This window comes from Octopus sinensis, linkage group LG1, assembly GCF_006345805.1.
Source record: "Octopus sinensis linkage group LG1, ASM634580v1, whole genome shotgun sequence".
NCBI classification, from domain to species: domain Eukaryota; kingdom Metazoa; phylum Mollusca; class Cephalopoda; order Octopoda; family Octopodidae; genus Octopus; species Octopus sinensis.
Window position 1 is genome coordinate 49,868,079 of NC_042997.1, and position 104,798 is coordinate 49,972,876.

The 104,798-nt window shown below is 37.9% G+C and overlaps 2 protein-coding genes, 2 long non-coding RNA genes and 1 pseudogene across 4 annotated transcripts in view; 2 read left to right on the top strand and 3 right to left on the bottom strand.

Moving 5' to 3' along the window:
• Window positions 1-14,208: 14,208 nt before the first annotated feature.
• LOC118762201 lies at window positions 14,209-41,713 on the bottom strand. The gene is made up of 2 exons (XR_004997975.1): window positions 41,671-41,713; window positions 14,209-14,341 (listed from the first exon to the last, which is right to left on the bottom strand). It is a non-coding gene; the product is annotated as an uncharacterized LOC118762201 (long non-coding RNA).
• LOC115217974 (WD repeat domain phosphoinositide-interacting protein 3) lies at window positions 18,327-96,871 on the top strand. The gene is made up of 10 exons (XM_029787709.2): window positions 18,327-18,589; window positions 62,497-62,571; window positions 65,396-65,497; window positions 77,717-77,804; window positions 84,758-84,852; window positions 85,819-86,009; window positions 90,490-90,575; window positions 91,637-91,738; window positions 94,087-94,211; window positions 96,405-96,871. Exons 1-10 carry the CDS (start codon window positions 18,523-18,525, stop codon window positions 96,509-96,511), a joined length of 1,038 nt encoding a protein of 345 aa, XP_029643569.1. The 5' UTR covers window positions 18,327-18,522; the 3' UTR covers window positions 96,512-96,871.
• On the bottom strand, window positions 62,464-78,214 carry LOC118762206. The gene is made up of 3 exons (XR_004997976.1): window positions 78,129-78,214; window positions 75,039-75,042; window positions 62,464-62,475 (listed from the first exon to the last, which is right to left on the bottom strand). It is a non-coding gene; the product is annotated as an uncharacterized LOC118762206 (long non-coding RNA).
• Window positions 67,812-67,973, top strand: LOC115219852 (annotated as a pseudogene).
• Window positions 96,872-103,120: 6,249 nt separating the features above from the next.
• Window positions 103,121-104,798, bottom strand: part of LOC115209873 (WD repeat-containing protein 38-like) — an 81,944-nt gene continuing 80,266 nt past the window's right edge. Inside the window, exon 9 of the mRNA XM_036508556.1 lies at window positions 103,121-103,196. Coding sequence (XP_036364449.1) covers window positions 103,121-103,196 — 76 coding nt within the window. The remainder of the gene's footprint in view (window positions 103,197-104,798) is intronic.

Here is a 104,798-nt window from a genome sequence, read left to right on the forward strand (position 1 = left end):
AAGTCAATATTATTATTATTATTATTATTATTATAATTATTATATTATTATTATCATTGTTGTTGTTATTGTTGTTGCTATTGCTGTTGTTGTTATTATCATTATTAAGAGGGCGAGCTGGCAGAATCGTTAACACGCTGGGCAAAATGCTTAGCGGCATTTCGTCCGTCTGTACGTTCTGAGTTCAAATGCCGCCGATGTCGACTTTGCCTTTCATCAATCAGGGTCGCTAAAATAAGTACCAGTTGAGTAGTGGGTTCGATATAATCGACTTACTCCCTACCCCGAACTTGCTGGCATCGTGCCAAAATTTGAAACCATCATTTTTTTTTTTTTACGATGAAACCTCTCAGCTTATTTTGCTGGGTTTGATGGAAAGTGTCAGCTGTCAACCTGAAGGTCAAATTGAATCATTGCATCTCAGGATTTTGCAATCTTCTTTCTCAATAAATCCCTCTGGTCATACCACGTCTTTGATCTTTCTAGATCATAATTTCCACAAATCTCCAATGGATCGTTCTTGCCACATTGTAATGTTGTCTTTTGTATTCGTATTGTGCCAATTTCGGGCATTGGGCATTTCGTCTGTCGCTAAGTTTTGAGTTCAAATTCCGCTGAGATTGACTTTGCCTTTCATCCTTTCGGGGTCGATAAATTAAGTACCAGTGAAACAATGGGGGTTCGATGTTATCGACTAGTCCCCTACCCCCAAATTTCAGGCATTGTGCCTACAGTAGACAGGATTGTTGTTGTTGTTGTTGTTGTTGTTGTTAAGCAACAAGACGGGTAAGGGTGATTAGGTGATGGTCTAGGGCTTAGGGGCGGGAGACCCCAGACCTTGGGGAAAAAAAACTTTGGTCATCTTGCTGTAGTCGAGGGCTCTTCGTTGACGCCCGACACCACTGGGAGGTGGCCCTCGAAGTCGTTGGAAATGGAGATCTCCATCTCCGAATTCTTGAATGGCTGTTGTTGCTGCTGCCGCTGCTGCTACTGTTATTGTTGTTGTCGTTTCTCTGAATAGACAAAGGTAGCGATTATAACAGTTCTTAAATAAGCAGTAGCCAGTCTCATCAGGATTTAAGCCAGTAAGACATAAATTAAATTGTTCAATGTTCATTGATCAACTTCTTGTTTATCATAAAGCTCTGCAGCATTCACTCACAAATGCTAGTTGTATTATCAAACCAAAATAGAAAAGCAAAATAATAACATTCCATTTCTGGTCTAGACACATCGCTTCAATTGCACAAGCCAGAATCAGGTTGGATGTCCCTCGCGGTGCTGACATATCTTCGAGGCTTCTACATTCATTAAAAACAACATTTTTGGAGATACTCCAACAATCAATTGTCTTTCTAATTTTGAAGGTGGTTAGTCAGATACAACGACCCCAGTACTAGACTGATATTTTATCTTATCGATCCCAGAGAGAGAGAGAGAGAGATAAGGTCATGCTGGCCTCAGCCGGCTTTGAACTCAGAACGTAAAGATCGTTTAGTGTTTTTCCAGACGCCTTGAGATTCTACCAATCCATAGATTTCATCTAACTGTCTATTAACTACAAAATGTTTGCTTCTCAACTGACGGGATTCAAGTTCGACCCCACAGCGAAGTACTCTTAAGCAAGTATTTTCTACCTTAATCTAAGATCGATCAATTCTGAAGGCGGAAACTAAGAGGAAGATTGTCGAATGTGAATATGTTCTTCTATTCTGTTGTCTATTTTATCCATCAGAACCATGGCCATTCTGGAGCACTACATTTAGAACTGTTTATTCTGACTTCTATCTACCTTCATTTGTGTCTAGGTTTCCATCTCTTTCATTACCTTTTTGTCTTTTTTTAAAATACATGGCACCATCATTTACATTTTGTAAACATACTGGGAGGCACTTGTATAATTGTAGACCTTTAAATAACCCGACACACACACGCACGCGTGTATATGCGTGTGTATATAAATATAAGAGTGGGCTGATACGTTCCTCACGTTAAGGATGTCGCGAAAGGCCTGGTTGGAGGCCCAACCTTCTGAGTTCCTTCAAATGGCTTAGAAAACCTAAAGGACCGCTGCAATAAGTGTGTGAATCTGAGACCAGGTGATGCGTCGGGTCCTTCAGCAGGACACTTCATCTCACGTTGATCTGCGGCCACTTCGACACCTGACACGTGGCACACCTTACAGCTGTTCAAGCAATATTGATTTGATGGAGGGAGTGAGATAGATACTTTACAGCACAAACATTTGGTCATTATAAACCAGTCAGTTGTCAGGTCGTTTTGAAAACGATGAACGCTTAGAAGTCGTCTTCGACGGGAAGTCCATCGCAATATTATTATATACAAATAACATATATTCATATATACATATATATATATATATATTATATATATATATATATATATATATATATATATAATATATATATATATATATATATATATATACATATACATATATACATATATACATATATATATATATATAATATATATATATATATATATATATAAATATACATATATCATATATACATATATACATTATATATATATATTATATATATATATATTATATATATATATATATATATATATATATATATATATATATATATATATATATATATACTTTATTTTTAAAAGCAGCAGAAATATAACAAAAGCTGTTGCTCGGAGTTTTGCGTTCCCGTTCGTCGGACAGTTTTGTTAAAAAAAAACTGTCCGACGAACGGGAACGTGAAACTCCGAGCAACAGCTTTTGTTATATTTCTGCTGCTTTTAAAATAAAGTATATCTATATATATTATATATATATCTATAATAATATATATATATATATAATTTATACTATTAAATAATATATATACTAGTAACAATATATATATATATATACATAATATATATTATAATATATATATCTATCAAGCTATTATATAATCTATATATATATATATATATACGACAGGCTTCTTTCAGTTTCCATCGGCCAAATCTACTCACTAGGCTTTGGTCGGCTCGAGGCCATAGTAGAAGACTCTTGCCCAATGTGCCACGCAGTAGCGTTTGTAATTATTTTGATTCGGTGTTATAACGAATTTGAAGAGTCATGCGAATTTAAGAAAAACAGTTTCAATAATAATTGTCTTGAATTTTCAACTCTTAAGAGACTTTTCAAAAATTATCGTAAAACATAAGAAAGAAAGCAAAATGCAAATGTAAGTGGCGTGAGAAAATTAGCGGTTTCCTGTCGTAGTAGGTGACCAAATATAAATGTTTGTACAGGGGTTGGACAAAATAATGGAAACATCTAGCATCATAGTATCATAATTTCGAAATATCTATAAAACTGTCAAAAGTTTGTTTATTTTTATGTTTTTGATTTACTATTAGTGTTGCTTAATATGTTTTGCTAAAATTGATGTTTCTTTTCAGATATCATCAGAAAAAGGTAATTAAAATTCATTAAAATGACAGATCTATCAGACTTTCAAAGAGGTCAAACAAATTGTTGGTGCTCGTATGGCAGGCGCTAGCGTAACGAAACAGCTGAAATGTTTCGTGTATCAAGAAGTACTGTCTCGAAAGTAATGATAGCTCTGAGAAAGAGGGTAAAAGCTCCTCTTCGAAACAAAACTCCAGAAGAAAACCAAAACTTTCAGATGGGGCTGTCGGACACTTATACGAATTGTTAGAAAGGATCACATAAGTACAGCTTCCAAAATTGCTGCAGAGCTTAATGATCACCTCGAGAACCCAGTTTCCACAAAAACTGTTTCGCCGGGAGCTGCACGAAGCCGAATTTCACGGGGGGGGGCTGCAATCAGAAAACCACTACTTTCAAAAACAAACGTTGCAAAGCGTTTAAAGTAAAACCTACAGAATTGGTCCCTAGAGCAGTGGAAGAATGTTATATTCTCGAACGAGTCATCCTTTACCTTGTTTCCGACCACCGTGGAGACAGCCAAAAGAAGCATTTGACCAAGACTGCCTTCTTCCAACTGTGAAACAAGGAGGAGAATATGTAATGATCGGGGTTGGGCTATATTTTGGAAATCCGCCGGCCCAGTGGCTTCCCTTCATGGCAGAATTAACAGTCAAGACTATTTAAGCATTTTATCTTATCAAATTCATCCTACGATTGCGGATCTGTTTCCGGTGGGGAACGCAATCTTTCAGGATGATAATGCACCAATTCACTCAGCTAAAGTTGTTACTGATTGGCACGAAGAACATTCTAGTGAAGTTGAAAATCTTATCTGGCCACCACAATCCCCAGTTCTCAATATTATTTAACATTTATGGTGCATTTTAGAAAGAACTGGAGACAGTTTTAGCTGAAGAATGGGACAAAAATTCCTATGGAAACAATTCAAACTTTGTACGAGTCCATACCGCGTAGGATTCAAGCTGTAATTACTGCCAAAGGTGGTCCTACCCAACATTAAAATAAATTTGTTTGAAATTTTAAGATGTTTCCATTATTTTGTCCAACCCCTGTATGTAGACATTTGCCCACCCATTCAGGTTTGCGGCGTTCATTGCCTATACCTATATTGTTTTGTTATTTCTTTTGGCGGAGGTCTCGGCAACAAAAGCGTTCGTGACAGATTATTGACAACTTGGCGTTGAATGCCGTGAGTCAACTGACTATATGTGATGTGAGTCAGTTGAATAACAACACATATATGCGCAAATTTTGTCATGGTCATCTGACTAGTTGTAAATTTGTATTTGAAGTATCAATGAAATTCAACACTCACGATATTTCCTTTTTTTTTTTTTTGGAGGAGGAGAGAAAGAAAAATGAAAAAAAAAATAACAAAGCACTGCAATGTTTGGAAAGAATCCTTTGATGTCGAAAATTTATCAAAAAAATCTGTTTCGTTAAAAGCACATTGTTATGGCTTGGGGTGCGACGTGGCCTACAAGTTGAAGCGCACCAAAAACGAAAATCTTCTGAAGGATTGCAGGGGGAAGGAATGCTAGTCATGGTTTTTCTCAGTCGAGGTTGGCTGCAGGGGGTTCCCTACCCATTGGAATGAGAGGAAAAGAAGGAAGGGTGGCTGTGCGCAGAATGGGAGAAGCAGCAGAAAAGAGCCTCTCGCTGGTTATGGAGCAAGAGAGAGGAGTTCAACTGGAAGCGAGGAGAGGATGCTGACCAGTGACTTGGTCACCTCTGCTGATCCACCAATGTGAGGGTGTTACAGTTCAGTGTCGAAATATTCGATGGTTGTCGGGTACAATCTGGTGACATAAGTTCTTCCTGGTCAAAGCTGCGTTCACTTTGGTGAGTGGAAGAGAAGCACCTTCTTCTGTGTAATATCAATAACATTAATAAAAGAAATCATGTTTATCAATTATATTTTCCTCTGTTTACGTTAATAAAAATTTCGTTATTTTTGTCGTCTAAATCAAAAACACAAGAGCCAACGACTAAGAAACAACCTTACACAAGAACGTTCCAACTATATCTAATTGTTTTATACTGTTAATGTATTGCATCAAAGATTTTCGTAATTCATCCCATATATAAATATGATATTGTTCTGTTTCCCATTTATCCCATATATAAATATAATATTGATTGCTTCAACATCACTTAAACATTAATTTAATGGTCGCAATCTTTGTAATTCTAGCTTATATTATAATATATAGCCTAATCTACAACATTTTGTTGAATGCTTTTCCCCGCTTGATTATTTACCCTGTTGTGCATCTATTTTTCTTTTGTGTGTGTGTGTGTGTGTGTGTGTGTGTGGCATGGATGCATCTATATACTCACGTTTATGTGTGCTTTATGTGTCATTTCATCTGTGACTTATGAATGGGTAAATATGTGTGTCTGAATGTGTAGACAAATCAAAGCGTGCAGCTACAGAGATGACATAACATGCAAGTAGACATACCTACGTGAGCAGATTGATGCACGCATACATACAACCATACATACATACACACATCCATTCATACATACATACATACATACATACGTACATACATACATACATACATACGTACATACATACATACATACATAAGACAGACAGACAGATTGATAGACAGACAGCTAGACAAATAGACAGATAAATAACTAAATAGATTCACGTGCATACACACACACATATGCATATATATATATTTATAATGTATTTCTCTTTGTTTAGCAATCCATCGGTCTACACATGCTCTCTCTTTCTCTCTCTCTCTCTCTCTCTCTCTCTCTCACACACACACACACACATAGTGTGTGGTATTGTTAAATTTATTTTAAGAACTAATTGAATGCTAGCTGGAGATAAAGGAGAGTAAACAAAAGTAAAGAAAACAAAGCAACATCGGTATTAAAATCCCTACATCAAGAAAAAATGGATGATTATGATGAATTGATATCTTTTACTCGGATAAATGTTTCAGGGACAACATGCACAAATTGATATTGTTTTAATAGCAATTCTGCTTTCCTGCAGTTCACATCCTTTGTTAATAGATGGATTCTGTTTGTTAATGAGGAAAGCGTCCTTAATTCTCAAATTACCGATGTTCCGTTCTGTTGCCTTGATGGCAATCGTGTTGTTTTCAATGCAGCATTCCTTTAACTGTTTCTTAACTGATGTGTTTGGGATGGCGAGTTCATTACAGTAGACACACTGTTTTCGAATAAAGCGAAGAACACCGACGCACGAAAGGAAATTTGACGAAGTTTTCGGACATGTAGCTGTTTCTATGTAGGTAAGGCTATATTTATCGCAGACTATTTAATACGCTACATTAGCTTTTGAGTACATATCCACATAATTGCTAAAGCTGCATCTAACGTGCACATATCTTAACTGGCATTTAAACGATTTCCAGAGAGGAATTTCAAGGAAGGACCAGAGTGCTAATCTATATACCTAAAGAGTCTCTCTGCATCGTCGAACGATCCATGGCAGCGGTTCTATCGTCAAAATATGGCGCTAACGGGAAGCACTGGTCATCCGTGAAAGTCTGACTTTCTTTTAGTGGAGTATATTGGTATATTGGCGTTCTTTGAAAGATGGCAGATGGTTTAGTCCAAAAGAACCTTTCAGAATCCCTTGATGTCGGTAGTTTTATCTACTACCTTGCTGCATTTATTATTTTGTGCGTAGATAGCCTTGGCTCTACTGAGTAGGGCTGATTTGTAATTGATATTTTGAAGCTTATATAACGTAAGTTCCTTTCCGCAAGCCAGGAGACAGTCTTCCTCGGTATTATGGCAAAAGATACAATATGATGTTTGTTGCACGACCTTACTTACACCAGCCATGATTATTATGGGTAAGCAAGGTTGTATACCAGAGTGGGGGATGATAGAAGGTGAGATTGTGAGATGATGTGTAGAAAAGGCAAAGAGAGAGGAAAGGGGGAGGAGGTCAGTGATAGATGTACACACGCGCACATACATTTCGGCATCCTGACACGCACTTATACACACGCGCACACACATATATTTATATAGTGCAGAAAAGTGGAGAAAGCGAGATAAAAGAGCCTTGGGTCATAGGAGTAGTAAACACTGAGACTGACACCTGTCAAGATAAAAGAGTAAAGTCGTAGACAAGAGTGTCTTAACGTTTTTATAGTATTTGGGTCCAATGAGTTCCGATTTATCAGTCATGGCATTCAACTATTGCCTTTGTAAACACTTTCATAAATCAAAGTCTTTCCTAGGGTGTCTGGCCACGAATTTACATACACATCCGCTGACATGGACAGAGACAGATAGACTCGCACATCTATATACACTGATTCACGCGCACTCACACACCGGTATACATTTATAAAAATATATATCTCTGTACACATACATTCCCACGTATACGTGCCAACACATTCACATACGCACAAGCAAAGTGCTTGCTTACTGACTTCGCTCCGTCCCATATGCTACTTACGCATACGCATAAACATCTGTCTCTACAAGCCTTTAGCGCACGTGTGTGCGCGTGTTAACTTCTGCAAGTGTGAATAAAATATCCAATGGTGTTGCGTAAGTATGCCTCGTACATTGCAGATATTTTGTACTCTATCATACATCACCTAATAACAACTTAACCACGACTTGTTTTACGGGTAAATTTATAAAGGCATTAGCTGAATAGCACGTCTGGCAAACCAGAACTAGCTGATCCCAAATACCCTGAGAAAATCAAAACAGATTGTTTTCACCCAACGGGTTATATAGGAATGGATTGTGTCACCGATTACCGCACCCAAATTGTTAGTGTGTGCGTGTGTGCGTGTGCACAAGTGTTAGACTTCTATATTTTGATTAGCTTATTTTTTTGCAGCCATGAAACAAATAAGCTAAATAAAATATGGGAGTCTAACATTGACAGAAAACTGAAACTTAGATTGTTCCGGGCATGTTCACGAAATTACTCTGCTATAGAACTCAGAAACTTGGACCATAACACGAAACCTAGAAATTAGATTATACTCTTTTACTCTTTTACTTTTTTCAGTCATTTGACTGCGGCCATGCTGTGGCACCGCCTTTAGTCGAGCAAATCGACCCAGGACTTATTCTTTGTAAGCCTAGTACTTATTCTATCGGTCTCTTTTGCCGAACCGCTAAGTTACGGGGACGTAAACACGCCAGCATCGGTTTTCAAGCGATGTTGGGGGGACAAACACAGACACACAAACACACACACACACACACAACACACACACACACACACACACACACACACACATATATATATATATATATATAATATATATATATATATAATATATATACATATATACGACAGGCTTCCTTCGGTTTCCGCCTACCAAATCCACTCACAAGGCTTTGGTCGGCCCGAGGCTATAGTAGGAGACATTTACCCAAGGTGCCACGCAGTGGGACTGAACCTGGAACTATGTGGTTGGTTAGCATGCTACTTACCACACAGCCAGTCCTAAACTATTGAGAAGAATTTTAAACACCAGTTGGAGAGATCTGTAGCGTAGACTCGGGTGAAAGTCCTCTCTTCCATTCATCATATATACGTGCATTCGAACGTAGCAAGGAACAGCTAGTCTTTGACCGCTATTTGTATCCCGTTGTGTCCATTACTCTGATTGGTTGGTATTGGCGCAATGTGTCTCCTACTCGGTGTTGTGCCAGCTTGTCACATATAACCAGTCAGAGGCTCTGAATAGGATCACGTGGAACAGCCTGTTCACAACCCCGTTTTTAGCCTACAGCTCCTTATAAAAACAGCTTTTCCTCGTTCCGGGGTCTTTGACTCTAGACCTGTCAATATCTGCCACTGACCACGAAGATACAGCCAGTTCCAGCGACAACACCAGACAACACACCACCACAGCGGCTACATTGAGTCTTACCAACTTCATCCAACAGCATTGCGGCAACCTCCTTCTTCATCGCCACCATCTCTCCTTCTTCATCGCCACCATCTCTCCTTCTTCATCGCCACCATCTCTCCTTCTTCATCGCCACCATCTCTCCTTCTTAACATCGTCAACATCATTTCTCTACGTACACAGCTCTGCAAGCGATGCACCCAGGTTCCAACAGTTCACTGTTCGCGAATTATTTCACTACAGATCAACTGCGAATACACAACCTGCATGAACTCCTGTGCAAGTCACCCAGGCAGCAGCATCACAGCCACGACTTCACGTACGACTGTGCCTGTAACCGGCTCAGCATCATGGCCGCGAATTCTTGATACAGTATTTCATCTACCGTGTACGATTGACTACAAACTGGTATTATCTTTCTTGTGTCTATGAACTTACTTCTCACTTCGTTGGTTTGTTGACGCTTTCACTGCCCTCTTCTTCATTGCCATCCTTAAATGTACTCAATACACGTGCATACATCTTTGCCTACACACACACATACATTTTGTTCTCATGACGACCTGTCCATTATTCTGTATTCATGATGCACACACAGACACACATGTTAACATATCAATATTCTCTTAATCATTCTCATGCAGTTGTGTCTCTTTTCTTCTGGCATTTATTTGTTCCATTCAATTTATCTGTCGGGACTGTATGATTCCTTTATTCTCTTTATTGTAGGGGCTGTATCATTCCTATATATTCCTATACGGTACAAAAGGGCTATTCTCGTCACCTCACGTCACACGGCCTTTACAGATCATATAACCAACAGAGAATTATCCCAAGGCTTGTCACTGTTGTTAGACATCATTCGGCAGCGAAGATTATGCTTTGAGGTCATTGCCAAAGAGGTGGGGACCAACCGGTTTCTAAGCTTTTATTTTGGTTACCAGCAGGAGGTAAGCGGTGCAGAGGAGCAGGAATGATGATCTTTCCAAAAACGCTCAGAGAGGGGATACTGGTGTGAATTCTGATTTTGAAATCAAGGTGGGAGACAAAGATGATGATGATGATGATGATGATGATGATATGTGTGTATGGTGTAATGAGATCCGTCCTTCAACGAGGATTCTGTTCCATGAATTAAATTATCTCCTCCTGGGTTAATGTGTAAGCGGCTGAACATTCCACAGACACGTGTAACATAATATTCTCGTTGTTTCTGTCAATTTTGTCTTCGTCTTACGCTTATGCCAAGGGAGATAATAACTCGAGTTGAGATATATAGACGGTGTAGGGAAAAAAGGGGAGACTAAGAAAAGAGAGAGAGAGAGAGAGAGAGAGAGAGAGAGAGAGAGAGAGAGAGAGAGAGCAGGATCTATACGTTAACAACAGAAGTTTTAATACAGAAATTACAAAAATTCTAGTTTAAAAAGTAGCTCTAAAATAATATGCACAGAAAGTCCAAATACTTTTTGTTAATAAACGATTTCAAAAATCCACATTTAAGAGACGTTGAAAACTCGTTCAGATAAGACAGATTTTTTGCCATATTTTCAGAGAGTTGCTAGGTAACTGAAAAAGTTTCATTATATATCTAGCTGACCCCAGATTTTTATATATGAATCGAACAATGATTGAAACTAAAACGCAAAACAGTGTCGAAAGAGATTAAAGCAATTTGAGTGGCTGTATGGTTAAAAGGATTACTTTGCAATCACGTGGTTTCGGGTTCAGACCCACTGCGCAAAATATAGCCCCGGGCTTCTACTACAGCCCTGGGCTGACCACTGTTTTATAAGTGAAATTGGTTGACAGAAACTGCATGGAAGCGACGATGTAATCGACTTACTCTATGTTTAGCCCCTTGTGGGCAATAAAGAAATAAGACACTGCATGGAAGCCCGTCGAATATGTGTGTGTGTGTCTATGTGTGAATGTGTATAAGGAATTTCATTAGGACGACACGGGTGAAAGATCCTCAAAGAGCATCAGAATCGTGCTAAGAAAAATCTTTATGCACCAAATGGAAAAACAATAACTTAGTTTATCGATCCATTACAAATTGCCGCAAATGATAGAGAGATCAATCCCGATCAAGAGGTCGACTTGTCGGAGAAGATAAGGTCCGACATGGAACAAAAAATGAAAGTGAAATCACAGGATATTCAGCTTTGCGACGTGTTCCCACACAGTTACCGCCTATTTCCCCCCCACAAGACAGTAATCGGTCCCCATAGTAGAAGACATTAGCTCAATAATAATAGCACCTAAGGCGGCGAGCTGGCAGAATTGTTAGTACGCCGGGCAGAATGCTCAACGGTATTTCACCCGTCTTTACGTTCTGAGTTCAAATTCCGCCGGGGTCGACTTTTCCTTTCATCTTTTCGGGGTCGATAAATTAAGTACCAGTGTAATCGATGTAATCGACTAGTCCCCTCCCCCCAAATTTCAAGGCCTTGTGTCTTCAGTAGAAAAGAATATTAACAGCATCTGTTCATCAAATTTACTGGCGGGAAGCACTAGAGCTCAAAATCATACTGGAGATCTAGCTTCTTCTTCTTCTTCTTCTTCTTGGGATCGGATCCATAATGCATTTCGCCCCCATCACGTGAGTGCTTTCTGCCCCCACCATTAGCTCAATTTCACGTTGTGTGCCTCTACCAATGTAGTGGAGCAGTTTTCATTCTCTGTTGTCAAAGTCTTCAAATTACAACTTTCGCTATGCCTGTTGATCATCATCACAGCAGTGGCCAGCAAAGCCTGCCCTGCACCGAGCATTGATAGAAGAGAAGAGCGAAATGCGCCCTTCAATGAACTCTTTGTTCTTATACTCTCGCCATAAAACATTTTGAACCCTTATGAGAAACCTAGTATATGTCCCATACCAGTATATAGATGCACTATTTTACACTTGAAATTATCTGAAAAATTAAAAAATTAAAAAAATTAAAAACTGGGATGCTACTGTAACGAGCTTAATGAGATGCGAATATCTTCGTGCACTTTCGGGGTGCACAAAGCAATCACTCACTAGCCGTTACTTTAATAATCCAGAATCTCTACTAGTCAGAAACAAACAGGACGCAGACGTAAAATATACATATAACTACTTTATTCTCTTTCTTGGTAAACAATAACAATAAGTGTGTTATCTGATGTCCTAGGTTCGGGCGCGCACCGCTATAAGTTAATAGATTGTAATATTTACAATGTCCAGCCCAAAAACAGAAAGGGGTCAAAATGGCGTCGAACAGGGAAGTTGAAATGTGGTCGGCAACAATTTGGTTAAAGGTATTTCGGCCGACTGCTGCTAGAATCAAGCCCTGACGGAGAGAGAATATACGCGTGACCGTCGCCTTCAATCGCTGGTTCCCAAGTCATTGGCTGCTGCTGCTAGCGGTCAAACGTTCTACGACCCCCTTGCCTCGCTAACTGCTACGTAGGCAATAGGGTCGTGCGACCGGTGGTTCGCGCATGCGCGAGAGGGGCCTTCCTTTCTGTGCCTTGGTAAAGGCACCAACACGCGCGAAATACAAATGGGCGGTGCGCGAGCGCGCGCCGTTGTCGGATCACTACACTACTTTATACTAGTGGCAAAGCCAAAACTATGAAGAAAAAAATTTGGTATCAATACGTAACACTAAATTAGGGTTGTGATATATACATGAATATGTCTGATACACGAGTAAATTACAGTAATTGCCAAATATTTTGATACTAGTTACAGTCAGTCAAGATTTGTTCTTTGTGTATCAGGGAGTCTCCTATTATCAGCAACACAGGGCTGAAGATAGCCGAAGTAATTTATTTTAATCAACTGTAGCTAAATTATGTATTAGCACTATACCAATATAATGGAAGGAGCGAAACTGCGTGGCTTAATGGTTAGGCTCTTCGGCTCACAACTGTATGGCCGTGAGTTCGATTCCTGGCGGCGCGTAGTGTTGTTAAATAAGACGCTTTATTTCACATTGCTCCAATTCACTCAGCTGGCAAAAAATGAGTTGTTCCTGTATTTTAAAAGGCTAGCCTTGTCAAATTCTGCGCCACGCTGAATCTCTCCGACAACCACGTTAAGGGTACGTGTGTCTGTGGAGAGCTCAACCCTTGCACGTTAATATTACGAGCAGGCTGTTCCACTGATCGGATCAATTGGAACACTCATTGCCGCAAACGACGGAGGTCCAGTTTTTATTTATTATTTTTTTTTAATAACGAAACTACCACGAAAGATATATGTCTGAAGGGATTTTATACTGTACTAGCACTATGACCCAAAAGACATAACACGTCTTCGCAAAACACAAAAATGCGCTGAGCCATACAGACTGTCTGCAAATGCGCATGCGCATTCAACTATTGGGCATAAGGGGTCGGTTTATCGATTTTTTAAATGGCTTTCTGGGGTGACTGTGGAAATGAAAAGATCTTCACGACCAGCTTCAGACAGTTTTGAAAGCCCATAGAAAATGCGAGCCTTTTACGTGAAAAACTGTGGATTTGTATAAAGGACACATAGACACACAGATACACAGGCATTTTGCCGTTTATAGATATAGAGATTTACAAGGTTTTCGTCCCTTTAGCTTTATATGAATAACAGCGAATTTGCAGAGTCGTTAGAATAGCATCGGATAGAATGCTTTGCGGTATTCGTTCCAACATTTGCATCTTTTCTGTTTGGCTGTCACTTTACGATTTCTTCAATTGCACTGAGGTCGATATAATCGACTTAATCCCTTTGTCTATCCTTGTTTGTCCCTTCTATGTTTAGCCCCCGTGTGGACAATAAAGAAATAAATATTTTATTTGTTTACACGTGACAATACGTGCTGTCACGCATAAAATGACAACTTCCAAATCCCGATATCTGACTGGGTAAAAATGATCAAACTTTAAACCTCTGTAACTTTTTTTAAAACTGTTTTTCTGGAAAAGATTAATTATCTCCTGAGATTCACCATGGAAAATTACATCAATACACCAAATTGTAAAATTTTCACTAAACTTTAAAATTTCCACAAGTAGAAGAGACCCCAATACTTTGCGATCGAAGTACAAATTCCACTGAGATCGGCTTTGATCTTTCATCCTTCTGAGGTCAATGAAATGAAATCCAATCAAGTACTTATATCGAATTAAACGTTCTTCAACGAGGCTCCCAAGACAATCCGAAATGACACACCAACTAGAGTACATTGCCATTGCATCAATATTATTTATCAATCACGTCGAGCAAAATGCTAAGGGGAATTTCGTCCGTCTTTATGCTCTGAGTTTAAATTCCGTTGAAGTCGATTTTGACTTTTATTCTTTCGGGATAGAAAAAATAAATACCAGTTGAGCACTGGGATCGATGTAATCGACTTATACCCACCCCCCGAAATTGCTGGCCTCGTGTCAATATTTGAAACATCAATGGTTTCTAACCATGGTATTGCGATAACCTATCGCTGTCGTAGGCGATATTTAAAATACTTTAGCCTCTTCCTTGCTTGTCCTAAACGTCCATCCTTGTTTTCAGACTTCTAGTTGTTAGCCTCATTTCATACGTTCTGTAATATAAAACTTCCTTTTCATAAATCTCAAGAATTTACTTCGGTGGCTGAAAAAGATTAGGAGTGTGTATTATACATGAAAGATGGATGCCAGGCAATTATGATCCTGTTTACGATATATGATACGCAGGACAGGCGGAGTTAAAAGGGCGTCACTCTCATTCGAAGCAAGTCCTCAATAAAAAGGACAAGTAGCACAAAGAACGACCCTTCATCAGTTGTCGGTTGTCTATCTGCCCCTCATTTCGAGCATTCAACGACAATATGAGTCTTCGAAAACATTTGCCTCCATAAGTACCAAAACAAAATTTGGGATTTATGGAGGGTCAAGTTGGGAACAAAAGAAAGATTGGACGATGGTCACGTCTCTCTCTTCCCGTCTCTCTCTCTCTCGTTGCTCACACGTGACCATCGTCTGTCTTTCTTTTCATCACTTGATCATCTATCTCTTCTCTTGTCAAAGAAAAAATTTCTCCAGCGTTCGCTATTTTACTCCCGTTCTGGTCTAATGACCCTCCATATTTGTTTTCATTGGGTTCCTTTATATGTCTCCACTTTCCTGTTTTTGTTCCCAACTTTCACCTTCCATAAATCCCAAATTTTATATTGGTACTTATAGGAGCAACTGTTTTCGGAGACTCATATTGTCATTCAATGCTCGAAATGAGGAGTAGACATAAGGCTGACAACTGATGAAGGGTCGTTCTTTGTGTTACTTGTCGTTTTCCATTTGTTTCTTTCCTTGTTTGCGTATTGAATCTATTTATTTTCGTATTTCATGTTGTTTACTGCTAGTGACGTCCTGCACCTATATATGCATGTGTGTGTGTGTGTGTGTGTGCGTGTGTGTGTGTACATATATACATAAATATATTATTTATATCATTATTTGTTTGAACGCCATGCATCCATTTCCAAGTAAGTTATATATATATAAGTTATATATATATATAAGTTATATATATATATATATATATATATATTATATATATATATATATATATATATATATATATATATATATATATATATATATACACTTTATTAAAAAGCAGCAAAAATATAAAGCATATTACTCTACCTCTGGTATTCGAGTACTAACTTTTTCACCTTGTTTTGCATTTATGTGCTTACTCTGGTGTATATATATATATATATATATATATATATATATATATATATATATATATATATATATATATTATATATATGTACATGTGTGTGTGTGTGTCTCTCTCACTGTGTATGTACATGTGTATATATATATATTTGTGTCTTTGTCACCCCCATCATCACTTGACAACCGATGTTGGTGTGTTTACGTCCCTATAACTTAGCGGTTCGGCAAAAGAGACTTACAAAGAATAAGTCCTAGGGTCAAATTCTTCGACTAAAAAACCGTTAAGGCGGTGCCCCAGCATGGTCGCAGTTAAATGACTGAAACAAGTAAAAGAATAAAAAAATACACACACACACACACACATATATATATACATATATGTATGTGTGTCTGTTTTCCCCATTACCGCTTGACAACCGGTGTTGGTGTGTTTACGTTTCCATAAGATAGCGGTTCAGCAAAAGAAACTGATGGAAAAAATGTATTAGGGTCGATTCCTTCGACTTCAGCAAAAGAAACTGGTGGAAAAAAATGTACTAGGGTCGATTCCTTTCGACTTAAATTCTTCAAGGCGATGCTCCAGCATGACCGCAATCTGTTGACTGATACAAGTAACAAGTAAAAATGTAAGCTCCATCGTTCCTAAGAATTTCTGGTCTCGTGTGAATGTTAAATTGAATCAATATTACTGATTAGCCTGGCAACAAGCTGGCAGAGTTGTTAGCATGCCAGGGGCAAAATGTTTAGCAGCATTTCGTCCGTCTGTGTGTTCTGAGTTCATATTCCGTCAAGGTTGACTTTGCCTTTCATCCTACCGGGGTTCGATGAAAAAAGTACTAGTTGAGTACTGGGGGTCATCGGCTTACCCACTTCCTCGGAATTACTGTTCTTGTGTCAAAAATTGAAACCAACTGCAGGAAAAGAAAGAAAATAAATAAAGATTTAGTTGAAAGCCAGGTTAAAAATTTAGGCGATGAAGAGGAAGGAGGTCATTAAGCCTGCTAACCCAGAAACAACCACACATTGCTCGATCTGCTAGAAATAGCAGCCAAATAACCTTTAAATTCGACCCTAATGTCCCCAAACAAAGGACAATAGTGAAACATCTGTTTAATCACACCATATTACAAAATGTCGAGATGGTCATAGCAGGATGTATTTATTTCTGTTCATGCGAGCTGTCTTGGTGTTAAACATGTCTAGCAATATTGATACAGGCCACCCTATCAAATGCGTGTAAAACGTAGAAGTCGAGTCTCTTTAAGCATTTGTAAACCTTTATACCAGGGGTTCTCAACCACTTTTTTTTTTATCTGTGGACCCCTTTGATTGCTATTTCATTCTAGTGGACCCCCTAAGCTATTAGTTGTTTAAAAACTAGTTCTATACAAACTTCTTTCAAAATACCCATTTTATTTTTCACCCATTCCCTTGTGTAGGTTGAACTATGCAAAATGTTAGAGAAAGAAACCTGACTGTTTCTTGCAATATATACATCTAAAGCAAAATTATTCTGTCGCGTGGACCCCGGTTGAGAACTACTGCTATATACAATTACTTTTCCAGTAAATGTCAGTTATGAACGTAGTTATTTCTGTTTTGTTACAAAAATTCAGCCCTGATCTAGCAAGTTGGTCATTAAAGATATTCTAGCGATGGGCATCAGTTATTTCCCCCCCCCCACACACACTTAGCGATCGTGAATCGAGTTACTATGCAACTCTTTTTCTGTTATAATTCCATACATTACTGGAATATAAACGGATTCCTATACTCGACTGGGACATTATATTGAACTCCAGAACGTTTAAAGACAAATCTAACACCAGTGGGATTTGAGCTCAGAAAGTAAGGGATCATAATTAAACATTACAAGTATTTGGTCCCCATCAGCTCTTTTGCTTTAAAAACATGTTATTTGACTGCTATTTTTAGTAAGCTGAACGACCACGTGGACGTAAGGCTTCCCATGTTAGCGTGCTCAATATTTTCGTTCGTGGTCTACGCGAGCAGATTATAATCTTATTTAACTACTATTTTCTATCTCCGTGTAAATCGAACATTATTAATAACATAATTGGGAATTAAGTGGAGTCTATAAAAAAAAACAACAACTGAAGAATATGTGGGGAAAAGAAGAATCTACGCAGCATTGTTAAACTATAAATATATACGTTATAAGTGAATGTATATAGTTTGAGTGTGTATAGTAAGTAATAAAGCCATTAATGACTTATTAAAGGAAAACGAGCACTCTCAGCTGCAACTACGGTTCCCATGATGCCTCAGCAACACCGGAAGTGACCCGAGATTCTTAACACTTGTACCTTTCACTCACACAAACATCAATCGTCATAGACACACACACACGTGCGTGTATATACATATATACACACACACACACGCAGCTCGTCTCGAATATTGCAGATAGTTGGGGAATAATAATAAAAAGTAAGGCAATCACACACACACTCACAACTCTTGTGTGTAGTTGTTTGTTGTAGGATGAATCTGTCGTCGTGTAACACGTACGGCAACCAATTGCTGTTTGCTGGATGGAACCAAGACCAGGGTACGTTGCACAAAACTTCGCCTTTTAATTGCTTTTTAACTTACAACACATTCTAACCTCCTTCTCTCTTTTCGAAGCTCTACTTCTTTCTAAATAATGCGACGAGGGGGTGGATACTTGACAATCATCATAACAAAAAAAAACTTTCTTTCACATTAATTACCATCGCTAATTGATATTTATTTCTATTTCTATTCGATGTGTTTTCCTAATTAACTTCGAAACGAGTTGATAGAAAATCTGTAAATTATTATTTCAAAATTATATTTTCAGTTCTTTGCATTCGCATTAAGGAATGTAGATGATGCTCGCCAAATAGTTTATTCCCTCTTCTGCTTAATTTTCGGTTTACCATTTCCATACCGTTCTATACAGTATAATTACACCCTTTACAATTCGAATGTTCTTTAATTGATCCTTTAATTATTTATGTATGAAACAGAAACATAGAGACTAATTCGTGAATCTTCGATTCTATCTTATTATTATGAAGTGTTATTTATTATATTTAATGTTGATCCTGATGTCACAGTATATTATTATTAACAACAAGTCTCTACAAACTTCGTATTTATTACATGGATTTTGAAATCAGTGTTTTCCTCTACAACAATTTATCTCTGCTGTCTCTGTAAATTGTCCTTATATAGTTTTTCGCCAATGAAATTTACCAATTATGCTGTTCTGTATAACTTATCCAGTGCTAATCAGTAACTATTGACCGAACTATTGTCGGATAAAGCGAGAGTGTATAAGTTAGAATTCTCTTGAAATCTTTTACTATGCTTACTTTAGCATATATTAGACACATTGATATATTTAATGGTTATTTGTATTCCGATTCTTCATATTATATCAGCTGGTATTTTATTTGTTTTCATTCCTTATTTATTCCCCTCTTTGATGTGTAGTTTTCTGGGTTTTAATTCTAGTAATGCTTATACTAACCATTTAGTTTTGATTTCAACATACATTTGTAGTTTCTCTAATTATTTTTAGTTGTCTACGAAAAGAGGACAGCTTCCACATTTTTGATATTGTAATCAGATGGATTTGATTCTCCAAGGAATTTCAGCGCGCACTTGTGTTTGTAGGTTCGCGTGTAGTGCGTGCGTATAATACACCTTGGCGGAAGATATCGCTCTGTAGAATCTAAATTTTCACTTTGACTAATCTTTCGAATTACCAAAGTATACGAACAACCGATTCGGTGCTAAGCCAAACTAACTAGTTCGGTAACAACAATTACTTCCAGTTCAGTAACTATGTATAATAATGAACACTACTGAGCGTGCGTGTATGTATATATATATATATATCGTGAGGTAGTCGTTTAAAGAATATCCAAGTAACGGCAGAATGAATACCTTAGCTTTCGAATGAATAAACTCTCGATGTCTCGACTACTTTTTTCTTGTTTCGTTTGTGTAGTGTTTGAGTATCTTAAGTATTTCACTCGTGGTTGTAATTAATTTTCATCATTAATATCTTGAGAAAGGCATGAATGTCATCTAATCTCATTCTCATTTTCTTATAGTTTTGATTTGATTCTTTGACTCTATGTTAGAAAGTAATTATTATGAGCCGAGTGGTGGGCGTTGTGTTTGGGTAATTGGTTCTATGAAGCAAATCAGTGAGATTCGATTACTAGGAGGAGCTTCTACATTATCATTAACGTCCTTGGGAAAGGCATGAATGTAACAACTACCTATTTAGCTCCTCTCCTGGATAAATTATGGTTTCATTTGTCAAAATTATTGTCGTTTAGTTCTATGTTAGTCCTTATCGAAAAGACCCATAATGAAAGACTTTCAATTCGAGACTATCCATCTTAGAATGTACCACATTTACTAAAGTGTCCTTCTCATTTGAGATAGACAGCAGTATGTAATTAGCCGCTATTTTTAGCAGATCGAGTGACCACGAAGCAGCTACAACGTTGTTTCAAGGATGATGTTTTTGTTTAGCGCCAAGTCAGCTTTGATCGAGCAAGTCTATAATCAGAGACATTCCATACGTGACAGTCCAGTCATTTCCCAGGTGCAAGAAACCAAGTGTCACATTATCCGAGGAGTCCTTTTCTAAGACAGTGAATCGTGATTTAGAGAAAGATTAGGCTGCTATTTCTACCATTGTGAGTGACCACATACGAGCTTCATAGTTGTAGCATTGATGGAAGGAAAAACTACTATCGAATTCTGATAGATGTTTAGCGAGTTTAACTTCTTTTTTATCCTTTAACCAACGAAGGATGAGCTTCTACGCTGGTAAGAGTGATTGGATTAACCCCCTTACCTCCGAAATCCGATATATCCACTCAAAATGTCATCACTCTTAATTGAAGAAAGCAGTTTTATATACCAACCGATCTTGTGTTGAGGAATGTCCTGTTTGAGAATATCTTTTGTGGAGACATGTCAAGTTTATTGAGATAATATGACTTGCAGAAAATACCAGTTCTATTTTTTTTTATAGATATTTGACATCATCATTTAACGTCCGCTTTCCATGCTAGCATGGGTTGGACGATTTGACTGAGGACTGGCGAACTGGATGGCTGCACCAGGCTCCAGTCTTGATCTGACAGAGTTTCTACAGCTGGATGCCCTTCCTAATGCCAATCACTCTGAGAGTGTAGTGGGTGCTTTTACGTGCCACTGGCACAAGGGCCAGTCTGGCGGTGCTGGCAACGGCCACTCTCGAAATGGTGCTTTTTATGTGCCACCTGCACAGGAGCCAGTCCAGCAGCACTGGCAACCACCTTGCTTGAATGTTTTGTTCACGTGCCACCGGCACAAGTGCCAGTAAGGCGACGCTGGTAACGATCATGCTCAAATGGTGCCACCGTCACGGAAGCCAGACAGCTGCTGTGGCAGTGATCCCGCTCAGATGGAGCGATTACTGGAATAACCTTGGAATTTAATTTTGCAGTTAAAGGGTTGATATTCAGCTTGAAATGAGTGAAGAAGGAAAGGCAAATTTCAAGGTTTGTTACTCTGGAAAGGAAATAGTTAGATAAATTGTTTCATATAAGTTCAGACGATAAGTGGTGAGAGATTGTTATTCAGGATGACTGTGTAGTAAGAAGCTTGCTTCCCAACCACATGGTTCTGGGTTCAATCTCATTACACAGCACCTTGGGCAAGTGTCTTCTACTATAGCCTCGGGCCAACCAAAACCTTGTGAGTGGATTTGGAAGACGGAAACTGCAAGAAGCCTGTCATATATATGTATTTGTGTGCCTGTGCTTGTCTCCCCCACCATCGCTTGACAAACAATGTTGGTATATTTATGTCCCTGTAACTTAGCAGTTCAGCAAAAGTATCCAATAGAATAAGTACTTGGCTTACAAAGAATAAGTCCTTGGGTCAGTTTGTTTGACTAAAGGCAATGCTCTAGCATGGCCACAGTCAAAATGACTGAAACAAGTAAAAAAAATAAAAGAATAAAAGGTCTAGTCAGCTCAAATTGAGGAAACTCCTGATCAGAGATGTTATGGCTATAACTCTCCTGTCTTTAAATATATCAGAGATTTAGCCGGCTAAATGTATAGTGGCATTTCATCTGTCTATATGTTCTGAGTTCAGGTCAGGCCCTGATTGAGCAGTGTTATAGCATGCAGACAGTCAGTTGAAAGACTAGTTACATGTTTGTAAGGACCATACTTAACACTGACATTCAGTGGTCCATACAATCCATCACTTGTTAGTAATGGATCATATGGGTTGCAGTATAAAAGTCTGGACATTTTCTGCTCTTTCTACTCTCCAGTCAATTCTTGTAGGAATTGACAGAGGCCTCAGCAGAACTGTGCAAAGTGTTGGAGTGCAACAGTTCTTATTCTCCTTGCATTTATTGTTGTACATCACCTGACTGGCTCCCATGCCAGTAGCACATAAAAAGTACCATTCAAGCGTGGGTTGTTGCCAGTCCTGTCTGACTGGATCCAATGCTGGTGGCACGTAAAAAGCACCATTCAAGCTTGGTTGATGCCAGTACCACCTGACTGGCCCACATGCTGGTGGCACGTAAAAAGCACCATTTGAGTGTGGGCCATTGCCAGTGCCGTCTGACTGGCTCCCATGCTGGTGGCACATAAAAAGCAACATTTGATTGTGGTCGTTACCAGTGCCGTCTGACTGGCTCCCATGCCGGTGGCACGTAAAAAGCACCCACTACACTCTCAGAGTGGTTGGCATTAGGAAGGGCATCCAGCTGTAGAAACCTTGCCAGATCAGATTGGAGCCTAGCACAACCTTCTGGCTTGCCAATCCTCAGTCAAACCGTCCAACCCATGCCAGCATGGAAAGCAGATGTTAAACGACGAAGATGATGATGATGGTGATGATCCCAACCCCATGTTTGGGCACAGTGAGGCTCATGCTGTAGCAACTGTTACTTGTCCAAGCTGATTGGAAGAGGCATAGATGGCTCATGATCCTAAGGTCATGAGTTCAATTCCCTGCAATGCATTGTGTGCTTGAGTAAAACATTTTATTTCACGTTGCTCCAGTCCACTCAGCTGACAGTTGTACCTGTATTTCAAAGGGCCAGCCTTGTCACATTCTGTGTCCTGCTGAATCTCCCTGATAACTACGTTAAGGGTACATGTGTGTCTGTGGATTGCTTAACTACTTGCATACCAATTTCATGAGCAGGCTGTTCTGTTGATCAAATCGACTGGAAAGCTCGTCATTGTGACTGACAGAGTGCCATAAAAGCATATTGTATTTGTCTAGGTGGTCTGTCATCTTTTAGTGTTTTTATTTTGTTGTGTATGTGGTCTTTGGGAATATTATGCGCATAATCTGTTATAATACATAGTGCATTGTTTTGTGCTCTTTGCAGCTTATTGCAGGATTTTGGGGGTCATTGCCAATCATATCTGAGTGGCCCTCATGCTGGTGGCATGTAAAAAGCACCATTCGAGTGTGGGCCGTTGTCAGTGCCGTCTGACTGGTTTAATATAATTTATGATGGATCAAATGTATTGTTTGTACATCGTTGTTTTTTCTTTTGGCCAAATGTATCATCTATGATTGTCATTTTGGCTTCTTTGACTGTGTTGTTAAGGAGTTGTACCTCTCAATATTTTTGGAATCTTCTCCTGGTCATGCCTTTCCAGTAGATGTTAACCTGCAACAACAAATACAACCAGCCCCCACACCCAACAACATCACACACACAGAATACAAAAATAGCTGATGTTCTTGGGAGGAAAGACTAGGCATAATGGTCAGTGGCAGGGATGGTAAGAGCTGGCGAGATGTGTGCACTGTGGATGCTTGAATGGAAGCAGTACAAGATTGGCCAACTTTGGAGGAACAGCTGCCATTACAGTGGATTCCCTTGTCATAGACAGCAGATGAGGTGAATGGAATAACAACCTGCACAGGTGATTAGTTTATAGTAATCAAATATTTATGCTGTACATTAGCTCGTTCTCTCTATTAGATCAGGGGCATCGTGTGTCACACAGCAGATATTGAAATAGTTACAAAGCAGTGTGAAATGAAATGTTTTGTTCAAAAGCACAACTCCCTGCCTGGTCCAGGAATTGAAACTTTTGATCTTACAATTGCGAGTGCAGCATACAAACTACTAGGCTACATGTCTTCCCATTGCCTTTAATTAACAATAGAAAAGACAGGCTGGCAATGTCAGTGAACCAGAGACTGGAGTGTGTCTGTAAGAGATTTAATACAAGTCAGTTGAGTGGCCCTTCTTTAGATGCAGTCAAGAATGTCTGTGTGTGCAGCAGTAGCACTGTCTCAGATTTAGGTGCAATACTGCATTATAGGCCTCACTTGAAACTTGTTGAGTGTGTGCAACTGTTGGAAGCTGAAATATTTTATGGTCAGAAAGGGAAGGGTCAGACTAAGGCTGTAGTCCTAACTAAGGAAGATCCTTGGCAATAGTAAAGACCAACCATAAATGGCATTGAGTGCTCTGAGTGTCTCTCATGTTTATGAGGCATGTAGTGCAGGGATTTTCCTTGTCAGTGTTTGAGTCTATTTTGCTGTTAAAAAGAGACGAATTTGGCATGGCCCTCACTACAGAATACTTTGAAGATCTCCATGTGTAGAATCAATGCATGTTTCATGTATGGTATTTAGGTGAATGAAAGGCATATCATTTGCATAAGAGTGGTTGTTGCTAGATGTAGTGACAAGTAGGTCATTAATGTATAGACGGGAGAGAGTGGGAGACAAAACTTAACCCTGAGGTATACCAGGGCTAGCTAATTAAGAGATCTGACAACACATATAATATGATACGATCAGAAGTTACTAATCCAAGAGATGAAAGAAGGGTGAGACCCATGAGTGGGGGGGGGGTTAGGAGATTCACATGGAGAAAGATATTATCAAAGAGTTGCTGGTAGTTTAAGGAGTTCAGAGAGTGATAGAGAAAGCAGATATATTTAACCCTTTTGTTACCAACCTGGCTGAAACCGCCTCTGGCTTTGTAGTAGAAATGTCTTGTTTCCATAAGTTCTGAATTAAAATCTTCCACCAAACCTCAGTCACAGTTTATGTTCTTAGCACTAGCTGAATGGTAACTAAGTTATTTTACTAAATTCTTTGTTATATTTAAAGTAATTGAAAGAAACACAGAGCATCTCAAAATAAATGCAGTAACGAAAGGGTTAAGGCAATGAGGGAGAGAGACTTTGAGCCAGAATAACTGAAATCTGTTACTTGCTGGTTGAATGTAGTGGTCTGAGTCCATGTTATGATGTGGAGAGGGAGTTTATGGAATAGAATTTTCACAGTGTTCATACAAAGGTGGTAAACTCATTAAGGTGTTACTTCACTTGGGATTTTGTAGAACTGTTTTATAAGTTTTTCCCAGTTTCAAGATCTGTGAAATTTAGCAGTGTTGGTAGGAGTAGTCATTTCCAGTGAGTGTTTTGATTTCTTCAGGCCCTTGGTGTTTTAAGTATGTTTGTGATTTTGTCTAACTTTGAGGGCACGAAAAGCATTCAGCCATAGGAACCATGCCAAAACAGATAACAGAGTTTGGCACAGTCCTTTGATTTGCCAGCTCTTGTCAAACCATCCAACCCATGTCAGCATAGAGAATGGATATTAAATGATGATGAGATTGCCCTATTGCTCCTTTTTTTTGTGTGTTTGTCAGAAGAAAGAGACTGTTAGGTGGTTTAACACTTTAGCATAGCATTTTAACCTGCTGTATCTGGCCCAAATATTTTACCTGTTTTAGGTTTAAACTGGCCAGATCCAGTCTGTCACACCTATTCTACCATGTTATTCTAAAAATAAACTATCGTATCATCAAGATCTCAAAGCTATGAGATAATGCATTATTAATCCAAAACGGTGTGAATAGATAATTTGGCAGAGTAACGTGGCTGCTGAAAAAGGTTAAGGAGCTGATAATCTGGAAATTGCTAGATAAGGAGGGCAGAGACCACTGTCATAGCTGTAGAAAATGCAGTGAGAGAAACTATGTATGTGACATAATGTATGAACGTCAGAGGTTGAATGTCTTTTGGCTGCAACAGTTTGTCGTACTTTATGCTTATGTATGTCTGTGGATGTACGTTTTCCTTTTCTTGATGTTGTATACTAATCGGAAAGAAATAAGGCCATCACGCAAATAGTGTTGTGTGCAATTTTCATTGAAAAGAATTCTCTGGACTTCGTATTATCAATCAACCCTTTAACATTCAGATTAGATCTGTCACATGTAATGCTTATTTATTACTCTCTCTTTACTCTTTTACTTGTTTCAGTCATTTGACTGCGGCCATGCTGGAGCACCACCTTTAGTCGAGCAAATCGACCCCGGGACTTATTCTTTGTAAGCCCAGTACTTATTCTATCGGTCTCTTTTGCCGAACCGCTAAGTGACGGGGACATAAACATGCCAGCCTCGGTTGTCAAGCAATGCTAGGGGGACAAACACAGACACACAAACACACACACACACACATATATATATATATATATATATATATACGACGGGCTTCTTTTAGTTTCCATCTACCAAATCCACTCACAAGGCTTTGGTCGGCCCGAGGCTATAGTAGAAGACACTTGCCCAAGATGTCACACAGTGGGATTGAACCCGGAACCATGTGGTTGGTAAGCATGCTACTTACCACACAGCCACTCCTGCGCCTATTCACATTATTTTGAATTAATTATGCAATATCTCATAGTTTTAAGATTTCATTCAATGATGTGATTGTATATTTTTAGAATGATATTGTAGGGTAGGTGTGAGAAGTTGGATCTGGTCAATTTAAACATAAAAGAGTCAGAATATTTTGGCAGGATGTGGCCTGTTTAAATGCTAAAAGGTTAATGTCCATTTTCTTTGCCAGTATGGGTTGGATGGTTTGACAGGATCTGAAGGGCCTAACAACCACATTATGTTCCAGTGTCTGCTTGCCATGGGTTAAGTTAAGTTAAGTTAATTTTTTGGCTCAAAAAGCTAAAAGCAAGGCCATGTAGGGGGGCATGGAGTTATGTACAGGGTGGTGTTCATGCAAAGAGTTCAGGTCATTTCTGGTCAAGAGAGACTTTAAACCGAGCGGTCGTCAGCATCTTCACTATCTCGTCCAGCAGCTTATTCCACGGATCCGGAACCTGGACGGACAAAGCCCCTCTCCTTCGATTGAGATGAAATTGTCGCAGATAGAGTTTTTCGGAGTGACCCCACAGCCGACGCTCTGGAGTAGGAGTGAAGAACAGCTCTTTCGAGAAATTACACTTTCCGCTTGGGTTGTTTGGTTGGATGCTCTTCCTTATGCCAACTACTTTACAGTGTGCACTAGGTGCTTTTTTTTTTTTCATGCCCCCCCCCCCCCACTCTGAGTGAGGTTACCATTTAGTTTGCAAGTGGGGTGAGAAAGCAAGGAGTAGAGATGTATAAAGCATGAGAGAAAAGGGCCAGAGCAACCAGGTTTATTACTGAAAGGGAGCTACACAACTACTCACATTTTAGAAGGAAGTGGGGAGCTAAAAATTGGTGTTGAGGTGTCAAAGTGGACCTTCACTGTACAAAATGAGTAGGGCATGGGTACCAGAAGTGAGTGGAGGGAGTTGGGGATATCTGGTGTGGGACAGCAGGATAGAGACAATGATACAGTGGAAAAGAGGATGAAAGAGAGCTGACCTGCTGATGGGTAGGTTGCGGGAGTGGATGGGGAAGAGAGGAATGTGCAATGTATGAGGGGGACAGGAGAGATAATTTGGTGGCACAGCGAGGGTGGTGGTAATTGAGCTGGCAGAACCGTTTAGCACGTCGGGCGAAATGCTTAGCGGTATTTCGTCTGCCGCTACGATCTGAGTTCAAATTCCGCCAAGGTCGACTTTGCCTTTCATCCTTTCGGGGTTGATAAATTAAAGTACCAGTTACGCACTGGGGTCGATGTAATCGACTTAATACCTATGTCTGTCCTTGTTTGTCCCCTCTATGTTTAGCCCCTTGTGGGTAATAAAGAAATTGGTAATTAGTAAAGATATGGATGAAGATCAGGAATAATGAATGAACAGTGGCTAACAAGTGGTATCAAAGAGTATCTGTGGTTAGGGAGGTGATGAGTGGTGGATGTCTTGTGGAGAAAGGGAACTGGACAGAAGGGCCAACTGTGCGCACACACTCAGAGTTCTGTTAGAACTCAGTTATTCTGATATGTGTGGATCTTCTTGAGAACCGCATATTGCCAGCTGCCTCGGTCCTTTGTCATCTCCATGATGTTCAAGGTCCTGAGATCAGTCTGTACCATTTTGTCACATGTCTTCCTGGGTTTCCCTCTTCTGCAAGTTCCATTAACTTTTAGGGATCGGAACTTCTTTATACAGCTGTCCTTATCCATATGCTTCACATCAGACTAACTGAAAATTTTACTTGGAAACAGGCTAGGGTTGGCAACAGGAAAAGCATCAGATCATAGAAAATCTGCCTCAACAAATTTTATTTGACCCATGCAGTCATGGAAAAGTAGACATAAAAATGATGATGATGATGATGATACGTGTGTGTGTGTGGGTATCATAATCCTCATCATCTTTCCACTTTTCATGCTGGCATGGGCTATACATATACCTGCACATATACGACAGGCTTCTACTAAATTCTACTCAGGCAGTATATAGGTCAGCAGGAAGTTATGGTGAAAAGCACTGGCTGAAAGTGTTTTTTGTGCAGGATAGTCGAAACCATGCCAACGTGGAAAGCAAGCGTTAAATGATGCTGATGCTTGTGATGGATGAGGTGGTTTTGAACTTCCTAACCATACAAGTCACAAAATTTGCTCAATGAGATCTGACCTGGCACTAAACAGCCACCAACCTCTAATAGCGATAACACTAATAATGTTACATTAGTTATTCACAGGAGTTCTCTTGAGATTATTTAGCTATTGTGGAAGATTGGCAGTTTATACAGAACAGAGTTTATAAGTATTCCATTTAATGTCATAGAAAAAAACCTACCTCCACTTAAAGGTTCAGCAATTGTTCATTGAAACATCTTTTTTTTTGTTTTTCATAGTACTGAGTTGTTAAGTTGTTGAACTATTGGTTGCATTAGTAATATGTTTTACTATAGTTATTGTGTCATGACTAGGAATTATGTAAACCACAATTTGGTGCACTCCAGTTTGCATGACTGACACAATATAAACAAATGCTCTGTTTTACTTTTGAGTGGTTAATAGTCAGAAGAGCAGCTTACTGTAAAAATAATTGTAAGAAAGCATGGGAAAAAAATGGGTTTAAAATAGTTAAAACAGGAAGGGAATGACTCAAGGACTGTGCTTAACCAACTGGAAAGTGATGAGTAAGTTTGGTGGGTCACAACTTGGTCTGCATGTGGATTGCGTGTTAACTGGATGTTCTTGAGTTTTACTCATCTAAGTTTATCTGTTATTTCTTATCTCTTCCTTTTCATATTTGCTGGGTTGTTTTGTCCCCACCACTGTCTGTCTCTTTCTCTCTCTCTCTCTCTCTATATATATATATATATATATACTCTTTTACTCTTTTGTGGCCATGCTGGAGCACCACCTTTTTAGTCGAGCAAATCGACCCCAGGACTTATTCTTTGGAAGCCTAGTACTTATTCTATCGGCCTCTTTTGCCGAACCGCTAAGTTATGGGGACGTAAACACACCAGCATCGGTTGTCAAGCGATGTTGGGGGGGACAAACACAGACACACAAACATATACACATACATACATAAATATATTTACATATATACGACAGGCTTCTTTCAGTTTCCGTCTACCAAATCCACTCACAAGGCTTTGGTCGGCCCGAGGCTATAGTAGAAGACACTTGCCCACTCCTACGCCTATATATATATATATATATACACACACACACATGGAAATAATATTTTACCTGGAAACATGTGAGAGTTAGCAACAGGAGGGGCATCTTGCCATGGGGGAAATCTGCCTCAATAAATTCCATTGGACCCGTGTAAATGTGGCAAAGTGGATGCTAAAACAATGAGGATATATATGCTTCAGCAGAGTGTAAGCATCTTGAGAGACAGGTTAGGCACAAGAGGCATTAGATGTGGTTTGCAAGAGAGACAACTGTGCTAGTGTGGTCATGTGATGCATATGGATAAGGACAGCTGTGTAAAGAAATGCTAATCTCTAACTGTGGAGGGAACCTGTGGTAGAGTTATAACCTGTATTAGAGGTAGAGGTAGTGAAGCTTGGTCTTTGAACTTTGAGCCTCACAGAATCAATGACTAATGACTGAGACCTTTGGCGATGTGCTGTGCTTGAGATGACCCATCAAGCCAAGTGCACCTGTGCTGGTCACACATAAAGAACACCTTTTGAGCATTGGGCCTCACGGAGGCAAAGGGACTGAGTTCCTTTCGAGTGATGGGCCTCACAGAGGCAATGACCAAGACCCTTGTCATTGTGTCATGCTTGAGAAGAAGATCCATCAAACTGAGCAAAATCGCAGTCATGGCAGATACTGGTGTCATGCAAATTGGCACATAAAAGCACCCTGGTGTCACGCAAATGATGTCCATGCCTGTGGAAAATAAAAGCATCCATTTCACTCTCAGAGTGATTGGCATTAGGAAGGGCATCCAGCTGTAAAAAACCATACCAAATCAGGCTGGAGTCTGGTGCAGCATTCCAGCATGCCAGCCCAGTCAAACCGTCCAACCCATGATGACAGTATGGACAATGGACGTTAAATGATGATGATGATAATATATATATATATATATATATATGATATGTAATAGTAAGATCCAAGTATCTAGGTTGTAGGAAATTAGTAAATTGCGAGCAGTCCATGGTAAGTATAAAAAACAACTTCTGAGAACTTTAATAGTTTATTGGTGTAGAGGTTTTTCCCATATCAAGTTTCATTAAGCTGAAAAAAGTATTTTTATAACAAGCAAAACAACAAGTTGTAAAAGTATTTTTATAGTTCATGGTTAGTAATGGGTTGCAAATAAAAATCCAGATTGAGTGAATGAAGCAGGTAAAACCCAGCCTACATATGTTTCCTAGCTTGGGAATAACAATTACTCAACAAAGTTGTGAGTAATTTTTACTTCTGAAGTTCTGCTTGCTATGTATCATATGTAGTCTGGGTTTTACTTGCTCCATTCACTCAATTTGGATATATATATATATATATATATATATATACACAATACTGGTTTCAAATTTTGGCACAAGGCCAGCATACTCAGGGGATGGGGTAAGTCGAATGCATTGGCCCCAGTGTTCAGCTGGTACTTATTTTATCAACCTCAGAAGGATGAGAGGTAAAGTTGACCTCAACAGAATAGTACATATTGCTATATGTTACATATTTTAATAATTACTCTTTACTCTCTTTTACTTGTTTCAGTCATTTGACTGCGGCCATGCTGGAGCACCGCCTTTAGTCGAGCAAATCGACCCCGGGACTTATTCTTTGTAAGCCCAGTACTTATTCTATCGGTCTCTTTTGCCGAACCACTAAGTGATGGGGACGTAAACACACCAGCATCGGTTGTCAAGCAATGCTAGGGGGACAAACACAAACACACACATACATACATATATATATATATATATACATATATATGACAGGCTTCTTTCAGTTTCCGTCTACCAAATCCACTCACAAGGCATTGGTCAGCCCGGGGCTATAGCAGAAGACACTTGCCCAAGATGCCATGCAGTGGGACTGAACCCGGAACCATGTGGTTGGTTAGCAAGCTACTTACCACACTGCCACTCCTGCTGATTTTTATATTTTATATATTATATATGTAAAGCATAATATGTTATACATATATGTATATTGTTATAATTGTCCTTTTATTAAATAAATAAATTGACATAATATAATGTCTAAAAGTTGATGAATGCCACCTATTGATCCCCTCCATTTTCTTATTTATATATATATAATATATATATATATATATATATATATATATATCATCATCACCATCGTTAACATCAGCTTTCCATGCTGGCATGGGTTAAACGTTTTGACTGAGGGGTGGTAAGCCAGAAGGCTGCACCAGGTCCCAGTCTGATTTGGCAAAGTTTCTACAGCTGGATGCCCTTCCTAATGCCAGCCACTCTGAGAGTGTAGTGGGTGCTTTTTACGTGCCACTGGCATGAGGGCCAGTTAGGCAGTACTAGCATCGACCATGTGTTGATGGGTAAATCACATGGAAATTACTTCTTTCTTGTTGCCTACTCCTGGTGGATCACTTAAAACCCATTGCTTTCTCATTGCTTACTCCCATCTCATAGATGAACTTGAAGTAGAATATTAATGAAAATACTTTGTTCCGTTCCCGTCTATCAGGTCATCCCATAAGTTCTGTCCGAATTTTGAATAAAGAAAACAAGTGATCAAATGTAATATTTAATTGAAATTTAATCATCAATGTACTTACCCTGATTATCTGTGACTTTCTTTCATCTATTTACAACCTTTTTAATCCCATCAATGTAAAACTCTTTTGGTTTCAAAGCGAAGAACTCTGAAATGTCAGTTTCGACTTCTTCCTGTCTTGCGATAGTTATGCCCCCCAAATGATTCTGTAAAATACAAAACAAATGGTAGTCTGAGGGAGCATGGTCGGGAGAATGAGGTGGATGAGGAATTTTTTCCCAATCAAGCTCTTCGATCTTCTGTGATGTGATCTTTGCAGTGTGGGGCCGCGCATGGTCCTGATGAAACATCACTCCTTTTCGATTCACTAAGGCGGGTCTTTTTTTTTCTTCAAAGCTTGGTTCAAGCACTCTAATTGTTGACAGTAGACTTGAGCATTGACTGTTGCATTAGGTGGTAACAATTCAAAGTGAATTACTCCTTTGCAATCCCACCAGATAGAGAGAAGAACCTTTTTTCATGAAGTTCCCTCCTCGGTTGTAGTTGAGCTTTTTCCCTTTTACCAAGTCACTGTTTACAATGTTTAACATTTCAATAGAAGATCCATTTTCCATCATAAGTCTATCCAAAAAGGTTGAAATGAGTTCACAAGAATAGAGAGAAGAGCAGATGTCAACTTGGGATTTGCGGTTGCTCTCAGACAATTCATGAGGCACCCATTTTCTAAGTTTAGGAACCTTTCCAAGTTGTTGAAGATGACGATGAACAGTTGTATGGTTTGAACTAAGCTTTATTGCCAATTCTTCAACTGATAATGCAGGATTTTCTTCAAATGTTTCAAGGAACTTATCAAACTCAACTGGGCGTCCAGTTTGATCTTCATCTTCAAGGCTGAAATCTCCACTTCTGAATTTTGCAAACCATCTTCTGCAAGTTCTTTCATTCAAGCATTCTTTCCCATAAACTGAGTGTATGTTTCGAGTAGCTTGGGCTGCAGAGTCTCCTTTTTTGTACTCATAAAGCATTATGTTCCTCAAATGCTCTTTGGATACTTCCATGTTAGAAAAGGTTTTAATCGAAGAAATTTTAATTCTATTTTCTGTAAAATAATATTTGATTAGTTTAAATGTTCACAAATGCATAAAAATAATTTTAAAAAAGGTAAAATCAGACAGAACTTATGGGATGACCTGATAGATCCATGTTACCTTTGCTTATCTGTTGTTGATAAAATGAGTACCGGGGCCAATATAATCATCTGTGTCCTTGAATGTGATGCCCTAGCATGGTCTTGGTTCAATATCCTGAGAATAGTAACTGAATAAAAATAAATATTCCTGTGTTATGGCAATAGCTAGTCTGTTTGAAATATGTGATGTATTTATTTGCAATTAGGTGAACTGAACTAACAACATGAAACTAATTGAACTATTTATTGGCATTGTTGACAAACTGTCCACCTTCTGGTCAATAATTTGACACCCTATCAATCTGGTCAACTGGTTTCTTTGTTTACTTTTATTAATTTTGTTTGAGATTCGATTGGTTTTCTTTTCATTGACATAACTTTTTTGTCAGTGTTGTTTCAGATATTATGTATTTGTATTGTTAGAAAAGATTATCTAAGTCAAGGTTCACAGGTACAACATCTTTCAGATCTGTTTGTGTAATATATTACATTCTGGTCAAGGTTATTGTAATGTCATGCATTTATAAATAATTGTAAAAACCTTAATTGTACTTTTATAATGATTCAAAGGATAGAAAAGCAGGTTTAAATCTTATTTTGCTGTTGAGATTTCCCTCACTAATAATTGGTTTCAAATTTTGGAACAAGTCCGTCAGTTTTTGAGGGGAGAGGAAAGTTGATTACATTGATCCTAGTATTTGACTATTTCTTATTTTATCAACCCTGAAAGAATAAAATGCAAAGTCAACCCCAGCAGATTTGAACTCAGGACATAAAGGCAGATGAAATGCTGCTAAGCATTTTGTCTGCTGTTCTAACGGTTCTGCCAGCTCATTGCCTTATTTCCCTTTACTAATAATTCTTTCTCTTTTGGTACAAGGCCTGAAATTTTGAGGGAGGGAACTAGTTGATTATATCAACCACCCCACTTCCCCATTGTTTCACTGGTACTTAATTTATTGACCCCGAAAGGATGAAAGGCAAAGTCGACCTCAGTGGAATTTGAACTCAGAACGTAGAGGCAGGTGAAATACCTATTTCTTTACTACTCACGAGGGGACAAACAAGGACAGAAAAATGGATTAAGTCTATTACATCGACCCCAGTGTGTAACTGGTACTTAATTTATCGACCCTGAAAGGATGAAAGGCAAAATCGACCTCAGTGGAATTTGAACTCAGAATGTAGACGCAGGCGAAATACTGCTAACCATTTCATCCAGCATGCTAACAATTCTGCCAGCTCACTGCCTTTTCCCCTACTAATAATGATATAATTAACTCCTGTTTGACATTAAGAGACACAACTGTGTGCATGTGTGGTAAATTTAATGTTTCTCCCATCTTTTAACATCACCACTAGACTCTTCAGAAGTTTGTTGATAAAGATAAAAACCAATAGTTATTTTGCTGTGAGGAATTAAAATCTTCAGCATGTTGGAGACAGGTAATATGTCAATAGCAAAGTCATCTTAGTAACTGAGATATTGGCATACATATATTTTATTTTTAAGGTGGCGAGCTGGCAGAAACATTAGTGCGCTGGGCGAAATGCTTTGCGGTATTTCGTCTGCTGTTATGTTCTAAGTTCAAATTCTGCCGACGTCGACTTTGCTTTTCATCCTTTCGGGGTCAATAAATAAAGTACCAGTTACGCACTGGGGTTGATGTAATCGACTTAATCCCTTTGTCTGTCTTATCCCCTTGTGGGCAATAAAGAAATATACATATATTTTATTTCCTCATCTGGAAAGAGCAAATGTTCAACAACACAAGTAATTTATGGCTATTTTCCCTACTAAAGCAAGGGCCAACCTTGCAAGAACCCTAATTTTCTCTATTTTGCGTTATTCTATTCTTGTTCCTATTTCTTTCTCTATCATCTTCAGTAATGCCTGTCTTGGTCTTCCCCATCCATTTCTCTTTACAGCATCAATCACAAGCTCAATTCCCATCTGTTTCTGCCAATCATTGTTTACCTTCTTTTCATTCAGTGATTTTCTCTGTTCATTTCACTTGCCTTCAACCATCTCATTCTTTCCCTTCAGTTTTTACAATACACTTTTCTTCTGCAGCACCCCAGCAGGTGCCTAGAACTTCTTCCTTTGCATCTCATTTTAGCCACTGTCACTGAGTCTGATCCAACATTTCCATTCAACATGTCTCTCATCATCATCGTTTAACGTCCGCTTTCCATGCTAGCATAGGTTGGACGATTTTGACTGAGGGCTGGCAAACCAGATGGCTGCACCAGGCTCCAAAATACATTTTACACCTTCTGTTGTCATACTATTTCCAAGATTTTGCTCAACACCAGATGTTTCTCTTCCCAGCATAAATCCAAACTGTATTTAATTGATCTTTACCTTCATTCTTATTTACTACTCTATCACTTTATTCCTGTATTTTCTTCCCATGCTCTAATAACTTAATAGCTCTACATGACCATATGAACATAGTAGATCTGAAGCATTGAATTTTTCACTCCTCGCAAACTAATTACTGTAATTTATTTTTATTTCTCTTACTCTCTCTTTTATTCTTTTACTTGTTTCAGTCATTTGACTGCGGCCATGCTGGAGCACCGCCTTTAATCAAGCAACTCGACCCCGGGACTTATTCTTTGTAAGCCCAGTACTTATTCTATCGGTCTCTTTTTGCCCAACCGCTAAGTGACGGGGACGTAAACACACCAGCATCGGTTGTCAAGCAATGCTAGGGGGACAAACACAGACACACAAACACACACACATACATATATATATATATCATCATCATCATCATACGTCCGTTTTCCGCGCTATATATATATATATATATATATATATACACACAATATATATATATTATACTGCCATGTAGCATGGCTGTTCGTACACACGCATCATACAGTCTGCCTTTCACTCTCTACTGGTGACAAAAGGCCTCTCGCACAGAGTGAAAGGCAGACTGTATGATGCGTGTGTATGAACAGCCATGCTACATGGCAGTGAAACATGGGCCGTGACTGCTGAGGATATGCGTAAGCTCGCTAGAAATGAAGCCAGTATGCTCCAATGGATGTGTAATGCCGGTACTCACACTCGGCAGAGTGTAAGTACCTTGAGAGAAAAGCTGGACCTAAGAAGCATCAGTTGTGGTGTGCAAGAGAGACGTTTGCGCTGGTATGGTCATGTGGCGAGAATGGATGAAGATAGTTGTGTGAAAAAGTGCCACACCCTAGCGGTTGAGGGAACCTGTGGAAGAGGCAGACCCAGGAAAACCTGGGACGAGGTGGTGAAGCACGACCTTCGAACTTTAGGTCTCACTGAGGAAATGACTAGAGACCGAGACCTCTGGAAGTGTGCTGTGCGCGAGAAGACCCGGCAGGACAAGTGAGTCCATAACTCGTGGCCTTCTACATGGGATGGAGCCAGCCTACGTATGCATACCTTCCCTTCTTGGGACACAAAACTCTACTTGTGAAGACGTGATGAGGCAAGTGAGGATCAGAATCGAAATCGATCAATGGAAATTGCGGATGTGCTACCAGTGCCGGTGGCATGTCAAAACTCTGCTTGTGAAGACCCGTTGAGGCAAGTGACGATCAGAATCGAAATCGATCAATGGAAATCGATCAATGGAAATTGCAGATGTGTTACCAGTGCCGGTGGCATGTAAGAGAACTTTCCGTTTCGCGACCGTTGCCAGCACCGCCCCGTTTCGTGTCCGTTGCCAGCCTCGCCTGGCCCTCGTGCCGGTGGCACATAAAAAGCACCATCCGTTCGTGGCCGTTTGCCAGCTCTGTCTGGCACCAGTGCGGGTGGCACGTAAAAAGCACCCACTACACTCACGGAGTGGTTGGCGTTAGGAAGGGCATCCAGCCGTAGAAACACTGCCAGATTTGACTGGGCCTGATGAAGCCTTCTGGCTTCACAGACGCCAGTAGAACCGTCCAACCCATGCTAGCATGGAAAACGGACGCTAAACGATGATGATGATGATGATGATGACACGACAGGCTTCTTTCAGTTTCCGTCTACCAAATCCACTCACAAGGCATTGGTCGGCCCGGGGCTATAGCAGAAGACACTTGCCCAAGATGCCATGCAGTGGGACTGAACCCGGAACCATGTGGCTGGTTAGCAAGCTACTTATCACACAGCCACTCCTGCGCTTACAAATTTATATTGATTAACTTTTACCACTGCAGACCACTGCTAGTTTCCTTGGTTTCAAGATCTTAGATAACTCTTTAGTAGAGTCTCCTATATTGCTATTTCAACACCCCTTGCAAGGTACCCATGCTAACTGTTACAGGATGGTGGATTGGCAGAATTGTTAGAGCATCAGATAAAATGCCTTGTGGTGTTTGCTAGCACTTCATTCTGAGTTCAGATCTTTTTTAAGGTTGACTTTTCTTCACCTGGGGTTGATAAAATTAAGTACCACTTAAATACTGGGGTTGATATAGTTCTCTGTTCCTTGTCCATAAATTTCTAGACTTGTGTCTACATAACAAATTAGTTTAACAATCTTTGATATGAGATGCTTTTTACAATTCAGCATCATTTAAAGTCTTTCATAATCATTTAACATTCACTTTTCCATTGGAATGTATTCAAGGTGGATTTTCTACAGATGGATGCTTTTCCTGCCGTCAACCTTTCACTGCTTCTAAACAAGAATATATTTCCCCTTTAGCCAGACATGTTCTTACAGAACATTGGAAATGAATGACACTGCTTGTATGACAGTGACACTCAATTACAATTATCATGCAATATCAAGACATGGGGACACAGACAGACAGACAGACACACAATGGCCTTCTTTCAGTTTCCATCTACCAAATCTACTGACCCCTTTGGTGGTCTTGAGGTTATAGAAGGAAATACCTGGCCAAGGTGTCATACAAATTTGTTTTAATGAGGAGATAACCTGGTCATGTTTATTCAGTTTCAGCCCTGCCATGACCATCTCAACATGATTTTAGTCAGTGTGACAAGGACTGTATAATTCCATTTTGTTTTTGTTTTGTTTTTGGTAGGGGTAGATATGACCACAATATATAGCAGGTTGATAACCATGTAAAAGCCTCACCAATAGACTCAAATTTATGATAATTTAGCCTGATATCAAATGTAAGAATAGTGATGAGAGTAAAGACAGATGTTTTTCATTCTCTGAATACCATTCCATGCAACACTGCATGTGGGTTAGTTTGTGCCTAACATATTATATAGTGTCTTCAGACAGTTTTTATAACATGCTGCATGAGAGAAGCTTTCTAGTCTCTAGCTTAATCCTCCTCCATTTCTTGGAGGAAGAGGGTGCTGTGAGCCATTCCTCATGACCTCATTTTAGTGCAGTGAATTTGATTCTGTGAGAGTTAAAAGGAAGAAGAATCAACTTTAGATTTTGGCTGGTATTTTATTTATAGATTCTGCAGGGATGAAAAGTAGGGTTGACATGTGCAGAATTTTAATACAGAATGCCAGGAACCAGAATAATTACTGCAAGGCTTTTGTTTGATGTTTTAACGAATAAGCCAAATTACTGCATTAAAGATAATAGTGCCCAAGACTATATGTATCACAATGTTTAGTTTCAACTCTCTTAGTTACAATAGTGCCAGAGCCAATTTTATTTTTCCTTCCTTGAGTCATAGCCCAAGGTCAGCTCTGAGATAAGCAGATTTATCATCATCATCATCATCATCATCATTGTTTAGCGTCCGCTTTCCATGCTAGCATGGGTTGGACAGTTCAACTGGGGTCTGGGAAGCCAGAAGGCTGCACCAGGCCCAGTCTGATCTGGCAATGTTTCTACAGCTGGATGCCCTTCCTAATGCCAACCACTCCGTGAGTGTAGTGGGTACTTTTTACGTGCCACCGACACAGATGCCAGATGAGGTTGGCAAACGGCTACGATCGGATGGTGCTTTTTACGTGCCACCAGCACGGAGGCCAGTCGGGGTTGCGCTGGCAACGGCCACGTTTGGATGGTTCTCTGACATGCCCCCGGCACTGGTATCACAGTTACAATTTCCATTGATGTTGATCGATTTTGATTTTAATTATGATTATGATTAAAGATATTTATAATTAAAGATATTTCAGCCATAACCACCTTATTATTTATTCAGACTTGGTGTATCAGGATCTGCATTATCCAACGAGTAGGGTTTTGTATGGAGATTTGATTTATATATCCAGCAGATTGATTGGCCTGAAAGGTGTGGTCTAATTTGTTTGAATGATTTCAGTAATATGAAGGAATTGAATCAAAAGGTTATGTTCCTTCTCATGCAAAAACAATAACTTTTTGCCGAATGAAGAAACAAACATAGCAGTGTGGCCAATCAATATTGGATTCCTTTACCATATTTAGTGCAATTATAGTTTCCAAAAGACATCCACTTTAGCAGATCAATAATCAATTGAACTAGCTTCGAATAATACACTATTTATACAAATCAGGTTTTCCAATTTAGTGAAGTCCCTAATTGAGACTACACACACACACACTGTCTTTGTCAGTAAATCACAGTTGGGTTTACAGCTCCTGATGAACATCCTACATAGTACTAAAGATGGCTGAACTGATTCCTTATTCTTTGCTCTAGAGATATTATATATGTATGTTTACATTTGCACTGCATGTGCTGGCTAAACCTCGTACTTCTACAGTAGTGTAACATCATACATTTATTCATATATTTAGTTTTCTGTCTTTTGGTGACAACTTCAACTTCTAAGATCAATAATAAAATCACAGGAGTGGGTGTGTGGTAAGTAGCTTGCTAACCAACCACATGGTTCCGGGTTCACTCTCACTGCATGGCATCTTGGGCAAGTGTCTTCTGCTATAGCCCCGGGCTGACCAATGCCTTGTGAGTGGATTTGGTAGACGGAAACTGAAAGAAACCTGTCGTATATATGTGTATATATAATATAAGTATGTGTGTATATGTTTGTGTGTCTGTGTTTGTCCCCCTAGCATTGCTTGACAACCGATGCTGGTGTGTTTACGTCCCCGTCACTTAGCGGTTCGGCAAAAACAGACCGATAGAATAAGTACTAGGCTTACAAAGAATAAGTCCCGGGGTCGATTTGGTCGACTAAAGGCGGTGCTCCAGCATGGCCGCAGTCAAATGACTGAAACAAGTAAAAGAGTAAAAGAGTAAGAGAGAGAATAATACACTAGGACCTATTGTAATTAGCTGCATACTCCTTAATTAGAAAATATAGTTTCATGCTTTTCTTTTGTTTCAGTCATTTGACTGTGACCATGCTGGAGCACTGCAACATGGTCAAACAAATCAACCCCGGGACTTATTCTTTGTAAGCCTAGTATGTATTCTATCGGTTACTTTTGCTGAACCGCTAAGTTACGGGAACGTAAACACACCATCAGTTGTCAAGCGATAGTAGGGGTACAAACACAGAAACACACACACGACTCCGTCTACCAAATCCACTCACAAGACTTTGTCAGCCCAAGGCTATAGTAAAAGACACTTGCCTGAGGTACCATGCAGTGGGACTGAATCCGGAACCATGTGGCTGGTAAGCTAACTACTTACCACACAGCCACTCCTGCACCTATATAAAAAAAAAATTAGAAAAAAAAAAACGAGAAAAGAAATTCCAGTTTTATGGTAATCTGCAGTCTTAGTCCCCCTGATAAATAACTGAATCATTACTATCTATCCATTGATAGAGGGAGGGTTTCACTCTCCAGTTTGCTATTACCTATTATTACCTAAACCTAGGGTCTTTCATCTTATGTAGAAGATCCTAATTTACCATTATCTCTTAATGTCCATGTTTCTATACAGGCCTGTGTTAGATATATTTGTATTGAAATATATTGAAATTCGTCTCAATTCTGTATCATTTTGTCCACGAGGCCCAATATTCAGATTTATTCTTTGTTGTTGTCTGTTTTGCGAATGTTTGTGCATGGTATCAGGATTTTCACCTATGTTAGTCAGTGTAGATTACAAAGACAGGACAAGGGCTCTCATAAACTGAGGAAAAGTTGCTACTAGGTGTAGGAGTGGCTGTGTGGTAAGTAGCTTGCTCACGAACCACATGGTTCCGGGTTCAGTCCCACTGCGTGGCACATTGGGCAAGTGTCTTCTGCTATAGCCTCGGGCTGACCAAAGCCTTGTGAGTGGATTTGGCAGATGGAAACTGAAAGAAGCCCGTCGTATATATGTATGTATATATATGTTTGTGTGTCTGTGTTTGTTCTCCCAACATCGCTTGACAATCAATGCTGGTGTGTTTACGTCCCCGTAACTTAGCGGTTCGGCAAAAGGGACTGATAGAATAAGTACTAGGCTCACAAAGAATAAGTCCTGGTGTCGATTTGCTCGATTAAAGGTAGTGTTCCAGCATGGCCACAGTCACATGACTGAAACAAGTAAAAGAGAATAAAAGAGAAAAATCATTTTGGATTCAGCTTCATCATAGAAAAAGGTGTGTTTTGGCCTTTTATAACCCACCACCACCACCATCATCATCATCATCATCATAATCAATTGCTTTGTTCTCACTAACCCCATCAACAGCAGAGGCAGCGACCTCAGCAGTATCATTATTGTTGCTATTGCTTTAGGTCCATAATGGTCATTGCTCAGATGCCGAATGGGTCAGTTAGGATTACTACAATATTAATCACTTGAAGGACAACTGGGCAATGTGGTTTTAGATATATAAAAAAGAAGGCCTAGTCACAGCTGGACCTGGTTAGTTAATCAGGTTGTTATTATTATTTAGCCCTAGATCAGTCTTGGTTCAGTTGTGGCCATCCTTCCTTTATAAATCTAAAACAACATCATCATCATCATCATATGTGTAAGATCCACTTTTCATGCTAGCATGGGTTGGACAGTTTGACTGAGGACTGGCGAACCAGATGGCTGCACCATGCTCCAATCTTGATCTGGCAGAGTTTCTACCACTGGATGCCCTTCCTAACGCCAACCACTCCGAGAGTTTAGTGGGTACTTTTACGTGCCACTGGCATGAGGGCCAGTCAGGTGGTACTGGCAACGGCCACGAAAAATCGCGTTTTTTTTTTAACGTGTCACCTGCACACCGGCACAAGTGCCAGTAAGGCGGCACTGGTGACAATCACGCTCGATTGGTGCTTTTTATGTGCCACCAGCACGAACGCCAGTTAGCCAACATTACCTAATATATCCTTCCTTAGAGAGTAGGGTGTGGTTTGAGGCTGCTATTTCTAGCAGGTTGAGTGACTGTATAGTCTTTTATATTGGCTCATAATTAATGAGTTAGTTCAAGAAGCTCTTATCTATAGTGACTGGCACGACAGGATCAGCAATAATAAATACAGAAGTTAAGGGGAGAGGAGAATTGCAACTGCTTTAAATTGATGGATCAGATTATGAATGTAGTTAGGAAAGTCACTAAGAAATTAATACAAACATACTTGAGCTGAAAGTAATACAGTATAAGTTTGTGTTACGACTTGGAACCAAAGAGGTTAAATTTTTAGTAAAATCTCTACAAAAGAAGCTTTTAACCTGAAAGAAAAGAGCTCTAAATTACAGTTATTGATGGATAGAAAGCATTTGGCAAGGTGACAAAGTTCCATCTTTTGTCGTTTGGTGACTGAAAGCGCAGATGAATACCTTGTGAGAGATGTTGAAGCTATTTATAAAGATGTAAACAAGCAGTGATTTCATTGAGACACTTTATATATAGGTGAGGATATAATGGGTTAATGTGTATTTCTCTGTTCTTTTCAAAGGCCCTGAGCAAATTTTCGTGGGTTTCTGACTTTGTTTTATAAGTTTTCCTATTCTGGGAGTTTAATCCTCATTGGAGGAATACAGCAGAGTTTGTGTTTACAAAAATGTGCTCTAGGATTTCTGGAGACTTGGGAGAGAATGGACATTCAAGTGCATAGAGTTGTTGACAGCCTTAGTAAAAGGCATCTGAAAATGTAGGGCTTCCCTAGAGAATTGAGTGAGCGAAGATTCAAAGGATCCAATATGTGCTGTTTTGCAAATTTATGTAGCTCATGCCAGTAGGGAAAATGATTCTCAAGTGTTCATGAGAATCATTTTCCATCTAAAGTCTTTTCATATTTTTAGTTCTTACTTGACTGGCTTCTGTGCCGGTGGCACATAAAAAGCACCAACAGATCGTGGCCGATGCCAGACCCCTCGGGCACCTGTGCAGGTGGCACGTAAAAAGCACCCACTACACTCACGGAGTGGTTGGTGTTAGGAAGGGCATCCAGCTGTAGAAACACTGCCAGATCAGACTGGAGCCTGGAGCAGCCCCTGGCTCCCCAAATCCCGGTCGAACCGTCCAACCCGTGCTAGCGTGGAAAACGGACGTTAAACGATGATGATGATGATGATGACTTGGAAAAGTGTCCCTTATTATTGTTATATTTGGGGATGGCCATATTTTGCCTATTAAACACATGCACCATATACATGTGGTCATGATTTCAGCCACTCTTTATCCCACATGTTCCCTCTTGTTCTGCTTATTCCAAAAGTAGAATAAGTGGAACAAGAGAAGACACATGTGATACAGAGTTGCTGAAGAGGGCACAGGATGTGTGACAAAAGGGCTTTGAGAAAAAGCTAAAATAATAATAATGGTTTCAAATTTTGGGGGAGGGGATGTGTTGATTACATCAACCCCAGTGTTCATCTGGTACTTAATTTATTGGCCCCGAAAGGATGAAAGGCAAAGTCAACCCCAGCTGAATTTGAACTCAGAATGTAGTGACGAGTGAAATACCACTAAGCATTTAGCTCGGTGTGCTAATGATTCTACCAGCTCACCACCTTTAAAATAAAATAATGATAATAAAAAATGAAGTGAAGACTTAATATAAAGTGCTTGTGCTTAATTTGCAAAATATCGCCATTCCCCAAGTGTAGCAATATTTGTTTCAATACATGATTTCACATCAGGAATCCTGAAAAGCATATATATAAAAGGTGTCCTTTATTTTCTGCCCATTTAATGTTTCTTTAAAAAACAAACCATCTGTATCTACCTGATCCTGCACTATCCTAATCTCTTTTTAGGTTAATATTCTTAGGTTAGCACTACTTCTGTGAACCTGTCTTCCTTCATAGTAGCACCTACTATGGAAACCATTTATTGTCAGCCTATGGCATTGTTCCATCCAGCTTGCAATTCTCTGTTTGCATCACATTATCAAACAGCTAATTCATCTTCCCTGCACACATGAACTGATACTTACAAAGCCCAAGCACTTTCTCAGGTTAAATACACTTTTGTTAACACTGCTTCATAGTCCATAGACATCTTTCATGGAATCCACACTATCATTGCAAACATTCAGGCTAGGTCTCTGGTTTGAAAATAACTTTGTTCCACTAGTTTCGGAACTGATAAGGGGCATGAGTGCAGCCTGTCTTCCTTTGATTAAATAATTAAGAAAGTGAAACAAAACACAACCATGCTTCCAATGTCCATCCATTGGATCATTATCAGCTTGTACCTTACTGCTGTGATATTTTGCACATCCAGCTTAAGGCTTCTCTACAGTATTGTATTTCTTACCTTTCTATGTAGGCTTCACATAGCATCCCTATTATTACCTCCTAATGTATGTTTTACACAGCATCACACTCTTAACCTCATTACTTGACACAGCTTGCTCTTTGCAATCATAGAAAAAGCCTGAATTTCTTGTCGGAGTCCATGTGACTTAGTGATAATATTACTTTGTTATTTCAACTTAAATCACTGAAAAAAAGCAAAGGCTTTGAATTGTAATATCCTGTTGTTGAGCCTCATCTGGGACAATCCTATGTTCTTTTAGGAATATCTAGGACCACATTTTCAAACCTTTCCCTCCTAGTATGTCCATATCTCTATAGGGTGTGATTTGAAGGAGATGCAACTGCTATTTGTGTCAACTCAATCAAATTTGAATATCTATTATATAAAATCCATTCTGTCTGTCTGTGTTTTCTAGGATCTTGGGCATCCTCCATCTGATTGCTCTCAAATTTGATATGTAGATACTGACGGTGTCAGGGCATGTATAAGTCTTAAAGAATTACAAAAATCGATTCTAGATGAGAATGCGATCAATAAAGCCGTGGGAACGTGCATTTGTATGCACAAGTACATTAGCTGTTGCGATTGATACTACGCATACGTGAAAAAAATGCAAAGGCACGCTTCTTTCCTGCCAAGCTTACTGTTTAAACCATGTTTGTGTTCTTCCAGTCAACAGCCTTATCATTACTGGTACTTTAAACTCTTCGATTGCACATTTGTGTGAATAAAATCGTTTTTCTTTGGAATAGAAAAAACGTTTATCTTTATTTCTTCTTTTGCTGGTGTCTCAAATTTAGGTTAAATCAGTGTTTCTCAAAGGAGAGTACTATGGGACGGTCGGACAAGTTGTTTTGAGAAAATTTGGTTTAAATGTTTGACAATTCAGCACTGTCCATTGGAGAGGTGGGGGCGTTTTGCTCGTTTGTATATATTTTTAGTAGTTATTTTTATAACTGGATGTTGTCCTAAGCACACCACTGTAATGTATAGTGAAATGTGTTGGTAACCTTTGCAATAAGCCTGTCTTGCTTACAGGCATAACATAGTCACTAGTAAAATTGAAACTCAAGATCATGTCTGGGCAACAATTAAACACTGTAATACAGAGTATATCTATTATATTTGTTCCTTTAATTGTATGATATTACTTTTGAAATACTTATTGCTAAATTCTCTTCCACCAAGACTAATACTTTTAACCTTTTAGCATTTAAACCAGCCATATCCAGCCAAAATATACAACCAGTTTTATTTCCAAACTGGTCTCTCAGATCCAGCCTCTCAGGCTTACTTTATGATTTTAGTCTAAAAATTAATAATCATGTCATTGAAATTTCAAAGCCACAAAATAATGCTCGACACACAGGAATGGCTGTGGGGTAAGTAGCTTGCTTACCAACCACATGGTTCCGGGTTCAGTCCCACTGCGTGGCACCTTGGGCAAGTGTCTTCTACCAAAGCCTTGTGAGTGGATTTGGTAGATGGAAACTGAAAGAAGTTCGTCGTATATATGTATATATATATGTGTGTGTGTGTGTGTGTGTGTATATGTTTGTGTGTCTGTGTTTGTTTCCCCAACATTGCTTGACAACTGATGCTGGTGTGTTTACATTCCCTTAACTTAGCAGTTCAGCAAATGAGACTGTTAGAATAAGTCCTGGGGTCGATTTGCTCGTCTAAAGGCGATGCTCCAGCATGGCCACAGTCAAATGACTGAAACAACTAAAAGAGTAAAAGAGACTAATTCAAATCAATGTGAATAAAGAAACATTACCTTTAACAGAGAAATCTGAATGCCAAAAATCTAAACATTGCCCTGCATATTAGTAGCGTAACAGCCTATGCTAACCAAACTTTCCTTAGAAAAATGCCAGCAAATATTTTGTGCATTTTATGCTTTTGTTTTGATTCCTTTGTATGATTTCATCAACCCCTTAAAATGTTATCATCTCAGAATATACATCCTTTCTCATCCACATCACTACAACTCTCTTTTTCATTGGTCTGTGTAGTTGTATATTATTGTATTTAATGCTTTGCTCTATTTTAATAATACTAAAACTCTAGGGATGTTTGTGTACCTGAAATATCTCAGAAATAGTATATTTTATCTTAATTTTTTTTTTGCTTATTTATTTTCATACTTTCCTTCGGCAGTGCAGTACAGATTTTTGTGACATTTGGACCTCTATTTATTAATGAAAATGAGTAAACACAATTTTTGTTTGTTTATTTCTTGACAAAAAAAAAACATAGCTTCTGTGACATAAGCACATGTACAGAATACACACATATAATGTCATGGCATGTCAATCAGCACAAACACATGTCTGCTATCTGTGACATGCACACACATAGTCTTCGCACTCTTTAAGGGAAAAACTTTGACTTTTTGACATACACAATATTTTAATCATTTAGAAATATCTTTAACTGAATGTGATTTCAAAAATGAAAGTTGTTTGTGCAGTAAGTATTTATATTTTAGCTTTCTTTAAACAGACATTATTTTAATGTTTTTTAAAAATTATTTTCAAGTTATTTTCCTTAAAAATTTTTTATCTATTTACTTTTGTGTTAAAATGAAAAAGAAGAGAAAGTGAAAGATGTATGTACGTGTTTATGAAATGGATGTGTGTGAGAGAGAGAGAGTGAAGGAGTGTGTTGTCGTATATATACATGCATTAATACATATGCGTACATCTTTTTTGTATGTATGTGTGCTTGTGAAAGAGTGAGTGAACATGTGTTCTCATATATGTGTAAGTCCCTCTCTTTCTCTCTCTCTCTCTCTCTCTCACACACATACACACACACACACACACACATGTCCATTTCATATACAAGTTCATACATCTTTCACTTTCTTCTCTCTTTCACTTTAAAACAAAAGTAAATCAAGAAAAATTTTTTATGGAAATTAACAAAAAAAACCCCAGCTGATCCAGATGACAGTTCTGAGAGTCAAAGTGAAAGATTGCCCCAAGAGAATACCATTACAAAAGTTTTTTTGAGTGCATTCAATGTATTTCAGCTCCAAAGATTTGGCTGCTATTTCTAGCATGCCCTCCTACCACGTAACAGCTATTTGCAATAAAGGACCTGAAATACCTGTTACATGGTCGCAGGGCGTGCAAGAAATAGCAGCCAAATCTTTACTTTTCCAGGGAAAGGAGCCATTTACACATGATTTCAATGTCACATTAGTTGAAAGCATGCAAAATAACCTGGAAAAGAAAAAACAAAACCGATAAAACAAAACTCTGTTGCTGGGAAACTCAGATTTTCAAGGTAACCCAACAAGTCATGGGTAGTTTAGTTTTCTTCTAATTCAATTCAGATTTAAGTTGCCTTCATGTTTCATCATCTCAAAAGAAGATAGAATACACACGTCATATGACAGGTCAGTTTGAAGATGGCTTCATTCTTAAGGAGGAGCTACAAATATATATTTTTTAAAACTTAGTTCATATAATCTGTTTCCTTAATTGAAGCATAATAACTTTGAGGTTAACTTGGGTTTTCATTGAAATTGTGGATGAAGACAACTAAATGTTGTAAAGCATTAGTCCAAGCCTTGACCATTTTGCCAACATGCCAACGTCATAAAACAGAATCTATTGAAATGTCTGGCTTTAAAATATATCTTATTGATTCGGATAGACATGATCTTGGTTGTAGTAGAAAGGGCATCAGCAAGTAAAACAAACTCATTCGTGCTAACTTGCAAAACACGATGTAAAAATAGTTAGAGAGGACGTCAGACTTCCATTCTATAAGTGTTGAGCTCAAATCCATTATTTCAAGTGTTTTATGTATTTTGAGGTCTCTGCAATAGCTCAATTTGCTAGAAATAGCAGATGAATCTCTTTCAAACCACACCGTACTGTCTTACAAAACAAAGGTATGATTGGTTAATTAATGTTTGACTGACAAAAAGAAAAAAAAGATATGGTTTGAATGTTTTTGATTATAGATCTGCTTGATTGGGATTGATCTATGGGCTAAACAACAACATACCTCAGTTTACCTATTATGATTAAATGCCAGATCATCTGGAAATCTCAACTGCAACCGACTGCCACACTAGCCAAAGGGAAAGTTATTTTATCTGCAAAGTGCTGTAAAACCAGAACCAGGCACTGACTCTTAGGGTCCTCTTGAGGGCTTTTGGACGTGCTAACTCTTATGTCTATCATTGGCAACATCTTGCCAAATCTTGTGCTGGACAGAAATAAGAAAAAATGGAAGTAGCTCAGTGGTGGGTTAACATCAAGAATTAGCTCACATCTTATTGGTTGACATTGCCCGAAATGAATGAATGATTAAACTACTGTAACAATCTCCTAGGCCTAGCTGCCAACAATAACTCTCTCAACCACTTCAAACCCTACCACGATATTTTTATTTTTTTTACTTGTTTCAGTCATTTGACTGCGGCCATGCTGGAGCACCGCCTTTAGTCGAGCAACTCGACCCCGGGACTTATTCTTTGTAAGCCCAGTACTTATTCTATCGGTCTCTTTTTGCCGAACCGCTAAGTAACGGGGACGTAAACACACCAGCATCGGTTGTCAAGCAATGCTAGGAGAACAAACACAGACACACAAACAAACACACATATATATATATATATATACACATATATACGACAGGCTTCTTTCAGTTTCCGTCTACCAAATCCACTCACAAGGCATTGGTCGGCCCGGGGCTATAGCAGAAGACACTTGCCCAAGATGCCACGCAGTGGGACTAAACCCAGAACCATGTGGTTGGTTAGCAAGCTACTTACCACACAGCCACTCCTGTGAACATTTGAAGGATGGGTGAGATAGTGTATGAGTGCTTTGTGTAAAACTTGCATTAAAATGATACTAATACATTGATAAATAAATTAAATATTTTCTGTGTGGATTCTAACTGATATGAAATAATACTCAACATTCACATTGATCGTTGTTTTAGGTCTGGTTTTCAACCAAGATCATGTCTATCCGAATCAATAAAGTATATTTTAAAGCCAGACATTTCAATAGATTCTGTTTTATGATGTTGGCAAAATGGTCAAGGCTTGGACTAATGCTTTACAGCATTTAGTTGTCTTCATCCACAATTTCAATGAAAACCCATCTTGGACTGACTCTGTTTCATGTATCTGGAGTTAATATTCTGGGGGTTAATTCAATCAATTGTATTTTAAATTAATAACTTGTGACCTTAGACCAGTGGAAACAAAACGAAAATCATCTAAATTCCTGCTAGGGTATTGCTATATTGATTTGAAGATATTGAATTTGATGTAATGTGCAAATCATTCCATCCCAAATGTTTTTAACTCCTTTCTCTTTTTAATTAGTATTTATTCAATGCCCCCTTGCTGTTATTTGGTGCCTTCCTTACCATTTTTAATGCTTGCATGCACACACGCAATCACAACCACACTATTAGGCCTGAGAAATTTAGTTTTGGGTTCAGTCCCATGGACTGGCAACTTGGACAAGTGTCTAAGGGCCATGAGTTATTTCAATAAGCTGATACTGAAAGAAGCTCATTGTGTGTGTGTGTGGCAGGGGGTGTTGGAGTGTATTATTGTCTTGATATCATGTGATGGTTGTAAATGAGCATTTCCAATCTTTCATGAAAAATATTTTTGGATATGGGGGAAATATTGTTTTGCTTGGAAATGTGTGAATTCTGGTAATAAATAGGATGGGCATTCAGCTGTAGAAGACTATCTAAAAGAATTCTGTCTAATCCATGCAAGCATAGAAAAGTGAAAATTAAAATGATGTTAATGTACAAGTTTGACCCAGACAACTAGTTACTAAAGCACCATCCTACTATAAGCATAGAATAGGTTTTTGTTTATTTATCTATTCAGTTTTGAATTCTTTTATTAATGTTGCAATTTTAACAAACTGGCTGTTTATCATATTACATTTAAAAGTTAATATTTAAATAGGTCAACAAACAAATAGCAAAAATGCTGTACCGATGCATGTGTTGCTCTATACTCTTCCCTTTCTGCCCAGTACCCATATAAAATTATCCATGATGCCCCCCACCTCTGAATGATATTGCCCGCTTTGATAAACACTAGTGTATAAAGATGAATTAGATATTAAATTGTACATGGCCTCTGCATCCTGGTAGTTGTGAGTATAGTGTTCATTTAAATCTGCTTCTCAACCATTTTTTTTCCCTTTGCCCCACCTTTGATTCCTATTTTACTCTAGCGGACCCTAATAAACATTCAATGTTTTAGAAAGTCCCATTATATTTTTATGATTAAATATTAGGAATTCTATAAGAAAAATTGTTAGGGTGTTGTGTATTGTCAAAGGATAACCCGTTTATTGCATGCAATTTTTAATAACAAAATCTTTTGCAGACCCACTGATTTAAATGATAAAATAAGTTCTACTAATGTTAGTGAAGAAGAGAAGCAAGAATAGAAGTGCTCATTATTTCTTTAAGCTCTCTTTTACTGGAAAATAGGAATGAATGACATTTTGAAGAGGCTTGAATGATTTATGTAGAGTTTTGACTTGGAGATTTAGAGTTTAAAGAGTTTTGACAGGATGTGAGTTTGAAGAGTGCAGTTCTGCGAAAGAACAGCTGGACCAAAAGTGTATCAGATAGTGACTGGTCACAAAGACATTCTGTGAATGATGGAAAGTATGCATCAAGGAGGCTTAGTTTGTTGCAAGTAGCAGTAAAAGAGAGAAAAGATGCAACTTCGAAGTGATCTAATCAATTATTTCACATTTTCACAAAAACAAAGAAAAAAATCCTTTTATCCAATTAAAATAGAATAAATTTTTCTAAATCTATGCTCTCTTCAGACCTTTGCTAGCCATTAAATGACACAAAACTAAAAAAATCACTGATTGCTGGTGAAATGATTTCATTAGATTCGCAATAAAAAATTAATTTCAGATGAACAGATTCTAGCATTTAATTTGTTAACGAAAGGTGAAAGTTCCATAAGACTTTTGTTTGATTTAATTGATTCTTTTCAACTAAGTACAAGACTAAATTTTATTGGGCAGAGATATGGTTGATTGAATTGACCCTAATGTATTATCGATACTTTGCTTTTATTAACTTTGGTGGGATGAAAGGCAATCTTGAAATGGTTTGTACTTGGAACATAAATAGATGAAATTGAAATTGCGTGAAGCTGTGTGAAATACCTCTGGCCAAATACTCTTCTCTATCATGTTGATGCTTTGATGCTGGTGATCTTTTCTATTGATTTGTTCATTAATGGATTTCTTGTTCTTTCCCTCAACCCTGTACATGTGCTACACTTCCTTTAAACAGCATCTTACATCCATCCAATTTTCTATGCTTGCATGACTGGGATGATATTTGTTGAAAAATAGGCGGCGAGCTGGCAGAAACGTTATCACTCCGGGCGAAATGCGTAGCCGTATTTCATCTGCCATTACGTTCTGAGTTCGAATTCCGCCGAGGTCAACTTTGCCTTTCATCCTTTCGGGGTCGATTAAATAAGTACCAGTTACATACTGGGGTCGATGTAATAGACTTAATCCGTTTGTCTGTCCTTGTTTGTCCTCTCTGTGTTTAACCCCTTGTGGGTAGTAAAGAAATATATATTTGTTGAAAAAATGATTTTCCTGCTGGATACGCTTTGTTACCCAGTAACCATTCTACTATGGTGTAGGAGTGGACTCTGTTACCAGTTAGCCAAATTGGTGCAAGCCAAAATGTGTTCCTTGTACAAGAATGCTAGAGTTGTAATATGATTTTATCTAGGCCCAAGTGTTAAGTATATATAAATCTCAATGCCATTTTACCTCATGTCTCACTTCTATTGCATAATATAGTACTTTAAATACACAGAACATTATAGACTGCTTTACAAATTCCTCAGATCAAAGAGGATGCACATAAGACAAAATTTCATGTTTAAATGCAGATAATTTGTGACTTAGATTCTTTGTACTTATATAAAAAAAAAAATCTTTGTTATTGTTTTGAAACACAGTCTAGCAGTTGAGACTTGAAACCAACTTTGTCTGACTGTTCAGTTAACATTTGCAATTCAATACGAGTGACATTTTAAGCAGATCTCTAAATTCATTTTGGTAAGCAAGATATAGTTGTTAATAGCAAAATCTAGGTGGACACATTGTAGATTTCAAGTTCAAGGGATATCTTCTCTAACTGCTACTTTCTAGGAAAATATAGCTTTAGCTTACAGAGCTTTCAAACCTTTTAATGTGATCTTAACAAAGCACTTGCTAACAAAGAAGCTTGTATGAAGTCAATTAACCTGCTTTTGGTTACTCTTACTCTTTTACTTGTTTCAGTCATTTGACTGCGGCCATGCTGGAGCACCGCCTTTACTCGATCAAATCGACCCTGGGACTTATTCTTTTGTAAGCCCAGTACTTATTCTATTGGTCTCTTTTTGCCTAACCGCTAAGTGACGGGGACGTAAACACACCAGCATCGGTTGTCAAGCAATGCTAGGGGGACAAACACACACACACAAACACACGCATATATATATATATATATATATATACGACGGGCTTCTTTCAGTTTCCGTCTACCAAATCCACTCACAAGGCATTGGTCGGCCCGGGGCTATAGCAGAAGACACTTGCCCAAGATGCCACGCAGTGGGACTGAACCCGCAACCATGTGGTTGGTTAGCAAGCTACTTACCACACAGCCACTCCTGCGCCTGCTTGCTCATTTTCTCTCAGAAACTCCCTACTGTTTTAAATGGAGTTACTCTGCATTGCCAAATATATTGATTTGATTGATTCTAGTTTCAGCTTATGAGCTGTGGCCATGCTGGGGCACCGCCATATAGTCATCATTTAAAAAAAAATTTTGTTACAGTAAGTTATGTTGTGATTTTGCATGTGTGTAGATAAGTGGAATGTTTTTCAAGCTTCTGTGTAGATAAGTGGAATGTTTTTCAAGCTTCTGTGTAGTGTAAATCTTTCAATACTGTGTTTATTGTTAATTTTAATTTCATGACTTTATAAAAGTACTCTCCCCACTCTTTTTTTTTTTTTAATTTGTTGCAATTCAAAGTTGTTAAGTACCATATAAAACAGAATCAATTTTAACAGAAAAGTATTTTGCATGGCATGAGCTCTTAGGTAGACAAAATTTTTTGTTCAGCATTTGGTGTTTTGATAAAAGGTGGAAATTGAAAGAATGGTTTGATGTCTGTATGCAAAGAACAAAATTTGGTCCGTTAAATATGTAGGAACTGGGTTTTTTTTTTGTTTTATTTCTGTTAAACTTGAGTCATTTATAACAAATATTTATTAGTAATGGTTTGTTGGGAAATGATATTAAGAAAGAAATCCTATATATGATGAAGTTTTGAAACCATAAAAATCTTAAGACTTTATATATTATTGTTTCCAGCTTAGGCACAAAGTTAGCAATTTCAAATGGAGGGGAATACTCCTTCCTATGAAATTACATATTATATATATCAATTATATCAAAATGTAATTATGTATATATATATATATATATATATATTAACCCTTGTATTAAACTTGTGCTTTATTTTATCGACCTGGTGATGATGAAAGGCCAAGTTACCCTCAGCTGGATTTGAACTTAGAACTTACAACTGGGAAAATACTGCAATTCTTTCTAGTTTTTACAACTTTGCCAACCTGCTACTGTTTATATGATGACATCTATCAATAGTTGATGTTGGTGTAGGGACAATCAGTTAACCTCAAAGGTACATCACTATATGTGTGTGTGTGATTGTGTCACTGGTGGAACTTGCACACAAAGAAATGTACAAATATTGCTCAGGGATATGGAGAAATTTCAACTCAAGATTTTCCCTTTATGCATTATTCTGGAATGAATTTTCGTTTGTGTAGATGTGGGTGTGTGGTTAAGAACTTTGCTTCGTAACCATTTGGTTCCAGATAAATTCCCACTGCATGGCACCTTTGACAAGTGTCTTTTATAGTTCCAAGTTGAACAAATTTTGTGAATGGATTTGGTAGACAGCTCATCATACATATGTTCCTTTCTCTGAATTGATATTGATCTACAGTCGTTTGCTTCCATAACTCATTAGCATTCAGATTACTCTGTCAAATGTAATATTTATTCACATCATTTTGAATTAATCAGGTTTTGTCTTGTAGCTTTGCAGTTTCAATAATGTGCTCACATTATTAGTTTATTTTTGGTATGAGATTGTGGGGTAGATGTGAGAAGCCAGATCTCGTGTAGAATATTTGGGCCTGATATGGCTGTTTCAAAAGCTAAAGGGTTAAAGCAAACCATATATGGTAACCTGTCAAATACATTAATTGTCTGTGATGTATAATGAAACTTGCTATCTGTAGTAGGGTTGACCACTTAACTGACCACTAAGCATTCTGAAGATTGGTCTTTTAGTTAAATTACAGCATGTGTGCACACACACACACACACACACACACACACACACTTACACACTAATAAAAAGGTTGGCTTATGAGCAATTAGAATCTAAAGGCAAAATTAATAGAGGTCACAAAAGTGACGGGGGGGGGGTGCTGGCCAGCACAGTTTATGCTAAAATAAGAGTTAAATTAACTCCAAAGCCACAAATCACAACTCAATGATTGACAACTGGAGGTAAAGCCCCTATTATATGAAGCAGAATTGTGATTTTGAATCTTGTTGACACCTTAATTCTCATCAGTGGGTTTTAACGTCTAGGGTTAAACTCAACTTCCTTTATCAATCATATAAGAATATATATATATGTTGAGGCAAGTGAAATCGAAATCAAACTCTGTGATGGCATCCGTTGCTAGTGGAGCGCTAAGAGTACCATACGAGTGAGATCGTTCCCGGAGCAACAAGCTGGCCTCCATGCCAATGGCATGTTAAAAACAGCATTTGAGCGTGATCGTTACCTGCATCGCCTTACTAGCACGTGAAAAAAAAACATTTGAGCGATGTCGTTGCCAGTGTCGCTGGACTGGCTCCTGTGCAGGTGGCACATAAAAAGCACCATTTGAGCGTGGCCATTGTCAGTACCACCAAACTGGCCCTCGTGCCAGTGGCGCATAAAAGCACCCACTACACTCTCAGAGTGGTTGTCGTTAGGAAGGGCATCCAGCTGTAGAAACTCTGCCAGATCAGATTGGAGTCTGGTGCAGCCATCTGGTTCACCAGACCTCAGTCAAATCATCCAACCCATGCCAGCATGATGATATATATATATATATAAAGGGAAAGTTTATGAAAATAAACAAAAGACGAAGGCAGGTGGAATACAAACAAACAAATTTATTAGTATAGCGCTCAGGAATAGAAAAGGTCTTTTATGTTTCGAGCCTACGCTCTTCGACGGAAAGATACACAGAAAAAACAAGGAGAGAAAAAAATGTGTGAAGGAGCTAACGATCTATGATGATAGTGTATGTGTGTGTGAATGTACATATATATTTATGTGTATATTTTATATACATGTGAAACTGGTGATGGAATGTTGGTGATAAGTTTTCAGATCTTTGCTGTGCCTGGTTCTGGAAATTACAGATTTTGTATCTGCATTGTAGATTGCATGTAAACTAAGCAGCATATTGTGTTTGCTTTGTATTTTGTTTCTGTGTGGTTTGTGACAAATGTAGTCAAACAATGTCAATGATACTTATGATGGCATATGTAATAGCTTTGAGTGTTATAGCTGTCACATGTCCTTTGTGTAAGACTCTGTTATTATTGACTACAGAGGCTTGAATCCGTGTTTTGGAATTGAAATGGTAATGAGTTGCTAATATCATAAATGAACATCTCATTGGTTGGGATTAACTTTACCGTTTTTCCTTATGGGGTTGATGTTGCCTTTCATTCAATAAAATAGACATCAGTTGAGGGGTCGATGTAATAGGCTTATACCCACACCCCTGAAATTGATGGCCCTGTGCCAAAATTTGAAGCCAATATAATAAACAAGCATTTGTTTTCCTAAGAATTTTGAAGATAAATACTAGAACGTGAAATGTTAGTAAGATAGAATTTTGTCTGATTTCCAGATTCTGGGAACTTTGCACTTTTGGTACAATTAAAGGAAGATATTGTTGTGTGTGTTAATTTCTTAATTCCCTAAATGTCATATGGGTGGTTTTGAGTTTGTGGGTCTCCCTTTTGCTTTTCTGATGGAAGTTGCATATCTTGCATGGCTGTGTGTGTGTGTGTGTCTCTCTCTCCCCTTGTCAATAAGCTGAGACGGATGTCGGAAAATGACATGGGCATGAGATTTAGTGTTTTAATCATGTGATTATTCACACAACATAACCAAGCCTCTTGTATAATATGGCAAAGTAAATTATATAAGTAAAAATTCAAATACTATTTAAACTTGACAGGAGAATTATCAAGGGAGCCATTTTGTTTATTTTAGACTCTCTTTCTCATCCCTACTTTATTTTTTTCTTCTGTCACTCTTCCTTCATTGGAACGGGTACACTGGTTTATTAATCTTTATATATAAAAGTGAGGTTGTGTGCTGTCTGTCTCCTACGATTTAGATTCCTAACTACTCCCACATTTTGCGGTGCAGTGTAACCAAAACCGGGTATCTTACAGTCGTGATTCATATCGAGCCCTTCTGGGTATTAGCGCGTCTATGATGAGTCTACGATTTAAAAAAAAATTACCATCAATTTTTCCCATTTTTAATGCATTTTTGGCATATATAAGGGAAGTAACTCTCTAAAAATTTATTATTAAATCTCAGAACGTAAAAAGCTACAGTAACACCCCCCCACTTTTGTGGTTAGTCATATTGAGATGGCTATTATACTTTACATCTCTAAAAATGCTTATATAGTTATTTCCCTTACAAACCCGAGCAACGCCGAGCAATACTGCTAGTTGTAACTAAAAATAAGTAGAGACTGAAAATTTTCATATAGATATTATTACATCATTTGTACACATTATATATGTATGTATATATGTGTGTTTATATGTAAAGCTTAAAATGTAATTTGATAAGAATATTTCATATAACAGAAACCAAGAAGTAAATTGATTTTTGTTTGGATCCTAATACCAAATATTTTGTTTACTCTAAATCTTATAATCTTCACACCAATTTGAATGTAGCCAGAAAATAATTCAATAACATAGCCAGAACCATATACATTTATTTGTATTTATCTTTATCAAACTCGTTTATTTTTAAAGTTTGCTTTTTTTAAAAATATTTTCAGCCATTTTCTTTAACTCATTTTTGTTAATTTGGTTGTAAATCACGTTTGGACACATTGTACAGAATATAAATATCTAAAACCATTCTGCTGAAGCTGGGAAAGTAAAATACATATCTGTTTAAAAAGAAATTGGAATTAATTTATTTGGTGATTTATTTATTTATTTATTTGTGATTATCTAGTTTCTTTGAATTTGCCCTAAAAATCACCACAGCATAAGGCACATGTATGGCAATATGGTTAAGAAGTTTGATTCACAGTCACATAGTCTTGGGTTCAGTCCCACTGGGTGACACCTTGAGCAAATGTCTTTTTCTATAGCCTCGGGCCAACCAAAGCCTTGTGAGTGGATTTGGTAGATGGAAACTGAAAGAAACCTGTCATGTACATATGCATATATGTTTGTGCCCTTGTCTTTGAACTTGTTAATTGTAAACAAATGTCAACATCACAAAAGCAGTCTGTTAGCAGTTTTCCATGAAAACAGGTCCAGACTAGGGAAAATATCATGTTGCTTGGAAACAGATGGGAGTTGGTAAGAGAAAGGGCATCTGGCCATTAGAAAACCTGCCTCAACAGATCTGACGCCTGCAAGCATGGGACAAATAGATGGGAAAACTATGATGACTATGTTTGAATTAATTAATTAGATATATGTAACGAATTGTAAAACTTCAACATGTTGAAGTATATTGAAATGTTCTACCAAATGTTGTCTTAGTGTGAATGACATGAGAGGACTAAGTTGTCAACAAATTGATATGGATGATGAAAAGATTGGTTTCATAATTACTAATGTTCATCGTTACTTTCTGTCTAGGTCTAAAAAAATATAATTTAATTTACATAGGTTTAGGTTAATTTACTTTTTAATGATAATTAACAAGTGTTAAAAATTCTCTTTACACTAAAACACAGCATAAATGCTAATTGTGTTCATGTAGCAAATGTTAAACTACATTTCTTTATAAAATAAAAGTGGGTTAGATTAGTTCCCAATTAACTATTAATTTTTCATGCAGAAGGCATGCCTAGCTGTACTCATTCATTCTAAGGCCTAACGAGTATGAGAATACTATAAGAAAGTATAAGAATATTCTCTGCTGAGCAGATGTGATAAGACTGAAACATGTCCAGAGTTGTCTCTGTGTCTCCCAGAGATCAACCTCTCTACACACTGCACGTCTCTCTTTCTTATTCAGTTTTTAATCACTTTAAGTTTCAGGGTTATCTCCCTTACCATTCTGAGCAAAAATTATCATTGACCCTAAACATTTTTTTTCTTTTCATGATGGATGTATTCATGGTTGATTAAACTTAGTTTTTTTTATTCATTACATCAAATATAGTAGATGGCTCTTAACTACATGAGAAGGCCTTGCTGAGACGTTTCCAATTATTTCTATCTAAAACACATTGTTATTTCTGACAAAAGAAGGGCTTCATAGAAATACCCCCAACATATCAATTATCTAAGAGCTGGTGACAAGATATGGTTGTCACTGTTATCAAAGCAACGATGAATTATTGAGTGACCTTCTTTTTTAGATTTAAAACCGTGGGAAATTGCATGTCAGATGACCTAAAATGACATACATTGATCAGTTCTTATAATGTTGAGTTACAAATAGAAAATCTGAAAAACATCGTGGAAGACAGGAATGCTTGAAAAGAAAGAATGGTTTGGATCGAGGCAACCTGCTTGAGATGATAAGAAACACTCTGTTGAGCTGAAGATCAAATTGTCTGTTATGAAGAGAATTTTTAGTGTTTTTCAAACTATCATCAATGCATAAAGTAACTAAACAGCATTTCTATATAGTTTTTAAATATTATTTTATTTGCCGAGCAGCAGGTTTAAGTAGAAACTTGATAAGCAGTGGTAAATGGAAAGAGGGAGAGATTGAATTCACATTTTCTAATTACATATACTGTTTGTTGAGAACTTGAAATATACTCTGACTTGTTTGACACCAAGGACTGTATATATTTCAAACATAAATATGCTTTGGTTTTATAATTTTTTAAAGTTAGAATATAGAGAAATAATAAATTTCTGTGTTAGTAAATCTAAGATTAGTAGCTCTTAGCATTCAGATTACTCTGTCAAATGTAATGCTTGATTCACATTGATTTGGATTAATCATGCATTATCTCATATTTTTGAAATTTCAAAGATGTGTTATTTTTAGAATAACGTTGTAGGATGGGTGTGAGAGGCCGAATCTGGCCAGTCCAAACATATAACAAAATATTTGGGCTAGATATTGCCAGTTTAAATGTAAAAGGCTTAAACACTTGAGTCAAAAATAGATTATGTGGCAGACTAATTATTTCTTATTCCTTGGAATTCTCCTGATATTTCTGAGAATAACTCTACTACTTGTACTAAATTGAATGAATCTCAAAAGCTCCAATATAGAAAATATATAATTCAGCATTTTACAGTTTCCATGCTTTAATTTTTGAATATCAATTTTCATTTAGAAAAACTGCCAAAATGGTTAAAAAGTGTATTTGCAATCCTTGATTCCTGGGTTCAGTTTCTACTGTGTGGCATCTCAAGCAAGCATGTACCTTCTGCCATAGCATTGGGTTACCCCAAGCCCTGTCAGTGAAATTTGGTAGATGGAAATTTTGTGGAAGCCTGTTGGATAAATTGTACTTGTAAGATTTAAGTTACATGTGTCTGTGGAGTGTTCAGCCGCTTGCATATTAAATTCAATGAGCAGCAGATAAACCAGAAGATCAAAGAATTGAATATTCATCTTGGAAACCCATAAAGATTGATTGTTATTTATATTACTCTTTTACTCTTTTACTTGTTTCAGTCATTTGACTGCGGCCATGCTGGAGCACCGCCTTTAGTCGAGCCACTCGACACCAGGACTTATTCTTTGTAAGCCCAGTACTTATTCTATCGGTCTCTTTTGCCGAACCGCTAAGTGACGGGGACGTAAACACACCAACATCGGTTGTCAAGCAATGCTAGAGGGACAAACACAGACACACACTTATATATATATATATACATATATACGACGGGCTTCTTTCAGTTTCCGTCTACCAAATCCACTCACAAGGCATTGGTCGGCCCGAGGCTATAACAGAAGATACTTGTCCAAGATGCCACACAGTGTGACTGAACCCGGAACCATGTGGTTGGTTAGCAAGCTACTTACCACACAGCCACTCCTGTGGCATATCATAAGAAAATGTAACAGTTATTCACAGGTTTTGTTGTGTGGGCTCATTCATACTGCTGTTTGAAAGGTTCAAGCTTTAGCTCACAAGAAGTGAAAGAATGGCAGTGGCTAACTACTACACATGCAGACTTTTAAATGGGTGCTAAGAGTGGTTGGTGAAGGAGGCAAAGAGGGAGAAGGATAGCAGAATAATTGAGAGAGGAAGTTTATAACGGACGAATTTGTTGAGAAAGCTGACTTAAAGCAAAAGAGGGCACTAAGGTTTTGGTGTGCTGTGTCTATGTGGGTTTTTTTTTAATTGGTCAGCAAAGATGTGCTGGCTATTACTGGAAGTAAAGTTAAAATCATCATCCTCATCGTCTTAACATCCACTCTTCTATGCTTGCATGGGTTGGATGGAGTTTATTGAACTAGATTTTATATGGTTGAATGCTCTTCTTAAACTCCAGCCCTCAATTTTTTCTAAGCAAAGTAATATTTCCCTATCATTAGATAATTCCCCATGGAACTCTAGAAACGAACAACATTGTTTAGTATGACTATTAATGTTTGTTTAGAATCAGCACACAACCTCAAGACAAGGGTATATACACACACACACACACACACACACACACACAGACACAGACACAGACAGACAGTTTCTCTCTACCAAATCCACTCACAAATCTTTGTGTGTAAATAATTGTCAATTTCTTTCAACTTGTGCTGGTTAAATTATCCTAAGTATATTGTATGCCTTTATACTTTCAGATAGTTGCCCTTATAAGGAAACCTTCATCATGGGCCCTCTTTTGGTTATAATTGTAATTTTCTTGTTTGTTTATAATTTTAGGATGCTTTGCATGTGGTATGGAAAGTGGTTTCAGGGTTTACAACACTGACCCTTTAAAAGAGAAAGAAAGGCAAGGTAAGTGTAACAGTTATGTTTGTTTTGACTGAAGCATTATTGCATTATTAAAATGTTCAGCATACGTACAATGAAGTGTGTTGCCTGTTATAGGTATGTGAGTAACTTTATAATAGAAGATGTCTTATGGTATGTTAATATCCACATAGGTACCAGTGTGAAACACTGGCATGGATTTAATTATATTGTTACACCATGTCCCTACACTCACACCATATTTTAAATGGTTTCACTGCTAAAATACCTTACAATATATATATATATATATATATATATATATACATATATATCTATATATCTATATATATATATATATATATATATGGTATTTAGAGTTATATTCACTCAATATAATTTCAATGTTAATGCATTGGTTCCACATCATTTGCTCATTTGCAACTGTTAACAAATAGGAGGGACTACAGTTGGGAGTTAGGTTACTTAGTCCAGCAACATCACCACCAACAACAGCAACAACCACCACCACCACAAATAATAGTTGAAGAAGGGGAAGTTTCTGTCAGAACAATCCAACTGTTCATTGAAACATAGAAAGCTTACAACAATGGCCACTGGTGGACGGGGTCTAGAAATATTGGTTGCCAGGAGACTAAGGGGTCCACCCACAACTACAATGCTATCATTTAATTATTTATTATTTTTTTTGTTAAAAGTATTCTTTTCAACTGTCTACAAACACAGCCAGGCTGAAATAATTAATGCATTTTTCCAGGAGTGAATAAAAAATTCTCAAACTTATGGGGATGGGCCCCATATATGGATTCTAATGGCATAGGGGCCCCACTTGCTATCAGGCAAACTGGCAACCTGGCCAGTCCACCACTGACAGTGGCTGTATCTAATGTTACAATTGATTAAGACTAGAAGCTTAATCTCTTCCTACCATCAATACTAGTTTTGTCATGTATATCAATGCCTTTTAGACATCTTAGCTGATGCTGCCAGATGTGCTATCATAAACAAAGACAACAAACCGAAAGAGGGAGCCACTATGTGGCAGTTCGGCCTGCTAGAAATAGCAGCCAAATCTTTTTCAAATCACATCTTTCTCTCTTAAAAATATTTTTGACAATGGCTCTGCTCTATCATGTTTATTCTAGGATTAAGCAATACCAATGTCTGCAAACATGACTGCTGTTCATTAAAATGAACTTCACACTAATCAGTGGCTTAAGTATTTATGCAGACTGGTTTCAAATAGCGTCTGATTAACTCCTGGCAGATAACAGAAGATGTAAGGCAAAGTAAATTCTAATACAAGGACGAGTACAAACTTAACATCAAAATTTTAAAATTACGATTACATAAAAAATGCCAATGCTTTGCCAAAACTGTATTTGATCATCCAGCCACTCCACACCCTGAAAAATGTATATTTATGGGTGCGTGTTTAGAATAATCTCAGGGTTTTGTTTATGCATTACAAATATTTTAACAATTGCATGTAACACTGCTAAGACATTTTCTTCTATTTTCAAATATTTCAGGTCATCCCATAAGTTCTGTCCGAATTTTGAATAAAGAAAACAAGTGATCAAATGTTATATTTAATTGAAATTTAATCATCAATGTACTTTCCCTGATTATCTATGACTTTCTTCCGTCTATTTACAAGCTTTTTAATCCTATCGGTGGATTAAAACTCTTTTGGTTTCAAAGCGAAGAACTCTGAAATGTCAGTTTCGGCCTCCTCCTGGCTTGCGAAAGCTATGTCCCCCAAATGATTCTGTAAACTACGAAACAAATGGTAGTCTGAAGGAACAAGTTTGGGAGAATAAGGTGGATGAGGAATTTTTTCCCAACCAAGCTCTTCGATCTTCTGCGCTGTCCTTTGTGCATTGTCCTGATGAAACATCACTCCTTTTCGATTCACTAAAGCGGCTCTTTTCTTCAATGCTTGGTTCAAACACTCTAATGGCTGACAGTAGACTTGAGCATTGACTGTTGCATTAGGTGGTAACAATTCAAAGTGAATTACTCCTTTGCAATCCCACCAGATAGAGAGAGGAACCTTTTTTCCATGAAGTTGCCTTCTGGGTTGTGGTTGAGCTTTTTCCCTTTTACCAAACCACTGTTTACGACATTTAACATTTCGATAGAAGATCCATTTTTCGTCACCAGTCACAAGTCGATCTAAAAAGGTTGAAATGAGTTTGCAAGAATAGAGAGAAGAGCAAATGTCAACTCGGGATTTGTGGTTACTTTCGAACAATTCATGAGGCACCCATTTTCTAAGTTTAGGAACCTTTCCAAGTTGTTGAAGATGACGATGAACAGTTGTATGGTTTGAACTAAGCTTTATTGCCAATTCTTCAACTGATAATGCAGGATTTTCTTCAAGTAATGCCTCAAGGAGTTTATCATCAAACTCAACTGGACATTCTGTTCGATCTTCATCTTCAAGGTTGAAATCTCTACATCTGAATTTTGCAAACCGTCTTCTGCAAGTTCTTTCATTCAAGCATTTAACTCTATTATTCTGTAAAATAATATTTAATTAGTTTAAATGTACACAAATGCATAAAATTAATTTTAAATTCCATTAGACATTCTAAAATACTATTAAATTTCACTCAATTTTAAAAAAGGTAAAATTGGGCAGAATTTACGGGATGACCTGATAATTTCAATGTTTTAGATGTATCGTTTCTATTTTATATGAAATAAAAATTATCATTTTTCCAGTGTCGTTAAAGTAAAAGTAAGACTTTTTTGTATTTGATAATGTTCTCTAATGTTTTTAAAATTCCACTTTCTTAATGTCTTTTCATTTTTCTGTTTTTTTTTCTTCTTTTCTTTTTAGACTTCAATGATGGTGGAATAGGTCACATAGAAATGCTGTTTCGTTGTAATTATCTTGCTCTAGTGGGTGGTGGAAAAAATCCCAAATATCCACCAAACAAAGGTAAAATTTATATCCCGTTTTATGAAATGGAATGTATTGGTGTTCTGAGAATTGAAATGTTTTGGGGTAGAAGTGTATATGGAATGATAATGGCACACATGCTGTTACTGATATCAAAAGAAAGTTGTGGAAAAGCTATTACATGAGGTTATTGAAAAGGAAAGGCTTCATATGAATGGAGTAGATAATGGAATTTATTGAAAGAGTTATGGCATAAATGATTAGGAAGAATTTGGCATTGCACCAGTAAAAGGTACTACTAATGCTCTGTTTATAGGGAGACAACTGCAGAAGAACTTAGCTTGGTGTAATCCTCTATAGCTAGTGTTTATTGATCTTAAAAACCTTTTGACAGAGTTCCACACTCTGTAATCTGGATGTAGCTAAGGAAACGATGGGTAAATGAATGACTTGTGAAATCCTTGCAAACCATGTAGAGTCGTGCAGTTAGTAAGGTGAGATTTAGTGATGAGTTCAGTGATGAATTTAGCTTGCTGGGATGATTCCATAGGCCTCATTTCTTAACCCTGCCTCCCTCTTGACAATCTTTTTTCTTCCCATTATGCTGCTCAAGTTGTTGGTTGTTTGTAAGAAGATTAAATAGAAAAAAACATGGCTATCACTATCTCCCTTCCATAATTCCCTTTTCTATTACTCTCTTACTCTAGACACCCTATCCCTCCATCATGATTTCACTTCCATCAACTCCTCACCCTGGTCCTCTATCCTTTATCACCCTCTCAGTTATTTTAGCCATTGCAAAAATCTGGACATGAGGTAGAAAAGAGATTTCCTTTAGTTTTGCTAGGGACAACGTAATCTCTCAAATGCTGGTATGGATACAACATCAACTTTCCAGACACTGATGGTCCAGAACCTCTTATAACCTGCACTAATTTGTGAGAAGGAACTTCAGATTACCACAACCATCAGACTAATTTAATGGGTGGCCCTGTTTTGCAGTACTTGACACTTTACAATATCAATAAACTTGTATAATTTACATAATGTACTGGTAGCTGTATTTTATTTAATTATTTAATGTAAATTTAATATTTGTTTTAGTGGTGACCACCCCTGGTTCAGAAAAATCAGTATATAGGTGCAGATATGGCTGTGTGGTAAGAAGCTTGCTTCTCAACCACATGGTTATGGGTTCAATCCTACTGTGTTGCACCTTGGACAAGTGTCTTCTATCACACCGTGGGCTGATCAAAGCCTTGAGAATCCCTTACACCCCACTCCCACGTACCCCCACTCTTGCCTCCCCTACACCTCAACACCACCACATCACACACCACCATACCACACTACATCACACCACCTTGCACACACTTGCACTCACCACTTCCCAGCACCCACACTGTCTTCCATACACCTACACATGCATACACACACACATCAAGGTCACCAGCCCCCATCCACACTCACATATGCACGTGCACTTTCGTTTTGGGATCACCACTACTTTATTATCTCCCCTTCTTCCTAGCTCTCCTGTGTGACCCCTCTGTCCGGCATTCACCATGATAGATCACTAGCCATTAAACCTTTTTTATTTTCTCTCCCTGTTTATTTCTGTGTTCCTTTCTGCGGAAGAGTGTAGGCAAGAAACGTAAAAGCCTTTCTCACTTCCCGAACATTAAACTAATACATCTGTTTGTTGTTTACATACCCGTCTCCGCCTTTTTTTTGTAAATTCTCATTATATATATATATATATATATATATATATATATATATATATATATTGAATCCAAACAAGAAAGCACAAAAAAACACAACGCGAGGACGTGGAACAAATATAGTATTATTGGACGCTCAGGAAAGAAGGAGGGTTTAACGTTTCGAGCGGAGCTCTTCGTCGGAAACATAGGAGAAGGAAAGATCTAGAAAAGGGGAGACAGAGGAAAAAAAAATCGCCAACGGTACACACGAGGTCACATTTTGAATATATATATATATTTGTGTGTGTACATGTCTTGGTGTCTGTGTTTGTCCTTCTCCATGGCTTGACAACTGCTGTTGGTGTGTGTTTACATCCCCGTAATTTAGCAGTTTGGCAAAAGAGACTGGTAGAATAAGCACCAGGCTTAAAACATGAAAGATAAGTACTGGTGTCGGTACATTTGACTGAAAATTCTTCAAGGTGGTGCCCTAGCATGGCCACAGTCAAATGACTGGAACAAGTAAAAGATGAAAAAGACTGTAGAGAGGGTTTGAGACCAAAGGTTCCAGAAAATCAGTGTCGTACAGATATGACACTGATAAAATGTGCCCAGCATGTTCTGTAATGTGTTATTAGAAAAAAGAAAAAAAATGATGGGGGATCACTCGGCTCGTCCGTCGATGAAGAGCGCGGCTATCCACGTGAACTGATGCGAATTGCAGGACTCAGTGAACATCGACGCCTCGAACGCACATTGCGGCCCTGGGATCCTATTGTCCCGGGGCCCCGTCCGGTTTCTATGTGCAGGAGTGGCTGTGTGGTAAGTAGCTTTCTAACCAACCACATGGTTCCGGGTTCAGTTCCACTGCGTGGCATCTTGGGCAAGTGTCTTCTGCTATAGCCTCGGGCCGACCAATGCCTTGTGAGTGGATTTGGTAGACGGAAGCTGAAAGAAGCCTGTCGTGTATATATACATATATATATATATATATATATGTATTTGTGTGTATGTTTGTGTGTCTGTGTTTGTCCCCCTAGCATTGCTGGTGTGTTTACCTCCCTGTCACCTAGCAGTTCGGCAAAAGAGACCGATAGAATAAGTACTGGGCTTACAAAGAATAAGTCCTGGGGTCGATTTGCTCGACTAAAGGCGGTGCTCCAGCATGGCCACAGTCAAATGACTGAAACAAGTAAATTAGTAAAAGAGAGTAAAGAGTATAGAATCCATACCAAAGATGAAATGTAAGGTGTAAAGTGTAGTCCTTGATTTATCAAAGAGGCTAGTAACACTAGTGAATTGGAGTGAATAGGGATGCACCACCCATCCTATGGAAAGTAGATGTAAAATAATGATTGTGAGAATGGCTTTTACATTATTTCTTCAATTTGAGCAAATTGTTGATGCAGCATTTTAATCAGTATGCTCGTCAATCGTTCTCAGAGGATGTTCCTGAGCTAGGTCAGGGATTGAACTTGGACTTGTTGGTTATTTTGCCAATTGGATCTATCTACTAGATCATGATTTTATTTTTTTCTATGGGTTCCATGCATATAATTGGTAAAACACATCAATAGTTAGTACCTCTGGCCCAACATAACAGAATCAAGGAAAATATACAGAGACAAAATGATAAGTCTATTGTCTCCTATGGAACAATAAATAAACCAGTCGTTTGAACAGAACATTCCAAATTTTTCGTTTTGACAATACATTTTTAAAAAATATGATGTTTTTGTGACATTAAGTTTTATTAGTGGCACCAAATGAATGAACTTAATAAACAACTAAATACCATATGACATATGACCTGTCATGCATCTAAATGTTTAATCTCTTGGAATCTGTCTCACTGCTTGTCACGTTTTCTAATATAACCCCAGGCTGACTAATGCTTTATGAGTGAATTTGTTAGATGGAAACTGTGTGGAAGCCTTATGTGTGTGACACTGATAAGGTATGTATCAGACTTAAACAACCTATTGTGGAATCAATTTGTTTGATTACACCTTTCAGAGTGGTGCCCCAGCATGGTTGCACTTCACTGAGCATTACGAGAAAACAATAACCACCCCAGCACTCAAAACAAAAACAATAATTAGGAACCCATTTGTTCAGTTATTATCATTTTGAAGACTTTTTAATGTCCAATATCAAGCTACATTTGTATATAGTCCTAATTCCGAGTGTTCAAACATGAACACACTTTTATTCATGAGGTCTGAGTGTTAACGTGTATATATAATGTGTTATATTCTCCTGTTAAAAATGTATATCTAAAACTCTTGTCCTTAAGTACTAATCAAAAACTTGATTTGCTAAAATTGTGTGTGTGCGCGCGCATGTGTGGTGTGTACTTGTTTCTCTGAATGTGTCCACTTGAAGAATTATCTTGAACTTTGGCTAGCTGATAGAACTGCATTAGTAAATTTCTCATTTAAATGTGAAAACTTGCTTCTTATGTTTATTTAGATAATGTTAATTGTTGAATTATTCAGTGTGGCTAATGAAGGCGGTTAATCAAACCACTTAATATTCGATCAGTCACATTATTCCTCTGAAGTGAAAATTTAATGAAATTAGATTGGTTCTGTATTTCTAATTTTGATATCTTTTATCAACTGGGAACTTTCAACCACTGATAGAGGTTCACTTGAAACTCTTTAATTATCTTTCTGACCTTCCCATGTTAACTAATTTCATGAGAATGAATGCGTCTTATCAAAGAAATGGAATTTTATACTTTAATTACATCAAATGTATGTATTTATTGCATCGCTATCAACTGAAGCTAATGTTAGTCTTAGCCTGCCTGGCAAAACCTGCCTCTCTATCAGCAATATGGATGGGAAGGTTTGAACTCAATTCAAGAATTTTATCAACTACTTATTACTATTGGCCTTTTAACTTTTAAACTGGCCATGTCCTGCCCAAATATTCTTCCTGCTTTATGTTCAAACTGATTAGATCCAGCCTCCCATTCCAATATCATTCTAAAATAACACAATGTCAATCAAAATCAAATTCGATGACTGGCATCCATGCTAGCGGGGTGCAAAGAGAACCATACAAGTGTGATCGTTGACAGAGTGGCTTACCGGCTTCCGTGCCAGTGGGTCATAAAAGGCACCATTCGAATGTGATCGTCACCAGCGTCGCCTTACTGGCACTTGTGCCTGTGCTAGTAGGGTGCCGAGAGCACCATCCGAGCATGATCATTGCCAGAGCGGCTAACTGGCTTCCGTGCCGGTGGCACATAAAAGGCACCATTCGAGTGTGATCGTTACCAGCGTTGCCTTAGTGGCATGTGTAAAAAGATTCGAGCGAGGTCATTGCCAGTACCGCCTGACTGGCCCCCATGCCGGTGGCACGTAAAAAGCACCCACTACACTCTCGGAGTGTTTGGCATTAGGAAGGGCATCCAGCTGTAGAAACTCTACCATAGTAGATTGGAGCCTGGTGCAGCCATCTGGTTTGCTAGCCCTCAGTCAAAATCGTCCAACTCATGCTAGCATGGAAAGCGGACCTTAAACGACGATGATGATGATGATGATGATGATGATTCTAAAAATAAGCAATCACATTGTCAGAATCTCAAAGCTATGAGATAATTCATGATTAGTTCAAAGCAATGTGAATCGATAAGCCTTACTTTTGATAGAATAATGTGAAAACTAATAGGTTGAAGTTTTTGCTACTTACAGTAGTAAACTATACTCAATCCTTTGCAGTTATTTTTATAACTCCAGCACTGAAGTTGAAGTGTATCTTGATACATGTACAGGATATAAACTCTTGACACTTTAATGGAGATCTGCTTGTGACCTTTTGTGTATGAATGTAGTGACTAAAGGCACTAAATATTCGGAAGTTGAGCCAATTTCCAAATATTTTCTCTTTGTTTTGTACGGATATTATGGAAATGCTTTATTCCATTCTGTACTCTTCAGCTTTACAGTCCATCATGAGTGCATTGTGCTGAAAGGGTTTCTTCAATTGGAGCTGAGCTGGAGTCAAACAATAACAACATCATGCTATTGATTCCAACACAATTGCTTGAGAGGTAGTCTTTGGTTCTTGAATATTTCTTATAAATAATAGTTATGTTGGTTTGTGATTTCCAAGAAATATATATTTCATCTCTGCCTTTTTTGAATGGGAAAGTTACTATAGGCGCAGGAGTGGCTGTGTGGTAAGTAGCTTGCTTACCAACCACATGGTTCCGGGTTCAGTCCCACTGCATGGCATCTTGGGCAAGTGTCTTCTGCTATAGCCTCGGGCCGACCAATGCCTTGTGAGTGGATTTGGTAGATGGAAACTGAAAGAAGCCTATCGAATATATGTATATATATATATATGCGTTTGTGTGTCTGTGTTTGTCCCCCTAGCATTGCTTGACAACCGATGCTGGTGTGCTTATGTCCCCATCACTTAGCAGTTCGGCAAAAAGAGACCGATAGAATAAGTACTGGGCTTACAAAGAATAAGTCCTGGGGTCGAGTTGCTCGATTAAAGGTGGTGCTCCAGCATGGCCACAGTCAAACAACTGAAACAAGTAAAAGAAAAAAAAGAGAGATAGAATAAATTGTGACAGAAATCATAGATAGTTTCACTCCTCTAATATATGTAGCCATATTGTTGACGATAGTTGTTACCCTAATTTATAATTAAGTTTTATGCCCAGTCAACAAGAGAGCTTCTGCACGGTCTGTTGATGTGTGGAAAGAACAGCTAAATCTTTCTGAAACCCCACTTGACTTTCTTAAAATTATGTAAGGATGCATTGAACAATATCATTGTCATCATCATCATAATTTAATGTCCATTTTTCATGCTGGCAAGGCTTGGATGCTTTGGCAGGAACTGGTAAGGCCGGGGGCCACATCAGGTTCTCTTTTGGATTGGTTCCTATGGTTAGATGCCCATCCTAGCACCAACTGCTCCACAGTGTACTGGGTGCTTTTTATGTGGCACCAGCACCAGTGCTTTTTATGTGGCACCAGCGCTCACATCAACACTTTTACATGGCACCTTGATTTTCAAAACAGTAAAAGTGTAAACAACAAGTTAAAAGGGTGGTTTAAACTCCAAAGCCACTAAAACACTACTTAATGACCAACAAAGGAAGGTAAGCCCCTAGTGTACATACCCGTATTGTGATTTTAAATTTTGGTGTAGTCCATCTTAATTCTCATCAGCATATGATTTCAACAGTTTTTCTTATAAGATTGACTAAGGCAGTTGGGTTTAACCCCAGGTGTTAAGAGCCGCTAATGAGAATTGAAGTGGTCTACACCAAAATTCAAAATCGTGATATGGTTATCTATGCTAGGGACTTACCTCCCTTTGTCAGTCATTAAGTACTGTGCTTTAGTAGCTCTGGAGTTAACTCTTATCTTAGCATAAGTGGTGCTAGTCAGCACCCTCTGTCACTTTTGTGACCTTTATTAATATATATATAAGTATATAGATATATATGTGTGTGTGTGTGTATAACTGCTTCCAATAGTGGAGCTCTGGTTCAAGAATTTCAAGATTTTGAGGAATGTGGAATCACTTCTTACCCACTATTGTCCCTATGTCTACTCTGACCCAGTGTAGTAGCACCTGTCAAGTCCCCAGCTCTGGGTTAATTAGCAGGTTATGGAACTAACTCCAAGCACTGTCTTGTGAGTGCCTTGAGAAAGGAAAAGTTTAGGGGAGTTAGCTTCAACAACAAATCAAGTAGTGGAGTCCCTAAGGTAATCCAGTGTGCTCTTTGACACTCTTCCAGGAATTCCGGGGTAGGTGGAGCTCTCCAGCCCTTCAGGCAATTCAGCTAGGAGAAGGCCACTCCAATGTAAAACCTACAGCTTGCTGGTCACAGCAGCCACCTTAGCCTCCAAGTCTAAAGCATGGGATCAAACTGTGTGGACTGACACTTACTTTAAAACCACTAAGTATGGGTGGGAAGAACTGGCTTGTAGTATCAAGGGTCACTTTACATGACCACTCCAGGGCAAACTGCTCTTCCTCCTGATCTACAATCACAAACAAACTGCTGTTATCATATAACACAAGTTGACATAGAATAAATTTTGCACGTCTTTATTATTAGTTATAATTGTTTTGGTACCATTCTGTTTCTAACACCAGTGGACCTAAACTAAATATGATACGTTTACACCTACCAACTTTATCTGTTCTTAGTAGGACACAGGTTGAAGAGGAGCTTGAGAAAACAGTTGAGAAATACTGGTCTAGGCATACGAGATCATAGTTTTTGACCTATAATCAGTAGTCTACTCCTTAGTATAATAGCTTTTGAAGTGGCTATATGTGTGGAGTCACATGGCTTAATGGCTAAGACATACTTGTGATTGTAAGATTGTGGTTTCAATTCTTGAACTGGGCAATGCATTACTCTTTACTCTTTTACTTGTTTCAGTCATTTGACTGCAGCCATGCTGGAGCACCACCTTTAATCGAGCAACTCGACCCCAGGACTTATTCTTTTGTAAGCCCAGTACTTATTCTATCGGTCTCTTTTGCCGAACCACTAAGTGACGGGGACATAAACACACCAGCATCGGTTGTCAAGCAATGCTAGGGGAAAAACACAGACACACACGCACATATATATATATGTACATATATACGACAGGCTTCTTTCAGTTTCCGTCTACCAAATCCACTCACAAGGCTTTGGTCGGCCCGAGGCTATAGTAGAAGACACTTGCCCAAGGTGCCAGGCAGTGGGACTGAACCCGGAACCATGTGGTTGGTAAGCAAGCTACTTACCACACAGCCACTCCTGCACCTATTGTTTTTTTCTTGTTTTTTTTGTGCAGTGCACTTCATTTCTTGTTGTTCCTGTCCACTCAGCTGGCCAGAATGAATAATCTTGTAATGGACCAGCATCCTGTCCAGTAGGATAGAAAATATATATGCCACAGAATCCAGAAAATTATCCTTATGTGTCTATGGGTTGGGAAGGACCTTATATCCATTTTGTGTGTGTGTGTGTGTGTGTGTGTGCAAGTGTATCTTAGAATGTTTATATTCTGCAGTCACATGAAAAATTGCTGAGCTATGAGTTTGTTTTCTCTTGTCGTTTCTGTCTGCTTTTATGAAGGCAAGCAGAATAAAAACTGCCTTACTTGGAAAAATTGATTTAGTGGCTGGAAAGGCACTTGACATGAAAAATGCTTCAACAATATGTATTTATCTAGCTCATCTAGCTCATGTTGGCTTTGAAAAATGGATGGCAAACAAGCAAACAAACAAATGAATGAACAAAATCTTTTCCATCCAAATAACCAAAGTAAAAAAAATACGGAAAAAGGAAGACTAGATTATATTTTAAGATGATCTGTAGAGCAGTTCCTACAGAACCAAATCAGTTTTATTGTCAGGTGTAGATTTATAGAGCACTTTGCTGAATCTTTCAATGTTATCAAGTAGCAGAACAATTGTCTGCTTATCATGGAATTTTTTTGGAGGAATACAAAATTGGTTTCTTTGGGGTATTTTTCACAAGACACCATCTTTGTTGGCTTGTTAGACAAATTCACCATACCTGCTGCAACTCTTAGAAGGTAAAGAGCTGGGACACATACGCAAAGCAATTTTATCAATTTCTGAGTTGTACTTGGCAGACAAGTGTTGAAACTAAAGCAATTGCAGTGTGGAAGACATCATCATCATTGTCATCATTTAATGCTTGCTCTCCATGTTGGCATGGGTTGGACAGTTTGACTACAGGAAGCTGTATAGACTCAGACTGTCTGCAGTTGCATTGTTTCTATGGCTGTAAGCCCTTCCTAATGCCAACCACTTAACAGACTGCTTAGTGCTTTTTACATGTCACTGTCACGGGTGCATTTAAACAGCACTGGCCTGGGTGTGTTAACGCAACACCAGCACCTGAGAGGACAAGCCTGTATGTGTGGAAGACAAGAATTTTACTTAGCTTGATGAGTCTTAGACACATGCTAGCAATTCAAAAGCACAAAAAGACTATTGACTTCACTTAAACATCTCAACCTAGTTGCAACGTATCCTTGTCAGCAACCAAGTCATAGTTTGTGCGGTAAAAATGTTGGGAAATAATCATCCACTACACACTCGGAGTGGTTGGCATTAGGAAGGGCATCCAGCTGTAGAAACTTTGCCAGATCAGATTGGAGTCTGGTGCAGCCATCTGGTTCACCAAACCTCAGTCAAATCGTCCAACCCATGCTAGCATGGAAAACGGACGTTAAATGATGATGATGATGATGATGATGAAATTCGAAGTGCTAAGCAGTGAGGTGTACAAATATAAACCAGTTCAAATATGCTTGACGCATATTCAAACCTGTACAAATATAAACTTGGCTTGGTATGTTTACACCTATTAGCCTACAGTGAGAATTTTTCTCCATGACAAAATGCAGTAATTGTTTTTCTTAGAGGCTCAGTTATGTCTCAAGCATATTTGGACCGGTAACAAGTTTATATTCTTTTACTCTTTTACTTGTTTCAGTCATTTGACTGCGGCCATGCTGGAGCACCGCCTTTTAGTCGAGCAAATCGACCCCAGGACTTATTCTTTGTAAGCCTAGTACTTATTCTATCGGTCTCTTTTGCTGAACCATTAAGTTACAGGGACGTAAACACACCAGCATCGGTTGTCAAGCAATGTTGGGGGGGGGGCAAACACACACACGCACACATATATATATATATATACACACATATATACATACATATATATATATATACATATATATATACTTATATACGACGGGCTTCTTTCAGTTAAGTCTTTGTGTGTTTTTGAATGGCTAACGCATGTCTTTTGTGTTGTATCATTTCTACATATGCTCTACTAATTCTGCTAATTCACCGCCCTGGGCCCTGGATTGGTACTATATTTTATTGGCACTGGAAGATATGAAAGGAAAAGATAACCTTTGTAGGAATTGAACTCTGACTGTAAAGAGCTGAAATGTTCCGATAATTATGTCTGTTTGCAGTGTTTTGTTGGTATTCTTTTATTCTTTTACTTGCTTCAGTCATTTGACTATGGCCATGCTGGAGTACCACCTGAAAGGGTTTTAGTTGAACAAGTCAACCCCAGGACTTATTTTTCTATCAGTCTCCTTTTGCTGAACTGCTAAGTTACGGGGGACGTAAACACACCAACACCAGTTATCAAGTGGTGATGGGAGACAAACAGACACACTCACGCATACACAATAGGCTTCTTTCAATTTCCGTCTACCAAATCCACTTACAAGGCTTTGGGGCTTTAGTCGACCTGAGGCTATAGTAGAAGACACTTGTCCAAGGTGCCATGCAGTGGAACTGAACCTGGAACCATGTGGTTGGTAAGCAAGCTTCTTACCACAACAGCCACACCTGTGCCTAAATATATGATAAATAAATAAATAAATAAATTCTTAAAAATGTGTTGAAAGGAATACAATTGACTTTTGCCTTCTCATTTGTGATCTTAAGAATCTTCAGATCAGTGCTTCATAGAATATGTTGACTAGAACTGTTAGCAATATAAGTTAGACAATCCTTTGTGCTTTTTTTTCCCATTCTTAATGGAAAAGTAAACATTCTTGTTACAAATGGGAATTCTTTTCCTGATGTGATAGCGATTATGATAGCAATACTTGCCTTAGATTAACAAACTGTTAAGTTGCGTAATCTGTTTGTAAGGTCTTTGCACACTGGTTCAAAAGAAACCTGAAATGAATAGTATTGATTTCTTTTGACGAGGCAGAAAGAAGTATACTTAATTAAATTGCGTCTGCTTCTGTTAATTCACTATCTACAGAGATAAATATTATTGATCTCTTTTGTATGAACACAGGTTTGCAAAATTTGTAGGTGTGGGATGTGATTAATTGTATTAATCACAGTCCATGACCAATGTTTATTTTGATGTGTACCGCTTAAAATGAAAAGCAAAGTAGATCCTAGTGAATCCTCTACTCATGATATAGGGAGGCAAATAATGACAGGCTTCTACTCCAGTGGGTCTCCATTAAAATGTTGAACTATACTGATGCCTTGGTCCCTTTAAAAAGAAAAAAATGAGATAAGAGGAAACATTACTTTTGGACTTCAAAATTGAATGAATTTATAAGCAGAAAATTTTGAAATCAGAACACTGGAAATTGTTTGATATTATTACATCGTCATCATCATCAGCATCTTCATCATTGTCGTTTTAATGTCTGCAGTCAGATGTCCTTTTCTTTGCCAATCATCACTTGTTTCCAAGCAAGGTGACATTACTTCGTGGTCAGACATGCTTTCACAAACAAATTACTAACAATCAACACCATGCTTGTTTACAACTATCATGCAATCTCAAAGCAAGGACACACTGACACACATACATACATATGATATACATACACACATGATTGGCTTCTTTCAGCTTCCCGCCATCAAATTCATCCACATGGCTTTTCCCAGCATGGGTCTTTAGTGTAATCAATTTCCATATGTATATTTCCTTTAGTAAAGGGATATGATGATCTGTAACAAACTTTTACATTTTCCCTTTTAGTTATGGTATGGGACGATCTGAAAAAAAAACATGTAATTGAACTTGAATTTTCTGCTGAAGTTCGAAGTGTCAGACTACGGAGAGATCGGTTTGTATTTGTATTTGTTTTTTTTTTACATTTTTTGCATTTTTTTTACATTAAAAAGACATTTTTCTTTCCATTTTGAATAACTAAAGATGCATAGCTTCCTATGCACCTTTAGCGATTCAGTTATCTTCTATCTTTTACTTGTTTTAGTCTAATTGGGATCCACATGGACTGCCAGGGGTCCACAAAAGCTTTAAGGGGGTCCACAATTAAAAAGTGGGTCCATATATAAATTTTGCTTACTTGGAGAGGTACCTGTATTTATTGAAATTTTCAAGATTTGCATTTGAAATTTATATTATTAATATAACGAAATTGTTTCACTCATTGTTAGATTTTACTAACCTACAAACAAATATTTTATTTCAAAAATTTACTTCTGCATATATGGGGTCCATAGATGATAAGATAGTTTTCAGGGTGTCCACAAGCAAAATAAGGTTGGGAACCCCTGGTTTAGTCGAGCACTTTGCACCCAGTACTGATTTTGTTAAGTTTGATACTTATCCCATCAGTCTCTTTTGCTGTTCTTCTGTGTTACAGGGATGTAAACAAAGCAACACTTTATTGTCAAGCAGTGGTGGAGACAAACATAAAGATACACACACATGGTGGACTTCTTTGAGTTTCTGTCCACTAAATCCATTCACAAGGATTTCGTTGGCTTGGTATTACAGTAGAAGACACTTAAGGCGGCGAGCTGGCAGAAACGTTAGCACACCGGGCAAAATGCTTAGCAGTATTTTGTCTGCTGTTACGTTCTGAGCTCAAATTCCGCCGAGGTCAACTTTGCATTTCCTCCTTTCGGGGTCGATAAATTAAGTACCAGTTACGCACTGGGGTTGATGTAATCCCTTTGTCTGTCCTTGTTTGTCCCCTCTATGTTTAGCCCCTTGTGGGCAATAAAGAAATAAGAAGACACTTAACCAAGGTGCCTTGCAGTGGGACTGAACCCGGAACCATGTGGTTGGGAAGCAAACTTCTTACCTCACAACTCTGCCTAGTAAAATGGCATTGAAAAATCAAATGATATTTCAACATCAACAGACCATCCTAAATATATCAAGTTTAATGTTAATTAAATCACTAATTTACCAGTTTTGTTTGTTCTGTTTCCATGATTATCAGTCACCATCCTCATAATTTGAGCTGGTTGATAAAATTAGCATTCTTTAGTAACGTTCTTTCCTCTCTTAATAGCTATTTCTCTTCCAGTTTCCTCTTTCTCTTTCTTTTTATATTCTAACTGGATTGCTTTGACCTACTCTACCCCACTTATTGTATTGTGAAGCTGCTTGACTCTTCTGTACTTTGCCCTGTATCTCTTAAACCTCTCCTTACTGACTATTTGACTGTCTGCTCTCCTTGTACTTTTGTCACTTTTAATCTATTTTTACAGGGAGCATACCTTATGTATGGGTTATATTTTGTTATTGGTGTAAAACCCGGTTTAGCTCTGATTAAAGGGACTACTTCTAAAAGCATTCTAACCATGAACAACCAATTCTATATTTAGAAAGAGTGTACGAAGTACATTCAGAAAGTATCCAACTTTTTTTTTTCCCACCAAAACTAATACTGTGTGGGCAAAATCCTTTGGGTGAGAGGTTGTTGTCACCCTTCCTGTGCATACATGAACATTTTCATGCCAGCAGGCTGCATTAGTTCCTGGCTGTTATGCCAAGAGTACAGACGTTTTGTGCATGCTTGTCAGATTTTTGTTTTCATGCAAGGTGACCGAATACATCAAGCAGAGACCATAAACCCATGTCTCAACACCAGTGATGATAGTCTTCATGACCGTCTGAATCGTAATTTGCACAGTCCGGCATGACCTGGGCAATTTCCACGTGGAGTTGCTTCTGCTGCTCCACCAGCAGCTTGGGGACAGATTTCGCTGATACTCTCTGCATGCACAAATCCTCCATTAAACCTGTGCTTATTCCCACTTTGTGAGCAACTTCCGGGATTGTTGTTATATGACTGTCTTACACAGCTGTTCACCAAACCTTCTCAGTCAGCTTGTGGATGGCCAGCTGAGCATACCTTGCTATCCACTGAGGTGCAGCCTTGTTTGAAGTAGTTGTACTACTCCTTTATTAGAGTTTTGCCAAGGCATCACAGCAGAAGGCCTGCTGAATCTTCTGGGTGGTTTGATTTTGAATATTACCAAACTTTTGGCAAAACTTGCTGTAAGATCTCCTCTGCATTTGGTGAAAATGAAAATCTGATGAGTGCTCACTACATGTCTGTACTCTAGGTATATCAGATGGGAACTGACATGGCCTACTGTGTGAAAATTTTCACGCATGTGTAGGAAGGGTGGTGTCACTTCTGACTCAAAGGATTTTGTCCATGAATAAAGTCGGATACTTTTTTAATGTACTTCATATTAAGGATAACATTATGCTGTGTGAACCTGCTTTTTTGTGAAGAGGGCATGGTATGATTTTAGGGGGAATTTCAATGCTTATCCTTATAAATCAAATGACTACATAGTGACTCACCTTACTAACTCACTATTTGTTTTTTGTAAATTATTTGGCACTTTTGTTGTGTGCTTTTTGTTTCATAGGTAACCATGTTTATCAACATCCATAGAGCTTACTAATGAGCTTTCTTATAGAACTGTAGTTCTGCTTAGTTCCAGGAGCTTTTTTTTTACATCAATTTAAAGTGGTTTAAATTAAAACCTTTCCTCAAAATTTCATATTAATTTATATTCTAAACAGCACCTTAATAATAACAAAATTATTTTACTAAACCCTTTATTATATTCAAAATTAATTGAAACAAAGATAGTGTATTTTAACAGAAATATGGTAACAAAAGGGTTAAAGAAATCTCTATATGATTATTCAATTTGCTAACAATAGCAGCTAAATCAATCTGTAATCAAACCTTAACAGGAGCTTTAAATTGAGTTAGAGAATATTGTGGAAATTCTGGAAGTGACAAGAAAGGGACTTTCTTTCCAAAACCTAAAATAATTTGTTTCTAGATATTTCTGTTGATACAAATTATTTGAAAATGTTCATCATCATCATTAACATCTATTTTCCCTACTGGTATAGTATTTCTTATTAACCAAATGTCCACTGATATAAATTAGATCATTCTTTTCCTTGTAAAATAGATGACAGTGCTGATATTAAAGATGATAACGACAAGTATGTTTAACTGATAGCTATTATGTTCTAGTTAATAATAATTTATTTGTTTTTATGAGGAAAGCAGTGGCCATGATTCTTTTCAGGTTCTCTGAGACAAGTTCGAGGGATGGAGATGAGCCCAAATACTTATATCAGATTGGATTTCCCTAAATAAACCAAAGGTATTAGGTGGTGGTGGTGTTAAACTGGGCCATAGGCTAAGCATACCACTCACATAAGCCATGGTGGAATATACACTCAGGTTCAACCACTTACAGTTCTACTAGTTCATTGCCATATAGAGCTACATTTTTATTAAACTCCAGAATGGATGAGAGGCAAATTTGACTGTGGTAGGATTTGAACTTAGAATGTCTTGTGATATTTGTCCCAACTGTCTGGGTTCTATCTGATGCCCTAATAGTGCTGCCAATTCTTCCTTGTGTTACAGTGTTCTATATACCTAATAGACAGGCATTTTGTTTCTCTAAGGCAGAGAAAGGACTCCTAGATGCTACTTCTTTGCAACATACAGCTACCAATACTAAGAGATAAATAGTCAACTTTTGAGACAATATAATTTTGTAAGTCACTCTGACTCTCACATGCTTGCCATCAAGCAATACAAACAGAAATAGAAGAAATGAAGTACACCCTTTTCTTTGTTTTTTCTCACTTATCTTTGACTAAAGTTCTCTTCACACTCTGTGATACACAAGCCTTAGTAAATTTGTGAGCAACAATAGGCAAGGAGTTGTAGAAATAAAGTATATTAACCCTTTAGCATTCAGATTACTTCGTCAAATGTAATGCTTATTTATTCACATTGTTTATTTTTAGAATGACATTTATACAGTAAGAGTGAGAGGCTGGTCTAGCCAGTTTGGATATAAAACAGGTAGAAAATTTGGGCCGGATATAGCCAGTTTAAATTTTAATGGGTTTAAAGGAAATGGTTGAAAGGGGAAATGGTTATAAGTATAGCTGGAGACAAAGCTCTTTTGTATCTTAGAACTCTTGAGATAAGTTTATTTTTTTTTTTTTTGTTTATTACAACATTCATATTTAATTGTAGGTTGTTATTGCATATCTCTACATTATTCCTGACCTCATCATCATCATTGTTCGACCGTGGTCGAGACAATGGAATTTACCATGTTACGCCAGACTTCACGGTCCATTGTGGCATTACGGAGGTCCTGTTGCTGGATGCCTGTATCCCTGGAGATTACATCAGGTTAGGAGAGTGTGCGCCCTCTGGTATTGCGAGTAGATGGCTTCCAGAGGAGAAGAGTAGAAATTACTTCTTTTTCAGCTCTACAACAATGTCCAGCAGACTGGACTCTCCTATCTTTCACAAGAGGTGACACAGGTGGTAGTTTCCCATATATTTGCATTTTGGTTGGATGGCGCTTCCACGAGAGATTTTGAGCTCTCATAAGGAGGCGATTGTAGGTTCCATCCAACCGCCTCTCAAGCTTCTTTGATAACATCCAGGTTTCTGAGCCATGTAGTAGAATTGGTTCGACTGTGGCTTTGAAGATTTCAAGTTTGAAGTCTCTACTTAGGTTTGATGACCAGATCTTATGCATGTCATTACAGGCTGACCAGGCCATACCCTTTCTAGTTAGAAAATCTTTTCCGGATGACCCAAGATATTTGTAATCAGAAACCATATTTAAGGGCGCATTTTTAAAGGTTAGACCTAGAAGAGGGATTATCAAATACATTCTACCCCTATCCATCCCATTTTTGTGACTTTTGCTTCAGAACAATATATCTAGGGTTACATCATTCAGTATATTTTTCAGATGTTAAAGTTTGAGTTTTCAAGCAGTGGGGTTTAATTGCGAGAAATTTAGCTGCTATTTTTTTAACAAGTTGAATACAAAAAAAAGCATCCTTGCTGATGCCACATAAAAAATATCTTTGCTGATGCCATGTAAAAAGCACCCATGCCAGTGTCACATAAAAAAATGTGCCCATGCTGGTGTCATGTATGAGTCAATCATACAGGAACCACATAAAAAGCACCCAGTACACGCTGTAAAGTGATTGGCATTAAGAAGGGCACCCAGCCATAGAATCCATGCTAAACTGACAATTGGAGCCTGGTGCAGCTCTCCTGCTGACCAATTCCTGTCAAACCATCCAACCCATGCCAGCATGGAAAAACGGATGTTAAATGAGATGATGATGATGATGATTCTTTGCTGGTGTAGTTTATCCTTTTGTTACCATATTTTTAAAATTAATTTTGAAAATAATGAAGAATTTAGAATGATAATTTTGTCATTATTAACCTGCTGCTTGGAACATAAATTAACATAAATTAACATAAATTAACATAAATTAACATGGCATTTAAAATGGAAGATTTGAATTTAGATCACTTTAAAACAGGAAGTTCACATTATAGACAAAGGAGTAGTCTGCGGTGGCACCAGCACCTATGAGCCCACAAGACTAGGGATGATCAGCTGGGAAGGGTTGCAGGGGATGAATCTGTATGCAAGGGCAGCCATGCTTTTACTCAACTTGACATGTCCTTTCATATATCACAAACTGCCAGGGTGTTTTGGTCCCTTGTTACCCTCTCTGTGAGTCCCAACATCCGTAGATCCTTTCTCACTATTTTGTCTCATGTCTTCTTGGGTCCACCCCTTCCATGTGTTCCCTCTGCAATTAGAGATCGGCACCACTTGATACAACTGCCTTTATTTATTCTTTATTCTGGTGATCATCATTCTTTTCCACTCAGTCCCACCATGTCAGTTTTTCATAGAAGCTTTGTTGTTTCTCCAGATTGATATTTTTAATTAGTTTACTAAATCCTAAGTGAAAGCGCGTGGCCTAGTGGTTAGGGTGTCAGCATCATGATCATAAGATTGTGGTTTCGATTCCTGGACCGGGCGACGCGTTGTGTTCTTGAGCAAAACTCTTCACTTCACGTTGCTCCAGTTCACTCAACTGGCAAAAATGAGTAACGCTGCAATGGACTGGCGTCCCGTCCAGCTGGGGAACACATACGCCATTGAAACCGGGAAACATGGCCCATGAGCCTGGCCAGGCTTTAAAAGGGCGCATTTATTTTATCTATTATTACTAAATCCTAAACCACTGTTTCTCAATTACTTTTTATCCATAGATTCCTTTCATTCCTATTTTACTCAGGTGATATTTTTTTTTTTATTTAATATTAGGAATTGTAAAATATTTTGTGTATTGTTGAAGTATAACCAATTTATTGCAGATGAATTTTAACATCAAAATCTTATGTGGACCCTCAATGTTCATATGGACCCCTGTTGAGAACCACTGCTCTAAACTAATTAACCTTAAATGAAAAGAACATTCAAAACTTATTTTAGTTTTTTACAAAATATATGGAATTTAGATAATAAAAATCTTTTTTTCTTTGTTTTTCTTTTTAATTTATAATTTTTCTGTTTTCTTTTTTCATATTTGCATGATTTTCTGGAAAAGATAAAATTCATATTTTGTTTTTGGTTTGCAAGATTCTTCATGTGAGTTCATGTATTGAAGCATATTTTCTTGTCTGGGGAGAGTCCTTCTCTTTTAGTGCCTTATTATTTAACACACTCACCGGTAAAGTTTCCACTCATTTACTTCTTTATTTTTAAAAAAGTTTTTGTTGCGTTTTGCAACCTTTCCAATAGTCATTGACTTTGTCTATTATCCGAATGTCGGCATTAAAAGGGAATCACTTCTCCCCAGACACAACAAACTAAAATTTATAATTTTTATACAATTTTTTTTTGTTTTGTTTTTGTTTCCTAGAATTGTTGTTGTTCTTGATTCCCTTATCAAAGTTTACACTTTCACTCAAAACCCACAGCAGCTACACGTATTTGAAACTTGTTCCAACCCTAAAGGTAAGTGTTAATTGTCTATCTGTTTTTCAGGTCACTTTAAGACATTTCATTTCCCCATTACTCTTAACCATCTCCTGTTGGTAACTGTCGCTTCCATAGTCTCATGCTTGTGTATGTTATTTGGCTTGATGCTGTTCCTACCACCAACCACTCTACAGAGTCTACTAGATGTATTTTATGTGGCTTTTCCTGATGCTCCAATGATTCTTGTCAAACCACCATTCTTAGTCATTGACCAACATTATTGTCATTGATATTCTTTCCTCAGCACCTTACAAGTTTTTCTTGTTAACCTTTTCAATAATTCCTGTATCAAATAATATTAACCCTTTAGCCTTTAAACTGGCCATATCCGGCCAAAAGTATTCTGCTTGTTTTATGTTCAAACTAGCCAGATCTGGTCTCTCACACCAACCTTACAATATCGTCTTAAAAATTAACAGCTACCTCATCAAAATCTCATAGCACCAAGATAATGCATGATTAGTTCAAAACAAAGTGGATGAAAAAGCATTAGTTTTGACAGAATAATGTGAACACTAAAGGGTTAAATTAGCAGTGAGCTTGCAGAATCTTTAGCATGGCAGGCAAAATGCTTAGTGGTGTCTTTCATCTGTCCTTACACTTTGAGTTCAAATTCTTCTGAGGTCAACTTTGCTTTTCATCTTTTCAGGGTGGATAAAATTAAGTACCAGTTGAGCACTGGGGTCGATGTATTTGACTTACCCCTTGTCCTGCACTTGATGGCATTGTGCTAAAATTTGAAATCAATATTAACTTAACTATTTCCTTTTTATGTGGAATTAAGATTTCTGAATGGTTTATTCTCTAAACAATTTTAGTTTTACTCTGTGAGAAATTATTATGTTGAAAGTATTTCTATATTCCTTGGATGTTTTTCCTTCGTAATTGAAATTAGTTTCTGTGATATTCTGAGTTTTCAACTAATTTTTTTAATATTTGTAGGACTGTGTGTCATGTGTCCGAACAGTAACAACTCTTTGTTAGCATTTCCTGGCCGTAAGACTGGACATGTCCAGTTGGTGGACCTTGCTAATACTGAGAAAACACCATTAGATATTCCAGCACATGAAGCAGCTCTCAGTTGCATTGCATTAAATTTACAAGGCACCCGCCTAGGAACAGCATCAGAGAAAGTAAGTCAGAAGTATATTGTTAAGTTACAAATTATTAAACTGATTTTGTAAAGATTGATTTGTAATTTTTTTTTTTTAAGAATTCAAAAAATAAATTTAATTTCCCTATATTTTCCATTTTATTTGTGCATGTCACAAGGTAAAAGAAAACTGTGAGCAAATTGAACTGTAGTGTGGTTTTGTTTCTCAGTTCAAAATCAATATCTCATCATTTTAGGTACTTAATGATATTGTGAAAGGCATAAAAATCACAGCTTTGTATTTGCTTGTTTAGATATAAAACTGAAGTATCTTGTCCCTGTGACCACTCAGTATATTCAGATATTGTTAATTAGCATTTAGTTGCTCGTTTTGCATATGTGTTTCTGTCAGTTGTGCAGTTGGTAGTAAGAATACTAATGCTGTAGTTTTTGTAGCGTATTGATTGATTGAAATAGCAATGACATGATTTTAAATTATAAGCATCAATTAGACTAGTGGCTCAGCCATTTTGACTTCATAGCACACAAGAGTTCACATAACAGTGGTGCTATGCTGAAAGTTAAATCAAATTGTTTTAAAGTAAAAATACAGACAAAAAAAAAAGGGGGAAACTATTTCTTACCTTGTTTTAGCACGGAAAACGGACGTTAAACGATGATGATGATGAATGAAATGAGTAACAAATTTCATGGAAGACCTGCATTAAATGATGATATTGATGATTATTTTAAATACATTATTCGGTGGCACATGAAAAAACATTCGCGCGATGTCGTTGCCAGTGCCACTGGACTGGCTCCTGTGCAGGTGGCACGTAAAAAGCACCATTTGAACGTGGCCATTGCCAGCACCACCTGACTGGCCCTCGTTCCGGTGGCACCTAAAAGCACCCGCTACACTCTCGGAGTGGTTGGTGTTAGGAAGGGCATCCAGCAGTAGAAACTCTGCCAGATCAGATTGGAGCCTGGTGCAGCCATCTGGTTCGCCAGTCCTCAGTCAAATCGTCCAACCCATGCCAGTATGGAAAGCGGATGTCAAACAATGATGATGACTATGGATTTTCTAATGCTTTAAATTATCACCATCATCCTTATTTAATTACATTTTTTTGCTAATGCAAAGCACACCCAGATACCCCTAAGAACCATTAATTTTTCCATTGATGGGAGTGGAGTAACATATATTGCTTGCTGGGCAACTACACTTTTGATTACACTCCTGGGCATTTGCCATGCTACCTTCTCTAAATAAATACTTCCATCTGCAGTGTTATTGGTAAGACAGTCACCTTGACTGGAGTCACTTCATTTCCTCTCTACTCTTTCTCCAATTGATGCGCTTAGAAGATGTTTACTTCTCAGGTTTGTGGTTTTAGGTTCAGTCCCACTGCGTAACACCTCAGGCATGTCCTCTTCTTTAACCCTGAGCTGGCCGAAGCCCTGCGAATGGATTTTGTTAGATGGAAACTAAAAGAAACTTGTCATGAGTATGCGTGCATCTTCTTGCCTTGACATTGATGGTTTTGAAGAGCATCATTGCGAAATAAGCAGTCTTCCATGAAAATGTATCTGGCCATGGGGAAATATTACCCTACTTGGAAACGGGTGAGGGCTGGTAATGGGAAAGGCATTTGGCCTTAGAAAATCTGCCTCAACAAATTCTGTCTGACCCATACAAGCAGAGAATAGGGTGATTCTACTAAAATTTCAGTTCTGCAGTTCACTTGGCTATTATCAGTTATATCACTGTGATTGGTGGGTGCTAGGGTTTTATTAGCTTGTAGTGATAAACTACTATGTGCCCTGAAAAGTAAAAAGATACCAACTATAGGATTATAAACAAGTCCTATGTGATGATTGTAAGTTTCCAGCAGGTCAGCTAAGGTTTCAGTTTCCTATTTTACCTACATAACATCATTGCTATTAATACCTATAGAATGAAAACCCACTTCGGTCATGAATGACCATGGGATTGCACCAAGAAAGATACCCTCCGAAGTACAAGTCCGGGCAAGGTTGTTTATGGAAGACCAGCTGTCACCCATGCATACCAGCCTCCCCTCTTCATACCACCCATGTTGTGTGAGGGAAAGGGAAAAGCTGACACTGCTTGGCACCAATGATGTTGCAACTCATTTCTGTAGCTGAGTGAACTTGAGCAGCATGAAATAAAGTATCTTGCTCAAAAGTACAACCAACAGCCTGGTACGGGAATCGAACTCACTACCTCGTGATTGTGAGCCTGATGCTCTAACCATTGAGTCATGTGCCATCACCTATAGAATAGGAATAACCAAGTAGTTATATGACTCCGCCTCACTTCTGTATTCTCACATGTGTGATGACATGAGTCAATTTAAGATCCAGTGACCTAAGAAGGCATGCAAAAGCACTACAGGCTCAGTCCCTTTCTCCAGACCAAATCAAAGCAATTCGTAAAATAATCTAATAGTTTTAATATTTCAATAATGTAATTTAAAAAACAAAAATGTTTATATAGTTATGTAAATAAATAGCCTGGATGGGAAAGAGTACACTCTTTCTTTAGTGTCTAATTAAGCATTTCCAAAGCTTGTGCTATCCTCGGAAGTGTCCGAGTTAAAAAATGAGGAATCACTTCCCATTCTATGTTCCATCCCAAAACAATGAATAGTTTTGTAATGACGTAATGAATCATATCATTACTAAAGGAGTGTGTAATATTTCCTAATTTAGACTTTAAAGACCTCTATTTTTCCTTCATAGAACGTGTTAATTAAGCATATCTCTTTAAGAGCTCTTAAAACTTAGAAACAGCCTAAAACAAACAGAGGAAATGCTTTGCATACAGTCGACATGGATCTAGAGTAGTGTCCCTTGTGAGAAAATAGATTAGTTCATCATTGAGTAAAGCTGGTGGCATAAGGACTTCTTGGAGTCCCAGATTTAGTGCTTGGACACATCTTTTGGACATACACACACAGGTGTGTATGTGTTTGTGATTTAACATCCATCTGTATAATCGTCATCATTTTAATGTGGACTTTTCCATTCTTGCACGGGATGGACAGAGTTTATTGAGGCAGATTTACTGTGGCTGGATGCCCTTCCTGTCCCCAACCTTCACCTATTTCCAAGCAAAGTAATACTACCTAATGGCCAGACCTGTTCTCAAAGAATATTGAAAATGAATGACACTGCTTGTATGACAGTGGCACTCATCTACAATTATCAAGTGATGTCAAGACAAGAACACACAAACATTCAGACACACACACACACACACACACACACGAATAAAGAGCATTGTAGTTCACTTGAAGCATTGCAGTACAGAAATAGAATAATAAATGAAATGGAAATGAGGGAGCTTCTAACAATAGAGATGAAAGCTGAAAAACTTTTATATATTTTGGGTGCAGTGGCCCATCTTCAGAAGAGTACAGTCAAAGAAATGTGTGCCAATGTAGATCCTGCCATTTGAGTGCCTGCCCATCTGGCTATCCAAAAGGCAGGATCTATGTAGACATCCTTTCCTTTGACTGTACTTTTCTGAGGATCGGCTTTTGTGCCTGAAATATAGAAAGGCTTTTCAACTTTAAATTCTGCATTGTTAGAAGATTTTGTCATTTCCTGTTTCTCTTTCTCTCTCTCTCTCTCTCCTCTCTCTCTCTCTCACTGATAGTTTGTGTGTGTATGTTCCAATGTGTATGCCTCAGTCAGTATTTCTTGGGTAAAGCTACTAGGCTACTGACAATATGGTTATGTCTGTTATAAACTAACTGGCAGTGCTCATAAATCTGATTTGTTTTAGTTTGCCTGCAAAGCAAGTCATTCCACTCATGTATTTCTATAATGATAAGTGTGAAATTCTGTCTGCCTGTCCATCTGGGACCCCTGTCTCTCAGTCTATATTTATTCTACATAGACATAGTATACCTTTTTGGAATCAGGATGATCCCAGGATTGACAATCTGTCCTTCATTTGGTTCTTAAACATGCATCATTGGGATCAGGTTTGGATGAGGATTTGTTAAATGCTAACAGTTGAGAATTCAAATTTTAAAAGAACTCTAAACCTTTGCGAACTTACAAGCTTTTCATTTAAACTGAATTTAGAGTAATACCATATTGGTAGGGTACCAATAAATGCTTTGTTATTGTTGCACTCTTTAGTTTTGGGCCATAGAGCTAATTAGCCCCTAGTGCAGCTTTTAAGCTAGTATTTATATATTTTTATTGATATTTGAATGATTGATTAAAAAAAAAAAAGAGAGAGAGAGAAAATATGCAACATATGCTATTTCACTATGCAGTTGACTGAAAGCAACATAGTGTACCTAGGTGAAGCATGCGACTTAACACCTGATGAAATGGAGACTGAAATGAAGACCTTCTAGGCCCGAAATCACATTAATATCTCTGCATTCTTATTAAATTTCTTATTAATTTTTATATTGTTTTCTTTTTCTTGTTTTGAATCTATTTCTTATCCAGCTGCCCCTACTTCTTTATTGTAGGGAACGTTAATTCGAGTATTTGATACGTCAGACTGTACACTGTTGCATGAACTGCGACGTGGAGCCAACAGTGCACATATATACTGGTTAGTGTCATCTCACAAACTTTTATTCTTTTATTTATGTCTTAACATCTGATTTGTTTTTTTTTTTGAGATGTTGCACAGTTATTCAAATTTGTGTGTTTGCAAAAATAGGAATACCATTTATTTTTCAAGTTGATGTGGCCGATGCCAATGCCGCCTTGACTGGCTTCTGTGGTGGCACGTGACCTGCTGTGCTTGAGGAGACCTATTGAGTCAAGTACATCAACATCAAAATAAATATCAAATGGAAATTGTAGTTGTGATACCTATGCCGGTGGCACGTAAAAAGCACCATCCGAACGTGGCCGATCTCAGCGCCGCCTTAACCGGCTTCTGTGCCAGTGGCACGTAAAAAGCACCAATCGATCGTGGCCACTGCCAGCCTCCCCTGGCACCTGTGCCAGTGGCATGTAAAAAGCACCCACTACACTCACAGAGTGGTTGGTGTTAGGAAGGGCATCCAGCTGTAGAAACACTGCCAGATCAGACTGGAGCCTGGTGCAGCCTCCTGGCTTCCCAGACCCTGGTCGAACCGTCCAACCCGTGCTAGCACAGAAAATGAACGTTAAACGATGATGATGATGGTGAGAAGCTAGTAAAATGACTTATTTTAGAGCTACACAACAATACTTTAATTGGTAATGTAATTTTTTCTAGAGATGCAAAGTAGAGTAAAACGTAGTCTATTTGCCAATGGGTTTAACCCTTAGCATTCAGATTACTTTGTCAAATCAAGGCTTATTCATTCACATTAATTTGAATTAATCATGTATTATCTTGTAGCCGTGAGATTTCAATGATGTTGTGAGATAGTTTGAACATAAAACTGGTAGAACATTTTGGGCTTGATATGACCTGTTTGAATGCTTAGAGGGTTAATACATAAAACTTTCAAACTCATAGAGAAATTAATGATGATTAAAATAAACTGTAGAGATATGCTAACTCAAACCCTGTAAATCTATAGAAACTTCAAAACCTGGTATGTAGTCCGTGAAGATGAGCAGAGTGATATTTTTATCATAGAATATTATCTTACGTATTTTAAATTTTTATTTCAGTTTAAACTTTAATCAGGATTCAACATTATTATGTGTTTCAAGTGACCACGGTACTGTACACATCTTTTCATGTGAAGATCCAAAGAAGAACAAGCAATCAAGGTATTTTAATTAACAGCCACATAGTTATGTTTATGCAATTATCCCTTGTGCATTATTGTTATTTCCACTTGTAAAAAAAAAAAAGACATTGTTCTAACAAAAATCACTTAAATCACGCATGTCCAGTTTAACATTATAACTGACCCCTAAGTGTCGTTAGTAGAGTCAAATCTCAGCTGTTCTGTATAATTTTTCCCTTTTCCTCCAGTCACAGTAGCACTGTCGAAAATGGTCTTTTTCACACTAACCAGTTTTTTGGGCAAAGTAAGAGAAAAAATAAATCTTGTAAAAGGTTACACTTAGTTGAAACTTCTTGGAAAATTTACTTCCCAACCTCATAGTTCCAAGTTCAGTCCTACTGCATGGCACTTTTGGAAAGCATCTTCTGCTACAGCCCAAGGCTGATCAAAGCCCTGTGAGTGGATTTGGTAGACATACTGAAAGAAGCCTATTGTGTAAATATGTGTGTGTATGTGTCTGTGTTCATCCTCCACCACTGCTTGATAACCAGTGTTTGTGTGTTTACATCCTCATAACTTAGCAATTTGGCCAGAGACTGATAGAATAGATACCAGGCTTAAAAAAATAAGTACGGAGATCAATTTGTTTGACTAAAATTGAGGCAGTACCGCAGCTTGACCATAGTCTAACAACTGAAACAAGTAACATGTAAAAGGTTTCATGTACAAATTTTTTGTTTGGCAGATAAAACAGTTTCAGTTTCTGATAGATTTTTGTAATGTGCGATACTTCTTTATTTGAAAAAGTACATTCACACACACATGCATGCTTGCACGCACACCTGTGGTGTATGGTGGTGGTGATCATTGGGTGTGCTGCTACACTGATCACACTACGATTAATGTTAGTATTATTCAGAATTCGACCTGACTTAAGTTTTGTTTCTGACTTCTAAAAGTGTATTGTTAGTTTTGAAAACAAATTAAGATCAAAGTTATATCAAGATATTGTAAGAAAAAAAAAATTATTGTAAAGAAAAAATAGATTTAGTTTAGGAATTTTAAATTAGTTTGAACATAGGCGCAGGAGTGGCTGTGTGGTAAGTAGCTTGCTAACCAACTACATGGTTCCGAGTTCAGTCCCACTGCGTGGCATCTTGGGCAAGTGTCTTCTGCTATAGCCCCGGGCCGACCAATGCCTTGTGAGTGGATTTGGTAGACGGAAACTGAAAGAAGCCCGTCGTATATATGTATATATATATATGTGTGTGTGTATATGTTTGTGTATCTGTGTTTGTCCCCCTAGCATTGCTTGACAACTGATGCTGGTGTGTTTACGTCCCCGTCACTTAGCGGTTCGGCAAAATAGACCGATAGAATAAGTACTGGGCTTACAAAGAATAAGTCCCGGGGTCAATTTGCTCGACTAAAGACGGTGCTCCAGTATGGCTGCAGTCAAATGACTGAAACAAGTAAAAGAGTAAGAGTAAGAGTAAATAACTTCACCACAAAAAGGAACATGTGACCCTGCTGTCAAAGCAGTCGCACACCCTTAGCCATTGTTTGCCGTTCTCCCATTGTCCTGTGATACACCTGGTACCACCAAATTTCAAGCAAGAGTATAACAAAAGTTTTCCATTATGATTTGTGATTGAATTAATGAATACGGTTAATATTCATAATGAATTTGCCATTTTCAATGGGTGTGCAGTGCACACCCAAAATATACACCCCTGATATATACACACACATACATCTTGTATCCATTTGAGCATTATACAGGGTGTCCTAAAAGTCACTGACAGGTTTCAATTTTTAATAACTTCCTTAACTTTACAAATAAATGCATGAAATTTTGATACAATATAAAGGACATAATGGAAATTAATATGCACAATTCAAATTGTGCAACACCACTACATCACATATGAAAAATGACCTCACTTAAATAGCAACAATTTTTGGCTTCACATGCCTGTGCTCTTTCCAAAACTTGCACTATAACACTCTCAAGAGTTTCAGACCCCACTTCCCTAATTTCTCTATTGATGTTCTCCTTCAGTTGCATCAGGGTCTCCAGCTTGTTGATGCAAACTCTCTCTTTTAGGTATCCCCACAAGAAAAATTTCAAGCTAGTGAAGGCCAGTTGACATTGCTGTAGTGAGAGATTATTCTCTCCAAAGCATTGCCATAGCAACTGCATTGTTTCTCTTTCAGTATGAGCAGTTACCCCATCAAAATTTCATGCATTTATTTGTAAAGTTAAGAAAGTTATTAAAAATTGACACCCATCTGTGACTTTTGGGACACCCTATAGTAACATTCCGTTTCTCAAAGTTTGTTTGTTTTTGTTCACAAAGTTGTTTTGCTTTCTTTATTTCTTTCCAGTTTAGCGTCAGCGAGTTTCTTGCCAAAATATTTTAGTTCAAAATGGAGTTTTTCTAAATTCCAAGTCCCTGGAGGTGCCACACATTGCATTTGTGCCTTTGGCTCTGACAATAATTCTGTGATAGGTAAGCGCTTTTGTTTTGTTTTGAATTTTAGTTTCCTTCTCAAACCATTTGCCTCTCACTGATAGAGAAAGATTCTCATAAAACCTTTCTATACATTAATACTTATTTCTTTATTACCCACAGGGGGCTAAACATAGAGGGGACAAACGAGGACAGACATAGGTATTAAGTCGATTACATCGACCCCAGTGCGTAACTGGTACTTATTTAATCGACCCCGAAAGGATGAAAGGCAAAGTCGACCTTGGTGGAATTTGAACTCACAACGTAACAGCAGACGAAATACAGCTAAGCATTTTGCCTGGCGTGCTAACGTTTCTGCCAGCTCGCTGCCTTATATTAATATATTAATACTAGCAAAATAAAAAAATGTGAAAACTAAAAAATATTCTGTAATGCAAATATACGATCATATAGACAAAAAAAGTGTGGAGAAAAGTTGAAATAAATAGACAAAATCCTTTCACTTTTATATTCTCTAACCAAAACCCTCAAACAATATACACCAAGGCACACTTAAAAAAATATAGAAAGTCATAATACACAATTACAACATATAAATAAATAATAACTAAAATAAAATGTGAAAACCCCTAAAAATATTCTAATGCCAATATATGACCATATAGATTTAAAAAGTATGGAAGACCCTACATACAAAAAAAACTATGTACATACAATGAATTAGAGAAAACCCCATGTAAACCACCATTTTTCCAGGTTTGTTCATTTACACGGGAGCTTTGAGCAAAATGTTATAATACATTACCATCCTTGGCCCATAAGTAATGTGCATGTAAAGTTTGGTGAAAATCGGTTGAGAATTGTGGAAATGTATGCATCAGTCAATATACACATACATACTGTGATTTATATATACGAGATAACTTTCCCTTGTTTATTATATCTCTTATATTGGATGCGTAAGCAGTTGAGAAGATTGTTTCATAGCCATGTAGTTCTTACTTTGAGCTGATTGTGAGGTACCGTAAATAGGTGTCTTCTATCACTGCTTTAGTTTGTGGATAAAATTTGGCAGACAGAAACTGTCCAGAAGCCTGTTACATGTAGGCCTTCGTGTATTCTGCCATAGCTTATCTGGATTATTAACTTTCTGAGGGGAGATAACTCTCTAAAGAAATGTAACTCGATAGGTAGACTTAGTCATTTGAATGAATCAATCAACTGAGTACCAAGTTAATCATCATCATCATCATCATCATTTAACGTCCGCTTTCCATGCTAGCATGGGTTGGACGATTTGACTGAGGTCTGGCGAACCAGATGTCTGCACCAGACTCCAATCTGATCTGGCAGAGTTTCTACAGCTGGATGCCCTTCCTAATGCCAACCACTCCGTGAGTATAGATTTAAAAAGTATGGAAGACCCTACATACAAAAAAGGTATGTACATACAAGTATGATATTATTGACTAAGAACCTTCTGTAGGAAGTGCCTCATCATGAAGACAGTTTTACCCTTTAGTACTTAAACCAGCCATATATGGTTAATATATTTCTGCTTGTTTTATGTTTAAACTGGCTCAATCAAGCTATTTTAAAAATAAACTACTTTTTCAAAATTTTGGAATTTCAGGATAATTCAATAATGTGAATAAATAAGGATTACATTTGACAGAGTAATCTGAATGCGAAAGGGTTAGGAGTCTGAAGCAGTCTGAAAAGAATTAAAAAAGTATATTCAAATAGATATGTATTTAAATAGGTGCAGGAGTGGTTGTGTGGTAAGTAGCTTCCTTATCAACCACATGGTTCTGGGTTCATTCCCACTGCGTGGCACGTTGGGCAAGTGTCTTCTACTATAGCCTCAGGCCGACCAAAGCCTTGTGAGTGGATTTGATAGACGGAAACTGAAAGAAGCTCATCATATATATGTATGTGTGTGTATATGTCCGTGTGTCTGTGTTTGTCCCCCCCAGCATCACTTGACAACCGATGTTGGCGTGTCTATGTCCCTGTAGCTTAGCGGTTCAGCAAAACAGACTGATAGAAAAAGCACTAGGTTTACAAAGAATAAGTCCTGGGGTCAATTTGCTCGACTAAAGGCGGTGCTCCAGCATGGCCACAGTCAAATGACTCAAACAAGTAAAAGAGTAAATAGATGTGTGAATGTCTTTCGTAAAAACTTCACTACAAAAGTTATTCAACTCTTGTCATTTTATCTTATTTCAGTTGTATGTGCTGATGGCAGTTATTACAAGTTCTCGTTCAACACTAAAGGAGACTGCACCAGGGAGGTCTATGCACAGTTCCTGGAAATGACAGACGATCGCTCATAGTATCTGCCGTCTTTGTTATCTTGTTTCCTTCTCTTTTATCTCTATCTGTCTATCCCTGCCTAACTCTGTCTCTCTCTCTCTCTCCCTCTCACATCCATTCTTTCTCTTCTACCATCTACATTTCTTGCTGAGGAATACTTGAAGAGAATGTCATATCAAAAGACACACATATGATGGTGCTTTAATTACTGATAACAATTATGGTTATACAAACCAAAAGCAAAATTCCATATGGAAAATGAAAGACAAAAAACACACAAAAACAACTTACCTAAAGAAGAAATGCAGCTAATATATTTCCAGACATACTTGTGAACCCATGTAAATAAATAATGGAATAAATAAATCATAATACATTTATGCTAGATTTCACACATTTAAATATATTTTCTATATTGTATATTATCATTATATATATATTATATACAAATTATTTATATGTAGAATTTGTTACTCTATATATATATATATATACATATATATATATATATATTGTATAATATTCTCACTTCATGAAATCATCATCATCATTTAACATCCACTATTCCATGATGTGTGTGTGTGTAAAATTGGTTTTGGAGTGGTGAAACTTGAAGCATATGAAGCTAATAGCATGTAATTTTGCACTGAAAAATTCTTTGGATAGAGAAAGTCAGAGGCTGCCAGTGGAATTCAAACGAACATCTTCTGTAAACATTACAGGCATTCTGCCATTGAACCAAAGATCTTTGGATTTTTTTTTCTATCCAAAAAGATTTTTATTCCAATATTTGCATGTTATTGTTTGTAGCTTTATTTGCTTTGAGTTCCTCCACAAAAAAAAAAGAAAAGAAAAGAAAATTATTTTGCATTCTCTTGAAGTTTATAAATTCTGATATTATCATTATATGATATACAATCAAAATCAAACTTAAATTCGATGACTGGCATCCGTGCTAGGGGAGCGCTAAGAGCACCATCCAAGAGTGATCGTTGCCAGAGCAGCTGACTGGCTTCCATGCCTGTGGTATGAAAAAAGCACCATTCAAGCATGATCGTTACCAGCGTCGATGTGAAAAAATATTCGAGCGAGGTCATTGCCCATGCCGCTGGACTAGCTCCTGTGTAAAAACACCATTTGAGCATGGCTGTTGCCAGTACTGCCTGACTGGCCCTCATGCCGGTGGCACATAAAAGCACCCACTACACTCTCGGAGTGGTTGGCGTTATGAAGGGCATCCAGCTGTAGAAACACTGCCAGATCAGATTGGAGCCTGGTGCAGCCATCTGGTTCGCCAGTCCTCAGTCAAATCGTCCAACCCATGCCAGCATAGAAAGCGGACGTTAAACGATGATGGTGATGATGATGATACACACACAACAGAGTAAGCACATAAAAGTGATACAAGGTGGAGAAAAATAGTACTCAAATACCAGAGGCAGAGTAATATGCTTTATTAAAGATGCAAAAGCATCACAAAAGAACTGTTGCTCAGAGTTCCATGTCCCCATTCGTTGGACAGTTTTGGTTTTCTCAATCAAAACTGTCTGATGAACAGGAATGTGAAACTCTGAGTAACAGTTTTTTTGTGTGTGATGTTTTTGCAGCCTTAATAATAAAGTATGTCATCATCATCATTTAATGTCCATTTTCCATGCTGGCGTGGGTTGGACGGTTCGACTGGGGTCTGGAAAGTCAGGAGGCTGCACCAGGCTCCAGTCTGATCTGGCAGTGTTTCTACAGCTCGATACCCTTCCTAATACCTATTTCTTTATTACCCACAAGGGGCTAAACACAGAGAGGACAAACAAGGACAGACATAGGTATTAAGTCGATTACATCGACCCCAGTGAGTAACTGGTACTTAATTTATCGACCCTGAAAGGATGAAAGGCAAAGTTGACCTCGGTCGAATTTGAACTCACAACATAACGCAGACGAAATACCGCTAAGCATTTCGCCCGGCGTGCTAACATTTCTGCCAGCTCACCGCCTTTTACCCTTCCTAATACCAACTACTCTGAGAGTGTAGTAGGTGCTATTTTACATGCTACCGGCACTGGCTAGTGGGGGCTGGCATCGACCTCGATCTGATGGTGCTTTTTACATGACGCCGGCATGGAAGCCAGTCAAGGCAGCGCTGGCATCGGCCATATTCGAATGATGCTTTTTTTGTGCCACTGACACAAGGATCACAACTACAATTTTGATTTGATTGTGATTTGATTTGATATATATATATATCATCATCATCATCATTTAGCGTCCGCTTTCCATGCTAGCATGGGTTGGACGGTTCAACTGGGGTCTGTGAAGCCAGAAGGCTGCATCAGGCCCAGTCTGATCTGGCAGTGTTTCTATGGCTGCATGCCCTTCCTAACGCCAACCACTCCGTGAGTGTTGTGGGTGCTTTTTACGTGCCACCCGCACAGGTGCCAGACGGAGCTGGCAAACAGCCATGGATGGATGGTGCTTTTTACGTGCCACCGGCACGAGGCCAGCCGGGGCGGATGGTGGTGCAGACGAGTCTGGCAGACGGCCACGAACAGATGGTGCTTTTTATGTGCCAGGCAAGGCTGGCAACGGCCACGAACGGATGGTGCTTTTTACGTGCCACTGGCATGAGGCCAGTCTGGGCGGCACTGGCAACGGCCATGAATGGATGGTGCTTTTTATGTGCCACCGACCCGAGGCCAGTTGGGGCAGCGCTGGCAACGGCCACATTTGGATGATTCTCTTACGTGCCACCGGCACTGGTAACTCAGCTGCAATTTCCATTGATCAATTTCGATTCTGATTCTAACTTGCCTCAACCGGTCTTCACAAGTAGAGTTTTGTGTCCCAAGAAGGGAAGGTATGCATAAGTAGGCTGGCTACATTCCATGTAGAAGGCCACGGGTTATGGCCTCACTTGTCCTGCCGGGTCATATATATATCGGGAGAATTCACGAAAAAACAAAAGACGAAGATAGGTGGTGTAGAAAACAAACAGATGTATTAGTATAACGCTTGGGAAGTGAAAAAGTCTTTAACGTTTTGAGCCTACGCTCTTCCACAGAAAGGAACACAGAAAGAAACAAGGAGAGAAAAAAATATGTGTAGTGGCTACCGATCCATCATGGTGACTGTGTTTGATATGTATGTATCAAACCAACATCTTCTGTAAACATTACAAACATTCTGCCAGGGTGTGTGTATATATATATATATATATATGTAGGGAGAATTCACAAAAAGACAAAAGACGAAGACAAGTGGTGTAGGCAAAAAACAGATGTATTAGTTTTATGCTCGAGAAGTGAAAAAGTCTGGTTATTTTTTTTTTATTACCAATATTAGGCAAGAAAAAATATGATCATCCCGAAATATCTGCTTCAGCACACATCAGGAATCTTGCAACACAAATTCATAAACGTCGGTCCAACTGCAGGATACCTTGGGCAAGTGTCTTCTACTATAGACTTGGGCCGGCCAAAGCTTTGTGAGTGGATTTGGTAGTTGGAAACTGAAAGAAGCCCATTGTATATGTATATATATATATGTGTGTGTGTGTATGTTTGTGTGTCTGTGTTTGTTCCCCCAACATTGCCTGACAACCGATCCTGGTGCATTTACGTCTCTATAACTTAGCAGTTTGCCAAAAGAGACTGATTGAATAAGTACTAGGCTTACAAAGAGTAAGTCCTGGGGTTGATTTGCTTGACTAAATGTGGTGCACCAGCATGGCTCTGCACTCAGATGGCTGTAACAAGTAAAAGAATAACAGAATATATATCAGAAATAGAACGTGTCGTTAGCCAGCTGGAGGAGAAGTCTTCCTGGGGCTATAAACACCAGTAGCACTGTCTCATATGGGATGCCACACTTGGTTAGCAATTATATGTCCCAATTCCATATTGTTACTGTTTACATCTTGCTCAGAGCTTTTTTTGAGATCAGCGACAGTTTGTCGCTGGAAAAAGCATACAGTATTTTGTGAGTGGGGTGAGTTTTTATTACTAGCTGGTGATTAACACACACCGAGGATGGGTAACCACCCAGAAACTCGAGTTCATGTGTATTATGTAAGGCTAAGGATGGGGTGTTGACCTCCCCTTACAAATGCTAATCAGACACACAATGTGTTTTCTAGCTGGAATGTCTTCCTGGGGCTATAAATGCCAGTAACACTGTCTTGTATGGGAAGCCACTCTTGGTTGGCAGTTATATATATATATATATTGCATCATGATATTATTTAATATCCATGTGCCATGCTGGTATGGGTTGGACAGTTTGACAGGATTTGATAAGCCCAAGGATTGCATGGTGATTCAGTTTTTTCTGGTAGGGTTTCAACTGCTGAATGCACTTCTAAAGGGCCAACTACTTTATGGCAGGTCCTGGGTGCTTTTTTTTTTTTTTTCTCATGCCACCAGCACCAGTGAGTTTTTGGTTATGCAGTCTTTGTTCCCAAAGCAACAGAACTACCCTAGTGAATTTTCGACTCTGTAGGTAGGTCTTGTAACTGATGTGTGTGCACACGTGTGTGTGTGTGTATTTAATTTATTTTCCCTACTTCTGTGTTGGGAAGAATGCAACCAGCTTTTTTTTCATTTTTGAATTGTTTTCTCAGGATTTTTTTTCCAGAATTCTGCTTTAATCATAGGAGATCATGATTCTAAATTAAAAAAAAAATAGTTAGGTTTTAGGGTCAGCAGTTATGAATTAGTATTTTCGAGCAGGGCTAAGTTTCAGAGTTTAGGTTTTAGAATTAAGGTTTAAAGTTTAGGATTAAATAGAAGAAATGGTATTTAAAACATTCAATTAGCAAATTCTTTTCTTTTAATTTTTAACAAAATCATAATCTGGTGTTCAAAACTGAAATCCAAAGAAACTTTCTAGAATTTAAAAAGAAATTTATGCGGATTATTTAGTCTGATATCCTGCTTATGGTTTGTCTAGAGACTTTGCTATAATTTTAGTAAATTACATTGTGACATTAACTACAATACCTTCTTCCCCCCAGTATTTTTCCTGGTGTGTGTGTATGGATAAATAGTAATTGACCCAATGAAGGCAACCAGTATTCTGAGTCTCTGCTTCACAAATTGTCTGGGACTTGTCCACTATGTAAAAGTGATACTGATTTTAACCTCAAATCAATATATATAGTAGAGCTGCCGATGTATGGGGCAAAGGAAGCTGTAGGCATGCAGCCTATAAGAAGCATCTAGACACTCCGCAAACTGGAAATACAGAAATAGATCCTCTAATAGAATTGGTATAAATGTTTTTCCTTACCTGAAATTGATATGTACCTAATTCATATCACGAATGTAAGTCATGAGATAAAAAACAAAGATTACAAACCACTTAAATAAACAGCAAAAAAGGAGATTGCTAGGAATTATGAAAAAATTGCATTATTCCTATGAAAGAGAAGGAAGCCAGGTTTATAGGAAATAGAAAACCAAGCTTTCTGTTTTTTTAATTTGCTGAGGAAATAGTCTTGGAGCATCGCATACTTGGGTCATTCTTTGAAGAAAATAACTCTCTTGCTGCAACTTTGCAAAGGATAAGTGAAATACTGAATGAACAATTCAAAAGTGTTTTCACCTTTCCTCTGGAACTCATGCAGGTAAACAAACCAGATGAATCTTTGCCACCCCAGCTGTGTATACAGAGGCAGCAATGATCGATTACATTGACATGAAAGATGTGATATTGGCCATAAATGAAATAAGCCTAAATTTATTTACTGTCCCTAATGCCTTCACAACAATTCTAAAACATGTAAATGAGCCCTAACAAAAGTACTGCAGTTTCTTTTGGAGCTTCCTTGCAAGTTGAAAGGAGACATGTGTCCCGTTTATAAAAGTGAAAGCAGGTCAAATGCTAAAAAGTAAAGGCTTGTCTCTCTGACCTTGCATATCAGCAAAGCCAGAGAATGAATTATTGGAAGGAAACTCATCATATTCCTGGAAGAAAATTACTTGCTAAGCTGAACAAGGTTTACAACCAAGCAGCTGCCTGACACACCTCTTACAACACAGGTGGTTGTTAAAACAGTTGCTCAGCCATTCAAATATGGATGATATATCTCAATTTTGTGAAAGCCTTTGATAAAGTCAATCATGGTATGATATATCACAACTGTATGATCTTGGGATTATCTGGAAACTGGGGAAGTGCCTGCATTACATATTAAAAGACAGAAGGTAGTAACCAAAGAGTCTATCTTTCAGGAAACGAAAATAAAGTGTGGAGTCCCTTAGAGTATGTCCTCGTGGCTGTCTCAAACATGCTCTTAGCTATGCAGATAGTCACCCCCATGAACTATGTAGACAGTGCAAAAGTATCACAGGTGAAAAAGGACCTTGGAAGTATTCCACACCTGAAACATGATGTAAATGCTATTCATAAGTGGGCGGGAAGAAATAACATGAGCTTTAATGCTGAACATTTCCAAACCCTTTTATATCAGTGCACAAGTTTAAATGGAATAGAGACAAAAAAGTGAACCAGGAGGGATGCAAGTCCATGAGTCATAATCAGTACATATTCTGGGCATTAACATGAATAATGCATCTTTTCCAGTGTATATTACTAAGATGGTATTGAAATGTAGACGTCAGACCCGATGAATTCTAAGAACTTTCAGAAAAAGTGGGCTGGAAACCATGATAGTTCTCTGGAGGACATTCATCTTCTAGATTATTGCTCCTAATAATGATAACCACATAGAGCAAAATTAATGGCAGAACTTGAAGTGATTCCATGCTGCTACAAAAAGATTACTTCAGTTACTGGGAAAGGCTTAAAAAGTTAAGATTGTATTTCCTTACACAGAGATAGGAAAAGTATGCAATAATAGGACTGGAACATTCTGGAAGCCAATTTAAGTGCCATTTTTAAGATAGGATACAGAGTTCTATTTTACACACAAGATGGAAAATACAATGTTTTATTTTTATGAACATTTGAATTTCATTTTCTATATTGAGTGCTTGAAGTGACAGATGCAGCATAAGGTCCAGTCCTGCAGTGTGGTACCTTGTGTGTCTCAATGATTCTGCGAGTTATACCAGTGGGGCACAAGCAGGATCTCTTGTGCTGGACAGTTCACAGGATAGAGGCCTGACTGATAAGGAGTACCTTTCTCTAGAGGTAAAAATGGGTCCATATAGGGTTAACAGTCTTACCTGAAAAAAAGAGACAAAAAAAGCAGACTTGCTGAAGTATCGGTGACAATTCAAAACCAACAAGACCTGGGAGAGGAAACAGAAATGATAGCCCTAAGTCTAGGACAGTGGGGGAAAATTGTCAATGGCTTATGCTCCAGAGGGAGCAAAAGGCTTAAGTAAGCAAGTAAAGTGGTGGATAGGCTGCATTAAGAGCATCTGTAACTTATCTCCTTGCAATACTTAATTGTATTCTAAACTTAGGCCCATGCTCTGGTACTCTCAGTGATTCAACTCAATCGATTCCTGCAGATATATGGTCTTGTTTCAGAGTGAGAGATCTATACTGATTGCCAACTATCTATGCTGCAAAAAGCAAATGATATATGTTTTGCCATTTTGAAGTTCTACAGGTCTGACCAAATTAAATTTGTATAAACTTAATTTTGATTTACATTTCATATTTCAAATCATTCAATATAGTGCTTGGATACAGGAGTGCATACTTTTACATGGATACAAATAAAGATTTAAGGAAAACACAGACATATTAATACTTTATATATATATAATATAATTGTAATTAGGGTTCAGCTAACTGCTTCACCAATACTGAAATTAGAAATAGGAGTTAAAAATTTCTTTCCTGCTGCTATAAAAATCTCCATGACAGTAAACATACTTTTTTACGAATTCAAAGAGAAAAACAATGAATCAACACGACCAGGATTAATTATATATGCATTTTTACTTACTTCTCTCTTCAGTATAATATTTCCAATTTTTATAAAATTTGTAAGTTCTATAGCTGAATATGCACACAATCAAGCGTTATCATGTAACGGATATCCAACCAACACTTCCAAAATTTACAGAGCCGAATGGGAATACACTATTCAAACTCTATACCCATGTGTATGCTACGAGCAATACCGCAAAAAACTGCAGTATTCTATCATGGAGTAAATTATAATTTTAATTTAAAATTATATATATATATATATATATATATATAATATATATATAATATATAAATTAGAGATAAAACCACTATTAGGCAAATCAAACAGTGAAAGTCATAAGCCAATACATAGAAATGAAATTAATTAATAAAATATATAAAAAATATAAAATTCCAAATTAA

Bases quoted from the DNA above. Each gene is read 5' to 3' on its own strand.
- LOC115217974 (XM_029787709.2), top strand. From the start codon at position 18,523: ATGAATCTGTCGTCGTGTAACACGTACGGCAACCAATTGCTGTTTGCT. The intron at 84,853-85,818 runs GTAAGTGTTAAT...TAATATTTGTAG, and splicing joins AACTTGTTCCAACCCTAAAG to GACTGTGTGTCATGTGTCCG. The intron at 94,212-96,404 runs GTAAGCGCTTTT...ATCTTATTTCAG, and splicing joins TGACAATAATTCTGTGATAG to TTGTATGTGCTGATGGCAGT.